We start from the raw sequence: 142,794 nt of genomic DNA on the forward strand, positions 1-142,794 counted from the left end.
CATAAAAGAAATGATGGTTATCAATAACGATTTATATAAAAATTCATATCAATTTTACAAACATCAAGTCAATTGCTACATTTGCTGATAGATATCCATTTAAAATAATCAAAAGATTGAAAATTTCACATGAATAAATAATGAAAAGAATCACAAACTTTAAAGACCTATATACTTACTCAAGAATCACCGTCGTCTACTATATGTGTTAGGGTTTTACCGGCTAGGAATAGGAGTAGATTGCAGTAGCTCCTTTAGTTGTCCGTCTGCGATTTTTCTGTAGTTGTTGAAATAAGAATGAAAAAATGGAGAACAGGCGAAGACAAATATTTTCTCAAAGGTGTAAAGGCGCGTCCGTCTGCGATTTTTCTGTAGTCGTTGAAATAAGAATGAAAAAATGGAGAATAGGCGAAGAAAAATATTTTCTCAAAGGCGTAAAGGCGCGTCCGTCTGTGATTTTTTTGTAGTCGTTGAAATAAGAATGAAAAAATGGAGAAAAGACGAAGACAAATATTTTTTTCAAAGGTGTAAAGGCGCGACGATAATCAAGAAAATGTTATTTAAAACAAATTTTGTACACCTATCTAATTATGTTTAATATTTAGGTAATCGAATTATATTTGTGGGTATGAAAAGTAATACTAAAATTTTCCCTCCCAAATTGTCCTCATGATGCGAAATTAGAGTAAAATTCATTTTTTGATTAATTTAGAGTAAAAATTAATTATTATACAATTGATAGTTATTTACTATATTCATTAGTATCTAATATATATATATATATATATATATATATATATATATATATATATATATATATATATATATTAGTATTTTCATACGTGCGTTGCACGGGATGAATTGTTATAATATTTTAAAAATATTTAGATCGATATATAATTGTATAAAATATAACATCGAATATTAAATAATATAATTGAAGAATTGAGTTGTACCGATTCTGTTTTCTGATGTTATCATTGCTTGAATTCGAGCAAATAATTGCCAATTAATAGCTAACGTGTAGATATACGCATTCAGTGCTGCAACTTTAGAGATTTTATATATCAGTGTTTATGATTTGTATTAATTGGGCTAATTAGCTCATTGTCTAGCAACTCAGTTATAGAAATTATTTATACGGAATATATATTTTTTTTATGTAGATATATAGCAATTTTGTCATCTTTGTATATAAAAAAAAAACATAATATCACTGTCTTGAATTACACATTATTGAAAATCTCTTTGTAGAGGACATTGGTAGTAGTAACAGAATTTTATCCATCCTCGTCTAGAGTTAAAACCATCAGGATGGGTGACTCGGTAAAAAAGCCACATGCAATTAACCATTTAACCGTGATTAAAGATTTTTTTTTTTTTTTCAGTAATAACTCAACGTGAGTTAGTGTTTGACCCTGACTTTTGTTGATAGTTATGGCATATGCGAGCATCAACGTGAATTGTTTTCGTTAGAACTTGAAGTGCAATCTCGTCTCAAAAGGGTGAAAGATATTTTAATTGAAGATTTACTTTTATTAATAGTACTAGTTTTTCTACGCGCTTTGCGCGAATAAGATGATGCCCAATACTTATTTTTTAAATAAGTATTTCAAAGTATATCAATGCAATATTATATAGAAGATGTTCATGTATAAGTAAATAAATGTTGAATTTGTTTATTTAAATCGGTAATTTTAAGTATATAAATGCAAGATAATACATGAGAGATTGATTATATATAATTGTCACCAAAATAAATGTTTGCAACTTTGTAATAACGTTAATCTAAGTATTAAGTCTAAAAGCGATAGTCTAACTAAATACTCTTTTTTTGTTTAAATTTCTAATTCTCTTTTGGGTAGCATTGTTATTGTTTTCATCTTCAATACATGTCCTTTTTTCTTTTATTGGTAGTGTGTCATGTGCAATTGGGTTATTGGTGGCATCATAGAGGAATTCATCATGCAATGAGATTATGGTGTATGAAGTTTTAGATTTGTCTTGTTGTGTATATGACTGAGATCTTAGTTGTGCTATGAACTTTTTATCTTACAAGCACATGTTGATATTTTATAGTGATAATTTTTCCCTACATGTTTCATGTGTTGTGAGACATCTAATTCTAAATTAATTAAATGCATATGTATTATTTTTTGTTGTAGCTACTAATTTATTTTTAAATTTAAGTAATGAGAGCAATAAAGTGGGCAAATTATGCTATGGAACCGTGTCCACATTGCAAGGTGGACATGGTTCTAAAACTGTTCATAATTATGAATATATAGTTCAAAAATTATGAACACATAGTTCTATAATTATGAACATAGAGTTGTGAACATATAGTTCTGTAATTATGAATATAGAGATTCAATAATTGTGAATATGAAGTTAAAAAATTATGAATATATACCTTTATAATTATGAACATATAATTCAGTAATTATGAACATAGAGTTCTGTAATTGTGAATATAGAGTTCAATAATTGTGAATATAAAGTTCAATAATTATGAATATGATGTTCAAAAATTATAAATATATAACTTTATAATTATAAACATATAATTCAGTAATTATGAACATAGAACCGTGTCCACATTGCAAGGAGGACACAGTGCTACAGCATAACGATTGAATAAAGTGGCGTACATACTTTTCATCAACAATAATGAAATCATTGATTTTTTTTTTTTTTTTATTTCCATTCGTTGTTGAGACAAATTGTTTTGGAAGTTTATCAATGACAATTGCTGTCAATAGATGATGATAATAAATAATATAATTCAAAATATAAGATTACAATAGATATTATTATTATAATAATGTAGTAAAAATTAACTTACAAATTTCTTTAGAAGTTTTCATGCATTGATAAAAGCATAATTGAAATATTAAGTTTTGTTCTCAATAATCAAAAGAAGATTAATTAAACGAAAAAAAAAAAAACTAAACTTAAATTTATTATTTTTTTAATGAAAAAAATCAAATGATTTTCAAAGTTCCTGATTTATAATCATTGAATGCTATGTATTTAGTCGGGCTAATTATTTGACCAAAATTTATGTTAAATTTTATATTATATTTTTAATACATTTTAACATATTCGTAATATATGTTTAACCATTATTATGCTAACTCTAATTGGAATAGGGTTCGAACTTAAGACCTTTCTTATAGAAATTAATAAGTAAGTTAAGAATAATAAATAGTTAACGGAATATTCCGTTAATAAAGTTTATACTAACGGAATTTAAGGTTATTTAAGGAAAGAAAATAATATAATAAAGGGTAAATAAGGAAAATCATTAAAAATACTAAAATCAAAATAATATGAACCATTCATTTTAAGAAACAATTAGTACCGACATTTTTTTTATTCCAGTTAAGGGCCTAACATTATTCGCTCTTATTAAAATTGTAGATAAATTATTATTTCCTTATAAAATTACATAGAATTTCAAATGAATTTTCCCATTTATTACACAGAATTTGTTTCTATTATTCTCACAACTATAATGGTTTAATTATTCTCAGAATTTGATAACCATTTTGACTTTAATCTGTGGTAACAATTCATTAGATATAGATATTAATTTGGGCAGGAATGTGAAAGAGGAGGATTTTACTTTTACTAATAGTATAAATTGGTGTTAATAATAATTAATAAATTATTTCTTTATAAAATTACGCATAATTTCAAACAAAATTTTTCATTTATTACGCAGAATTTGTCCATTATTTTCACAATGATAATAATTTAATTATTCTTAGAATTTGGTAACTATTTTTTATTTTTATGTACATATTGACTTTAATCTATGGTAACAAATCATTAGATATTAATTAGTTTTCATATAAAATTTTGTTACCAATTAAGCTTTATTAATTTTGTACTAATTAATTAATATTCATATTAATTTGGGCTAGAATGTTGTAAAGGACGATTTTACTTTTATTAATATTATAGATAGATTAATTTCATTTTCAAATCATTGGTTCACATATTTCAATTATTTATTTTTTACTTTAATTATTCTCATTGTAATCATAATTGATATTGCAATAATTGATTTATGATATTTAACAAATTGTATATTTTTTTAAATATAAAATTTTCTCATTTTAGGGGTTAAAATAATATTTTAAAATTATTATTATTTTTAATATATTTTCCAGCAACCCAAACACTCACTTAGTTTCGCATAAAAAAACTGATAAAGAAAAGTCATTTAACTAAAGAAATTAAAACTAATTAAACTAAATCTAATCATGCTATATTTATTTCTAACTGTATATTAATTTCATTTTGAAATCATTGGTTCACATATTTGAATTATTTTTTTTAATTATTCTCATTGTAAACATAAATGATATTACAACAATTAATTTATGATATTTATCAAATTTTATTTTTTTTTTAAATATAAAATTTTCTCATGTTTAGGGATTAACAAATATTTTAAAATTATTTTTTATTAGTAAATATTTTTATTTTTAAAATATTTTCTAGCAACCCAAACACTCCCTTAGTCTCTATAAAACACTGATAAAGAAAAATCATTTCATTAAGAAAATAAAAACTAATTAAAGTAAATCTAATCATGCTATATTTATTTCTAATTGTATATTAATTTCATTTTGAAATCATTAGTTCACTTATTTGAATTATTTATTTTTTCTTTAATTATTATAAACAGAAATTATGATATTTATCAAATTGTATTTTTTTAAAATATAAGATTTACACATGTTATGAGGGGTTAAAAAATATTTTAAATTTATTTTTTATTAGTATGTATTTTTATTTTAAATTATTTTCCAGCAATCCAAACACTCCCTTAGTCTACCATAAAAAAACTGATAAAGAAAATTCATTTCATTAAGAAAATAAAACTAATTAAAGTAAATCTAATCATGCTATATTTATTTGTAACTGTATATTAATTTCATTTTGAAATCATTGGTTCACATATTTAAATTATTTAAAAAATTCATATAATTAAGTTGATTTATTCCACCAAGACCATGTGGTCTAATGGTACCTGGGTTGGACTTTCATTTAGAAGATTGTGAGTTCGAGCCTTAATGGAGGTGTTATTGACTTTCTGATTACTACTACATTGTAATAGAGACAGTAGCATTAAAAAAAAAGTTGATTTATTCCAAATTGTATTTCATATATATTTTAATTCTAAAGATATGAATAATACTAACTAAGAGAATTGTACTTAGAGATCAATAAAAAAAAATGCAAATTCTAAATTTTGCATTAATAAACTTAAACTTTAATTGGACACATTTCCTTATATGAGTGTATAAGACATTGTATATACACATAATATTTATTAATATGTACATAAGAAAATTTAATTCTATAATATAATTTCATTAATTATAATTTATATTGATAGATATATTTATAATTAAAAATTATATTTAGAAATTTAAAAAATAACATTTAAATTTTGTATGATTATTATAGTGCATAAGTGTATGTATGTATATTTTTAAAAAATTATGAATATTCATGTTTTGTTAACTTTCTAATTTCATTTATTTAATTATATTTTATAGTATATTAATTATAATTTAATGAAATTGTCACAAATATTTTGAAATCTTATATTTCTCAATTTCATTAATTATATTAATTATAATTACCAAATATTGTGGAAATTACTATAATAATTTCATTAATTATATTAATTATAATATTTGTTCTCTTCCAATATATAAATACATTGCCATAAAATTACCATAATAATTACACAAAAGAAGGAAAGTAAAATTATGAGAATAATTACCTTTAATAAAAATTAGGAAATTACATTAAAAATTAATTATATATTAAGGTAAGTATAATTTATTTTGTACCAATAATATTATATATACATTAAGTATAAAAACTATATATGTATACAAATTACAATAATATATAATTACACCGAAAAAGGTGACAAGACATAATTATTAGACAATAATATTAATAATTAATTATTAAAGCAAGTATAATTAATTTTGTAGTAATAATATTATAAATTAACTGTATATATATATATATATATATATATATATATATATATATATATATATATATATATATATATACTTTTAATTCTATTTTGATAAGCATAGTCTGTGTATATATATTCATTATTAAAAAGGAGATATAATTTAAAAAGTAAATTATTAATTTGATTGCCTAATATAATTGTCATACTAATTGATTCCATGCTACTATGTATAATTCATATATTTGAAAACTTTTTAAAGCTAAATACCGATTAATTACCTTACTAATTAAGATAATTTTTAGTCAATCAATATTTAATAGTACTAAAAGTATTATTTTAAATTTTTATAAATAAGGTATAATATTATTAAACCAAAATAATTAAAAATAATGTGTACATATTACCAAAGATTTTATAATAGTAATTTTTATTGCCTAATAGAATTTGTCAATTATTAAACATTATTTATGGTAATTATTGTATGACATTTAATGCTAAAATTATTAGATAGAATTTTTATAATTAAGGTATATGATAACAGAAGTTATAACGGTAAGGGTATTTTTGTCCAAAATTTTTTTATAGTACAACTCTAAAAGCACAATGCACAAAATGGTTAGCACTAAAAACATGGACATAACTTTATTGCCTCTTATTAGTGTATACTAGTTTTTTTTACGCGCTTTGCGCGAATGAAATAGTGCCGAATGCGTATTTTTGAATAAGTATTTCAAAGTATATCAATGCAATATTATATCGAAGATATTCATGCATAGGTAAATAAATATTGAATTTATTTATTTAAATCGGTAATTTAAAGTATATAAATGCAAGACAATATATGAGAGATTGATTTTATTGTCACTAAAATAAATGTTTGCAACTTTGTAATAACACTAGTCTAAATACTTAGTCTAAAAATAATAGTCTAAATAAATACAAATTTTGGTTTAAATTTCTCTAATTTTTCTTAATTCTCTTTTGGGCTGGGTTGGGAAAAATCCCAACCCGTATGGAAAACGGGCCGTCCCGTCCCGCCCCGTATTCTTCCAGCCCGTGACGGGCCAGCCCATATGGGACGGGCTGGCCCGTATTGACAGCTCTATGGGTAGCATTGTCATTGTCTTCATCTTTTTTATTATTATTATTTTTTTATTGGTAGTGTGTCATGTGCAATTGGATTACTGGTGATATCATAGATGTATTCATCGTGCAATTAATGAGATTATGGTGTAGGAAGCTTTAGATTTGCCTTGTTGTGTATATGATGAGATCTTAGTTGTACTATTACCTCTTTATCTTACAAGCACCTATTGATTTGTGGTAGTGATAGTTTTCGCCCTACATGTTTCATGCGTTGTGAGATGTGTGTGTAGTAGGTTATCACGTGAAAGTATTGAACAAAATATTAATATTTATTATATTTGTATAAAATACTTGGTAAATAAATGTATAAAATATATTTTGTATTATAACTTTAATATTTAATTACAAGATAATGTAAAAATAAGACAATGTAGAATAAATTAATAAATTTGAAGGTAATGAATTTTGAATTCTAGAAAATAAAGATAATATAACTAATGAAATTATATCCCTTTTTAAATATTTTATAATGTATATAACCTATCTAATTATGTTTAATATTTAGGTAATCGAATTATATTTTCGGGTATATGAAAAGTAATACTAAATTTTTTCCTCCTAAATTTTCCTTATGATGCGAAATTCGAGTAAAATTAATTTTTTGATTAATTTAGAGTAAAAATTAATTATTATACAATTGATAGTTATTTACTATATTCATTAGTATCTACTATATATATATATACATACATACATACATATATATATATATATATATATATATATATATATATATATATATATATATATATATATATATATATATTTTTAAATATTTAGATCAATATATAATTGTATAAATTATAACATCGAATATTATATAATATAATTGAAGAATTGAGTTGTACCGATTCTGTTTTCTGATGTTATCATTGCTTGAATTCGAGCAAATAATTGTCAATTAATAGCTAACGTGTAGATATACGCATTCAGTGCTGCAACTTTAGAGATTTTATATATCTGTGTTTATGATTTGTATTAATTAGGCTAATTAGCTCGTTGTCTAGCAACTCAGTTATAGAAATTATTTATACGTAAGATATATTTTTTATGTAGATATATAGCAATTTTGTCATCTTTGTATAAAAAAAACATAATATCACTGTCTTGAATTACACATTATTGAAAATCTCTTTGTAGAGGACATTGGTAGTAGTAACAGAATTTTATCTATCCTCGTCTAGAGTTAAAACCATCAGGATGGGTGACTCGGTAAAAAAACCACATACAATTAACCATTTAACCGTGATTAAAGATTGCTTTTTTTTTTCTTTTTTTTTTTCTAGTAATAACTCAACGTGAGTTAGTGTTTGACCCTGACTTTTGTTGATAGTCATGGCATATGCGAGCATCAACGTGAATTGTTTTCGTTAGAACTTGAAGTGCAATCTCGTATCAAAATGGTGAAAGGCATTTTAATTGAAATATATATTTTAATTAGAATATGAATGGATAAAGCTTCAATAATATAACATCATATATCATTTAATATAATAATCTTAATTATAATAAAGCCATATGGTCTTGTGAAAATTAAATGTTGATATTAATGTTTAAATGTTGGTATTAACAACATTTAATTTTCACAAGATCATATGGTATATATATATATATATATATATATATATATATATATATATATATATATATATATATATATATATATATATATATATTAAAGCAAAACAATAGGAGCAAAAAAATCCTGCCCAAACCGAACGTCGACGTTTTGGACAAAGCCGCTAAATTTATTGTTTTTGCTTCGGAAAACCAAAGGTCTGCGCAGTATAATACCTAAAGTATATCGAAAACCTAATTTTTTCAAAATATCTACAACAGATCATTCTCCCATCCAATGGGATTAGAGAATGTATTTAAGGCAATCAGTTTTTCATATGGGACATTGAGCCCACGAACCCATACCTATTCTCTAGGCATTTATTGATGATGATGATGATCAATAACGAAAGGTCATCAGGCCTTATATATACAACACATATACAACTACTGAATACATTCGCAATCTCCCTCTACAACAGCCTCTCTATTCTTCTTCAATAACGAAAAATGTTTGTCCTTGCTAGCCAGATATCTTCGATGAATACCAGGCAGGCTCTTAGACTACGGGTGGTGCGAGCATATCAGATTCCTGAGGGAAGTGATCCATCGAAATTTAGATCAAAAGAGATTGTTTTTCATGATAAAGAGGTAAGTACTCTTTAAAAATAGATAGACAGTCGTTTTACTTATACAGTTCGTATTTTTTTCCGATATTCAAACAGAGATTATATATATTTTACAGTCCCTATTTTTGTTATTTACACATTCACATGGGTCCTTCTTGCTTGCTCATATACCCAAAGAGTACGTGGAAAAGTACCTTAGCAGTTTTGATGAAGGTTCAGTATATGCTATAAAAAATTTTTGTGTTATCACCAATTTTTACTCATACAAAACCAGCCCAGAGAAGTACATGATAAAATTTAACTATCAGACTATGGTTAAGGATTTAAGCATGTGAAATTTCCTATGAAAATGTATCGGCTGAAGACCTTTAGAGAGATCAAGTCTAATGAAGGCCTTGATGAGAAAATCTTATTTGGTAATCAGTGCTCTCATTCAATCTATGGTTTCTAATTATTTACTATTTTGTCTACTATTCTATATTCTAAAGCATTATTTTGTAGATGTTATTGGTCGAGTGATTGAAATACACTGCCCACAGGAGAAACTAATTAATGGCAAGAACTCCAGGCTGATTGACTTCACCATTGAAGATACTGAGTACTACTGAATTCCAGTACCTATGGTTTATTTTCTATTTTAGAGATTTCTGAGTTTCTAATATATTTTCTAAATATTTTTAGTGGAATACAACTAATGTGTACTTTGTGGGATGAACACGTAAGCAAGATTGAGGCATTCTACAATTCTACTACACAAGAGCCATTATTGGTGTTGATACAGTTTTGTAGGGCTAGGGTGTGTCTAAAAAGTAAGTAGATTAAATCCTATAACTGCTCCTAACTTATTCACCAATAAGCCTTTCTAATGTGTATTAGAACATTATTTCCTAAAGGTGGTGATGTCAAGATTTGTAGCTCCTATGATGTAACACAGCTGCTTTTCAACCAAGAATCTCCCCCATTTGAGGAGTTCATGAAAAGGTACTTGCATTCTTTTTTTTTTTTTTTTTTTTTTTTGCAGCTGCAATTTTACATTTAATATTAATTCTGATTTTATGTTATCATTTTACAGTATTAGCCAAGAACAGACTCCAATGCGCAGTATAATTTCCCAGTCAAGTTTTAAGGAATGTAGCTCCTATTCAGTTTCCCTATCTGCTGATATGGAAGTTCGTACTATCAATGACATCTACAGAGACAAGGAGGTAAGACTGTTTTAAGGGATGTAGCTCCTAAGACTGTTAAAACAACGAATGATTATATTAACCTAAACATTAGACCAAACAATTCGTATAATGTTTAGATTTTATAGATGGAATTTCCAATTAATAATATACCTCTGTGTCTTTACTTTGTTGCAATCCATGTCTTTACTTTGTTGCAATCCATGTTAGTACAGAGTTCTGGCATGTTTAACCTGCAATTAATGTAAAGCATGAGCTACATAAATAATATCACAAATCTGCAGCCCTCTATAATATACATTAGACCCAACACCTTTAAAATGTTTAGAGGTTATATATGGAATTCTGCCACTTAATAATATACCTCTATGTCTTTACTTTGTTGCAATCCATGTCTTTAATTTGTTGCAATCCATGTTAGTACAAACTTCTGGCAGGTTTAACCTGCAATTAATGTAAAGCATGAGCTACATAAATAAAGACACAACTCTGCACCCCTCTATAGTATAGAGTTAAAAATATACCTCTATGATATTACTTGATTGCAATCCATGCTTTCAGTTCTGCTCAAAGTTGCACAATAGATCCAATTTCTTTGTTGTTTAACCTGTATTAGCTAATAAGCATGAGATGGAGAAATAGTAACACAAATGTGGTGTCCTATATAACTTATTCATATTAATCAGTCCACCAGTGTGTACTTATCTCTTTCAGGTCTGGTGTTAATTGTTTTGGTAGCAAATACCACCTGTTAACCCACAAACCTGCACAATCAAACACATATTGATGGTTTAATTAATGTTAGATAAAAATTGATGGGAAGATTTGTACTAAATAATCACACATATACTGATTTCGGCTATGTTATAAACTCTGTTAACAGTCTAACATATTATGCAGTTTGGCGATTTTTGGGTGGCAGCAAGGATTGTATTCATTGATGATCCAGAGTGGTACTATGCTTCGTGTAGTACAAAGGGTTGCAACAAAAAACTGAAACTCAAAGGAAAGTGGCTATGGTGTAGTACATGTGACAGAAATTGGGGTGACGGGACACTCAGGTACAGAATTAAGGTTAGAGTTGTGGACTTGGATGGCAATACTCCTTTCCTTCTATGGGACAGGGAGTGCCTCGATCTACTTGGAATTAGCGCGGATGATCTGTAGGATACCCATACTAAGGTACAAAACTATATTTCAATCTTAGCTAGACTATTAACTTAGTAGTACCTGAACCAGATAAGTTGTGTTTTCAAATACTGTTTCACATATGGTATATAGGAAAATTAAAATCTATACTAACTTTTTATGTAGGGAAGGAAGGGTCTACCTAAGGAGCTCGAGACTCTAATTGGACTGAATCTCCTATTTCGAATTGCCGTTCGCAAAGAACAGTTCCAGAATTATCTCAATGCTTTCCCTGTTATGAGGATCATCACTGATGAAAAGATTGTAGAAAAGCATTGCCCAGAACTAATAGGAGTAAGGGATAGGGATCTCAGTTCAAAGTTGGAGTTGGAGCTTACAGATGAGGACCTATGGGATCTAGAGGTATACTTGGGGTTACCGAGTAACATGTTGTACCAATTAGTTTATAGTTTATTATTATTGGTGACTTAAACATTTTGAACTTCTGATTTTGTAGGAAGCAGACCAAGCAAATGAAGCTGAAAGTCCACTCCAAGTTGTTGCACAGAGACTCAATGCAGAGAATAGTGTTGAGAATGGAACAGTCAAGAGATCACTAATCGATGAATTTTCAAGCACACAAAGTTCAAAAAAAATCAAGAAATGTGTGGTCAAGATTGAGAAGGAAGCAGATGTGTAATGATTTAATGATTGACAATGTGCTCTATTGGACTCTTTTTTGTAACAATGGTTTTTATGTTGACATTTTGGTGACTCACTCAAACAGCTAGACTGAAACTTTCAATCATTTTGGATTATATTCGTAGATCATTGTTTTTTTATGAATTCTCAGAATTTGTTCCTAGGAGCTGTTATGGGTACTGGATTTGTTATATTCCTTTTGCAGATTTTTTTTTTCAGGGAGTGGGGCACAATGATGGAAAATGAATGCAGATGTATGGTAAAAGACGTCAAGAGATGGCTGACATGGCAGAAAAAAATGAAGAAGATGGCAGAGATATCACTAAAAATGGAAAGTGATGACACATAAATCACTTGAAGATACAGATAACATCTAGCAAACAGACCATCAAATTGTATTTGTAGCGAAATGTAATACAGGCAAATGACTACTTTTTAGATGCACAACATTATTGTAGATTAATGTAATGTCATTTTTAATGGTAAAATATTATTCTATATTTTCCAAGCTCCAGCTAATAATTCAAATCCTCCATTTTGTGCCATAATTAACAATTCCCTTACATTAAATACTAACATCAAATCAACTCATTGTCATCCAAACTTAACTCCACAAATAATGTAAACAGAATATCAAATTTTAATAGTGTATAGAAACCATCAAAAGTAATAGTGTACTCTAACTTGAAAATTTGAATGTAGTATTAAAACAGTACAGTTGCAACCCTTGTTGACTATGCAACACCCTTAGAAGTTTGATAAAGTAAAAGTAATTAAAATAGTTTTAAAACTAAGTGCTTAAACATATTTTGTTAATGAATATATAGATTTTATTCCAAGTAGGCATGATTATACCTGATTATGCACTTACCAGCCTCTGTCATCTTAAAGCTCACTTCAAAGTCCTTTTAAGTGAACTTCCAGGTCCTTTCTGCATGTCCTTTTAAGTGAACTGCCAGGTCCTTTTAACTGAACTTCCAGTTCCTTTATGCAACATTTGCTTTATAGCATCCTACCTGCAGTTTAACCAAAAAGTGATTGATTAAAAATATTAATGGCAGCCACATCGTAGTCAATTTCTAACACATGGATTAAGTTCACAAAGTTAATTGTGGACTCAGTGATGAATAGTGAATTACCCTTTGAATTCACCAACTTTGTGATTAGGAAGCCTCCTAATTTAATGTTAGTTGAGGACCGTAGGTGTAGCAGCTTACCTGCAGTGGCCAAATAGTGAATTAAAGAGATAACTCATTATATACACCATCTAATTTAGTAACAATGAAAGGGTATTATTGTTGTTAATCACATTATATTGAGCATTTCTAAGTCTATTAAAAATTATCTTTGAGCCGTGCTTAGTAACTGTTTGGCCAATAGTCTTGACAGCCTCTTTGTTATTAGGAAGACTACTCAAAGAATTATAGTTGAATACAGATTGTGTATATCAAAACTGCAATTGGAGAATTTCAATTCACTGAATTAAATCTTATAAACATCACCTAATGTACGAACACTGAAAGAATATTATACTCAACCTAAAGAACATTATATTAGAGGATTTGATAAATGTAAAACTTATCTTTTTCCCCAAGCGTAACAACCTCTTTAGTACAATTCCCATTATGTGCTAAAAACATATCACAGCATCTATTAAGTCTGTGCTCTATTCCACTCAGGGTCATCCAGTTAATAGTTGCTTTTGATGTGAAACCCAAAGCAACTTATTGGCATAAAAATTTAACTCCCTGACATTAGAGCACCCAACTGTTTGTTACCTGGAAACCAACATATATTAAACAACATATATAAAAATTTAACTCCCTGACATTAGAGATAATAAACATTATTAGAATCCAAACAAAGTTGTGAATTCCAGTTGGACAATGAAAAAACAAGTAGTCAGAATATCAATGAGCTAATATATTGATGGCACATTGCATTAAGTAGCTGATCAAAACCTTTTAGTATTCCAAAAGCAATTATAATTGCCATTTTCCAATGTTGTCTCCAAATATTAATTGACTACTTTAGACCTATATATTCAACAATTACATATTATTAACCTCTGTTGAGCACCACACCTACACAAATCCTATACTGGGCAATTCATCTCCCCTAGAGTACATGAGGAAACTTACATCTTCAACTACAATTGGTTCGAAGCGCAAGCATCCCATCAACAACCAAGGTAAATCTATTGACTTTTATCTTTATTCTACTATTCGGTCTTAGTTTATACAACTATTATATGATTTTTTAACTCTATTAAAAAGATTAAAAACGATCTCAACCAATATTAACGGATTGTATGTGTTATCGAAACACAAAATTAATCGCACAAAATAAAACTCATCAGATAGATTTCCAGGTTACCAAAATCGAGATGCATGTCTACCATATTAAGTTGAGATTTACAAATATAGTATATAAACGAGACTTAGATCTGAAAACTTAGAACAGTTAGGGTTAGAAATCAATACCGAATTTTTGTTGTGATTGTCCACATCGTGTGTTTGAACAGTCGCTTCTCCAAAATGGTTGACCTCCTGATAACATCGCACACATTTCTGTTCACCTGGGAGATCCCTAGCTACGCATGCACTCCGGCGAACATTAGGTTCACCGGATTCAACTCTATGCCACGATTGACACTAGGAAAACTCCGATTTACTGCTTTGACACTACTATAAACACTCAGAGTGGTAGTAGTTTTGAAAGCTTTGGGTGAGTGAATGCTTCACAGTACCATCCTCTTCATCGTTAATCCATAGCCAAGATATAGGAAATGACCGTCGAGAAACGATTAATACCTTAATCGAGTCTCACAATCGAACGCTAAACCCTTTATCATGTCCATTTTTAGTGAGAGAAACCACCGTCATTCACCGGCGACTTGGCTCACAATGGAGCCTTCTAGGAAATTAGTAAAGTGACTCCTTCTGCCTACATCACGGTGCGATTGCCAAAACAGTCTAATAATAATAATAATAATAATAATAATAATAATAATAATAATAATAATAATAATAATAATTATTATTATTATTATTATTATTATTATTATTATTATTATTATTATTATAAAATAGAGTTAAAACAGCCCAGAAATTGTTAACTTTCAAATATATTATTAATAATACTAGTATTTTCACCCGTGCGATGCACGGAATGGAATTGTTGTAATATATTAAGAATATTTAAATTGATATATAATTATTTAAGAGTTAATTTCACTAGAGGTCGTTTATCTTTCCTGACAATTCCAAATTTAATCCTAGACTATAGTTATTAATTATTACAATTTATTCTATGTTACAACTCTTACATTAATATTCTTACTATTATTATTAACACTTAATTACTTTTAGATATTATTATTACCACTTATATTATTATTATTATTATATTATTATTATTATTATTATTAGTTTCTTTTCAAGTACTGTTAGTATATAATGGTCGTGAGGCACAATAATAATATAATCATAATTAAATATTCTTGTATTGTATTCCGGAGTTAATGCCATTTTTGGTCCTAGACTTATTGAGGCATTGACACTTTTCATCCTCCATAATAAAAATTGCCACTTAGTAGACACTGTTATTGGTCGTTGGACAGTTTTGATCCTCCGTCAATGAAGCCGTTTGTTGACCGTGAATTAGAAGGGCTTTTCTGTCTTTTTATGTCTTATTCTTCTAATCTTGTTTAGACCAGCGCTGTTGTGACTCCTGTGAGGCGAGATGGCGAGACTTGGCGGCTAAGTAGTAACCGTCGGTAGTGAGTAGCAGCGAGGTTCTTCTCCGGTAAGTTGTGGGTACGGCGGCGAGCATACGAGGCAGTAACTCCTTCCGGCGACGGACCAGTAAGGCAGATCTGGCGGTGCAGCAACAGATTCGGCGAGGTTGGGGCCTTCACCGGTGGTTTTTGGTTCCGGCGAAGCAGAGAGGGCAGCAGGTCGGCGAACCCTCCTATGGTAAGTAGCAGTTGTAGTTGTAGATGGCGTGATGTAGAATTTGCACCTGTAAGTCCTCCCTTCCATATTGACCACAAATATCCTTCCCATCTCTCTCTCTCTCTCTCTCTCTCTCTGACCACAACTACTTGGTGCACAACCTCAAAAACTCTATTATTCTACCTGAAATTCATTGAAGTTTCAAGCTGAAAATGTGGAATCCGCCGCTCCCCAAAAATTGCATTGTCTGAGGTGTTGGAATGGTCGGTGTTGACTTCTTGGCTACTGTAGCTTCATTCCCCAACCCGGATGATAAAATTCGGAGCACCTGCTTTGAGGTTCAAGGAGGTGGTAACACTGGCAATGCTTTGATAAAACCCGGATGATAAAATTCGTCTTGGTCTTAATCCAAGGATCATATCTAAGGTTGCTAATGACTCGCATGGCGAAAGAATACTTGATGAGCTTGAAAGGGATGGTGTTGATACATCTTTTATGGTGGTGTCCAAAGGAGGAAACTCACCATTCACATATGTCATTGTTGACAACCAAAAAAAAAAAAAAAAAAACTCGCTGGTGAGCTGTCGTAGGCTCCCAAATTAAAACCTTACAAACGTAGTAGCGGGAGTAAGGATCGATCCCACGAGGAGTAACTAGTTTAACTTTTGTGCTCAAATTAAAGGTAGGGGGGGTTTGGAATATATCGAGAATAAATATTAAATAAAAGAGAAATTAAATAAACGAGAAATTTAATCGAACGAATAAACAGTGAAAATAATATATCGAAAACACTTATAATAAGAAACCTTGGTTAGTAAAGATCCACCACCGGAATTCAACACTGATCATTGATTAATAAAGTAATTAATATGCAATTGAATATTTGTCGTGAAATTATTTCATTTCTGTTTTCCCTTAGTTGTAGGTAAATAAAGCACAAGCGGTTTAATTACCCCTAACTACTAAATAACCTAAGACAAGCGCTATAGATTTAATTTAATAGCAGCAATAGGAACTAGGAAAACCGACAAACTAAATAACACAAGCACAAGCGGTTGCATTTAATTTAGGAAAATATTCTACCCGAGTCCAATTATCACTAAGCCGTCAATAATTAACCCAGTTGCTACTGAATATTAGAGTAATTTGTAGCACAACATTATCTAATATAGCAAATAATTATATCAAATAAATAACTAGTAGGCCTCCCTAGCAATTAAATGACACAATTACTTCAAATAACTTAGAAGAATATTTAATACTCAAATGCATAAAAATTATATAATAAAAATAAATAAATAACCTTACAGCGTTATGAACTCCGGGGCTTCAATTCACTAAACCAAACAAGAAATTAGCCGCGAATGGGCATTGATAACAACCTTAAAGAATATTCGAGAGGGGAAGAATGAACATTTTACAATAGAAAACTTCTACTATTTATAGTATTTTTAAAATAGGCTCAATGAACCTCAACCACCCAATTTCCCTAATTTTGAGCCTCATGGAGTTGTCTTCCGCAGATGGCGCTCTTGGTCGAAAGTTGCGCAATTGACGAAGCATTGCCCGTTCTGTACGTGAGAAAAGAGCATATCAAACAATGCTAATTTCCTTTTGCCTTTAGGATTAGCTAGCATACTAATATTTAATATATAATATATATATGTTTTATATGATAATGCGTACTGTAATATATATATACTAGCACGTATTATATATATTATTTATTATATATATTATATATTAAATATTATATTATATATATAATATAATATATATACTTACTAATATATATATATATATATATATATATATATATATATATATATATATATATATATATATATATATATATATATATATATAATTAGATAGTACGTAATATATATTCTATATATTATATATAAAAAGAATTAATTATTAGATAATATTAAATAACTAATGCAAAATTATTATAAAGATGTACCTAAAATACGAGTGTAAAATATGCCTATCAAATTCCCCCACACTAAAACATTTGCTTGTCCCCAAGCAAAAATATTATTTGCAAAGTAAATTGAAATAAGATTTCCAAAACTCATAACATATCATGAACAACAATTTGAAGCACCCTGCAATTAATAAGTTAGCATCCATGTCTGGAAATGGAGAGAACTAAATAAGTAAGCACTCACAGGAATATCACTCATCACTCAAGTGTTTGAAGGTATAAATTTCACTCAAGTTCATTCCTATAAAATTGCTCTACCATAGGCTTGCATATCTTCTCAATCACCACTACAAGAGTCATGCATGAAACAAATCATAAGGACTTTTCACAGGTTGTAATGGGGTTAGGGTTAAGGTAGGGAATATTTTAGGGAAGTAGCTTAAACAAAAGCTTCAAACTAGAGGAACAAATAAATACAAGTAATCCAACACCCTCAATTTCCAATCAAAAAACACATCCCATTGAGGTACAGAATGCTTCCTCAGTATTACCAGAATTTCCCCTTACTTCATTTATTTAGAAGTAACTTCAACTCAAAATCAATTGCTGATTCTTTTTCATTTTCTCATAAATTTTCAGCAATATTCTTCTTTTTCAAACGTATATTCTTCATTTTTCCATTTCATTTTTTTCAATTTTTCATGCTTTTTTTTTTTTTTTTTTTTTTTGAATCGTGAACTGCTTCCTCTTTTCTTTTTTTCATAGAAGACCAACGACATATTGGCAACGAAGATAGAACTCACCTCACTCTCAATCATATTAATAAGAGTAAGTGATCTCCCCCACACTTATCCTTCCCAACCTCACGTAGATTACAAAAATAATCCAAAATTTGCTCCACTAGTTATTCAGCTGGGTGAAGGCATTATTTTAGATATAAAAGACTTGTAATGTGGTTCAAAATAAAGAAAGGAATGGCCATAAAGCTCAAAGTGGTTAACAAAGGAATGATAAATCATAGGACAAACCGGTTATTTGGCTAGTGAGGCTCAAAATCAAATAATGGCCTTAATCACACTTGAATCATGCATGGTCTAATTAGCTTTAAAAGAGAATCAAGGCAAGTTCTAGAGAAACAAAATTATGGAAGAAAGCGCACAATAGAAAGAAAATAAGACCGAAGTGTCGGTCAATGGCTCAAAATACTCACAGGTTTATTGCTTACTTAATATAGCCACTACATATCAAACAAGAGATGTTAACAAACTAATCACAACTTGCCAAAATATTTATTCAATCATGTTATGCATTCCAAGAAAGAACGAATTTATTTTTTTCTTTCAAAATAATACTTATTTTGCATAAAATATTAGTAAAATATTTTTTGAAAATTATGAAATAAGAAAAAAAATAATAATAAAAATTTTTTTTTGACATAAGCAAACAAACAATAAAACTAAATTAAGTAAACAAATAATAAAACTAAATCTCCTCCCCCACACTTATTATCAACATTGTCCCCAATGTTGAATAAAAACATGCAGAAAAAGGGTTATTGAATGAGAATAGGGAATAAAATAAAATAAAATAAAAATGGAACAAACACACCTTAGGTTGCCTCCCAAGCAGCGCCTTTGTTTATCGTCGTTGGCTCGACTTATGATATTTCTTTAAATTTCCATCGTCTTTTTGAGTACCTTCGATGATTATGAGTATTCAAAGAAACAGCCCCTTCATGCAGATTAGGACTCAAAGATGATTTATTAATTGGTTCTTCTTAATTTTCAATAGAAGCAATTGCATTAATTTTAACAAGTTTCAAGGGATCAACAAAAATTGCAAAATTATCATCACTAGGAGATTTCATGGTATCAAAAATATTAAAGTTCACAAATTTACCATTAGACTCCATTGTAAGCATGCCACTATGAATATCAATTTTCATTTTTGCGGTTTTTAAAAATGGTCTTCCTAACAAAATATGAGAAATTTGATTATTATTTTCCATATCAAGGACATAAAAATCAGCAGGAAAAACCAAGTTATTAACTTTAACAAGCAAATCCTCAACCACACCCCTAGGATATGTAGTAGATCCATCAGCCAATTGAATTACTATACTAGATTTATTCAGGGGTCCAAGATTTAAAGAAGCATACACAGGGTATGGCATAACATTAATAGAAGCTCCTAAATCTAACATAGTATTTTCAAGTTTAACACCACTTATCATGCACGGAATAGTAAACATACCTGGATCTTTGCACTTTGCAGGAAGATTGCCTTGACTAGCCATAGAGACATTCTCGTGCACTTTCACTTCATCAATTCCTTTATTTTGTTTATTTTTCAATGTGCATACCTCTTTTAGAAAATTTGCATAGCGAGGTACCTTTTTCATAGAATCTAAAAATGGTTTATTAGCCTCACATTCACGAAATGTCTCATATAAATCATTATTTGAGTTTCCTCTTATTGGTTCCAAAAGAGCTTGAGGAAAAGGGGGTACTGGTTCATAATCAGAAAAAGAATAAAGGTTACCTTGGGACTTCTCTTTATTGGCAATGTTACCTGCACTTATTTCCTTGTCTAAATCAACATTCTTTTCCAGCGACATACTTCCCACAGTAATTGCACTTACATTCTCTTTAGGATTAACGATCGTTTGAGAGGGTAATTTGCCAGAGCTCTGTGCTTCCAACCGACTTACCGTAGTTGCTAGTTGGCCCACTTGCCTTTCTAAGTTTTGAATACTAACCTTTGTTTCTTGAATACTAGCTCTTGTCTCTTGTTGGAATAGTTGTGTTTCTCGTTGAAACTGCAAAGTGTTAGTAGCAAGAGTTTTAACAATATCTTCTAGATTCATACCTGAGCTAGAGCTTTGGGCTGGTTGTTGGCTGGAAGGAAATTGTTGTCTATACTGTTGAAAATTGGAACGATTCTGAACAAACTGGTTCCCTTGTGAGTTCCCATAGCTAAGGTTCGGGCGATCCCTCCATCCAGGATTATATGTATTGGAGAACGGATCATACTTACCTTGAGGTTGTCCAGGAAAACCTCCAGCCATGTTAACTTGTTCAATAGGTTCTTCTTGAAGAGTTGGGCAGGCATCAGTTTGGTGCCCAACTACCGAGCAAATTCCACATGCTTTTATAGTTTGCATATTGCCTACAGCTAATTGACGAACAAGAGTAGTTAAACCAGAAATTTGTTGCTCAAGAGCAGAAATATTTACCTCATTCACTTGCTTAGACGGTTGGACAAGTCTATTGCCAAATTGTTGAGAATTTGCAGCCATGTTTGCAATTAGAGTTCTCGCAGCGTCCGGTGTCTTGTCAACTAAAGCACCACCGCTTGCGGCATCAATCATGCTTCTATCCATAGGAAAAAGTCCTTCATAAAAATACTGAATGAGTAATTGATCACTAATTTGATGGTGTGGGCAGCTTGCACATAACTTCTTGAAACGCTCCCAATATTCATACAATGACTCTCCATTGATTTGCCGTATACCACATATTTCTTTTCTAATGTTGGCCGCCCTTGAAGCTGGGAAATATTTTTCAAGGAATGATGTCTTTAAGTTATTCCATGTGGTGATGCTCCCAGAAGGTAGATAGTATAGCCAATCCTTCGCTGAATCTTTCAACGAAAAGGGAAAGGCTCTCAACTTGATTTGTTCTTCAGTAACCCCTGTGGGTTTCATACTTGAACACACCACATGGAATTCCTTCAAGTGTTTGTGAGGGTCTTCACCTAAGTCCATGAAAAGAAGGCAAAAGATGAATTAATCCAGATTTTAATTCAAATTGGACATTAGCATCCAGAGCAGGGAAAGTGATGCATAATGGTTGTTGATCTAAATTTGGAGCTCCAAGCTCTTTTAAGGTCCGATTTTGAGCCATGGGTTCCTCTTCTAAATCAGAATTGGTAGAATCGGTAGAATCGGTAACCAGATCACTAAACTCCAATTTTCTCAAAGTTTGTTTCTTCCACCTGCGTATAGTTCTTTCAATTTCCGGATAGTATGGCAAGAGTTCTTGATTAGCAGATCGAGTTATAGGCATAAACAAAAAGAAAATATATTTTGATTTGCAATTATGTAAAAGTAATGAAAGAAAAGAAAATTATTATTTTTATTTTCGTTTGGGACAAATTGAAAAACAAATAAACAAATAACAAAATAAATAATTAAATAAATAAACAAACACAAAATAAGCTAGAAAATCTCCCCGGCAACGGCGCCAAAATTTGGTGAGCTGTCGTAGGCTCCCAAATTAAAACCTTACAAACGTAGTAGCGGGAGTAAGGATCGATCCCACGAGGAGTAACTAGTTTAACTTTTGTGCTCAAATTAAAGGTGGGGGGGGGGGGGGGTTTGGAATATATCGAGAATAAATATTAAATAAAAGAGAAATTAAATAAACGAGAAATTTAATCGAACGAATAAACAGTGAAAATAATATATCGAAAACACTTATAATAAGAAACCTTGGTTAGTAAAGATCCACCACCGGAATTCAACACTGATCATTGATTAATAAAGTAATTAATATGCAATTGAATATTTGTCGTGAATTTTTTTTTTTTTTTTTTTCAAAAACTGTAAAACTTTATTTCATCATCAAAAGAGGCACAAGGCCTTTACAAGATACGCCATAGGCCCGAAAGTGACCTATGGCTCACAAGGCATAAAGCCTAACAAAACTCAAGGACCAAAATGGTCTAAAAACATCACAAGGATCAAAGCCTCCCAACCATCAGGCCCATTCGGCCAAAAGAGCCCAAGCCTTTCTCCCATGGCCCCAAAAGAAAAGATCCAGCACAGCCTCCCAAAGACCCTCCCAAGACCACAGCCTTCGTAGACCAAGGGGTCCACCAAATATGGTGGACCCTTCCTTATTCCTCCCTTTTACAAACTGTTTCTGCTAGATCAAATTATTAAAATGGCATGAGCTATCACTTTCCATCATCAAGAACAAGCCAACACACCATACTGCTTTTCATTCTGCAGGTTCAAAATCATCATCATCTCTGCTTCATCTCTGCTTTTCAGCTTCTGCAACTCAACTATTGCTTCATGTGGTCTCATCTCTCATTGTGAGATCAACCACATGGCAGCTCTTCCCCTCCACATAAATGGCCTCAGAGAAATGCTGCAGACCTTGCTCAACACTAACAGATCACTCTCCTTCACATCTACTCCTGCAAACCTAACATCTTCTATCCAGCTTCTACATACATTTCCAAAATCTGCATTCAGATTCCAACCAACCTGCCATGGGAACATACTTCTGCATTCACATCTCCCCTTATGCATCATCTGTTTCTGCTCAGAATTCAGAATTCAAAAGAAGGACCTGCTTATTCCTTACATGGCACATCATTTCTCATTGTAAGATCAGTGCCATGACTGCCCCAAGACTCCACTTAAAAGGCTTGCCTCATGGCCCAAGGCCATATAATATCTCCCATACGGCCCCAACTGCTAGACTCATTTGCATATTCTGGCCCAACTCATTTTATTTCATACGGCAAACTGAAGCCCACCGAAAACCATGACCCCATGAGGCCCACCCAATTAGGTGGATCTCCCTTATTCCTTCATTTATTCTTTAAACCCAGTCCATTCGGCCCAATCCTTCACAACCCACTCAGCCCAAAGCCTTAATTTACCTAACTACTGTCCTCATCAGATCCCCCCTCACATTTTAGGAGCTCACCAAGGTAGATGAGCCCTCCTTATGCCTCCCTACACACTTCTGCTCACCTATGAGCTTTTGACAGCTCCTTTAGTTTGTCTAAGTATAATTCTTTTGTTTTTTCCACTATCTCTTCCTTCCTTCTTTCAAACTCTTGCATTCCAGTTCCTTTTTTAATTTTGACATGTGTGCAGCTATCCCCATCTTAGCCTCTTCCCATTCATTCTTCTTAACCACAAAGGATCTGTGGTTGTTATCCTGATTCTTAGATGACCCTGAACTTTCAAGTGATTGTGTTGGGCTTTCAGACTTATCAGGACCACTGACCTCCCTTCTCCCCTTCATTGGACTCCCCATTCCCTCAACCAAGTTTCTAAAATTTCCTTGAATGTTTCCCAATTTATCCAGAAAGACTTTATTGGCTTTTTGAACTAGATCATCCTCTCTTTCATGAAATCTCTCTTCTCCCAACTCTAATTGAACATGTTTAAAGAATTGTAGCACCTCTGACCTGGCTTCATCAATCACCTCTGCCTCCTCCTTATTCACCATCTCCTTTACCTTATCAATCCAGACCTCAAGCTCCATAAGAGATTCTGACTTCTCTTTTTCCAGGTTCTCTCCCCTTTTTTTATTCCCAGCCTTCCTGGCCATGCTTAGCTTCCTTTTTTCTCTTCTTATCTGATTTTTGGACAGCCCCTTGCCCTGCCCAGATGAGCTTCTATTGCTCTCAGCTTTCTCAGAAATCCCATCTTGATCATCCACCTCCATCCCTTGTTTCAGGCCAGAGTCCTTAGGATTCTGCATCTTCCCAGAAGTCCCATTTTGGTCATCAAACTCCACTAAATCAACCCATTTTGCATCTGAACAACCCTCCTTTACCACCTTATCAGCCACCTCTTCCATAATGTTCTCGGCAGCCTCCAAGATGGCCTCTTGTACTATGCGTTCTTGCTCACTCAGACTAAGCCCCAGCCCCTTAGAGGCATTTCTACAAACACCTGGAGTGCAATCATATTCTTTATGAGCTGCAACACATATGGGGTCCTGAGATGGATTCTCTCTCACATTTCGACAAACAGATTGAGGGCCATCTTTTCCCATTTTCATTATAGGCTCCTGAGCCTTATTCTTCTGCATATTCTGTCGAGCAGGTGGTGGTCTCTCACCCACAAACCTTCTGCATTGCTCAGCCTTATGGCCATATCTACCACAATCCCCACAATATGTTGGTATTCTCGCCGGAACGAGAATCTGCCAGAAACCTCTCACAGAGCCATCTATATCTCCGTATTCAATCCATATTTCCCCAGCTAATGGCCTTGTGACATCAATTTCCAGTCTGACCCTAGCTACACTTGGCCGGGACTTCCGACTTGTCGCCGTGTCTAGTTCAACTAGTCTCCCAATCGGCCGGCATATTCGTTCAAGCATATTGAAATTAAAAAGATGCAGAGGCAAATTCGGGAGTTCAAACCATACCAGGGAGAGAGGCGAATCGCAATTTGGTCTCCAGTCCGGCGTCCATCTCCCCAACCATAGCCGAGCTCCATCAATCATCATTTGGTTTCTCAACCAAGCTCTACGACGATCATTTTCCAGAGAGAATCGAAGGTGTATATGGCGTTTGTCCAGTGATCCGATCTGAACCTCACCTTCTATTCGGAGAGAAGTTCGGAGTTGCGATCGAATTTCTTGCAGCGGAGGCCTTTTCCCCACAAATTGACCTACTAGAGTGTGACACTCCTCCAATTCTGCCAAATTCCTCCATTCCAAAGCAGTTATCCGAGCAATCGGAGAAGAGGATTCCGGCTTTCTATGAATCGCCTCAGCTCCATCTCCATTTTGCGACGGGGGTGATGCACGCCCACTGTATATCTCCGGGAATAAATCCACAAGTGGATTCCAGTCTTCCTTCCTATGCTCAGATTGTCGCTCAGGCCGGAATCGCGATTGTCGTGAAATTATTTCATTTCTGTTTTCCCTTAGTTGTAGGTAAATAAAGCACAAGCGGTTTAATTACCCCTAACTACTAAATAACCTAAGACAAGCGCTATAGATTTAATTTAATAGCAGCAATAGGAACTAGGAAAATCGACAAACTAAATAACACAAGCACAAGCGGTTGCATTTAATTTAGGAAAATATTCTACCCGAGTCCAATTATCACTAAGCCGTCAATAATTAACCCAGTTGCTACTGAATATTAGAGTAATTTGTAGCACAACATTATCTAATATAGCAAATAATTATATCAAATAAATAACTAGTAGGCCTCCCTAGCAATTAAATGACACAATTACTTCAAATAACTTAGAAGAATATTTAATACTCAAATGCATAAAAATTATATAATAAAAATAAATAAATAACCTTACAGCGTTATGAACTCCGGGGCTTCAATTCACTAAACCAAACAAGAAATTAGCCGCGAATGGGCATTGATAACAACCTTAAAGAATATTCGAGAGGGGAAGAATGAACATTTTACAATAGGAAACTTCTACTATTTATAGTATTTTTAAAATAGGCTCAATGAACCTCAACCACCCAATTTCCCTAATTTTGAGCCTCATGGAGTTGTCTTCCGCAGATGGCGCTCTTGGTCGAAAGTTGCGCAATTGACGAAGCATTGCCCGTTCTGTACGTGAGAAAAGAGCATATCAAACAATGCTAATTTCCTTTTGCCTTTAGGATTAGCTAGCATACTAATATTTAATATATAATATATATATGTTTTATATGATAATGCGTACTGTAATATATATATACTAGCACGTATTATATATATTATTTATTATATATATTATATATTAAATATTATATTATATATATAATATAATATATATACTTACTAATATATATATATATATATATATATATATATATATATAATTATATAGTACGTAATATATATTCTATATATTATATATAAAAAGAATTAATTATTAGATAATATTAAATAACTAATGCAAAATTATTATAAAGATGTACCTAAAATACGAGTGTAAAATATGCCTATCACTCGCACGTGCATTTTCACTCCAGGATATCCACCCATGATATTTGAGGGTCTACATACCCAAATCAAAATTGTCTTCAGCGCTTGGAGTAAATATTGTCTACTTAGATGGAAGGCTGCATGGGACTGCTTTGATTGTAGTGCAGGAGGCAAAGAGTAGGGGCATACCTATTATAGTTGATGCAGAAAGGTTAAGGGAGGGGTTGGGTGATATTCCTGACTTTGCTAGTTATGTTGTATGCTCGACAAAATTTCCACAGGCATGGACTAACGCCCTTTCTATTCCAACTGCACTTGTTTCCATTATCTTGAGATTGATGTCAAATGTAAAATTCGTGATTGTTAGTTGGGTGAAGATGGTTTCTTAATGTTAGAAAGGACTGAAGCGGATAACCTCAGTTTGAAGAAATGGATGTAGCAGTGACCAATGGATGGAGAAATACTAGGATTAGAACATAAAAAGACAAAAAAAAACCCTTCTAATTCACGGTCAACAAACGACGTCATTGACGGAGGATCAAAACTGTCCAACGATCAATAACAGTGTCTACTAAGTGGCAATTTTTATTATGGAGGATGAAAAGTGTCAATGCCCCAATAAGTCTAGGACCAAAAATGGCATTAACTCTTGTATTTCGTGAGTCATAATAATAATAAAACAATAATTAAATATTGTTCAATTCTATATTTTTCTAGGATTTCTATTACCATCATTAATTATTTCCAAATTTACCATAATTAAATAATTTGACCAATTATAAAGAAAGATTATTAAATAATGCACGGTACAATTGTTTAATTAAAAATTTTAAAAATTCATTAATAAAACATAAGGTTCGCATAGTTTTTTCTTAGAAACTCTTTAATAAAGTATTTTTTTTAGAAATTGGTGGGCCAAACCGCCTACGGCAGTTTGCGGTTGATAGATCTCGAAAAAATACGCGATTTCAAAAAAACATTTGTCCAAAACGGACAATGAGTCAAAAGTTATGCCTTGCCGAACTTTTGACACTTTACAACTAAAAAAAAAAATTAAAAATTAAAGGCCGGTTCAGCCGGCGAGGCGGCCGCTGAGGAGGCCAATTCCGGCCTTCCTCGCCGCGGCCAGCGACACGATTTTTGCAACACTGATATATAAAATAGATATAGATTAGAATAGGAATAGTATTAAAATGGGAAAGTAGAAATCAATATATTTTAATAGGAAGAGAGATTTTTTAGGAATTGAGCGGAAAGTTAAAATTTAAGGATTTTGTTTTTATATATAGTATAGATTGTATTACAGCATTTTATAATATTAGAATAGAATTTTAACGCAGAATTATTGTACGAATGGGAAAGTATGTAGAAATCAATATATTTTAATAGGAAGAGAGATTTTTTAAGAATTGGGCGGGAAGTTAAAATTTAAGGATTTTGTTTTTATATATAGTATAGATTAATAATAATATTATTAACATTTTTATGTTTATTCTTCTTATAAGAAGTATTATAATTGTTTGAATAACATTAATCTTCATCATTAATATTCTTATACGAATTTGTTATTATTGCGATTTGTTAACATCAAATGTTTATAACATTACACGTTTATAATAATTATTATATTATATAATATTAAGATATATTATATTAATGTTTAGTATTATTGTGAAATAGTAAAGTATTAATATTAGTTTAATATTAATACTTTAATTATAATTAGGAATAGAATCATTCCGTATGTATCCAAAAAATTGAGGTACCAAACATATCATGTATGGTTATATCATTGTTTTTTTCCTTTACAGAGAATGAGAATCGTACTGTCATGGATGCATCGTACATGTCGTCCATTGAATGCAACAACAATACACACAATCGTACACCCCTACGTGCTGTTTTCCAAAGTTCGCTAAGTACGCCTTTAAGTATTGTGACAAATGGTAAGTGTGTTCTATATGATACTGAAATTATATAATTAATTGTTGCTAACCATATTTTGGTTATGAAATTCACAGCTTCGACCGCAATTCGTACGACAATTCGGAATTCGCCTTTGCAAGATTTGGGTAGCAGAATACCATTAAACAACATATCCAATAGTATGAACATAAACAATCATTTTTAACGTCTATAAATAATTTTAAAGATGTGATAATTAACATCCTAACAAGTTTTTTGTACGGCTCCTATATAATTAAAGAAAATATCGCTCGGGTTGACGGGGATCGTGAAAAAACACCTATTACGAAGCGCCACAATCATTCGATCGACTTAAATAGAACCCCAGATTCACAACTAGGTATCAAAATTTCCACTCCATCGATGTATTTATTCCTTATAGCAAACTACACATTCTAATTACGAATCCTGTAGCCATTTATAATTTTATATTGGTTAATAATAATCGTGGTTGTTGAAATGCACAGTATCTTCTCCGTTACGGATGACCATACATACTACACCAACGCAAGAATTGAGTAGCAGAATGCCATTTAGCAACATATCAAATGGTATGAACTTCAACAAATATATTGTAATAAGATTACTAATGAATTATATATATAGTCAAATTGAATAGTTATTATTCTAACGAATCTTATTAAAAAATATGTATTATTAAAGCAAATTGCGGTCAAGTCAATTTGATCCGCAGCAATCCACCTACAGCTGACCGTCCAAGTTTCTGCTTCGACTTAAATCTATTGCCAGAGTTGCAGATAGGTATAAACATATATTCAAGAAGATGTTATTAATTGTCACACATTTATAATTATTCATTTAATATATAACCAAATTAATTACAATTGGATATTGTTCTTTTAGGGATGGAAAGTAATTGTTGCATTACAAATGACAATAATATGCAAAGAGTCCTGGTAGAGCCGGAGAGTGAAACCATCCCGCAGTACCGCAATTTGTTACCAGACTTTCAGGAAGTTGTTGAACCGTTACATGACAATATGCCCTCAGTTAATGGTGAGTTCATATGAAATGTGGTAGGACAAAAACGTATTATATTTGGACTACAGTAAAATACATTATCATGCTAACTAATATATTTTTTTTTTTAGATTTTTATTTCGATCTTGGTGATCCAGAGTATCTTTGCGAGCATTGTAATTCAATTTTTTGGTACAATGAACAGTCAAGCAATTCAAAGTCATGTGAAAGTCCAAAATACTCTACGTGTTGTGTAAATGGTAAAATAAAGTTGCCATTTATGACAAAGCCTCCTCAAAAGTTGTATGAGCTATTCTTTACATCAAACGATAAAAACAAATGTTTTTTAAAGAATATAAGGTCATATAACAGCATGTTTTGCTTTACGTCGATGGGTGGAAAAATAGATAGAACTATTAACAACGGAACATCGCCGCCGATATTCCGTATCAATGGTCAAAATTTTCATCGGATTGGAAGCTTATTACCTTCACATGGCATTCAACCGAAATTTGCCCAATTATACATTCACGATACAGAGAATGAGATAGAAAATCGCTTAAATTCTTTGAGGTATACTCTTTTGTGTTACTGAAATATTTTTGGTATATCATGGGTTAATACAGAGTATCTTATATTATATATTCTTCCTTTTTTAGTGCCGAAAACAATGGTTCTGCGTTGCATAGTGAGGTAGTACATGACATTAAGCAAGTGCTAGATGAACACAATGTGTTGGTTAAGTCATTCCGAATGGCCAAGTCGTTTCTGGAGCCTAATCCTCAAAGTCAAATCAGAATGAGATTAATAGGAAAGAGGACTAAAGATGCCAGGACTTATGCGTTACCAACTACTTCCGAGGTTGCTGCACTCATTGTTGGAGATATAGACCCTTACATGGGTCAACGGGATATTGTTGTCGAGTGTAGGTCTAGAGCACTGAAACGAATAAATGAATTAAACCCGGCCTATTTACCATTGCAATACCCAATCTTATTTCCATACGGGGAGGATGGTTTTCGAGAAGATATACATTTTGCAACACTTGGTACAAAACAAGATTTTGCAAGAAAGAGTGTTTCACAAAGAGAGTACTTCGCGTTCCGTATCCACGAAAGATCAAATGAGATCTCAACAATAATGTATGCCAGAAGGTTATTCCAACAATTCTTGGTTGATGCGTATACTATGGTTGAATCTTCGAGGTTGCTCTATATTAGGTCAAATCAAAAAGCTCTGAGGTGTGAGGCGTACAAAGGTTTGTCTGATGCGTTGACCCGCGGTGAAGTTCAACCCAGCTCTCAAGGGAAAAGAATAATATTACCATCAAGTTTCATTAGAGGAGCAAGATACATGATACAGAACTATCAAGACGCCATGGCAATTTGCAGATTCATAGCTTATCCAAATCTGTTTATTACTTTTACATGTAATCCTAAATGGCCCGAGATACAACGATTCTTGGAGAAAAGAAACTTGAAAGCTGAAGATCGTCCCGACATTGTCTGCCGTGTTTTCAAACTGAAGCTAGACTGTTTAATTAAAGAAATAAAGAATGGAAAACTATTTGGTCGTGTAAAGGCAGGTGCGTACTGCATGAGCTTATAAGTGTCATTTTTTAGAATAATAATTATTATTATATGAAACTTCTATCTAACAATATGAATGCTTTTCTGACAGTAATATACACAATTGAATTTCAAAAATGTGGTCTTCCGCATGCACACATATTACTGTTCCTACAAGCGACCAACGACTTTGCCAACCCGGCTTTTATGGACACGATCATTTCAGCCGAGATTCCCGACAAGCGTTCAGACATTGAGTATTACAAAGCTGTCGAAGAATTCATGCTGCACGGCTCATGCGGTGCTGCAAGGACTAAATCCCCGTGCATGGCAAATGGCAAGTGTTCAAAGCATTTTCCAAAAAGATACATTGATGCATCACATTTTGGCCAAGATGGTTACCCGTTGTATTGAAGAAGGGATGATAAGAGGACAATAAAAAAGAATGGAATAGAGTTGGATAATAGATATGTTGTACCACATAATCAGTACTTTCTTTTGAAATACAAATCTCACATTAATGTAGAGTGGTGTAACCAATCTAGGTCAATCAAGTACCTCTTCAAGTACGTAAACAAGGGCAACGACCGTGTAACTGCTGAGTTTTATAAGACTTCGATGGATGAAGCGGGTAATGAGATTGTGGATGAGATAAACATGTACTATGATTGCAGATACGTATCTGCATGCGAAGCAGCCTGGAGATTGTTTAGTTTTGAAGTCCAGTATAGGACTCCCCCGGTTGAGCGATTAAGCTTCCACTTGCCGAATTGCCAATCAGTTGTTTTCCAAGACGATGATAGTATTGATAATGTACTCAATAGAGAAACCGTTGGTCAAAGTATGTTTAATGCATGGTTTTTAGCCAACCAGAATTTCAAAGAAGCGAGTTTGTTGACTTACATTGAAGAACTGAGTTACAATTCGGAACAATTGAAGACAGATTCTGAACTGATGTGTGCCAAACTAACAGAAGAACAGAGTCTCATTTTTGATACTGTTATGCAAGATATTGCAACCAATAAAGGTGGATTATTTTTTGTTTATGGATACGGTGGGATAGGAAAGACTTTTCTATGGAGAGCGTTATCCGCTGCAGTCCGGTGCAAAGGCCAGATCGTTTTAAATGTCGCATCAAGTAGCATAGCTTCTTTGTTGTTACCAGGTGGCCGAACAGCTCACTCGAGATTTGCAATACCTATTGCAATAAATGAGGACTCTACCTGTAACATTAAACAAGGTAGCGATTTGGCTGAATTGTTGATAAAAACGAGCTTGATAATTTGGGATGAAGCTCCCATGATGCACAAACATTGCTTTGAAGCGTTAGATCAAACCATGCGAGATTTGTTGCGTTTTGTTGACCCTAATAGTGAAATGAAGGCGTTTGGTGGTAAAACAGTTGTCCTGGGTGGAGATTTCCGCCAAATTCTTCCAGTAGTTCCAAAAGGTACACGTCAAGACATTGTTTCGTCCGCTATAAATTCATCATATTTATGGGATAGTTGCAAAGTTTTAAGATTGACTAAAAACCTAAGGCTAAGTTCGGTACACAACGGTGTGAACCAGCAGGCATTATAAGAGTTTGCTAACTGGATTGCCAATATCGGCGATGGAAAGCTTGGTGGGCGAAATGACGGATTCGCAGAGGTTCAAATACCTAATCACATGTTAGTATCATCCGGGGGGGGGGGGGGGGGGGGGGACGACATTAAAGCAATTGTGGAAAGTACATTTCCAATGTTTGCAGTTGGAAACGCTGACCCCGAGCATTTGATAGGTCGTGCTATACTTGCACCAACGCTGGACGTTGTCAACGCAGTTAATGAATATATGACTGAGTTGCATAATGCCGAAAGCAGGTCCTACTATAGTTCAGACGCAGTATGCAAAGCCGACGGTGATAATGGTATACTTGGAGATGTACACACCCCGGAATTTCTAAACAGCATTCGTGTGTCGGGTCTACCAAATCATACATTGAATTTGAAAATTCGCTCACCAGTAATGTTAATGAGAAATATTGACCATTCTCTTGGGTTGTGCAATGGAACTCGGTTGATAATCACAAAGTTAGCAGACCATGTTATTGAAGGCGAGCTTCTCACTGGTCCCAACAAAGGTACAAAAGTGTTAATTCCCCGAATGTCAATGTCACCCTCGGATCCAAGATTGCCGTTCAAGTTTCAACGAAGGCAATTCCCATTGATGCTTTCATATGCGATGACCATAAACAAAAGTCAAGGCCAAACGTTGACTCATGTAGGGTTAATACTAAAGAAACCGGTTTTTGTACACGATCAGTTGTACGTAGCTGCATCTCGGGTTAATAATCTAGACGGTCTGAAAATACTGATTGTAAAAGACTCAAGTTCAACTACTACATCAACCACTAATGTTGTATATCATGAAGTTTTCAATAATTTGTAATTTTGTAATGTATTGTTTTTATATTACCAACACCTTGCAACTATTAGTACACACAATTTTCATACATTTTGGCGCTGTATTCCCCAATATATCACACAAATCTTAACATAAAATACACACAACTAAAAATGTTTAAATAACATCCCGTGCATCGCACGGGTCAAATACTAGTATATATATATATATATATATATATATATATATATATATATATATATATATATATATATATATATATATATATATATATATATATATATATATAAAATAACAATAACACTAACACTAACACTAGTATTTATTATTATTATTATTATTATTATTATTATTATTATTCTTATTATTATTAGTGTTAGTGTTATTGTTATTTTATATATATATATATATATATATATATATATATATATATATATATATATATATATATATATATATATATATATATATATATATATATATATATATGAAAGTGAATATGAATTGCAACTATGTTGATATTAGGTTATGTATTTTTTAATAAATAAGATTATTAGAATGTTGTCCAATATTCATTCCGTGCATCGCACGGGTAGCATACTAGGGGTAGATGTAATTTTATAAATACAATATCATAATTATTTTGTCATATACTTAATAAAAATGTAATTTTAAACAATTAAATTGTGGTTCATGTTTTCTTCTTCTGTACTTCAAATACCATTATTAAAAACATTTTTTTTACCTATTCTAACATTACAAACAAATCTTTAATATTGAGTCCGTGCATCGCACGGGACAATACTAGTATAATATATATCATACCAATTGTATATATATGTTCGTATGAGACAACTCTTTTTTTTTTTTTTTTTTTTTTGGTAATTGATAAAAACCTTTAATATGTGACAAGTATGTCATATACTTATGTCACTTTAATTTTTATAATGTTACTCCCAATTTGTAATTCATTTTTTTTACTCCCTACTTAGACAACATCTGTTCAATCAATAAAATCATGAAACTGCCACATAGACTTAGCTAAGTGATTTATTAGTAGGCACTTGGCAGTATTTGGGAGAAGAAATCAATGTGTGGAGTTATCATTTACTAGATCAGATCACTTGTGTGTACCGACATTTGACCCTATCGGCTACTGAGTTACCATGTTTTACATCTCCCACATCTTTATATTCATTACTTATTTTAAAAATAATGAAACCACTTATATATTAATCAAATATAAAAATATTTATTTACATAGTAACCCATCAGTAAATACATAGGTCATCATCACATCAATATGATCAAAATACTAATGTATTTATTAAAAGACATTGCAGAAAATTCATATTTTTAGGGATAAAATATACACAACCTTATATACCTGATGTTTGTTCTTGATTAGTATCCCTAATGGGAGGATAATTACGGTTTGAATGATGTCTTGTAGACAACCTTATTAGTTGATAATCAGGGTCTTTAGTTCTGTCATCATCAGATGAGTCATTATTGGATGACACTCTACCACTTCCCCTTTGTTGCCTCCCTCTACTTGAATTCTCAGCCATCATATATTGCTTTCTATATCTGCTTCAAATCAATTAATAAACACAAAAAAAAATGGTAAAAATTCATTCACTAAATTATAAAAAGGGAGTAATTACAGTATTGCACTTTATATCACTGAGTTACAAGATAATTGAATTTAGTTCATATGTTATAGTATCACGATTTTTAGTTTCTTACTGAATTGTCAATAAAGTGACGTTTTCAGACCTTCTATATGTCAAAAATTTGCCATTATTATTCAAAACAAATAATATGATTTTACCATTTACTTCTCTTTTTTCATCAAACTGACACTCCAACTTTACCAATCACTTGCTAGATAGAGTTGCAAAAATAAATATTTTTGACAAATCCATTAACAAAAGGACCAAAAGCGCCACTTCATTATATTGACAAGTCAAGAATAGAATATAGTGATGCTCTTAAGAAGTACAACAAAAAGTTTTGACAATCCATTAAAATATTTATATATGTAGAGTGAAGTTGGAATAAATTACCAATTAAGTGTGCAGCTAATCCATTTAATTTGTAAACCATGCACAACAATTCGTTTACACCATTGTGAGTTTTGTGTAGAGAAATTTAAAAATGATGATTCACATATGTATAGATATCAATAATAATATATTCAAATCACAAAAGAAATGATGGTTATCAATAACGATTTATATAAAAATTCATATCAATTTTACAAACATCAAGTCAATTGCTACATTTCTTGATAGATATCCTTTTAAAATAATCAAAAGATTAAAAATTTCACATGAAAAAATAATGAAAAGAATCACAAACTTTAAAGACGTATATACTTACTCAAGAATCACCGTCGTCTACTATATGTGTTAGGGTTTTGCTGGCTAGGAATAGGAGTAGATTGCAGTAGCTCCTTTAGTTGTCCGTCTGCGATTTTTCTGTAGTTGTTGAAATATAAGAATGAAAAAATGGAGAACAGGCGAAAACAAATATTTTCTCAAAGGTGTAAAGGCTCGTCCGTCTGCGATTTTTCTGTAGTTGTTGAAATAAGAATTAATTATTATACAATTGATAGTTATTTACTATATTCATTAGTATCTAATATATATATATATATATATATATATATATATATATATATATATATATATATAATATATATATATATATATATATATATATATTTATTTATTTATTTATTTTTATTTATTTATTTTTTTATTTTTATATATATATACACACACACACACTAGTATTTTCTCACGTGCGTTGCACGGGATGAATTTGTTATAATATTTTAAAAATATTTAGATCGATATATAATTGTATAAATTATATACCAGTTATTAATCAAATACAAAATAATTATTAAAAATATTTATTTACATAGTAACCCATCAGTACATAGCTAGGCCATCAAAATGATCAAAATACTAATGTACTAAAAGACATTTCAGAAACTTCATATTTTTAGTGATAAAATGTACACAACCATAAATACCTGATGTTGTATGCTGTGCAGGTTCTTGATTAGTATCCCTAATGGGAGGAGGATTAAAGTTTGAATAATGTCTTCTAGACGACAACCTTATTAGTTGATAATCGGGGTCTTTAGTTCTGTCATCATTAGATGATGAGTCGTCGTTGGATGACACTCTACCACTTTCCCTTTGTTGCCTCCCTCTACTTGAATTCTCAGCCATCATATATTGCTTTCTATATCTGCTTCAAATCAATTAAACACCAAAAAAAAAAAAAGAAGGTAAAATTTCACTAAATTATAAAAAGGGAGTAATTGCACTTTATGTCCCTGAGTTAAAAGATAATCGTGAATTTAGTTCATATGTTATAGTATCACTAGTTTTAGTTCTTGTTGGATTGTCAATAAAGTGACATTTTCATACCTTCTATATATCAAAATAATTTTTTTTTTTTTTGACAAATCCATGCCATTAACAAAAGGAACTATTGTGAAGGGAAGAGAGAAGCGAGAAGAAGAAGATGAAACTGAAATATGAACTGTGTTTTATCTCGATATTTTGGCAGCCAGCTTTTGTACAGAGGAAAAATGGTTATAACAACCAAGGGAGAGGAAGTTACAAAAAAAGCCCTCTTTAGTTCTTGTTCTCTCCCTCTAATACCCCCCGTAAGCTGGGAAATGTAAGTCCAACATCCCCAGCTTAGCTACGAAAACATCAAATAGAGGAGCAGCCAAAGGTTTTGTGAATCCATCTGCAATCTGATTAAGAGAGGAGACAGACAATAATTTTATCAGACCTTGAGCCACCCTTTCCCTCACCACGTGGCAATCGATTTCGATGTGCTTCGTCCTCTCATGGAAGACAAAATTCTCAGAAATGGCAATGACGGATTTGTTATCACAAAAAACAAGTGCAGGACTGGCCAAGTTGACGTGCAGATCTTGGAGAAGAGAACTTAGCCATTGTAACTCACAGGCAGTGGTAGCCAGAGCTCTATATTCAGCCTCGGAAGAGGATATTGACACCATAGGTTGTTTCTTTGAGCTCCATGAAACCAGGGAGTTTCCAAGGAAAATGCAGAACCCGGTGACAGATTTGCGAGTCTCAAGGCATGAAGCCCAATCCGAGTCAGAGAAAGCCTTGAGGCTAGGAGCTGTTGCTGCTGGGTAGAATAACCCCTTTCCTGGAGATCCTTTTATATAACGAAGCACTCGATGAGCTGCAACCATGTGCATGTCTGTGGGGGTGCTAACAAATTGACTAAGATGATGGATGGCATATGTGATGTCTGGTCTAGTAGCCGTGAGGTATAAGAGTCTCCCTATCAACCTCCTATAACTTCCTGGATCCTCCAGAAGAGTTCCATCCTCGTGTGATAAAAGAGATCCCGGCACCATGGGAGTGCGTACCAGTTTGCATTCCAGAAAATAGTGTCACTTAGGATATCAATGGCATATTTACGTTGACATAAGTTCAAGCCATCACTGCTAAGTTGTGCTTCAATGCCAAGAAAGTAACTCAAGACCCCCAGGTCTTTAATCTTGAAGGCCATATGAAGCATATCTTTTATTTCTTGAATCAGAGACATGTTGCTACTTGCCACTAAGATATCGTCAACATAGACTAATAGCATAATGAGAGTGGTGTCATTACCTCTCGTAAACAGAGAAGGATCTGCATTGGATTGCCTAAAACCATCACTGAGAAGAGCAGCAGTCAATTTCGCATTCCATTGACGGCTTGCTTGCTTTAAGCCATAAAGGGATCTTGTTAATTTGCACACTTGGTTTGGTTTGTTTGTTTGAAACCCGGGAGGCAAAACTATATATACCTCTTCATTAAGATCACCATGGAGGAAAGCATTGTTTATGTCCATTTGGTGGATATGCCAGCCATTAGAGACAACCAAAGCTAGGAACATTCTGATGGTAGTTAGCCTGGCCACAGGAGAGAATGTCTCTACATAATCCACCCCGAGCTGTTGTGTATAACCCTTGGCCACTAATCTGGCTTTGTAACGCTCCACCGTTCCATCTGCTTTGAGTTTGACTTTGTAGATACATTTGCAACCTATAGGTGTTTTGCCTTTTGGGAGATCTGTAATCTACCAAGTATTATTCTCTTGAAGGGCTATAATTTCTGCTTGCATTGCATCTTTCCAGCAGTCTTGTTTAATTGCCTGGTTGTATGTTCGTGGTTTTGTTATTGAAGTAACAGCCATGGTGAGAGCTTTATGTGAGGGTGATAAATTTTCAAGAGAGACTACCTTGGATAAAGGATAAGGAGAAGATCCTTGACTTATGACCAATTCACAGTAGTAGTCATGCAGTTTGGTAGGCATGTGTCTATCTCTGTTGGATCGTCGAATGAGAATAGGAGTATCATGAGATGGCTGCTCAACATTATTTGGTTCTTCATTGAATACTCCTTCATGTGGTGGCTGTATTTCATCATGAGTGTCATCATCAGAAAAGAGTATATGAGGGCTAGCAGAACCTTCACTGTGAGCTACATCACTATGGTTACTTGCAGATTGCACATTCTGCTCAGCATCTTTGCATGGCATATCATCATAATCCAAATTCATTGAAATAGGAATGCATGGCAGTGGAGGATCAAACTGTGTGATGGATTCTGTAGCAAGCTCAGACATAGGGAACTGTTGCTCATAAAATACCACATCTCGAGAGATAAAAATTGATTTATCAAGCAAATCGTAGAGTATGTATCCTTTGATGTGTGCTGGTACACCTTTAAAGATACACTTCCGGCCTCTAGGTTCCATTTTGTTCCTTGAGTGAGGCAGTGTAGATGCATAACACAGACAACCAAACACCTTAACCATTGTTAGATCTGGTTCCTTTCCATGTAGTTTGCAATATGGACTGAATCCCTTAATAACTTGCGAGGGGAGCCGATTGATCAGGAACACCGCGTGCATGACACAATGGCCCCAGAACTCTAGGGGCAGCTTAGCTTGAAATCGAAGAGTCCTGGCTACATTAAGGATGTGTTGGTGCTTTCGCTCAACTACTGCGTTCTGTTGGGGGGTATTAACACACGATTTTTGATGGATGATGCCCTTTTCATCAAAGAAATCTCTCATATCAAACTCAGGCCCGTTATCACTCCGAATTACTTTGATTAAGGCTCCAAACTGTGTGAAAACGAAATTGTGAAACTTCTTTATCAACTCCCTCGTTTCTGATTTTCTTTTCATCAAATGCAATCAAGTTTATCTTAAGTGATCATCAACCAAGGTTAAGAAATATTGTTCTCCTTTCAAAGAAGAAATTGGGAAGGGCCCCCATATATCTGCATGCACTAAATCAAAGCAAGCAATAGAAGAAGAGACATGTACAGGGAATGGAGATCTCTTGTGTTTAGCTATGTGGCAAACATCACAAGCTTTATTTATAGCAGACAATTTTGGAACATCTTTGAGTAAATGCAACTTGTTCATAGGAAAATGTCCTAGACGTTGATGCCATGTCTCAATTTTATTACACTGCAAAACCACATTCTTGGGGTTAGTATTACTTTGCAGGGGTTGCTTCATCATCACATATAGCCCCTTTTCTTGTTTAGCCAAACCAACCGTCATCCCACAATGTTTCTGAATCATGCACTGCTCAGGAGAAAAGATCAAGTTATAATGTGTGTCTTGAAGTAACTTGCTTACTGAGACTAAATGGAAATGAAAATCTGGAATGTGCATAACATCCTTTAACCAGAGATTATTGCCTAGTCTGACATTCCCTCTAGTCTGACATTCCCTCTATGTTTGACAGGAATACGTCCTCCAGTGGGCAAACTGACCTCTTCTCCCTCAACAACATAATATTCATCAAAGGAATTAATAGAGCAAGCAATATGGTCCGTAGCACCGGAGTCCAATATCCAAGTAGAGCTGCATAATGAGAGAAAATTAATGTGAGAAATAAGAGACTTGCCTTCGTGGTTCTCACTGAATTTTGGAACCAAAGACACAGCTGCTGCAGAGTTGGGAGTGGAGGATTGTCCTATTTGGTTTTGGATGGCCATCATCAACTTCTGAAATTGATTAGTTGTGATTCCCAGGTCTGAAACATTTTGCATAACAGATGTTGCACCCTGTTGTTTAGCCTTAGATTTGTAGCCTGGCACCCATCCCGGGGGGTAGCCCTGCTTTTTATAACACTTGTCGATGGTATGCCCGGTCATACCGCAAAAAGTACATTTAGCTTTGCTGCTCCCATTGCCTGAGAACCTTTTGATGTTATAAGTGTTAATGGCTGCTACTAGATCATATGTGGGAGTTTGGAGATTCTAGACAGTATTAGCATGATTGATCTCCATAGTATTCATGCTTAAGTTGGCTGCACTAATCTGTCTCTCCAGCTTCTTGGCCATAACATAGATTTTATATACTTCTGGCAGGGGATCGAGCACTAGAACATTGACCTTTAGGCTTCCATATTCGTCGTTTAGGCCTTGTAAGAAACGGATAACCTGATTGACATCGCGTTCCTTTCTAATTTGATCGACGAGATCGCAGGTACATCGGGGATCACATTTGCAAATCGGTAGTGGTCTCATGGCGTTCATCTCCTCCCACACTGTCCTGCATTTCGTATAATACTCACTTACTGTCATGGAGTTTTGTTTCAAGCTATAGATCGCATTCTGGAGTGCGGAGATCCTCTGAGCATCGCACTGCGTGAACCTCCTCCGCAAATCATTACAGACTTCTCCTGCCTTCTCTAAGTGCATAACACTTTGTGCAATTGAAGGATGCATGGATTTGAAGATCCATGAGCAGACCATCAGGTTGCACCGTCTCCACACCGGATACTGATTGTGTTCCCTGTTTGGTGCTGAGATGCTGCCATCGATGATCCACCATTTGTTCTTCACTTCTAAAGCAATTCTCATCGATATGCACTAAGAGCTATAGTTTGAACTGCCTACAAGAAGAAGACTCACAAGGATTGTGTTTGGATTGTCGTTGGAGCTGAAGTGAAAAGGATTTTCCAGATCTTCCATCATCTGGTTTCGACGTGTTTGTGAGAGGAGGTTTCCCTGCGGAACCGCTGTTGGAGCTACGTGAGTCGAGGATTCGCCCACCGGAGATTCCGCCTCCCCTCCTTGACCGGCCTCGCCGGTGACAATGGCAGCGTAAGAGTTGTACCGTTGTTGCTTTGATACCATATTGTGAAGGGAAGATAGAAGCGGGAAGAAGAAGATGAAACTGAAATATGAACTGTGTATTATCTCAATAGGTTGGCAGCCAGCTTTTGTACAGAGGAAAAACGGTTATAACAACCAAGGGAGAGGAAGTTACAAAAAAGCCCTCTTTAGTTCTTGTTCTCTCCCTCTAATAGGAACAAAAGAGTCACTTCATTGACAAGCCAAGAATAGAAAGTAGTGATGCTCTTAACACAACAAAAAGTTTTGACAGATCCAATCCACTAAAATATTTAGATATCTAGAGTGAAGTTGGAATAGATTACCAAGTGTGCAGCTAAAGCATGCACAACAATTCGTTTACACCAATGTGAGTTTTGTACAGAGAAATTTAAAAATGATGATTCACATATCTGATATCAATAATATATTCAATTCACAAACGAAATGATGGTTATCAACAACGATTTATATAAAAATTCATATCAATTTTACAAACATCAAATCATTTGCTACTTTCCTGATATCCTTTTAAAATAATCAAAAGATTGAAAATTTCACATGAATAAATAATGAAAAGATTCAAAAACTCTGAAGACCTATATACTTACTCAAGAATCACAGTCGGCCTCTATTATATGTGTTAGGGTTTTTGCCGCCAGCCTAGGAATAGGAGTAGACTACAATAGCTTATTTAGTTGTCGACGATTTTTCTGTAGTTGTTGAAACAAGAATAAAAAAATGGTGAACAGACAAAATATGTTATATATATATATATATATATATATATATATATATATATATATATATATATATATATATATATATATATATATATATATATATATATATATATATATATATTTATTTATTTATTTATTTATTTATTTACCAAGTATTTTATACAAATATAATAAATATTAATATTTTGTTCAATACTTTCACATGATAACCTATGACACATCTCACAACAAATGAAACATGTAGGGAAAAACGACCACTACCAAATATCAATATGTGCTTGAAAGATAAAAAGTTCATATTTAATATCCCAGTCATATACACAACAAGGCAAATCTAAAGCTTCCTATACTATAATCTCATTACACTATATATCCCTCTATGCGGTACCACCAGTAACCTAATTGCACATGACACACTACCAATAAAAAAAATAAAAAAGATGACATGTACTGAAGATGAAGATAATGACAATGCTACCTAAAAGAGAATTAAGAATTGAAAAAATAGAAAAATTTAAACCAAAAGTAGTATTTAACTATTTATTTAGACTATCGCTTTTAAACTAAGTATTTAGACTATCGCTTTTAAACTAAGTATTTAGACTAACGTTATTACAAAGTTACAAACATTAATTTTAGTGACAATTATAATCAATCTCTCATATATTATCTTGCATTTATATACTTTATGATGAAGTGCATGATACAGTGTGAACCAATGCCAAGGGCATTCTTGTATTTCCCTTCTATTATAACTGCTTCTGTTATAACTGCTAGGTCTTCAATAGTCCTGAGCATATAAGCTTTGTCTCTTTCCTTTTTCTGCTGTAAGAATAATATGGTGATCAATGTCAGTTGCTATCCTCTTACTTCCCATCTTAGCTTTGACTAGAGTTTACAGAGTTTCAACTCTTCCAACATGGTATCAGAGCTGCTTCGCCACAGCTACGTCGCCGCCGTCATAGGGAACGCCGGAGCTCATGAAGGAGCCTCGACGGAAGCCGAGACAGTCTCTCCAATTAACCAGGGCGCTCAAAATCAGAATCTTAATGCAGTTCATCCAGCTAACAATTTTGATGATCCTTTCTATCTCCATGTTACGGAGAATCCGAATTTGGTGCTTGTTTTGCCTCTCCTCTCCGAAAAAAATTACGCCTCCTGGAGTAGATCCATGAAGATCGCCCTAGGAGTGAAAAAAAATTAGGTTTTATGAATAGAGCAATTGTTAATCCAGGTGTGAGAGATCCAAAGTACTCTGTCTGGAAAAGATGCAGCGACATAGTATGCTCATGGATCTTGAAATCTCTCAACTCAACGATAACAGAGAGTGTGCTGTATTTTGAGATAGCAGAGGACATCTGGAAGACTCTCCAAGCAAGATACTCGCAAGCTGATCCACATAAGATTGCAGAAGTCCAGAACGAAATCTACAAGAATAAGCAAGGTACTCTGGCAATCAATGAATACTTTACAAAATGTAATGCTCTGTGGGAACAGTTAAATGCGATGAGGCCAATACCAATATGTGAATGCACTCCTAGATGTTCTTGTAATTTGATGAATAAGATACAAAATGATAGGCATGATGATCAGATCATTAGGTTCTTGGAAGGCCTGAATGATGAATTTGAGACTATAAAGTCTGGAGTATTAGTCATGGATCCTATTCCAACACTGGAAAAGGTTCTAAATATGGCCTTGAAATTGGAAAGGAAGCTTAATGGTTCAGTTAGTCACAAGAATGAGATTCTGCAGTCCAATACCATCCAGGATAATTCCAGTCAGAACATAGATGATCAGAACTTTGTGGCAGCTTTAAACTCACACAACAAGAAGTTTAATGCTAATGGAGGAAAGAATGTACCGAAGTACACATACTGCAACATGCTTGGACACACAATAGAGAAATGTTATAAAAAGCATGGATATCCTCCTGGTTGGGTGGCTGGATACAAGTCCATAAATAAGCAAGGTCAAGACAATCAACAAGAAACAAGTGTGTCAGTGAACCAAGTTGGTGATATAGGGTTGTCTAATGATCAGTTCCAAAGGCTGATATCTCTATTACAGAATCAGAATCAAGGCAATCAAGCATCTACCAGTGCAGCTGACACAGTAAACAGACATGGTTTGAGACCAGAATTCATGAATGTGTCACAAGAAGCCAAAGAAGGCAGGTCTACCCTTAACCCCTCCATTAATTCCATCTTGAATTGTTCTGCTATGTGGATTTTAGACTCAGGGGCAACAGATCACATCACTTGCTCCCTAGAGTATTTTGAAAAATATTACAAAGCCTAAAACATATCTGTTAAGTTGCCAAATGGGGAAACAGTAAAAGCTACCCATATAAGAGAAATCAGACTCCATCCAAATCTACTGTTAGAGAATGTGTTATACATTCCCTCATTCACATTCAACATTGTATCCACCAGCAAGTTAACAAAGCAAGGCAGCTGTAAAATTGTTATGAGTGCTAAATTCTGTAATATTCAGGGTCCCTATGGGATAATGGATGGTTTTGCTGAAGAAAAAGGGGGGCTGTACCTGCTCAGAGACCCTCCCACAAGAAGGAAAACTCCCTATGATGAGAAAGCTCACTCTGATGAAAGGTCTAGTAGCCAATGTAACAGTGTTTCTTTACAATTGTGGCACAGTAGGTTAGGGCACTACCCCATAGATAAGATACACTGTCTGAATGGTATTAAGCCTAAGCCTACTCAGTTGAATAAAACTCATGATTTTGCTTGTGATATATGTCATTTTGCCAAGCATAAAAGGTCTTCCTTTCCTATCAGTGTGACTAAAGCTGAGAATTGTTTTGATTTAATTCATATGGATGTATGGGGACCACTTGCTACTGCCTCCCCACAAGGGGAACACTATTTTTTAACCATTGTTAATGACCATAGCCGGTTCACTTGGTTGCACCTAATGAAACACAAGTCTGAAGTCAAAACACTGTTTCAGAACTTCTATTACTATACTGAGGCTCAGTTTTCAGTAAAAATAAAAGTAATAAGAACGGACAATGGGAGTGAGTTCCTCATGAGCAACTTTTTAAATGAAAAGGGGATTGTACATCAAAAATCTTGTGTAGATACCCCTCAACAGAATGGTATTGCAGAGAGAAAACATCAACATGTATTGAATGTGGCTAGGGCACTAAGATTTCAGGCTAGTTTACCAATAGAGTTCTGAGGTCAGTGTGTTCTAGATGCATCATACCTTATCAATAGATTGCCCACCCCTACTAATAATGGAAGTTCTCCTTATGAGGTCCTGTTTGGAGAAATGGTGAACTATGATCAGTTAAGAACCTTTGGTTGTCTTTGTTTTGCTGCCACTGCCTCACAAGGAAGGAATAAGATGATGCCAAGGGCCAGGAAGTGTATATTCTTGGGGTTCCCTGCAAATGTAAAAGGATATATACTTTATGATATCACTGACAAACATACTTTTATTTCCAGGGATGTTCACTTTTATGAAGAGATTTATCCTTTCAATGAAGCTAATGCAGGAATCAGACCTGATTTTGTGCTACCCCAGAATGAAGTATTCAATCCTTCCTTACCTCTGATTCCTATTTCCATTGAAGAAGAGTTTGTGCCACCAGCAGTCACAGAAAGGGCTACTGCCAATGAGAATGATCAGACAATTCCTAATGCTACATCACCACATACATCAAATGATCAAACAACTATCAATGAGACTGATATGATCACTGGCAATAATGGTGAACCAGACATGGGAGAAATTCCACAAGAAGGAGATACTAGTTGTTTCCAACCTAGAAGATCTGAGAGAACCAGGCACATTCCCACCAGGTTACAGGACTACTACTGTCAGTTGATGATGAGAGGCAGTACAAATGGCAGAACTTCTCCACACTCACTAAACAAGGTCATCTCCTTGGAATCTCTTAGTCCCAGCCATAAGATGTATGCATCATCCATTTCATCTACATGTGAACCACAATCATATCATGAAGCAGTTCAACATGAATCATGAAGAAGGGCAATGCAGAGTGAGATAGAAGCTCTAGTTGCTAATAACACATGGACATTGATAGATTTACCTACAGGAAAATGTCCAGTTGGCTGTAAATGGGTATATAAGGTCAAACACAAAGCAGATGGTTCCATAGAAAGATACAAGGCAAGGCTGGTTGCAAAAGGGTATACTCAGCAACTAGGGGTTGACTATACTGAAACCTTCTCACCAGTTGCTAGAATGACAATAATTAGGACCTTTTTGGCTGTGGAAGTTGCAAAGGGATGGGATATTCAGCAGCTAGACATTAACAATGCCTTCTTACATGGAGATTTAGAAGAGGAAGTTTACATGGTCTTGCCTCCTGGTTTCCAAAGTGACAGTCCCAAACAAGTTTGCAGGTTATTAAGGTCCTTATATGGTCTAAAACAAGCCAGCATGCAGTGGAATGCCAAGCTCACAAAAGCCCTTAAAGCCACTGGTTTCCAGCAATCCACAGCAGATCCCTCATTATTCACCAAAACTTCAGAAAACTCTTTCACTGCCATGCTCATATATGTTGATGATATACTTGTAGTTGGAACAGATTCAGCACAAATCAGTGAACTCAAGTCATTCTTAGACAAATCATTCAAAATCAAGGACCTTGGCCACTTGAACTATTTCCTAGGTATTGAAGCATTCAGAATAGCTGATGGGATTAATATCTGTCAAAGAAAGTACACTATGGAGATACTGAAGGAGAATGGGTTCCTTGAAGCCAAACCTGCTAAACACCAGTTATTTCAGGTCAGAAGCTCAATAGCCTGGAAGGTACCCTCATTGATAATCCTGAAGTGTATAGGAAGATGATTGGCAAACTCCTGTACCTAACAAACACAAGGCCAGAGATCTCTCATGCTGTTCAACAATTGAGCCAATTTGTTGACAAGCCTACAAACATTCATCTCACAGCTGCACACAGGGTCCTTAGGTACCTCAAAGGATCTCCAGGAAAAGGTCTATTCTATCCCACAAACACTCAGATCAGATTACAAGGGTTCTCAGACTCTGACTGGGCAAATTGCACAGAAACAAGGAAATCTGTAACTAGTTACTGCATCTACTTTGGAGATGCTTTGATCTCATGGAGGACCAAGAAGCAACCCACAGTGTCAAGGTCCTCCTCTGAGGCAGAATACAGGGCCCTAGCCTCCACTGTTTGCGAAATTCAATGGTTGCACTACTTACTAACAGATCTGAATGTGATCTTTGATAGGCCAACAAGTCTATTCTGTGACAATCAATATGCAATTGCCATTGGAGAGAACCATTTCTTCCACGAGCGTACCAAACACATTGAGATAGATTGTCACGTTGTCAAGCAAGAGGTGCAGGAAGGGCTGATCAGACTGCTACCAATCCCTTCATCACAACAAATTGCAGATGGCTTCACAAAAGCTTTGCCAAAGCCAGCTTTTGACACTTTCCACTCTAAGCTGGGCGTTCAAGATGTTCATACTCCAGCTTAAGGGGGGGGGGGGGGGGTGATGAAGTGCATGATACAGTGTGAACCAATGCCAAGGGCATTCTTGTATTTTCCTTCTATTATAACCGCTTATGTTATAACTGCTAGGTCTTCAATAGTCCTGAGCATATAAGCTTTGTCTCTTTCCTTTTTCTGCAGTAAGAATAATATGGTGATCAATGTCAGTTGCTATCCTCTTACTTCCCATCTTGGCTTTGACTAGAGTTTACAGAGTTTCAACACTTCCAACACTTTAAATTACCGATTTAAATAAACAAATTCAACATTGATTTACCTATACATGAACATCTCCTTATGGTTCATGAACCAGAACCGAAGTTCTCTACGGGATTTCAACATGTAACATACTTGTTACATTTCGTTCCGGCCGTTAAGCCATTTTAGCATTTTCCAAATAATGCTACTTCACGCACTAGGCATCCATATTGAACCATTTCATACTTTTAACATTATTTCATCAAATAATTCGTATGTACTATGATTCAATAGCTCAATGAAACAATTCATTTTTTTATTCAAAAATAAAAAATGTATCACAAGGATACTACAACATTTATTTAACAAATAAATAAATATGAAAAATTACATTGGAAACCAATTTCCATTATTCCTATGTAGTAGTCCTTCGAACCCGTGTGCCTTGTTCCATTCTCAACCGTCCACTCCACAAAGGGTGGTCCATAGCGCACATCGGGGTACCTCGGTTGTGACCTCACTCATCCAACCATCCACATGTTTTAAACATAGCGAAGTTGTCCTCAACCTTTTCACCAGGATGACGGTTCGCTTCATAGAGGCGTTTCTCCTTCTTCTCGTAATCTTCTTGAAAGCTAAGCTTCCGCTTGCCTTTCCTTTGATTATCGTTGAAGACATTGGTCACACTACAATAGTCCTCCGACCATGTAGTCATTACACCATCATAGGATCCTTCTTGGCTTTTAGCCGATCCACTAGACAACACAATAGGTACCAATTGTGTGCATTAGCCATAGGTCTACCGGTTTATGATCCAACGTTCTCCGGAGCACCATCGTGTGTTTTTGCAACTCCCATGGAAATCTTATTTCCAACGTTGCCGCCGTCAACCGGCATCACGGAATGTGCAACATCGTTGCCGTTCCGACCATTTGAATGTGCACCTCCGGCAACATTCACGAATCCAATACTCTTGGAGTCCATCGACTTGTTCATTATCAAAATTATAAGGTTTTAAGATTGTTGGTGATAATGAACCAAAATCGATTTAATATCCCAAAAATAATATTTATATATACACACACAAGTATATAAAATATTATTGGATATTTATCCGAGATATATATATATATACACACAAATATATATAAAACGGACCCAAAGGTTATATATACATGTATATCTATGAAAAAGATATACCAATATATATCAACCAGAATTGGAGCTAATAATCCTCAGATTACAAGTCCAATCCAACGAATATATCAAAAGAGGCAGAACAGATTTTTGCTTAGATTATATATCAACCAAAAATGGAACATATAATCCTTAGATTATAATTCCAGTTTAACAAGAAAGAACGGATTTTTGCTTAGAGCATAATCCAAAACAAGAAAGAAGGAGAAGGAAGAAAGAATAGTACAAGTTAGGCAAAGTGTCTGTCTTTCCTTAAAACCTTATTTGCCACCTCCGAAAAGTGCTAGGAGCGTTGTGGCCTAGGTTTCCCAGGATAAAACGTACAACGGTTCGACGTTTGAGCACCCAAACGAGCGAACCCGGCGAACTAGAGCACGGGCAAAACACAGTAGCAAGAAAGGAGGAGGAGCAGAGTTTTTGAGAAGAAAAAGTGCTTATCTTTGTGTTGTGTACTCTCGTGTTCTTCCCTCTCTTGTTGCAAATCACTTGCTCCTACTACCCCTTCTTATATAGGAATTGGAGTACTAAATAGCATTTAGTAGGCATTAATTACACGTTGTGTAACATCTAAAACAACAACCCCATTAACAGAATTAAATTCAAAATTCAAAACTGGAGTTAACTTCAGCCTCATCAAGTTTCGGCCTCGCGCTGCTGCTCACGAGAGTACATCCCCGGCGCACACGAGCTCGGGCTTGAATCAAGCCTTTCTGATCTCGTTTCTAGCAAATCATCCAAATGTATGTGTTTCCTTGATCTCCAAATGTGAGAATTTATTTATAAATGCCCATTCCCATTACTCAAGTACATGCCATTTTCAGCGGCAATTACACAATTTATCAAAATCTGTAACGCTTTTGGCGAAAGAATGTTTTAGTGCATCTATGATAAACTTTATCCCAGTTTCTTTCTATTCTTCTGATGCAATCCGACGCCTGAGGGGGCCCCCAACAAGGTCTCTGAGAAGGAGAATGCGCAAAAGAGCTATGGCTGCTGCCAAACCTGTTCTTGATGAATCCCGTGTTCAAAGGGCATATCAAAGCTACAAGGTTATAATGGCAAAGCCAAATACAAGCAGGGACTCCATCGTTACCCTCTTCTTCTTGAATCGGTTGTAACCGTTTTTGCCGCCACCTTACATGTATATATACTCTCTGTTTCGCTTTCTTGTAAGATGAATAAACAGTTTTTCCTTTTCACATTCTGTTCAAACTGATTTCCCACCATCCTCAATCATGCTTTCCGTCATGGTATCAGAGCCGACGCGGTTCAGCTACCTCGCCGCAGTCATCGGCTCCGATGAATCAAATCAGGGAGTTCATCCGGCGCAGCAACCTCTGATTCAGGCGTCATCTCCCATCGATCAACGAAGAGTCCAGGCTTCGCAGAGAAGCAGTGGCGTTGATGACATTGAGAATCCCCTACACATCAACGTGAACGAGAATCCAAATGCGGTCCTGGTCAGTCCGCCGCTATCAGGTAGTGCAAACTACGCATCGTGGAGTATCTCGATGCAGGTTGCTCTGGAAGTTAAGAACAAATGGTGTGTAATTGATGGAAGCTTGCTGCCACCAGAAAGGACTCACACACAGTTCCCAGCTTGGAGAAGGTGTAATCTGATGGTTTGTTCATGGATTCTTAGATCCATTTTGCCATCAATTGCACAAAGCGTAATGCACATGGACAAGGCTGTGGACGTCTGGAATGATTTGAAGAGACGCTTCTCACAGCGTGATGCTCATAAAATTTCCTTTTTGCAGAACGACATCAACAATCTGAGACAGGGAGACATGAGTATCAATGACTACTACACAAGATCTCGAACTCTCTGGGAAGAGATGAACTCTCTCAGACCCCTACCTGTTTGCAAATGTCAACCACGTTGTTCATGTGGTCTCCTAGACCAGATCAGAATGGATCGAGAAATCGATCTGTTGATCCGATTCCTTCAAGGGTTAAATGAGGACTACAATCCTCTGAAATTTGGAATCCTTGTTCTCGACCCCCTTCCTGAGATGCACAAGGTGCTAGTGATGGCTGAGAAGCATGAAAGGCAACTGACAATAACTAATCTGAGCACTGGAAACCTGAGTCTCACTCATGCTAATGCAGTTCACTCATAACAAGCCAATGGGGAAGAGATAGTTGCTGCAATTAACTTTCCGAATGGGAAGAGAACGACACATTTTGGAGGGAATAACAAGAGCTCAGTCAAATGAATTTTTTGCGGAATGACAGGCCACACCATTGAGAAGTGCTACAAGAAACATGGCTACCCACCCGGTTGGGTGCCAGGTTTCAAGTCCAAAAATAAGCAGCAGATCACAGCAGCCAGTGCAAGTTCTGAGAATCAGTTTTCTCCTGAGCAACTTCAAAGCATTATGTCCATGATCCAAAGTCAAATGGGGCAGAATAGATCTTCCACCACGGCAACTGTGTCTCTTGTTCCCAACTTTAACCAAGAGAATTCGTCTAATGAAGGCAAGTACACTAGCCTTATGAATGTTAATTTTGTTTCCTTAACTGCTTCCACATGGATAATTGACTCGGGTGCGACCGATCATATAGTATGTTCCCTAGAGTTTTTTGACAAGTATCAAGTTGTGAAAGATGCTACTGTCAACCTGCCTAATGGAGATTATGCTACTGTTGAACACACTGGAAACATAAGGCTGAACAATGACATTTGGTTGAAAGATGCATTACACATACCATCCTTTCAATTCAACATTATTTCTGTCCATAAATTGTTGCAGAACCCCACTTACTCTTTGATATTTACCTATGGTCAGTGTCTTCTTCGGGAGGACCATGGGAGGACGATTGGCTTTGCTAAGGAAGACAAAGGACTCTATTTGCTGAATGATCCACCAAGAAGCAGTTTCAATACTAATGTTTGTAGTCATGTTAATGTGCAGTGTAATAATGCCAAATTGTGGCACCAACGATTGGGGCATTTTCCCACTAATGAGATGCAATTTCTTGATGATATTTCTGTTCCTAACACAAAGAACCTGATCTGCCATACTTGCCATTTAGCCAAGCATAAGAGGTCCGCATTTCCTCTAAGCAACAGTGTCTCAGTTTCATGCTTTGATTTGATCCATGTGGATATCTGGGGGCCTTTTCAAGTTCAATCTCTAGGAGGAGAAAGATATTTCCTAACGATCGTTAATGACCATTCAAGATACACATGGTTGCGGCTGATGAAATCCAAAGCAAAAACTCGAGAGCTAATCTGAAACTTTCATAAAATGATTCTCACTCAATTCGGAATAGCTATCAAAACTCTGCGAAGCGACAACGGCTCAGAGTTTAATATGGAAGAATTTTTTAATCAGAATGGGATGGTCCACCAACGATCATGCGTATCAACTCCACAGCAAAATGCGATTGTAGAACGAAAACATCAACACGTTCTGGCAGTTGCACGAGCTCTTCGATTCCAAGCTGGACTCCGCTTGCACTTCTGGGGTCATTGCGTGATCCACGCTGTGTATCTCATAAATAGACTGCCGTCTGCAATTCTGGAATGGAAAAGTCCTCATCACAAACTCCATGGAAAAAGTCCAGATCTTAAGGGCTTAAGAACTTTTGGATGCCTATGCTATGCTGCCACACTATCCTCCTCACGCCATAAAATGGCACCTCGAAGCAGAAGATGCGTTTTCATTGGGATCCCGGCTGGTGTAAAAGGCTACTTGCTATATGACCTCTCAGATCATGCAGTGTTCATATCCCGCGATGTGATTTTTTATGAAGACAGTTTCCCACTAGCTGATGCTGTAGAGTCTAGTCCCAATGAGATAACTCCTTGCCTGCCCAACCTTCCTACAATGTTGAATGAAGAGTTGAGGCCACAGGTCACTTGTGATGAACACACAGATCAGAGTGAAGAGTCATCGAATTTTGAAATCAGAATTGCAGATCAGAATGAAGGGTTGAATGAAGAATTAAGTCCTGCAGCTACCGACAGCAATAATACTAGTCCGGACTCCCCTAGAAGCATCACAAGAAATAACTCTAACCCCTCCAACACTTCTGGTACCATACAGAACTCTGGACCCCATGAACAACAACCTGTTATTCAGCTTCGCTGTTCCAGCAGGCAACATCAACCATCCAAGAGATTAGAAGGCTACTACTGTGACAGTATTTTCCAAAACAGAACCTCCCCCCATCTATTATCAAATGTCATGACCTATGACAATCTTGAAGGTCAACACAAAAGGCTCTCCATTGCCATTGCCACATCCACTGAGCCAAGAACATACAACCAAGCGATTAAACACAACAGTTGGAAACAGGCTATGAATACAGAAATTCTGGCTGTACAAGAAAACAACACCTGGGAATTAGTTGATCTACCACCAGGAAAAGTGCCCATTGGTTGCAAATGGGTTTATAAAGTGAAGCTTAAAGCGGATGGTACGGTGGAGAGACACAAAGCGAGGCTTGTTGCAAAAGGCTACACGCAACAACTCGGCATCGACTATCTTGAAACTTTTTCCCCGGTTGCTAGGCTAACTACTATTCATATGTTCATTAGTGTGGCAGTTTCCAAGTCCTGGCACATCCACCAAATGGACATCAATAACGCCTTCTTGCACGGGGATCTTAACGAGGAAGTATACATGGTGTTACCACCCGATTTTGAAAGTCATAAGCCGAACCAAGTTTGCAAGCTATTGAGGTCTCTATATGGCCTCAAACAAGCGAGCCGCCAATGGAACGCCAAGCTCAGTGCAGCTTTGCTCCAAGAAGGTTACAAACAATCTACTGCCGATCCATCCCTCTTCACTAAAGGTAGCAGTAGCGATTTCATAGCGTTGCTTGTTTACGTTGATGACATAATTGTGGCCAGTGCAAATATGGATCTTATCCAAGGTCTCAAGGGGTTTCTGCACTCAGCTTTTAAAATCAAAGATTTAGGACCTTTGAGTTATTTCTTGGGGATTGAAGTTCACAGAGAGAAGCATGGATTAAGCATTTGCCAATGCAAATACGCCCTAGAAATTCTAGAAGAGGCAGGATTTATTAACAGTAAACCTGCAGACACTCCTATGATTCAAGGTTTGAAATTGGTCCATGGTGAAGGTGCACCACTCCCAGATGCCAGCGTCTATAGGAGATTGGTAGGCAGATTGCTATATCTCACCGCCACTAGGCCTGACATTGCCTTTGCCATACAACAACTGAGCCAGTTCATGGATGTGCCTACAGAGACACACCTATCTGCTGCACACGGAGTTCTACGCTATATAAAAGGATCCCCTGGCCAAGGCTTGTATTACCCCACAGACTCGGAGCTGCATCTCAAAGCTTTCTCAGACTCCGATTGGGCCTCATGCATTGACACGCGCAAGTCAGTGACAGGATACTGCATCTTCCTTGGTTCCTCATTAGTGTCATGGCGCTCCAAGAAGCAAGCAACGGTCTCCAGGTCGAGTTCTGAAGCGGAGTATCGTGCTATGGTCGCAACCGTATGTGAAATCCAGTGGCTCACATACTTGCTTCATGATTTGAGAGTAACATCCATGAAACCGGCAACCATGTTCTGTGACAACAAATCCGCAATGGCAATAGCGGAGAATCACGTCTTCCACGAACGAACAAAACATATTGACATCGATTGTCATATTGTAAGAGAAAAATTCACCCAAGGCCTGATCAAGCTCATGTGAGTATCCTCAGAAAATCAGCTTGCCGATGGCTTTACAAAGCCACTTCCTGCTTCGTCCTTCCATCACTTCACATCAAAGCTGGGAACAAGGAATCAATATGCCCCAGCTTACGGGGGGTATCAAAGCTACAAGGTTATAATGGGCAAAGCCAAATACAAGCAGGGACTCCATCGTCACCCTCTTCTTCTTGAATCGGTTGTAACCGTTTTTGCCGCCACCTTACATGTATATATACTCTCTGTTTCGCTTTCTTGTAAGATGAATAAAGAGTTTTTCCCTTTCACATTCTGTTCAAACTGATTTCCCACCATCCTCAATCACGCTTTCCGTCAGGGCAATACTCAACTTCCACCTAGATTTACCCCTGAGGAGCTGTTGAATGTCATGAATGTAGAAAAAGATCCTTTGGTGTGTTTAGAATTGTTCAACTGGGCATCAACTCAACATAGGTTCAGGCATGATGCCTCAACGTTCCACATAACCATACAGAGGCTTGGTGCAGTGAAAATGTATCAGGAGATGGATGATGTTGTCAATCAAGTGCTTGCTGTTCCCTCTATTGGTTCCCAGTAGCAAATCTTACAACTCACTGGTGAACGCTTTAGCTTTGGGTGGAGAGGTAGAAAATGCAGTAAAATTATTGCGGGAGATGAATGACAATCAACGATCAGTTGACTTCATTACGTACAAGACAGTGGCTGATGAAATATGCCGGCAACAGAGTGTACATAATGCTATGAGTTTTTTGAAGGAGTTGCATGACAAGGATCTTATCGATGGCCATACTTATAAGAAGCTTTCATATGAACTTGAAGACAATTATCCCAATTCCCAAGACAAGCGTGGGCGTGGAAAATTGTTATAGGTATTGTACCCAAAGTGACTGTTAGTTTTCTTTAGCAGGAACGCCACTGGGTTGAAATACTTTATGACACAGTTGAGAAATTGTGAGTAAGATATAACATATATTGATGTATAACAGATAACTAATGATTTTGTTGATAATCCTCTGGTAGCGGTGGTAATGATTCCTTTCTTCATGAAATTCTGCCAACTAAGCCACTAGGTTCATCCGTAGACTCATTAGAAAATCACTTTACACATCTCAAATGGTGTTTGAACTGAAGATTGGATTTCATTAGGCTTGGTGGGTTGCGGTTCAAAGTGGTCCTGCAACTCGTAATGGGTGGAAAACAGGCTATCGTTTGCAATCTAATGATGGTGGCTTGGATTCATTGGCTAGCCTGGTATGTCTCTTCATTGCCTTTGTTGTGTTTGAGTTCTCATACCCGTTTAGATATGCATTTTATGGTGCGCTACTTATTAGTTAACTATTTTTTAAACTACTTAGTTGTATGTGATTTTTTGCTGTTGTGGTAGGACTATGACTATATATATGGTATCAGCAATTTCAAGAGTTCTGATATAGCTTTTATTCTATGCCTACCCATATTTATTATTCTTTAGATTATTTTAAATTACTCTTACTGAGGTGAAATACTTCATTAAGCTGTGTGGTGTTTGGATGTGATCTTGCAGGACACATTAAAATCTGACTTTTGATAGTGTGGTAAAAATTTTCTATCTTTTTTAGTACTATTCATTAATGTCATTTAAAATCTGAGTTTCATAGTATCAATTAGTAGTATTATGAGCCTTGTGTAACGGGTGTTAAATAATAGCACTTTCTATTATTTCTCTTACTTTATCCATAACTACAGACTGCCATATACTAGTATTTTTTATGCGCGATGCGCAAAAAATAGGTGCCCAATATTTATACATTATATTAAAATTTTAAATTTATTTAGATTTTAGATATTTAAATTATTCTAAATAATAATAATAATAATAATAATGTAAATCATTTTTATAAATTTGATATTTATATTTATGTAATAATTAAACATATAACTCAAATATTTAATGTGTATATATTATTATTAATGAAGAAGATAAGAAAATATATGGTGGATGCCTGTGTATGGTAACAATAATGGAAAAGATAACGGAAGTTATAACGGTAGGGGTATGTTTGTCCAAAATATTTTAATGTACAACCTTTATAGCATAATGTACAAAAAAACTTAACGGGAAAAACGGACATAAATCAGGGGTATAACTTTCATTCACATTTATTATGTTTTTAGATTAGATTTTTAGATATATATATATATATATATATATATATATATATATATATATATATATATATATATATATATATATGCTAAACACAATGTAGAAGACGACCCTTCACATTCCTACTTTACTATCCAATATATATATGCTAAACACAATGTAGAAGACGACCCTTCACATTCCTACTTTACTATCCATGACCCTTCACATCCCTTTGGCTTTTCATATGCCTTGGCCCTTCATATCCCTACTTTATTCACTTCTAACACTCCCCCTCAAGCAAGCTGGAGCATAGATATCAATCATGCCCAGCTTGTTACAAATATATCACATGAGTCATAGGACTTCACATCTTGAGTCATAACCTTCGAGATCAACACCCATGTCTCGAACCACTTGAACAATCTTCAAACCACGCTGTGCCAAATCAGTCCACAGTTCAACTTGTTGCACCAACAAAGCTTCCACGAAGCCAAAATCAGGCCAAACACCACAGCGCACTGCGCACCTGCCACTCACACCCCACACCGGTATCAACACTGCTTAACACCACAGTGCTCCTGCCTCTTGCACCACAAGCCATTATTAGCGCTGCCTAACACCAGTGTTTTTCTTGTTTTCCTGGTGCACACAAATTGGTTCATCTCGAACAAATTCTTCTTCAACCATCGGCCTTCCATAATTGCCGTGGCATATGCCAGGTCCGCACCCCTCCTGGCATTCGTGTTGCCCATCACTGCAGCACCCCGGACTGATTCACAATGAACAAGCTGGACTGACTCAAACTCATACCAAAATATGAGACTAATCCTATGACCCATAGCCCAAACAACATATAAACTAAATTTAATAAGGCCACAAATTATAAAAAAAACAATACAAAATAACATAAACCCTACTACCCAATTATTCTTTCTCCTCTTCTCCAAAAGCCAAACCACCGCCTCCTCCTTTGTATGCAGTGGTGGTAGTAGAAGCAGTAGCCTGCACAAGTAGCAGTTTTACAGCAGAAACAACAGCAACACAATTGTCACAGACTTGGAGAACACCAAAATCTCTCACTCTTCACCTAGGTCAACTCTCCTCTTCACGGCGAAACTCCCGGTGGAGTCGCCGTCTAAAAAGGTCGCCGGAAAAGGCCTCACGCGCCGGCGCGTGGTCACTGGAGCTCTGGTCAGCGGCGGCGCGTGGAGGCTACGTTGGTCGCTCCCCTTCCTCCGGCGGCGTCGCCTCCTTGCGCCGATAAATGCCCAATAGGCTCTGATACCATGTTAAATAATAACACTTTCTATTATTTCTCTTACTTTATCCTTAACTACACACACTTTCATATATATACATGCTAAACACAATGTAGAAGACCCTCCACATCCCTACTTTACAGGGACGTTATGCCATGGAACCGTGTTCACCATTCATGGTGAACACGGTTCCAACGGTGTTAGTACACCATTATCTTTTTTTTTTTTTTTTCTTAATTAATTGCGTGACTTTTCTTCTTTATTTTCACATTTTGTGGTTTCACTTTAATTTGAGGTGAACAAAGATTCCAGACATTCATAAATTATGAATTCATGCCTGCACATTCACTTTGGAACCATGCCTACACATTCCCATCCGAAATCACGGACATTCATAAATTATGAATCCATGCCTGCACATTCACTTTGGAACCATGCCTACACATTCACTTTGGAACCATGAGATTATGAGTTTTCTGTTATAAGATTATGAATTTTCTGTTATGAGATTATGAATTTTCAGTTATGAGATTATGAATTTTCTGTTATGAGATTATGAATTTTCTGTTATGAGATTATGAATTTTCATTACATTCATAATTTCGGACATTCATAAATTATGAATTCATGCCTGCACATTCACTTTGGAACCATGCCTACATATTCTCGTCCGAAATCACGGACATTCATAAATTATGAATCCATGCCTGCACATTCACTTTGGAACCATGCCTACACATTCACTTTGGAACCATGGGATTATGAATTTTCTGTTATAAGATTATGAATTTTCTGTTATGAGATTATGAATTTTCAGTTGGGAGATTATGAATTTTCTGTTATGCGATTATGAATTTTCTGTTATGATCATAACAGAAAATTCATAATTTGATCAAACGCGCGCCGTTAACTCCGCATCCGCGAATTTTTTTTTTTTTGCCTAAAAACGACGTCGTTTTGCCTTGTGTTCACCATTCTCGGTGAACACGATTCCATGACATAATTTGCGTACTTTACAATCCATGGCCCTTCATATCCCTTTGGCTTTTCATATGTCTTGGCCCTTTATATCCATACTTTATTCACTTCTAACAATGGGCCTAAAATCCGGCCCAGCGTCCGTGTGGCATCCCGGGTACGGATGGCAATGTTCCCCGTCCCCGTCAGGGATCCCCGTCCCCATAGGGGATGGGGACGGGGACGGGGAAAAATTTCGGGGATCGGGGACGGGGAATTTTTTAAATTCCCTGCTGGGGACGGGGACGGGGACGGGGATACCCCTCCCCGCCCCGCCCCGTCCCCGAAAAAAAAAAAAAAAAAAAAAAAAATATATATATATATATATATATATATATATATATATATATATATATTATGTATATTATATATTATATTAGGAATTAGATTATTGGTTATTTAGTTAATTAGTTTTATTAGATTTTAAAATTAAAATTTAAAACACACACAGTAAGTACTATTCAATTATTCAAACACTATAACACTATCACACTATGTATATATTGGATGAATTAAAATTTGGAATATATTGAATATTGATTACATTACATGCACTGTGAATATTGAATATTGAATGTGTATATATAGGATTAATTAGATTATTTGAATATATTGACTATGGATTTCAATTTTTTTTGTTTTTATTTTTTAAAAATTGTGTTTCACACATTGACTATGAGTTGACCGGGGATAGGGATTCTCTGTCCCCGCTAATTCCCCGCCGGGGATGGGGACGGGGTCGGGGTCGCGGGGATGGGGACGGGGAGTATACTCCCCGCCCCCGCCCCGCCCCGTTGCCATCTCTAATCCCGGGGCCCCTCTCACCTTGCGGACCAGCCTTACCCCTCATACATGCTAAAGTGGTTTCGCCCTGCCATGGGCTCATCAAGGAAACGACAATAGCTCCCGACCAGTTGTGCCCTTCAAATCACCTCGGTCCCCTTCATAGTCAAGTCCAAGACTAGCACAAGCTCCCCGAACTTAACCGGATCGGCATGTCTAACTCGGCAAGACCTTAGCATCTAAGGCAGAACAACCCTTGACGCTATTGTCGCCCCCTACCCATTTTATGGCAAGCTAGCCAATTGAGCCGTTCATTCATTGGGTCTAACACGGTCACGCAAACGGTGCGTGACACTCGGCTCAGATAGCTCTGCAAACAAACATTATTCACATGTGTGATACGTTAGGTAATGAACATATATACTTAAAAAGAAGATGAGCATTATAATGATAAACAATCATCACCCTTGTATTTTTCAGAAACATGATGTGCATTCATGTAGGGGCCGAGTATGCATGCTCGGTGACTTGAAGTTCATCATTCATGATATAACTAGCGAATATATGTATAATGTCTGAAACAATAAAATTTTATCTGTGTTTCAGTGGGAACTGATACAGTGTTCGCGTATTGTTCGGCATCACTGCTTTGGATGAATGGCAATAAATCCAGTAAAGTCGAGTCCAGAAAGATCTGATGGACCCTTTCTCTTTTCCTCTGCAACTTTGTTGGTTGTGTGGGAGCTTGGATTGTGTGGAGCTAAGTTGGTTGTGATAAATTACATATCTTGTTGAATGCTCTCCCATAAACTTTTTGGTGATCCATATCTACAAGTTGCCATGTTTCTATAGATGATGCTGAGAAACATTTTTCTTTTTTGGAAAATACTACATGCACTCCCTTTTCTTACTCCCAACTTGTACTTTCTTTCACAAATTCTTGATGTAGACACATTCTCTGGGACCCACATGATGAAAATATCCAATTTTTGCTTGCCATGTCATGAAATAAAAGTGAGGGAGTAAAATTTGGGAGTAATGTAGTAAAACTTTTTTTTATGCCTGAAGAGTGATAGAGGATACCAGTCGTTGGAACTGGCCATAATCCTGAGCACTTTTTACTAATATGCACTATGTGACGTTTAATTTTAAATTATTTACATTGTTGCTTATTATCACAATTGTAATAGTAATGGTGATATTCATTCATTGACTATTCGGTTGTGTTATATAATAGGTTTGATTGTGTTATATAATACACTGTATATGTGCCGTTTTGAAAATTGAGGGAAAATATAGGAGGATGTAAATCATACCTTTATTAAGAGCCCCCTCACTTTGAGAGGTTGCTCCCGTACTACTGTTGGTGAGACTCGATTCCTGGTTATTTTTTCCAAATTTCATCCCTATGACCACTGTTTATGTGGACAACTTTTTTTAGGCAAATTATGCTATGGACTCGTATCCACCATGTGCATGATTCATAATTTTTGTACTGTAGATTCATAATTTCTAAATTGTAGATTCATAAAATTTATAATGTAGATTCATAATTTCTATACTGCACATTCATAATTTCTGTACTGTAGATTCATAATTTCTTTAATGTAGATTTAAAAAGTATGAATGTACAGCGTGTCCACCATGCACATGGTGGACACGGGTCCCAGGCATAACGCTCCATTTTTTAAAATCATATTAACGTACTTAGCGGGCTGTAGCTATTGATGTATTCATCTGGTCAACCAATTGACTCTAATAATTCCACCCTCATGGTAATTCAAATCTAATTGAATACAATCATAATTCAAATAAAATTGAATACTGTTAAAAATAAATTAGACAGAGACTAGAGAGGGAAGACTCATCAATTTTCACCATTTACCATTACAACAATATATATCTCTATATACAATATAAAGGTAATAATGAATAATGAATACACATAAATGTGAATAACTGTTACAACGGTTACAATTGAATAATAATGTCCACCATGATGATTTGTTTATGACACTCCCCCTTGGACATTATTTGTCCACAATCTTGCTTCGATAAATACTTGCTAGGAAAACCCTGTGGGAAAAACCTAGACAAAAGAGTATATATGTATATATTCATGCCTCGTTAAAAACTTCACTAGGAAAACCACTTGGGAAAAACCTAGTTGAAGAAAAGAGTACATGATATATGTAAAAGCATATATTGTATTTGGTCGCCTCATTAAAAACCTTAACTTAAGAAAACCCTGTGGGAAAAACTTAGTTAAGGGAAAAAGAGTACAACCATAAGCCTTAAGGGCGCAAACTGCATAATCTTCAGGATTTTGGGGTTTGTCCATTTAAGCAATTATTTTGTAACTGATGCGTAGTATATTTGCAAACAAATAATTCTCGGAGTACGAGTTATCGATCCACAGGGAAGTGGTTGTATCAAGCACTAGTTACTAACTTATTCATTAGAGCTAATCCTAACAATTACTTAGATGATTGATTGGCATAAAATAAATAAAAATAAAACAGAGGTTCAGGATTTTGAAAACAATTAGAGAGAAGTTGAGATTCATGGGATTCAAGTATTTAATCACCTAGTGCCAATTATCGTTTGCAATATTTAGTTTGGAATTAAGATTTGTGTGGGAATGCAAAGTGGAATCGAATTACTCCCGTAATCTCTATTCCTAGTGAATTTCCACTCCCATGGCTTAAACACCCAATAAGATCAAAGATCAGCATTCAATTATTCCTAATTACTACCATCTCCCGATTGGCAACAATCTAGAATAAACTTCCCCTAATAAGTTCCCCTTTCCCAAGGACCAACCATTAGGTGCAATCGTGTGTGCCCTAATTTATGCCCCAACTCCCATTGGTGACACAAACATGGCTATGAAGCTAGTAACTATGGCCATTAATTACAAGCATCAAACAATATTATCACGATTGCAACACAAGTATTAAACCCAAATAATAATATATTAAAGAAACTGAGAGCTCAGGCACATATGTTCATAAACACTTTTACCCAAGAATCTCTAAAGAATTTAGCCAAGCATGACTAAATTATACATAGCAAATATAAATAAAGAATTACAAATTATCAAAAGAGTACAAGAATTAACCAGACGATTTTCCCAAATCTCCCTAGTCTTCTTCTTGCTTTCCAAGACAACTTGTGGCTCTTGATTTCTCTCCTTCTTGTCTCCAAGAATCTCTGAATTCTCCCGGTCTCGGTCTCTTCCCTCCGTTTAGGGTTGAGGAAGGAGGGATTTTATAGTGGGTACAAAGTTGAGATGAAATAGGAATCTTGTACCAAATTGGACTCAAATTCTAATTCCTATATTTAAATAAAGAAATTGTCGTCTTTAATGATATTTAGAATTTAGAAGATTCCTTGAATTGCTAACTTTTAATATGGAGATATGAGCCTTGAAGTCCGCGCAATTGATATTAGGAAAAGAAATCTCGCGCTTGTATTGATTTTGCCCAGCTGCGCCACTTTAGGCGTCTATTTTTATATCCGCGCCACTTTAGGCGTCTGTTTTTATCCCAGAAATAGACGCCTATTCTCTCGACGCGTCGAGAATTTTCTCCACGCGTCGAGACTTCCTGTGCGCAAATTAGTTAGCTACTGGAAAATTTCGACGCGTCGAGTCCACTGGGCCCCGAACTCGTCCAAAATTGCTCAAAACTCATCCTTGAACTTCCCTTGCTCATATCTTTGACCTAAAATGGTTCAAAAACACTAACAAACACCGTAAAACATTCAAAACAAGTGTGAACCATAATTAAATGATAATAGCAAGGAAAATATGTATTAAATAAGCAAAATTAAAGAACTTAAATACTGAGATGATTCAAAATAACTATAAAAACAAGCACAGATGAGATAACATCAGTAACTTTTCCCCATTTACATTCATATATCATACTCATGCCTCGTTAAAAACCACACTAGAAAACCCAATGAGAGAAAACTAGTGAGGAAAAGAGTACATGATATTTATGCATTTATGTGTTGCAAATAATGCGCAACTGTTAGTCTTTTATGACTTAATCTTCAGGATTTTACGTTCAATCTTCCGGATTGATTCAAGTAAATGTACTTCCCGTTGTGTTACAAATAGTGCGCAACTGTTAGTCTTTTATGACTTAATCTTCAGGATTTTACGTTCAATCTTCCGGATTGATTCGAGTAAATGTACTTCCCGTCTCCCCCTGAAGATAACAATCTTCAAGTTCTACATATATTTCAAAATTTGAAGGGATGGATTGGACAAATCTTTTGGATTGTCACTAGAGTAGTGTACAATAATCTTATGGCTCTTCTAGAGCTCATATAATATTCGTGCAACACAAGTGTTATTGTCCTCATTTTGAACATTTAGAGAAATTCATTGTATAACCAGTTTGGACTTGGCATTGCGGGGATCAAACAAAACAGCCAATACCCAAGTAGCCTATTAAAACCGTATCATGGTTTCTTACATAAATGTCATGTCTTTGTATCTCGAAGATACCGGAGGATATGTTAATCATTATTCAAGTACTTCATTTGTAGGGAGAGCACTAGATTTTGCTAGCAATTTCATCGTAAATATGTTGCGAGTATAGAACTTCTGGTTCTATAATGGTGCTCCAACGATAATGAAGTAAGGGACTTCGAGTCCAAAAAGGTTCCTTATCTGCTTCAAGAGATTATTAGGCAACCTTTAGTTTGATAAAAACATGACACTTATATGCATATAGACATGTGAAGAAGCATGTTTAGATGTAAGCTGACTGGTGTATATATAAAAAAAAATCTTCAAAGAAAAACTCGATCTTCAAGTCGAGATAATACTTATAGCTTTCACAAGCTTTTTATTTCAAAAAGTCTCAGTCTTTAAACATGAACTGACATTATCAAGCTCTTTATATATTTCATTGATGTTTACACCATCAATCTTGACTGAGATAATAAATAATAAATAAGTTCATTATCAACCCTTTATCGAGCACACAATGGTACATATTATTTCTTCAATGAGGATATTAACTCCATTCGCAACCCTTTAAAGAGTAAATAATGACACATAATAATACTTAAATAAATCCTCATTTCGAGAATTATGAATCCATCCAGGATTTCTCAAAATAAATTTAATTGCATATCTAAATTTGTTATTCTGCCAATTGTATTATGTAGCGGAACTTAATGCCATTTACCGTGGGAGAGTATATTTGATTAAAATCAATTAAGGGTCTCTGCGTGAACCCATAGGCTACAAACTCGCTTCATCACCTCATTATTCTTATTTCTCTTTCATACACACACCTATTTGTAACCTTCAGGGTTAACGCTCAAATGGTGTATTGTTATAAAGAGAATTTATTCATTTTAGCGAGTCGAGCTATGCCTTAATTGCTCCTTTATATATTAAATAGTCATGGCACTTCTGGTGCCTAACTCTGGATCCAGATTATCATATAACGAGCAATTTGTAATGGCAATTGTGTTGTCGACAACTATAACATTTTTTGTAAAACTCCCATATTTGTAAAAGTAATGGCAATTTCTAAAACAACCAGATTCTAAACATTTCCCAAAGATATTTTGATCTGGTCGTTCCGCATCCCTAGTATTACGTTTGTTTGGTGCACCCATAAGTCTTACCAGGGTTTTTCGTCATCTGGACGAATGTCTGCAGGACAATTATTCAAGCTATTTCAAGAGTGACAATATTTCTTTACTAGATCTAGTATTACGGTCCATATCTCTTTCACCGATAGATCTCCTACACTTCTAGTGTAGAGGAGTATCGATAGATATGTTTGGTCCAAGGATATAGGACCTAGTCACTTCTTTTATGATCATTATGATTAATAGATGTATTTGGCAGATTTTTTGCTAAAATCGCAAATAGATTATCTTTTGAACTTCCAGTTCAATTTAACTAGTACATGGATTTAAATAATGAAGATGTTTTTATTCTTATGAAATTTCTTGGCATTCCATTAAAAGCTACGGAGTAGCATATTATCTCCCCCTAATGCCGAGAAACAATCTTCATTAGGAATGCAGTCAACGTACCCAATTATATGCATTGATCCCCTATCATGGGCTTTCGATATTTAATCAATAGACGGAGGTTTCTTTGATAGCCCTTTTAGAGGTACGTTGTGGTGGTGATATAAAATAGACTGCGTAAATAAAATAACGCAGATAGGGAAATGTTACTTTTGAAACCACGTACTAGGTGAAAGAGGGGGTATAGCAATCCTTGATGGATTGATTTGTGATATGCATTGAGTTAGACTTGGGTAAAAAGAACTTGACTCATAGTAACGTCAAGCAATCCTTCGGGGATTGATGGGATAGGTTGACCATTTCTGGTCAAGAATTCATTGTCAAGATTCATCCTAAAAGAATGGGGATTGACTTAGAGAATTAAAATCCTTAATCTACCTTTTGGGCAAATAAATATACAAAACAATGAGGGCTATAAATTTAAATATCATATGCCCAAATCTCATGTCAAAGAGTTTCTATAGCAGAAACTAGCATTGTAAACAAGTCATAGCCTTTAACTATTATCACATGCAAGCTAATGTTTAGCAACGACAGGTGCAACCTAAGCATATTGAGAATTCATGCTATTGCCTCACTTATAAGTTGTGTGATGAATTTCAATAGCTATGGCCTATAGCAAATCATAAATTGCCAACAAGATAAATAACAAAATCTCTTATGTGAACATAATCAAGGGATTATATGCTAAATGTTGTCAATTAAAGAGAAGCACATGCAACATGTGATATAATTGTCCCTTATGTCTTGGACACCAAACTCTCAATTGAGTCATGCACATCCATTAAATAAAGAGTATCATGTTTGGTACACACAAGGCATGACATGACAAGAGATATTGTTTCTTAATTCATAAATTAGAAAAATGAGAGAAGTACCGTTCGCCGAAGAATAATGAGCACATGTTCGCTGCCGGGCCCATTCATTCCTATTTCGGGGATTCAAAAATAGCACTTTTCCAAGCAAGCTCTCATTTTATTTCATAGTTTCATATCAGCATGAAAACATCACAAAATAGCAAGATATACAAGCTGAAAACGGCAGAAAATTTTCAGAATTTTGACCTGGATTGCAGAATTTTCTGGGGGGAAACGGTAACACATTTTGACACAAACTTTGGCAGATATGTAGTTCAGTAAGTCTAGAACGTACATAAAAATTTTCATGTCAATCCATGGTGTGGAAGTATTTTTTCTGAAATTTTTCACAACATTGCTCCAGGCAGAAAAATAATTGGCAGCACACTGCCAAAACTTTACAAATTTTTCTGGAATAACAAAAGCATATTTTTAACAAAATATTTTTACCGACATCAAATATCACGAGTCTAGGTTCTCCAGAAAAAATTTCATGCCAAAAGGAGTTCAAGAAGTATTTTTCACGAATTTAATTTTCAAACTGCGCCGGTCAGAATTTTCAAGCAGTGATTACTGTGTAAAAGAAACACAATTTGTTTGCTTCAGGCAAACCAACATGATGTGAGTCAATTTTGCCTTTTAGAGAGTAGCATAGTATTAGAAATAGAAAATGCAAACTTCATTCATGAGCCATTAGGCACCTTAAAGATCAATCCCATTCAGGGTCTTTCAGACCTTATTAAAAAAATAGCCCAATGACCAAACACTTAGCATAATTTTGTCATGTACTACTACTGGAATACAATGTGACAATCATAACTGACGGGCAAGATAACGAGTGACAGATAAATTAGTGCTTTTGGTTTACCTTCTGGGCAAAACTATGTCTAAAAAAAAAAATTCAAGACATGACAAGAGATATTCTTATTAACCAAACTGCGGTCAGAATTTTCAGGCAGTGATTACTGTGAAAAAAAATATTCACAATTTGTTTTGCTTCAGGCAAACCAACATGATGCGAGTCAATTAAACTCAGATAATATATTTTCGCAAAAAAAAAAAAACTAAAAATACTTAGTATAATTTTTCTATGTACTATTACTGGAATACAATATGATCATCATAGATGACAATGAGACCGTATACATCAAATATCCTTCAGGAATTAACTTAGGGTCTATAGATCATTTTAGATCAAATATCTATAATCTTGGGCTTACAAGCCAAAGCTCAATTTCCCCCGCAGAAGTCCAACAAGGCCGGGGAGGTTGGCATCGTTACTCAAAATAGTGTAAACACACGTGCATACAAGACTAATCAATGGATTGTGACAACATCCTTCATATTCATATAAATGTATTCCAATCAGTTTGACACAGTGGTGACAAATAAATTCATAAATGCATATATACAACGCTATTGCCAAGTCATATGTTTAGGAAGTAGAGAATAGTGTGCCCACTTCAAGCATACATATAAACATAGCAGCAAGATATACATGATTTATGGATGAGTTGCACCTTTTGATACATATCTCAATATATTATCATAACCAACTACCATATTCACATGCCGTGGTGCAGCACATTCACTGCATTATGCTACACATAACTACATCAGTTTGGCAATTCTATACATTAACTGTCTACTTAGTATGTAAATGCATTTACTTAGGCATTAGGAGCAACAAATCTCTTTCAAAGTATTTTGAAAAAAAATGTCATTAAGAATTCACATCATATTTTGAACCACCAATTAAATAACATAATGTACAATAACTATATTATTTTAATTGTTCAAAATTATAACATTCGGTTGCACCATTCCCAAGCAACAAGCAGTATCAAGCATAGACAAAAAATTGCACCAGGAAACTATAACATTCAAATCATTAACGATATGCATAGATTCAATTATTCATCACTGGATCAGGACAATTATGGCTAGCATCAAGAGTTGGTGGAATTAAAGAGAAGGAACCTGGTTTGCAATTGCACCGTTATGTTGCCACAACACGCAACTGTCATGAAGTCTAAGCGACCGAAATTTTTCACGATCGGAGAACAGTGAATCTCGGCCCAGCCGTCCTCCCACACCGGTGGTGACAATTCCAAAAAAAAAACCGAGCAATGCGAATAAAATGGTCAGGAACAGACAACATAGCCTCCACATTCACCTCCGGCAGGAATTGAAAGCAAAGAGGAGACGAAGCCAACGCGGAGAAAATTGGCGTTCCTTTTTTTTTTTTTTTTTTTAAACACAAAAATACTTCGGCTATTTTTCCCGTCGCCAGCGGACGGAATTCCGGCGCTCAGGTTCGTCTCCGTCGCGCAAGCCTTCATCCGGGGTCTCAAGTCGATCGCCATCAGCAGGGAGATGATCGGCAGTCTTCTTGCGATTTGGCTAGGGCTTCGTCGATGATGGTTGTGGCGGCGATCCGGAAGTCTAATCATGGAACTGATGAAATGGTTGGGGTCTCCTGTCCCCTACGATCACTTGACGGTGGCCAGATTGAGGATCGACCGCCAGAAAATTTTCAAGATGGTGGTGCGCAGCCTGAGTTTTTTTTTTTTTTTTTTTTTTTTGGCGCACTGGATCTCGAACAGAACCTAGGCTCGATTTTGGGTCTACGGGATTTCATCCATTCTTCCGATTAGAAGGTTGCTTCAGTGGTAGTGCGTATGACTCCAGATCAGAAGGTTGCTTCGATGATTAGCGTCGCACAGGCACAAACACAGTCAAGAACCTATTACTTTGGTGACCTAACGGTGGAGGTGAAGGTGACAACAATGATCGACGTGGTGCTCTGCGTCTAACACTCCGGCTCACCAGAATCCTGTTGGTGCCAAAACATGGCAGATCCTATTCATCAGAACCTTCGTCTGCCTTCCGATGGTGATCGCTCAAACATGAGGATGATCGGACGACTCTCTGTCATCAATGGTTCATCAAGTACGTAGAGCAAAGGGCTGATAACGTGTTAAAAATAAATTAGACAGAGAATTAGACAGAGACTAGAGAGGGAAGACTGATCAATTTTCACCATTTACCATTACAACAATATATATCTCTATATACAATATAAAGGTAATAATGAATAATGAATACACATAAATGTGAATAACTGTTACAACGGTTACAATTGGATAATAATGTCCACCATGATGATTTGTTTATAACAAATACAATCAAGACCATAACATGTAAACATTTCCCTATCCTACGTACCTATTAATCTTTAAGCAACAACACATTTTCAAAGAATCTGCTATATAATCAAGCATTAATCATACACAATATAAAGCAAATCTTCTAACATAACTATCACAACCTAATGAGTTCAAGACACTTCTTGACTTTCAATGAAATCTGCTTCTTCTTCTTCATTATCAGACACTTCTTCTTCATCAATTGCTCCTTCAATTCATATTCAATTAATTAGCTAGGCATAATTTCAACTAAAATGTGGTGAAAGAATCCATACCCAATAGGCAATTAATTAGTTTAAATTTTATTATTTTCATTTAATGGAAGCCTAAATAATCAAAATACCTCTTGTTAATGTTTGGTCCATTTGTTGCAACGAAGGAGGATCTTTTGCATTCTAAAAGCGTCACGGAACATCAATGTGTTGTAGTTTATTAGCTGTTTCTTTGTTTCATCATCCAATACACCAAATCCATACTTTTTTTTCCAACTTTCTTTCTTTTCTGGTGTAGATAGGATGATTAGTTTTTCGATATTGAGGTAGCAAAGTTCCTGCATAATATATATATCACCGCTATGCATGTTATATATGTTGAGAAATCAAAATAATTTTATTATTTTAAAAAAAAAAGAAGAAAAGATTCATATAGAAAAATAAAGGTGTTAGCTTGGTCATATGGAAGCACGTGCAATATGCGTGTATGACGAATTACTTTAAGCGGGAAAGGAAATTAAAAGTAAATTACTTATAAAAATATAATTTTAAAAAGAAATTAACTTACATATTCAATAGCAATCATAAATTTTCTGCACATCTCTTTATGTCTATGAGTAAAATTGGCAGCAATGAAAGACATTTCATAAATCCTTTTGTCATGGATCCTACTATAAATTTAAACAACATTATATACTTAATAAGCTAAGGAGAGAAAAAAAGGGGAGGAAAGAAAGAAAAAATGAGAAAAAAATAAAATCTTTTAATTGTATTAACGCACTCAATGGGCATGTGTAGTGCACACGCCTATTGAACGTTGGGTGCATGCCACAAGCACTAGCACCTCTATCTTCTTCTTCTTCTTCTTCCTTTTTTTTTTTTTTTTTTTAATTAATTATAAATTTTTACGGGGTTCAAAAAAACAAAATTTCTACAGCAATTTGCTGTGATGGATTGGTATTACAATTAATTATATGGTAATTATTCATTATATTACTTGATATTTTATAGTAATTAATATATTAAATAATTTTCAATAGTATATATAATAATTAATTTTTACTCTAAATTAATCAAAAAATTAATTTTTACTCTAACTTTGCATCATGTGGCAAATTTAGGAGGAAAAAAAATAGGATTACTTTTAATACCCATAAATATAATTGGATTACCTAAATATTAAACCTAATTACTTGTATTCAAAAAAAAAAAAAAAAAGAAAACCTAATAACTTACGTGTAAAAAATTTGTTTTAAATAACATTTTCTTGATTAGCTTTACACCTTTGTTGTATTAAGATACAACTTTTGAGAAAACATTTGTCTTCATATGTTCTTCATTTGTACATTTTTGTTTCAATTACAGAAAAATCACAGACAATTATGGAAGCTACTAGAATGTATTACTATTCCTAGCTGACAGAAACCATACGAGTGGATTATAGAGTAGCTTCCTTAAAGCAACTACAATAGTTACATTATATTGTTCTGATTAGGTTTGTGTCCAACAAGGAGAGAGAAGTGGGAAAAAAAAAAAGAAAATGAAAAATATCACAGTCAAAATAAATTAAAATTTTATTAATTGTATTAACGCACTTAGCGGGCATGTGCATTGCACGTGCCCAACGGTAGCTACTGGTGTAATCATCTAGTCAATCATTTGACTCCAATTGGACCCTCATGGTAATTCAAATAAAATTAGAAACAATCAAAACCATAATATGTAAACATCTCCCTATCCTACTTACCTATAGTAGGAACAAGAATGTGTAGTGTGGCTCATATGTGCTCTACTCTTTTAGCAACAACACATTTTCAAAGAATATGCCATATAATCAAAGCATTAATCATACACAATATGAAGCAAATCTTCTAACATAACCTTGCGTGATCTCAACCTAATGAGTTCAAGACACTTCTTCTTGACTTTCAATGAAATCTTTTTCTTCTTTTTCTTCATTATCAAACACTTCTTCTTCAATTCATCAATTGCTCCAATCCTTCAATTCATATTCAATTAGCTAAGCATAATTTCAACTGAAGTGAAAGAATCCATAGCCAATAGGCAATTAGTTTAAATTTTATTATTTTCAATTTTTTTTTGAAAACCCAAAAATCCAAACTTCATATTAAAGCAAGATGGGGGAGAACCCTCCCAGTACATAGACTCAGACTGATCACTAACTGCCTTTGCCAAAGCATGGGCAACCGATTCACAAAACGACTAATATGATAAAACTCTAAAGAAACAAAAGAACTACGCAAAGAAAGACAAGAATGAATAACAGAGCGAACATAAGTTCTATCAATACGATCCCCTTTTAAAGCTAGCACGAACTAAATTAAGACAATCAGAAACCATCCGTATCACCTCCACACCTCAAGCTTTGATCCAGGAAAGTGCTTCCTTACTGTGCCAGAAGAGAATTATAAACACAGTCCAATAATGGTCCATTAGTTGCTGCCACAAACACCCCATGCCTGTCAAATAAACACGCCCCATACGCAGCCTTAGCCGCTGCAGCCGTGAAACCAGCATCAAAGCAGCAGTAGTAGCTTAATGTTTGGTCATTTGTTGCAAGGAAAGAGGATCTTTTGCAGTTTAACAGCGTCATGGAACATCAATACATTGTAGTTTATTAGATGTTTCTTTGTTTCATCATCTAATACACTAAATCCATATTTTTTCTTCCAACTTTCTGTCTTTTCTGGTGCAGATGGAATGATTAGTTTCTCTATATTGAGGTAGCAAAGTACCTGCAAAATAAGTATATTACCGTTAAGCATGTCATATATGTTGGGAAATCAAAATATTTTTTAAAAAAACATTCATATAGAAAAATAAAGGTGTTAGCTTGGTCATATGGGAGCACATGCAATATGCGTGTATGACAATTAATTTAAGCCAGAAAGGAAATTAAAAGTAAATTACTTATAAAAATATAATTTTAAAGATCAATTAAATAACTTACAGATTCAATAGCAATCATAAGTTTTCTACACATCCCTTTGCGTCTATGAGCAGAATGGGCAGTAATGAAAGGCATTTCTGCAATCCTTTTGTCATGAATCCTATAAATTAAAACAACATTATATACATAAATTAAAGCTTCAACATTTTAATTATTTGATATAACATAGCTTGAACCAAACACTTCTAAAAACTTGAAAGGGAGGAGGAATGAGATTCTCATTAATATGATAAGAATTTCGCATTGTGTAAAGAAACTCCGCATTCCCTTAAACCAAATAAGAGCATATATGTTCGAATGTTCACATTTCAGAGATTATATTATGTGATATACTATGAATCAAATTGACACATATAACAAATATATACCATATATGTTTGATGATTATTACCTTAGAGTTGCAACACAAACTATTTCCCCATTTGTTTCCAAGACAACGGTGTAGAAGCCTTTGAAATCAATTCTATTGAAATTTGAACTGCAAAAGTTTAAATGAAACAGATCAGAAGGTGTCTATCACTATATATAATGTCATAATTCAAAAATGAAATTTATTTTCTAACTTTAGATTCATGATGTTATAGAAATTTTTATAATGTCTAGCTAGTACATACCCACAGTTGTAAATGACATTTTTGATGACGTTAATTTTTGTGTAGCTATCAAAGACTTGTCCGAAGGAATCCTCCATTAATCTCCAGGCAACAGCGAGCTTGGAGTGACAAATTGTTCTTTCATAATCTTCATCTATGTACACTCCGTGCTGATGATCTAATTGACGGAGTAAAGTCCATGAATATCCTTCTTCCAATTCATTCTTTAATCCTACCAATGTTTTCTCCAGTTTCTCAGAAACCTTATTTGCAACAAAAACATAAAATATATCATTAAAATCTTAGTTTTAGACCACAAAACATTATTAGTAGTAGTTAGTCTCTTCATTACAACTTATTTGACCTTATGATACAATGCAAACATTTTAATTTGCCCACATCTCACAATACACTTATCTTTTTGTAGAATATATATATATATATATATATATATATATATATATATATATATATAGGAAAGCTCACCTCTATGCAATTCTGGTCACAGTAAAGATCATGAGAGAGCATGTTTAGATCAAGTTCTCTTTCTTCCAACCCTTGACAGCACTTCAAATGATCTGTTCAATAACAATGAAAATTTTGTTTAACTTATAATTTTGGTAATGAGAGTAAATCAAACATTGACTTAATTTAATTGCTTACATTTCCTGCCACATTGATGACATTTGTTCATCAAATCATCATCCATTTCTCCACAGAACTTGCAGATACAATATGGACAATACCATGAACCCTCTGGAACCTCCTGAAATTGGTGAACAAAAAAAGAGTTATTTGCTTGGTGTTTTATAGGATCAAACACTTATCACTACGCCAAAAGTTACTTAGTATATCACATATTCAAGAACTAGGGTGTTGGACTACCCTTTACCAGCCTCCGCCCAACAATTCTCCTAGCCACATGATGTTGGACTTGACCCTTTACCAACCTCCACCCAATAATTCCCTAGCTAGACATATGGCGCTGGATTTGGCGCTCTACCACCAGCCTTCGTCCAACAATATAATTTCCCTAGCCACATGGTGTTGGACTTGACCCTTTAACAACTTTTGTCCGACAATTCCCCTAGCTACATGGTGCTAGACTTAGCCCTTTACCAGTCTTCGTCGAACAAGTCCCCTAGCCACATGGTGTTAGACTTGGCCCTTTACCAGCGTTCGCCCAACAATTCCCCTAGCCACGTGGTGTTAGACTTGACCCTTTATCAATCTTAGTCCAACAATTCCCATAGCCACATATATAGTGTTGGACTTGAGTACTTGACCCTTTACTAGCCTCTGGCTTACAATTCCCCTAGTCACATGGCGCTGGACTTGGCTCTTTAATTACCCGCCTTTGTCCAACAATTTCTCTAATCACATGGTGTACTGTTGGACTTGACCATTTACTAACCCTAGACAATTTCCCTCAATACATGGTGCTTGACTTGGCCCTTTTTGGCTTCCGCCCAACACTTGAAAAAGAGATAATAAGAGTAGAAAGAAATAATATTTGTTTTGGATCTCTATCTATCTCACCGTAATATCCATGCAGGGCTGATGATAGGTTGAGCTACAGCCGTCGCAACAGAGGAGATCACCACCAATGGCGCAAACAATGCACCCAGCATCATGCCCATCCATAACTTCTCCGTTTTCTTCAACTGTTTTAGAGTCAATGAGCCATGAAAGGATGGTTGCAGGTTTCAACGATGACGATGGCCTGCTGATATTCCTCCTACAACGGACCCTTGAAGCTTCAGCTGTCGTTTCATCACAGTTTTCACTCGCGGAACGGTGGCGTTTGCGTCTCACGTTAGGAACTGGTGGCTCTGCAGAAGAAGGTGCAGTGGCAAATGAAATATATATTTTAATTAGAATATGAATGGATAAAGCTTCAATAATATAACATCATATATCATTTAATATAATAATATAATATATATCATACCAATTGTATATATATGTTCGTAAGAGACAACTCTTTTTTTTTTTTTTTTTTTGGTAATTAAAAAAAAAACCTTTAATATGAGACAAGTATGTCACATACTTATGTCACTTTAATTTTTATAATGTTACTCTCAATTTGAAATTCATTTTTTTTATTCCCTACATAGACAACATCTGTTCATTCAATAAATGATACTGTCGCACATACTTAGCTCAGTGATTTATTAGTAGGCACTAGACAGTATTTGAGAGAAGAAACCAATGTATGGGGTTATCACTTACTAGATCACTTGTGTGTACCGGCATTTGACCTTATGGGCTGCTGAGTTACCATGTTTTACATCTCCCCACATCTTTATATTCATTACTTGTTTTAAAAATAATGAAACCTCTTATATATTAATCAAATATAAAAATAATTATTTACATAGTAACCCATCAGTACATACATAGGTCATCATCACATCAATATGATCAAAATACTAATGTATTTATTAAAAGACATTCCAGAAAATTCATATTTTTAGTGATAAAATATACACAACCTCATATACCTGATGTTTGTTCTTGATTAGTGTCCCTAATGGGAGGAGGATTAAGGTTTGAATAATGTCTTCTAGACGACAACCTTATTAGTTGATAATCAGGGTCTTTAGTTCTGTCATCATCAGATGATGAGTCGTCATTGGATGACACTCTACCACTTCCCCTTTGTTGCCTCCCTCTACTTGAATTCTCAGCCATCATATATTGCTTTTCTATATCTGCTTGAAATCAATTAAACATAAAAAAAAATGGTAAAGATTCATTCACTAAATTATAAAAAAGAGTAATTGCACTTTATATCCCTGAGTTATAAGATAATTGAATTTGGTTCATATGTTATAGTATCACAACTTTTAGTTCTTGCTGGATTGTCAATAAAGTGACGTTTTCAGACATTCTATATGTCAAAAATTTGCCATTATTATTCAAAACAAATAATATGATTTTACCTTTTACTTCTCTTTTTTCATCAAACTGACACTCCAACTTTACCAATCACTTGCTAGATAGAGTTGCGAAAATGAATATTTTTGACAAATCCATTAACAAAAGGACCAAAAGCGCCACTTCATTATATTGACAAGCCAAGAATAGAAAGTAGTGATGCTCTTAAGATGTACAACAAAAAGTTTTGACAAATCCATTAAAATATTTATATATGTAGAGTGAAGTTGGAATAGATTATCAATTAAGTGTGCAGCTAATCCATTTAATTTGTAAACCATGTACCACAATTCGTTTACACCATTGTGAGTTTTGTGCAGAGAAATTTAAAAATGATGATTCACATATCCATAGATATCAATAATAATATATTCAAATCACAAAAGAAATGATGGTTATCAATAACGATTTATATAAAAATTCATATCAATTTTACAAACATCAAGTCAATTGCTACATTTCCTGATAGATATCCATTTAAAATAATCAAAAGATTCAAAATTTCACATGAATAAATAATGAAAAGAATGACAAACTTTAAAGACCTATATACTTACTCAAGAATCACCGTCGTCTACTATATGTGTTAGGGTTTTGCCGGCTAGGAATAGGAGTAGATTGCAGTAGCTCCTTTAGTTGTCCGTCTGCGATTTTTCTGTAGTTGTTGAAATAAGAATGAAAAAATGGAGAACAGGCGAAGACAAATATTTTCTGAAAGGTGTAAAGGCGCGTCCGTCTGTGATTTTTCTGTATTGAAATAAGAATGAAAAAATGGAGAACAGGCGAAGACTAATATTTTCTCAAAGGTGTAAAGGCGCGTCCGTCTGCGATTTTTCTGTAGTCGTTGAAATAAGAATGAAAAAATGGAGAAAAGACGAAGGCAAATATTTTTTCAAAGGTTTAAAGGCGCGACGATAATCAAGAAAATGTTATTTAAAACAAATTTTGTACACCTATCTAATTATGTTTAATATTTAGGTAATCGAATTATATTTGCGGGTTTGAAAAGTAATACTAAAATTTTCCCTCCTAAATTTTCCTCATGATGCGAAATTAGAGTAAAATTAATTTTTTGATTAATTTAGAGTAAAAATTAATTATTATACAATTGATAGTTATTTACTATATTCATTAGTATCTAATATATATATATATATATATATATATATATATATATATATATATATATATATATATATATATACTAGTATTTTTGCACGTGCCTTGCATGGGATGAATTTGTTATAATATTTTAAAAATATTTAGATCGATATATAATTGTATAAATTATAACATCGAATATTATATAATATAATTGAAGAATTGAGTTGTACCGATTGTGTTTTCTGATGTTATCATTGCTTGAATTCGAGCAAATAATTGTCAATTAATAGCTAACGTGTAGATATACGCATTCAGTAGTGCAACTTTAGAGATTTTATATATCAGTGTTTAGGATTTGTATTAATTGGGCTAATTAGCTCGTTATCTAGCAACTCAGTTATAGAAATTATTTATACGGAAGATATATTTTTTATGTAGATATATAGCAATTTTGTCATCTTAGTATAAAAAACAAACATAATATCACGGGCTTGAATTATACATTATTGAAAATCTCTTTGTAGAGGACATTGGTAGTAGTAACAGAATTTTATCCATCCTCGTCTAGAGTTAAAACCATCAGGATGGGTGACTCGGTAAAAAAACCAAATACAATTAACCATTTAACCGTGATTAAAGATTGGTTTTTTTTTTTTTTTTTTTTTCCAGTAATAACTCAACGTGAGTTAGTGTTTGACCCTGAATTTTGTTGATAGTCATGGCATATGCGAGCATCAACGTGAATTGTTTTCGTTAGAACTTGAAGTGCAATCTCGTATCAAAAAGGTGAAAGACATTTTAATTGAAGATTTACTTTTATTAATAGTATAAATTATTATTTCCTTATAAAATTACATAGAATTTCAAATGGATTTTCCCATTTATTACACAGAATTTGTTTCTGTTATTCTCACAATTATAATGGTTTAATTATTCTTAGAATTTGATAACCATTTTGACTTTAATCTGTGGTAACAATTCATTAGATATAGATATTAAATTGGGCAGGAATGTGGAGAGGGGGATTTTACTTTTATTAATAGTATAAATTGGTGTAAATAATAATTAATAAATAATTATTTCTTTATAAAATTACGTAGAATTTCAAACAAATTTTCTCATTTATTACGCAGAACTTGTGTCCATTATTTTCACAATTATAATAATTTAATTATTCTCAGAATTTGGTAACCATTTTTTATTTTTATGTACATATTGACTTTAATCTATGGTAACAATTCATTAGATATTAGTTAATTTTCATATAAAATTTTGTAACCAATTAAGCTTTATTAATTTTGTACTAATTAATTATTATTCATATTTATTTGGGCTAGAATGTTGTAAAGGAGGATTTTACTTTTATTAATATTATAGATAGATTAATTTCATTTTGAAATCATTGGTTCACATATTTCAATTATTTATTTTTTACTTTAATTATTCTTATTGTAATCATAATTGATATTGCAGTAATTAATTTATGATATTTATCAAATTGTATATTGTTTAAAATATAAAATTTTCTCATGTTTAGGGGTTAAAAAAATATTTTAAAATTATTTTTATTTTTAAAATATTTTCCAGCAACTCAAACACTCACTTAGTCTTGCATAAAAAACTGATAAAGAAAAGTCATTTAACTAAGGAAATTAAAACTAATTAAAATAAATCTAATCATGCTATATTTATTTGTAACTGTATATTAATTTCATTTTGAAATCATTCGTTCACATATTTGAATTATTTATTTATTTTAATTATTCTCATTGTAAACATAAATGATATTACAATAATTAATTTATGATATTTATCAAATTGTAATTTTTTTAAATATAGAATTTTCTCCTGTTTAGGGATTAAAAAATATTTTAAAATTATTTTTTATTAGTAAGTATTTTTATTTTTAAAATATTTTCTAGCAACCCAAACACTTCCTTAGTCTCTAATAAAACACTGATAAAGAAAAATCATTTCATTAAGAAAATAAAAACTAATTAAAGTAAATCTAAATATGCTATATTTATTTCTAATTGTATATTAATTTCATTTTGAAATTATTAGTTCACATATTTGAATTATTTGTTTTTTCTTTAATTATTATAAACAGAAATTATGATATTTATCAAATTGTATTTTTTTTTTAAAAAAAAATATAAGATTTACACATGTTATGAGGGGTTAAAAAATATTTTAAAATTATTTTTTATTAGTATGTATTTTTATTTTAAATTATTTTCCAGCAATCCAAACACTCTCTTAGTCTACCATAAAAAACTGATAAAGAAAATTCATTTCATTAAGGAAATAAAACTAATTAAAGTAAATGTAATCATGCTATATTTATTTGTAACTGTATATTAATTTCATTTTGAAATCATTGGTTCACATATTTAAATTATTTAAAAAATTCATATAATTAAGTTGATTTATTTCACCAAGACCATGTGGTCTAATGGTATCCGGGTTGGACTTTCATTTAGAAGATTGTGAATTCGAGCTTCAGTGGAGGTGTTATCGGCTTTCTGAATACTACATTGTAACATTCAAAAAAAAAGTTGATTTATTCCAAATTGTATTTCATATATATTTTAATTCTAAAGATATGAATATAATAACTAAGAGAATTGTACTTAGAAATCAATAAAAAAAATGTAAATTCTAAATTTTGCATTAATAAATTTAAACTCTAATTGAACGCATTTCCTTATATGAGTGTATAATACATTGTATATACACATAATATTTATTAATATGTATATAAGAAAATTCAATTCTATAATATAATTTCATTAATTATAATTTATATTGATAGATATATTTATAATTAAAAATTATATTTAGAAATTTAAAAAATAGCATTTAAATTTTGTATGATTATTATAGTGCATAAGTGTATGTATGTATATTTTTAAAAAATTATAAATATTCATGTTTTGTTAATTTTATAATTTCATTTATTTAATTATATTTTATAGTTTATTAATTATAATATAATGAAATTGTCACAAATATTTTGAAATCTTATATTTCTCAATTTCATTAATTATAGTAATTATAATTACTAAATATTGTGGCAATTACTATAATAATTTCATTAATTATATTGATTATAATATACCTTCCAATATTTAAATACATTACCATAAAATTACCATAATAATTACACAAAAGAAGGAAAGTAAAATTAGGAAATTATATTAAAAATTAATTATATATTAAGGCAAGTATAATTTATTTTGTACCAAAAATATTATACATTAAGTATAAAAACTATATATGTATACAAATTACCATAATATATAATTACACCGAAAAAGGTGATAATACATAATTATAAGACAATAATATTAATAATTAATTATTAAGGCAAGTGATGGGGTGAGGAACCCGGCCCAAGAAGATGGGCCCAAGAGAGGAGTCCAAGATAGGAGATGGGGGCCAATAGCGAAAGAAGCCCAGTGAAAGCTTGGGCCGAGTCCAGGAGTCGGCCCAGGCCCGAGCATAAGGAGAGACCCGGCCCTGGGCCGTTAGGGAGCATTCAAAGAACCTCATTTAAGAGGACCCGGCCCAGAAAGCCGTTGAAGGATGTCCAACGTAGCATTTAAGTCGGTCCAGGAGCCGTTGGGGTATTCAAAGCAGGCATCCCGTAAGACTCGACCAAGCAGGATGTTTAAAAGACCATAGAGCCGTTGGCCCACCCGGTAAACGGCGCCCAACGGCCTTATAATTGTAATTATCCTTGAAAGCAGCAATTAATGTCCTTCAATTCGGATGGAAGGGGGCCTACTATATAAAGGCCCCTCCACTCTTGTAAACGGGAGGCGGGTCCATGCCCAGTGAATAAGAAACAAACTCTCTAGCTATTATTTCGACTACTCTTCGATTGTTAAAAGCTTTGTGAAAGGTTAATCCACCAACCAAGGTTGTGTTGGACCTCCCTGGGCCCGAAAACCCAAAAACCAACACTGGCGCCGTCCGTGGGGATCGATACAAAGAGCTACGTGACTCTCTGAGTGGGGCGAGTCCCGAAGTCGACCGAAAAAGCGTCACAAGCATGTCAGAAGGACGAGACCAAGCGAATAACCGCGATAATGGAGTGGAAGCAGATCTGAGAGATCAGTTAAACCAATGAAACGCCCAAAGTCAGGAAAACGAGACGGCACCGGTAAACCGACAGCCACCCATGATACCCCTCACCCCGGAGCAACTCCACGCAATCGGGCGAGCCTTCGGTCTCTCGACCGATGCCTCGCCATCAGCAATCTTCCCAGAGGCCGGAAGACAGACGAGAGAACCGGCGGGCCGAGAGTCAGCCAGTACGATCGGTTCACTCCAGGCTGTGTCCAAACGCCGGACGACAATCTGCACGAGAACGACTAGGGGAGAGGGAGCCCAGCCGCGCACCAGCAGGCCCCTGAGATCAAGAAGCCGGTCGCGAAAGAACTCACACCAGGAGAACCAGGACTCGGGCACGGCGGACCGAGCGCCTCACGCGCAATGATGACTGACCAGCTGAATCGGAAGTCGGCGAGAGTACCGAATCCACAGGAAATCATACTCGCAATAGAGGCGATGTGGCCCAATTGGCCCGAGAGGTACGAGATCTGAAGGAACAAATGGGGGGAAGGACTAAATCCCCTGGGCAAACGTTGCTCACTGCTTTGCCATTCTCCTCCGAGATCATGTCTTATAAAGTGCCCGGCGACTTCAAATTCCCGGAACAAGCCACCTTTGACGGATCCGGAGACCCACGCGAGCATCTGCTCAGTTATCAGGCCAAGATGCAAGTCTTAGGAGTCCGAGACCCGGTAATGTGTCGCGCCTTCTTGCCCACGCTAAAAGGCTCGGCACAAAGATGGTTAGTGGCGCTGCCTCCGGGATCGATTCACAATTTCGAGGAGCTGGTCGATCGCTTCATGAGCCATTATGCGGCCAACATCAAACCACAGAAGGATTTGACTCATCTGGGAGACGTCCACCAAGAAGAAGGTGAGTCCTTGAAAACCTACTTGGTTCGATGGCAAAAGGAGATCCAGTATATCGAGGAGGTCGAAGACCAGACCGCACTCACTTTCTTCATCGAGTCCTTGCGATCCGGGCAGTTATACCAGGATCTGCGGGATAATCGCCCGGCCACCTACGCGGAAGCCATAGATATGGCTAATAAGAGGGCTAACACGGAGCAGACCATGAAGCATAAACGGCAGCGTGAGGTCGGAGGATCCGCCGGTGGAAAGAGGACCCGTGCGGAAACCAAGGAAAGACGCCCGGAAGGGGCTCGGCGACCCGAAGGTAGGCGTCCCTATGACAAGCCTATTGTCCATCCCTATAGGACGGTTCCTCAACACCCGGTACACGAGGTACAAGCGGTCGCTCCACCTCCGCCCCCACCGACTGACGATCGCGTTACTAACGAAGAGACAGGTAAGAACTCTAAGTACTGCCGCTATCACAAATCTTACACTCACAGCACGGAAGAGTGCTTTTACTTGAAAAAGATCATGGAAGGAATCATCCAACAAGGGACCCCGCCTCCTAATCAGTGGAGGCGGAGGTCGGCGGCACGGGAGGACAGTGACCCCGCAGTCGCCGCCGAGAGCAGTCGCGGCAAGCAGCTCGTGACCGAGGAAGATGAGGCCCAACACCAGAAAGGCCTGGCCTGGGCTCGACAGTTGTATGTTGGTACAGTATATGGGGGCGAAGAAGGTTCGAAGAAAGTGTGCCGGGAGCCTATCATGTTCACTGACAAAGACCTACCCACGGGGAAGACACCGCATCGAGATGCCCTGGTCATAGCGATGGACGTAAATGGGGTAGTCGTTCGATGAATCCTGGTCGACACCGGGAGCAGTGTCAACGTACTATACCTCGATACTTTCACAAAAATGGGATTAACCCGAGAACAGCTGAATCCAGTCAAGACACCACTCGCCGGTTTCACCGAAGACTCGGTGGAGGCAGAGGGATCCATTACCTTACCGCCTACCGGTGGAAGTCGGTAGCTATCCCGACGTACAGAAGCTCAACATGAAGTTCATCGTGGTGGACTTAGTCTGCTCATACAATGCTATACTCGGCCGAACAGGCCTGGAGGATCTAGGAGCACTGATCTCTATCGAGCACCTCTGCCTGAAATTCCGCACACTGAGCGAGATAGGCACGGTACGTTGCGACAGAAGAGTCGCCCGCGACTGCTATCTACAGGCCTGCAGGGGGATGGGCAAGCATAAAATGCAAGTCCACGAAATCATGGAAAATCCCCCAAAGAAAGCAATGATACCCCGCCCAGAGCCGACCCTGGACGGCCAGACAGGCGGGTCAGAATTGGGGCCGGTCTCCCTGAGGAGATACGAGAGGAAATTATCAAAGTACTCCGAGAGCACCGGCTAGTATTTGCCTGGGGGCCAGAGGATATGCCAGGCAACGACCGGTCCATCATCGCCCATCGACTCGCCATGGATCCAGACCATCGGTCGGTCGTACAGAAAAAGCAGTATCTCGCTAATGACCGAAGGGAATTCGTAAAGAAAGGGGTGAGCACGCTGCTAGCCGCGGGCCACATCCGAGAGGTTAAATACCCGGAGTGGTTGGCAAACGTAGTCCTCGTACCGAAACCCCCAGCCTGGCGGATGTGCGTGGATTATACTAATCTTATCAAAGCCTGCCCAAAGGATCCGTTCCCCTTGCCGCGGATCGATCAGCTGGTCGACGAGACCGCAGGGTCGGCTCTGCTGAGCTTCATGGACGCCTTCAGGGGGTATCATCAGATCTTCATGCACCCGGCCGACGAGGAGAAAACCGCGTTCTTAACACCGGACGGGGTATATTGTTACCGAGTTATGCCCTTCGGACTCAAGAATGCTGGGGCAACTTACACTCGGATGGTAGCCCGGCTATTCCACGACCTGCTGGGGAAGTCCATGGCGGCCTACGTAGACGACATGTTAGTCAAAAGCCGATAAGAGGTCAAGCACGCGGAAGATTTGGCCGACTACTTCCAAGTGATGCTAAGATATAATCTCCGACTAAACCCGAAGAAATGTGCCTTCGCGGTGCAAGGCGGGAAGTTCTTAGGATACATGGTGACAAAACGAGGCATCGAGCCCAACCCTGAGAAGGTTCAGGCCATCCTTGACATGCAGCCTCCCAGTACCGTCAAATATTTACAACGGTTAACTGGTCGATTGACTGCCCTCAGTCGCTTCTTGAGCAAGGCGGCAGACAAAACCATACCCTTCTTTGAGGCCATGAAGAAGAAGGAAGGCTTTGCATGGACGACCGAGTGCCAACAATCGTTCGAAGGAATACTAGATCACCTCGCCAAGATTTGCCAAAAGGAAGAATTAAGTCGTCCAAGTATAGAGGAGACGTCGTTGGAGGTCCAACAGGTAACTATCGAGGAATGGGATCAAGAGGAAAACCCCGAGATGTTTTGGATAGAAGACATCCGGCGATTTAAGGAAGCGGGCGAGTTGCCAGATGACCAAGGAGTCGCCGCAAGGATTCGACGAAAAGCCCCTTCATTCCAGATCATTGACGGGCAAATGTACAAGCGGTCATTCGGAGGCCCCCTCTTGAAGTACCTACTCAGGCCCGAAGCCGAGAGGATAATGGATGAAGCTTACCGAGGAATCTGCGCCGCCCACCAGGGAGCCCACACTCTCGCCCGGAAACTAGTCGTCCAGGGGTAGTACTGGCCGACCATGATGCGAGATTGCATTGAGTGGATAGCTAAGTGCGGCATTTGCCATGCCTTCGCCAGAAAGGATACTCGGCCGGCCACCTTCTACACGCCGGTCACCACAGCCATCCCTTTTGCTAAGTGGGGAATCGACTTGTTAGGACCGTTACCAGTCGCCCCGGGAAGCCTGAAATTCTGCGTCGTGGCCATCGATTACTTCACTAAATGGGTTGAGGCCGAGCCACTGGCCACCATCACCGAGTACCAGTGTCGACGCTTCCTGTGGAAAAAGGTGATTTGCCGTTTCGGCCTGCCCGAGCACGTAGTTAGCGATAACGGCCGACAGTTTGACTGTCAAGCCTTCGCTGACTTCTGTCACCGGCATAGTATACGACACACCAAGGTATCCGTCGCGTACCCCCAGGCCAACGGACAAGTCGAAAATGTAAATCGGACCATAGTGGACGGGATTCGGAAGAAGTTGGAAGACATCGGGGGAAATTGGGCGGATGAGCTCGACCGGGTCCTGTGGGCTTATCAAACTACGCAAAGACGGGCGACGGGAGAAAGCTCATTTTCCCTAGCATACGGCTTTGAAGCCAAGGTTCCGATAGAAGTCGTAGAACCCACCCACCGAGTCCGCAACTATTCTGATGAGGAAAATGAGGAGAGCCTTAAAATTGAGAAGAATTTCCTGGAGGAAAGAAGGGAGGCCGCGCACGCCCGGATGGTGGAATATCAGCAAGCCGTGAAGAGGTATCGTGATCGAAGGATTCGCCCACGAACCTTTCTGGTCGGCGATATCGTGTTACGGGACCGATAGGCGAGTCAGCCTACGGAAGGGGGTAAATTCGCGATCAAATGGGAAGGACCGTATCGCATTGCAGCCGTAGTCCAAGCCGGTACCTACAAACTGGAGACCCTAGAGGGAAAGCCCATGGACCGAATCTGGAATGTCATCCACTTGAAAAAGTTTTACCAATAAAAGGTTAGTCGTGTATGAGTATCTTAATTTCTAAACTTAAATAAAAGAGCACCAATTACCACCGATTACCGCCATCCACTCGGCGAGAAGAGATGGGAAACAAGGGCCCAGACCCTTAGTCGTTTCCGTGAAAAAGCCAAAAGGAGTCGCCTCGACTGAGAGACTCGGCGAGAAATTAAAGAAACAACGGGGCACTGACCCTAAACCGTTTCTAAGAAAAGAAAAAGCCTAAGGAGTCGCCTCGACTGAGGGACTCGGCGAGAAGAGATGGGAAACAAGGGCCCAGACCCTTAATCGTTTCCGTGAAAAAGCCAAAAGGAGTCGCCTCGACTGAGGGACTCGGCGAGAAATTAAAGAAACAATGGGGCACTGACCCTAAACCATTTCTAAGAAAAGAAAAAGCCTAAGGAGTCGCCTCGACTGAGGGACTCGGTGAGAAGAGATGGGAAACAAGGGCCTAGACCCTTAGTCGTTTCCGTGAAAAAGCCAAAAGGAGTCGCCTCGACTGAGGGACTCGACGAGGAATTAAAGAAACAACGGGGCACTGACCCTAAACCGTTTCTAAGAAAAGAAAAGGCCTAAGGAGTCGCCTCGACTGAGGGACTCGGCGAGAAGAGATGGGAAACAAGGGCCCAGACCCTTAGCCGTTTCCGTGAAAAAGCCAAAAGGAGTCGCCTCGACTGAGGGACTCGGTGAGAAGAGATGGGAAACAAGGGCTTAGACCCTTAGCCGTTTCCGTGAAAAAGCCAAAAGGAGTCGCTTCGACTGAGGGACTCGGCGAGAAATTAAAGAAACAACGGGGCACTGACCCTAAACCGTTTCTAATAAAAGAAAATGCCTAAGGAGTCGCCTCGACTAAGGGACTCGGCGAGAAGAGATGGGAAACAAGGGCCCAGACCCTTAGTCGTTTCCGTGAAAAAGCCAAAAGGAGTCGCCTCGACTGAGGGACTCGGCGAGAAATTAAAGAAACAACAGGGCACTGACCCTAAACCGTTTCTAAGAAAGGAAAGAGCCTAAGGAGTCGCCTCGACTAAGGGACTCGGCAGGAAACAAGGGCCTAGACCCTTAGTCGTTTCCGAGAAAAGAAAAGGAGTCGCCTCGACTGAGGGACTCGACAGGGTATTAAACCGTTTCCAAGCATCAAAAGAGTAGAAAAGTCACCTGGATCACAGGAATTCAACAAAATGGAAGAAGCCCAAGGCCTTAAGTTATTTTTTATGGATTAAGATCAAAAAGAGATAAAAGCAGTCGGAAGAAGCAGAAAAGGAATTTCATTAATGAAGGACCCAAGAGGGGGGCCGACCCTTACAAAAGAGGGCTACCAAAAGGAAAATCCTAAACTACTGGGGAGGGGGTGTCGACATCAACTTCCTCGACTCGAGCTTCAGCCGTTGGTCCAGCTGGAAGAGTAAGTGAGGGGTCTTCTGCCTGGGGAGGCGGCTCCGTAAGCTCAGAAGGTTCCGCCACAGGAGGAGCTGCCGGATCTGCAGTCGACGCGGGCTCATTAGTCGCCGGCAGGGGATCCAGTATTGGCTTAAGGCCCCAGCTCTCGGGGGTAAAGGCAGAGTCGCGGGCCAGCAGGGCGGCATGAATTTCCATTTGGGCCTCGCGAAAACCCAGACGATAGTCCCGCTCGCCCAAGTCCAGGAGATAATCATCTCCTTCCGGCGTCGCCAGCCACTCCTTGGTGATCTCCTTTTGTCGAGCCGCCACCGCTGCCTTCACATCCGCTTCGAAGGCCGCCAACTTCTTGTAATCCTCCACCGAAGTCGTGGCGATCGACGCGACCTTGTCCCGCTCCTCCTCCCACTGACGGGTAACCCTCAACAGCTCGGAGGTGTGCACCTCCACCGACTTGGCGTGCACAGCCTGCTCTTCCAGGCGAGCCTCCTCTGTTTGGCGCAGTCGGGTGGCAAGAGATTGCAGTCCAGCCTTGTACCCCCTCAGTCGCCTACTCATTTCCATCTGGAAGGTGAGGTTCTGCAAGAAAGAAGAAGTTAGACGAAGAAAAGAAAAACAAAAAGAAGAAACGAAGAGTCGGAACACTTACGCGATATGACTGGCGGAGCGAAGCTTCAAGGATGTATTCATCCTGCATCGAGCCGGTCATCTCCACGTCCTTAGGCAGAAGGACATGGTCGGCCCAAGTCCGGACAGAAGAACTGCCCTGCCAGATCTGGGCGTTCTCATCCAACTCGATACCTAACCGGATCCTCATCGGAGCCGGCGCATCCGACTGCTCTGCAGGCCGCTTAGAGCTCGGGCTCTCAGATGGGTGAGGAGGCGGCTGCCGGGAAGGCGAAGCGACCGGAGACGGCGTCAAGTCCACCACAGTTCGTGGTGGTGGTGGAGTCGACCTCGAGGTCGGAGAAGGAAGCGATGAAGAGGCGGCGGCGGCGCCCGAGGTGCGTTGAGATAACCGGCGCCTCATTTTTTCAGCACGGTAGGCCATTTCCGGAGTCGGAGCCTCGGCTTTGTCCGAGCTGGTAGAGTCGGAGTTGTAAGGACCTGCGAAAAGAAAAAAGAGACAATTGTTAGTAGTCGGATTGTACGGGGACGGAAAAGGAAAAAGTCAAGGGAGAACTACCTAGGGTGGCTGCACCGGCTGGCAGTAGGCCCCATTTCGCCATAGCTCGAACCCGAGACTAGTACTTAATGGAGTAAGGTCCCCAGCTCTTCAAGAACTCGCCACCCTGGACCGCGTCCTGGGTAAAGACAGCGCGTTGAGGGCAGGGCTTTAACAAAGTAGCCGGCCACAGAGTAGGAAAGGTGAAAGGAGTGGAGGCAGGACGAACAAAGAAGAAATAGGGCTTCTAGTCCTTAATGGAATCTGGAAGACCCTAAAAAAGTTGACGCACCGGGCGGGCGGCAACCTGGACAAAGCCCGGCGAGTGCGAACCGACTTTGTTCACGGTGAACAAATACCGGAAGAGGTCCAGATCCGGTTCGCAAAGCCACCAGTGGCATAGGTTGATAAAACAAGAGAGGAGACGATGGCAGTTGGGCACTAACTGACCCGGAACGAGGTTATAATGGCGGTAGAAAAGGGAGAGAAACGGACACGGAGGCACTCGGAAGCCAAAGGCGACCGAATGCAAGTGAATACCCACACAACCCTCCGGTGGGTCAAAAATGTGCCGGCCTTCCGGAGCGAAAACAAGGGCCGAAGGCCCTAGAAGGAAGCGGGCCATGTCTAGGTCCGCTGCAGAAATCTGCGACGGAAGCCCCGCCGGCCGGACGATGGGGTCAAACTTGCCTCGCGGCCTTCCGGCGCCATCAGGAAGAGCCGCCGCCATCGTGAGAGGGGCTAGGCTCAGAGGATTAGCCACCCTCGAAGAAGAGGGGGTCGGTTGAGAAGGAGACGCCAATGGGAAACCTGACGGAATCTCCATACGGTGAGGACAAGAAGAAGAAGAAGAAGACGAGGACGTCGACGCGGGGGTTCCTGCCGAGCGACGGGAAGAAGAAGAGTTATAGGAGGAAGACATTATACCAACCTGAGGATGCCAACGGAGAGAAAAAGACGGGAGAGTCTGAGAGCCTTGAGAATTTTTGAGAAGATTTGAAGAAAGTAAGAGGAAGAAGGAAGAAGAAGGGTATTTAAAGGGGGGAGAATCCCAAAGGGCGGCCACGTGTCACCCTCTCATTGGGGAAGAGAGGGGTGACAAGAGGTGAAGGGACGCCGCATTTAATGCATGGGAAACCGTGGTGACGGTTCAGTCCTAGGGCTAGCCTGCAAACAGCGCGTCTACCCTAGGCTAGAACCGGGTGGCAGTGACCCGGCCTGGTAACCGGGGGCCCATTGTAGGCTCTGGCCTCTGGGCCCACCGAATCTGGGTCAGAAGCTTCTAGAAGAATCCGGCAAAACCCGGCCCGTCAGTTGGCGTAACGTTTGTAAAAAGATCCAAGGCCAGGAGTCAGACAATTGGGTTTTGGCGATTCCTAAACGAGAACGACCCGGGTCGGGGAAAACCAGGAGTCGACTAACGAATTCGACTAACGAATATACAGAGATAAGGAAAAACATTACAAGCGGACAAAAGGACAAACAGTTTATTTGAAAAACAGCAAAGTCCTAAGACTCGGCCAAATACAAAGTACTAAGGAAAAGGAGGATCATGGCTTGGCTTCCTCCTCCTCTGACGGACGAGCAGGGGGAGGACCCTCCAAGAAGTGCTGAGGGCGGAAAGGTGGAGGACTCGGTTCAGGATCCAGCACCTCGTCCAGATACACGGCTGGCTTCCCATCATCGATCATCTGCAAAGGCCTCTCCAAGGCACTCGGAGACATGGCTACGCCAAAAAGAGGAGGAACCTCCCACACCTCCTCCTCCTCTGGGCCCGGGTCGTCCACCACCGATTCCACCTTGTCATCAGCCGGCTCCACGGGGACCAGATCCAGCATATCTGGGGACACCATGATGGAATCAGAACTCGAGTTGCCTACCAGATGTCCACCGTTGGCCAGCCTCTTCTGCCTTAGCTCTTCCAGGCGAGCATGCTCCTTGTTGCGAATGGAGAAGCGACGATCGCTGACTCTGTAGCTCTTGATCAAAGGTTTATAAACGGAAGTGGTATGGGTCACCAGCATAAGAGGCCTTTATATAGCCTCAGAAGGGCGAATACCTAGGCGAAAATCACGGAGCTGATAATAACTGCCGTAATCAGGCCAGATTAGACGGGAGGCAAGAATCTTTGTCAGGGGGTAGTTCCGTCAAATCCGCTCGAGAAGAGTGAGATTCGCACGTTGAACTGAAAAAGATAGATTCACCAAAGATACGGGGAATATTGCACGCATCAGACTGAAGAGGGCCTGACAACGTGGCCGACTCCCAAACCAGTCGGCCGGAAGAGTAGGATGGGTGCCAAAAAGAATTAAGAACAAAGCCCTCCAAGATAAGAGCGTAATTTTATTTATAAAAGAGGGGAAATACACAAAATAAGGAGCTTATTACATCACAAATAAATAAGAAATGCTCTTTTGTAGCCCCCCCCCCCCCCCCCCTCCCCGGAAATACGGAAACAAGTCTTGGCCGAGGCCGTCACTCGCTGGGAGAAGAAGAGTCGCTCCCAAAGAACATCTCCCCCGATGGTCTAGTGGGAGATGGACAGAAGGTATCTCAAAAGGTCAGCATGATTGGTGGCACCACCGGCTCCTCATCATCCGGGTACATTTCCAGATACCGAGCAAAATCGGCATCAGTCATCAGGTCCGTAGCCGGCCCATCTAGGTCATCAAGGGGAATGGAAAAGGTCATGCGAAAAGTCAACTGCTCTGGGACGGCCACCTCCACGAAGGACCCGTCCTGAGCAGTAACCCTGGCAGTAGCCGGGGGCGGCGGATTGATTGAAGTCGGAACATTCTCCGTACGAGTAGGGGTCGGTGGCTGTTGAACAGAGGAAGTAGCGCCCGTGGGAGACCTCTGAGAAACCGGTCGAGGAGCCTTCTTCTTGTTTTCCCTCTCGGGCCGGGTTCGCTTGGAAGGTAGAGAGCGTCGAGGCGATCCGAAGTCGATCCGCTTTCCCTTCAAAGGCGAGCGACCCATGGCTGATCAGGTGATGATAAGAGAACAAGAGGCTACACATAGGAGCCATCCGGAGCTAGGAGAATCCGAACGGCTCCGTTAAATCCGGGAAGATGGCGAAGGATCAGGGCGTTACCAGGTTCATTCAATACGGAGATTCGATGATTAAGAAGGCAATCGGTTACTACTTTCCCACACCCGGACTAGTGGACCGAGTATGGAAAAGTGAGGGACTAGTTGATGGGGTGAGGACCCCGGCCCAAGAAGATGGGCCCAAGAGAGGAGTCCAAGATAGGAGATGGGGGCCAATAGCGAAAGAAGCCCAGTGAAAGCTTGGGCAGAGTCCAGGAGTCGGCCCAGGCCCGAGCATAAGGAGAGACCCGGCCCCGGGCCGTTAGGGAGCATTCAAAGAACCTCATTTAAGAGGACCCGGCCCAGAAAGCCGTTAAAGGATGTCCAACGTAGCATTTAAGTCGGTCCAAGAGCCTTTGGGGTTTTCAAAGCAGGCATCCCGTAAGACTCGACCAAGCAGGCTGTTTAAAAGACCATAGAGCCGTTGGCCGACCCGGTAAACGGCGCCCAACGACCTTATAATTGTAATTAGCCTTGAAAGCAGCAGTTAATGTCCTTCAATTCGGATGGAAGGGGGCCTACTATATAAAGGCCCCTCCACTCTTGTAAACGGGGGGCGGGTCCAGGCCTAGTGAATAAGAAACACACTCTCTAGCTATTATTTCGACTACTCTTCCTTTGTTAAAAGCTTTGTGAAAGGTGAATCCACCAACCAAGGTTGTGTTGGACCTCCCTGGGCCCGAAAACCCAAAAACCAATAGCAAGTATAATTAATTTTGTAGTAATAATATTATACATTAAGTGTGTGTGTGTGTATATATATATATATATATATATATATGTATATATATATATATATATATATATATATATATATATATATATATATACACACACACACTTTTAATTCTATTTTGATAAGCATAGTCTGTGTATATATTTTAAGAAAATATTCATTATTAAAAAGGAGATATAATTTAAAAAGTAAATTATTAATTTGATTGCCTAATATAATTGTCCTACTAATTGATTCCATGCTACTATGTATAATTCATATATTTGAAAACTTTTTAAATCTAAATACCGATTAATTACCTTACTAATTAAGATAATTTTTAGTCAATCAATATTTAATAGTACTAAAAGTATTATTTTGAATTTTTATAAATAAGATATAATATTATTAAACCAAAATAATTAAAAATAATGTGTACATATTACCAAAGATTTTATAATAGTAATTTTTATTGCCTAATAGAATTTGTCAATTATTAAACATTATTTATTGTAATTATTGTATGACATTTAATGCTAAAATTATTAGGTAGAATTTTTATAATTAAGGTATATGATAACAGAAATTATAACGGTAAGGGTATTTTTGTTCAAAAAATTTCTATAGTGCAACTCTAAAAGCACAATGTACAAAATGGTTAGCACTAAAAACATGGACATAACTTTATTTGCTCTTATTAGTGTACTAGTTTTTTTTTTACGCGCTTTGCACGAATGAAATAGTGCCCTATGCGTATTTTTGAATAAGTATTTCAAAGTATATCAATGCAATATTATATCGGAGATATTCATGCATAAGTAAATAAATATTGAATTTATTTATTTAAATCGGTAATTTAAAGTATATAAATGCAAGACAATATATGAGAGATTGATTTTATTGTCACTAAAATAAATGTTTGCAACTTTGTAATAACGCTAGTCTAAATACTTAGTCTAAAAATGATAGTCTAAATAAATACTAATTTTGGTTTAAATTTCTCTAATTTTTTTAATTCTCTTTTGGGTAGCATTGTCATTGTCTTCATCTTCATCTTCAGTACATGTCATCTTTGTTTTTTTTTTAATTTTTTATTTTTATTGGTGGTGTGTCATGTGCAATTGGATTACTGGTGATAGCATAGATGTATTCATCGTGCAATTAATGAGATTATGATGTAAGAAGCTTTAGATTTGCCTTGTTGTGTATATGATGGGATCTTAGTTTTACTATTAACTCTTTATCTTACAAGCACCTATTGATTTGTGGTAGTGATAGTTTTCGCCCTACATGTTTCATGCGTTGTGAGATGTGTGTGTAGTAGGTTATCACGTGAAAGTATTGATCAAAATATTAATATTTAATATATTTGTATAAAATACTTGGTAAATAAATGTATATAACATATTTTGTATTATAACTTTAATATTTAATTACAAGATAATGTAAAAATAAGACAATGAACAATGTTGTGAAAATAATAAATTAATAAATTTGAAGGTAATGAATTTTGAATTGTAGAAAATAAAGATAATATAATTAATGAAATTATATCTCTTTTTAAATCTGTTATAATGTATATAACCTATCTAATTATGTTTAATATTTAGGTAATCGATCGAATTATATTTGCGGGTATATGAAAAGTAATACTAAATTTTTCCCTCCTAAATTTTCCTTATGATGCGAAATTAGAGTAAAATTAATTTTTTGATTAATTTAGAGTAAAAATTAATTATTATACAATTGATAGTTATTTACTATATTCATTAGTGTGTGTGTGTGTGTATATATATATATATATATATATATATATATATATATATATATATATATATATATATATATATATATATATATATATATATATATATACACACTAGTATTTTCGCACGTGCGTTGCACGGATGAATTTGTTATAATATTTTAAAAATATTTAGATCGATATATAATTGTATAAATTATAACATCGAATATTATATATATAATATAATTGAAGAATTGAGTTGTACCGATTTGTTTTATGATGTTATCATTGCTTGAATTCGAGCAAATAATTGTCAATTAATAGCTAAGGTGTAGATATACGCATTCAGTGCTGCAACTTTAGAGATGATTTGTATTAATTAGGCTAATTAGCTCGTTGTCTAGCAACTCAGTTATAGAAATTATTTATACGGAAGATATATTTTTTTATGTAGATATATAGCAATTTTGTCATCTTTGTATATAAAAAAAAACATAATATCACGGGCTTGAATTACACATTATTGAAAATCTCTTTGTAGAGGACATTGGTAGTAGTAACAGAATTTTATCCATCCTCGTCTAGGGTTAAAACCATCAGGATGAGTGACTCGGTAAAAAAGCCACATACAATTAACCATTTAACCGTGATTAAAGGTTGTTTTTTTTTTCTTTTTTTTTTTTCCAGTAATAACTCAACGTGAGTTAGTGTTTGACCCTGACTTTTTTGATAGTCATGGCATATGCGAGCATCAACGTGAATTGTTTTCGTTAGAACTGCAATCTCGTATCAAAAGGGTGAAAGTCATTTTAATTGAAATATATATTTTAATTAGAATATGAATTGATAAAGCTTCAATAATATAACATCATATATCATTTAATATAATAATATAATATATATCATACCAATTGTATATATATGTTCGTATGAGACAACTCTTCTTTTTTCTTTTTTTTTTTCTTTTGGTAATTAAAAAAAAACGTTCAATATGTGACAAGTATGTCATATACTTATGTCACTTTAATTTTTATAATGTTACTCTCAATTTGTAATTCATTTTTTTACTCCCTACTTTGACAACATCTGTTCAATTAATAAAATCATGAAATTGCCACATAGACTTAGCTAAATGATTTATTAGTAGGCACTAGGCAGTATTTGGGAGAAGATATCAATGTGTGGGGTTATCACTTACTAAATCAGATCACTTGTGTGTACCGGTATTTGACCCTATGGGCTGCTGAGTTATCATGCTTTACATCTCCCACATCTTTATATTCATTACTTATTTTAAAAATAATGAAACCACTTATATATTAATCAAATATAAAAATATTTATTTACATAGTAACTCATCAGTAAATACATAGGTCATCATTACATCAATATGATCAAAATACTAATGTATTTATTAAAAGACATTCCAGAAAATTCATATTTTTAGTGATAAAATATACACAACCTTATATACCTGATGTTTGTTCTTGATTAGTATCCCTAATGGGAGGAGGATTACGGTTTGAATGATGTCTTGTAGACAACCTTATTAGTTGATAATCAGGGTCTTTAGTTCTGTCATCTATCAGATGATGATGAGTCATTGGATGACACTCTACCACTTTCCCTTTGTTGCCTCCCTCTACTTGAATTCTCAGCCATCATATATTGCTTTCTATATCTGCTTCAAATCAATTAATATACACAAAAAAAAAATGGTGAAAATTCATTCGATCACTAAATTATAAAAAGGGAGTAATTGCACTTTATATCCCTGAGTTATAAGATAATTGAATTTAATTCATATGTTATAGTATCATGTCTTTTAGTTCTTGCTGAATTGTCAATAAAGTGACGTTTTCAGACCTTTTATATCAAAAATTTACTATTATTATTCAAAACAAATAATATGATTTTACCTTTTACTTCTCTTTTTTCATCAAACTGACACTCCAACTTTACCAATCACTTGCTAGATAGAGTTGCAAAAATAAATATTTTTGACAAATCCATTAACAAAAGGACCAAAAGCGCCACTTCATTATATTGACAAGCCAAGAATAGAAAGTAGTGATGCTCTTAAGAAGTACAAAAAAAAGTTTTGACAATGTAAACCATGTACCACAATTCGTTTACACCATTGTGAGTTTTGTGCAGAGAAATTTAAAAATGATGATTCACACATCTATAGATATCAATAATAATATATTCAAATAACCAAAGAAATGATGGTTATCAAATAACGATTTATATAAAAATTCATATCAATTTTACAAACATCAAGTCAATTGCTACATTTCCTGATAGATATCCTTTTAAAATAATCAAAAGATTAAAAATTTCACATGAATAAATAATGAAAAGAATCACAAACTTTAAAGACGTATATACTTACTCAAGAATCACCGTCGTCTACTATATGTGTTAGGGTTTTGCCGGCTAGGAATAGGAGTAGATTGCAGTAGCTCCTTTAGTTGTCCGTCTGCGATTTTTCTGTAGTTGTTGAAATAAGAATGAAAAAATGGAGAACAGGCGAAGACAAATATTTTCTCAAAGGTGTAAAGGCGCGTCCCTCTGCGATTTTTCTGTAGTTGTTGAAATATGAATTAATTATTATACAATTGATAATTATTTACTATATTCACTAGTATCTTATATATATATATATATATATATATATATATATATATATATATATATATATATATATATATATACACACACACACACACTAGTATTTTCGCACGTGCGTTGCACGGGATGAATTTGTTATAATATTTTAAAAATATTTAGATTGATATATAATTGTATAAATTATATACCAGTTATTAATCAAATACAAAATAATTATTAAAAATATTTATTTACATAGTAACCCATCAGTACATAGCTAGGTCATCAATATGATCAAAATACTAATGTATTAAAAGACATTTCAGAAACTTCATATTTTTTGTGATAAAATGTATATACCTGATGTTGTATGCTGTGCAGGTTCTTGATTAGTATCCCTAATGGGAGGAGGATTAAGGTTTGAATAATGTCTTCTAGACAACAACCTTATTAGTTGATAGTCGGGGTCTTTAGTTAATTAGTTCTGTCATCATCAGATGATGAGTCGTCGTTGGATGACACTCTACCAATTTCCCTTTGTTGCCTCCCTCTACTTGAATTCTCAGCCATCATATATTGCTTTCTATATCTGCTTCAAATCAATTAAACACCAAAAACAAAAGAAGGTAAAATTTCACTAAATTATAAAAAGTGAGTAATTGCACTTTATGTCCCTGAGTTAAAAGATAATCGTGAATTTAGTTCATATGTTATTGTATCAGAAGTTTTAGTTCTTGTTGGATTGTCAATAAAGTGACATTTTCAGACCTTCTATATATCAAAATAATTTTTTTTTGACAAATCCATGCCATAACAAAAGGAACAAAAGAGTCACTTCATTGACAAGCCAAGAATAGAAAGTAGTGATGCTCTTAACACAACAAAAAGTTTTGACAGATCCAATCCATTAAAATATTTAGATATCTAGAGTGAAGTTGGAATAGATTACCAAGTGTGCAGCTAAATCATGCACAACAATTCGTTTACACCAATGTGAGTTTTGTACAGAGAAATTTAAAAATGAGATTCACATATCTGATATCAATAATATATTCAACTCACAAACGAAATGATGGTTATCAACAACGATTTATATAAAAATTCATATCAATTTTACAAACACCAAGCCATTTGCTACTTTTCCTGATATCCTTTTAAAATAATCAAAAGATTGAAAATTTCACATGAATAAATAATGAAAAGATTCAAAAACTCTAAAGACCTATATACTTACTCAAGAATCACAATCGACCTCTATTAATATGTGTTAAGGTTTTTACCGCCAGCCTAGGAATAGGGGTAGACTGCAATAGCTTATTTAGCTGTCGATGATTTCTCTGTAGTTGTTGAAACAAGAATAAAAAAATGGTGAACAGACGAAGATAAATATTTTCACAAAGATGTAAAGGCGCGACGAGCCGACGATAATTAATAAAATGTTGTTTAAAACAAATTTGTACACCTATCTAATTAGGTTTAATCTTTAGGTAATCGAATTATATTTACGAGTATGAAAAATAATACTAATTTTTTTCGGCCTAAATTTTCTTCACGATGCGAAATTAGAGTAAAATTAATGTTTTGATTAATTTAGTGTCAAAATTAATTATTATACGATTGATAGTTATTTTCTATATTGACTAGTTATAATAAATAAATAAGAGTTAATATCAGTTGTGGTCCCTCAACTATTGTGATTTGCGCCAAGCACCTTGTGCTCAGATGACATGTAGTGACCTCTCTCATGTGGCAGGTCATGAGATCCAGTCCCAGTGGAGGCATTGTTGACTTTGTGTGTTTCATTAGGTTGAGAAAGTATGTTTGAACAGATATTACAATGTAATAGAGTCAGTAGCATTAAAAAAAATAAAACTATTGCGATTTTCTTAAAAAGGTCATTTGTTTAATTTGTTACTCGATTTAGTCCTCTAACTATTAAAAAGTTACCTTGTAAGTAGATCTGACAATTATGGACATGACACAAAAATAATTGGTTAGTGTTTAGCTTTAACGTGTCCCGTGTTGTTAATGAGTTGACCCGTTATGCTTCATGTCTTAACGGGTTAACCCGTTAAACCTATTAAGAAATCGTTTAACCCGTTTGATAATGTTAATACACGTGGACCTATACTTAAACCTATTGACCTAGCTCGAGGACCGATTGGGTACGATCGAGAGTCTCTGAGTAAGTCCTTTTTGTCTTCCCCAAAAGTCCCCTTTGTTACTGTAAATGAGGGTATTTACAGTGCTCCGGCGGAGAACACAACCCGTGCTACCGGCATGCCGACCATGTTGCATATATGTGTCGCTAGTTAGGAGCTGATCCCCTGGCAATACTTGCAGCTAACGCGTACGTGGTGTTCTGTAAGGCTTGTGCGCGTAGGTGACTAAGTAGAGGCGGTCGGAGGTGTCAGTCGGGAAGAACTTCGTGGAAGTAAAGTGGTCGAAAAGCGTTCAAATGAGGAAGGAAGTGGGGCGGGCGGTAACGGTTGGTAGTATATCCTATCAAGAGCCCCCCCAGCCTGGGTCGTTTCGAGGGATCGGAGGAAACGGCTTGGGCTGAGATTCAACACTGCGCCAGGGATAAAACGACTACTCTAAGGGCCAGCTGGTGCCATGTGGACACGTGTCGTGTTGGGAGAACCTCGAGATTCGAACCGCCCCTCTTGTCAAAACGATACACTTTCCCGCCAAAACTCCTCCTATAAATAAGACCCCCGCAGAGGCCATTTCTACGCTTTCATCGCGGTAGAAATAGATCGGACGTTCCCGAGCCAATTTCACTCTAGCCGCTCAACTGCATTTTGTTCTCATCCACGCTAAGCATAGCTGATCGGTAAGTTTATTCTTTAACGCTTCTATCTTGAAATTTTACTCGTACATTGCTTCCTTTACATCCCAGTCTCAACCTTACCCCGGGTTTACCGAAACCGAGCCCTACCTCTGAACCGTCCACCTACCCTTTATGAAGGAGGAATGTCGAGCTCGGACAGTCAAAACATTTCGGGAGCGGACTATGACGACGCGGTCGAGATTGAAACCGACGAAACGATGGTCGAGGAATCTTCTGAAGCTACCGTCGAGACCCGGCAACTGGTCGTGACATGCGATGAAGGGGAAGCATCCGAGCGCCATGAGACCTCCCTAGGCGATGACGAGCGTGAAACGTCCACCCGAACGCTTGGGATCGGATCTGACCCTCACTTGTCCCTTTGCTCGGTGGGAGCTTTAGCTGAACAAGCTACGGGGAATCCCTCGAGCGGTCCGGAGGAAGGCCCCAAGATGGTTTTCCTCAACAGCGAAACGGTCGACCGGCAGAAGTGTTTACTGACTACCAAGGAAGCGGCTGAAATAGCAGCCCTCCTGAATTGACGAGTGCCATTTGACACTTGGAGATCCCTTGAGGGCATTAAGGAACGCCACCAAGGCAAATGGTTCGGTACGCACTTTGATTCCTTAAAGGCCGCGATCACCTTTCCCTTTTCGCCCTTCCTGACCGCCTTCCTAGGCTACTACTGGGTTCTCCCGAGCCAGATTTGTCCGAACGCGCACCGCATCATTGCATGCTTCCCGCAGATTTTCGCTCGGCACAACGCTCCATCCACGCGCTAGCCACTTGAATAATTCAGGGGGCAAAAGTGCTATAAGTATATAACTCAGGAGGAAAAAGTGCTATTTTCCCTTCTTTTTTGTTTTTGGTTTTGTTTTTGAAATCATCTCTTAGTCCTTCAATTATTTCCAATTCATAAATTTAGTTAGTTTCTTTCAATTAAATTTTTAAAAGGATTTAATATCATACCATTTACACCAATTATAGCATATTTGGTTTATACAATAAATCTAATATTATACCATTTACACCAAAATGGTAGAAGGAGGATTTTACTTTTTTTTTGAAAAAACCAATGTGGTTGCATTTATATATGAATCGAAATAGAGTTAGGCGGGATCCCATCCCAGTACATAGGTATAGAATAATTAAAGGCATCTGATGCTAAGTCATGTGTCATAACATTCTGTGATCTAGGAATAAACATAACTGAAACGAAATTAAAAGTAGCTATAAGACGTCTGCACTCATCAAGGACATAGCCAAGATAAGATCGGGGTTGGATAGAAGACTCGAGATAGGTTCACAAAGTCTGGCAATCCGTGTAGATTTGAATCGATTGTTCACCACGTTGTTTGAGCCACGATATATAGATTACTGAAAAATCACAGACATCTAAGGAAACTATTGGAATCTATTCATATTCCTAGCCGATGAAAACCATACGAGTGGATTATAGAGTAGTTTCCTTAGAGCAACTACAATAGTTACATTGTTTTGATTAGGTTCTTGTCCAACTAGGAGAGAGAAGTGGAGGAAAAGGGAGGAAAAAGAAAACGAAAAACAACACATGCAAAATAAATTAAATTTTTTTTTAACTTAGCGGGCAGTGCATAGCACGCGCCCACCGGTAGCTACTGGTGTAATCATCTAGTCAACCAATTGACTCCAATTCCACCTTCATGGTAATTCAAATCAAATTGAATACAATTATAAATTCATAATTCAAATCAAATTGAACACAATCATGACCATAACTTGTAAACATCTACCTATCCTACGTACCTATTACTCTCATATATAGTAGGAACTAGAATGTGTAGTGTGGCGCACATGTTCTCTACTCTTTTAGCAACAACACATTTTCAAAGAATCTGTCATATAATCAAGCATTAATCATACACAATATGAAGAAAATCTTTTCTAACATAACATTGCATGATCACAACCTAATGAGTTCAAGACACTTCTTCTTTGACTTCAAATGAAATCTTCTTCTTCTTCTTCATCATCAATTGCTCCTTCAACTCATAATATTCAATTAATTAGCTAAGCATAATGTTATGATGGCAGATCAAGGATCAAGGAGTAATGACCATCAACTAATGGAAGATAGGCAAGATCAACAAGAAGATTACCAGCAAAATGAATCCAGCCGCGAGGAGAGAAGATTGCGACGCTCCATTCGCAACATAAGGAAAGCAGGGAACCAAGATTACCACTATTATTAGAGAATATTCTGCATATTATTTATTACCTTCTGCATATCTATTTACCATATCCTAAAGCTAAAATTATGGAATGAGCCGTTAGGCTAAATAGTATTTAAGGAACCTCTTGTATGGTTAATATCATCTCATAATAAAGAAGTTTTATTTTATTTTCATCTTGGAGTTTTGTCTGTGACTCGAATACAGATCCGGAGCTAGAAATCTGCTCGAAAGATTTCACTTGTTGCATGTTCTACATGTAACACATAATTTCAACTAAAATGTAGTGAAAGAATCCATAGCCAATAGGCAATTAGTTTAAATTTTATTATTTTCATTTAATGGAAACCTAAACATTAATCAAAATACCTAGCTCTTGTTAATGTTTGGTCCATTTGTTGCAAGGAAGGAGGATCTTTTGCAGCCTAATAGCGTCATGGAAAATCAATGTGTTGTAGTTTATTAGTTGTTTCTTTGTTTCATCATCCAATACAACAAATCCATACATTTTCTTCCAACTTTCTGTCTTTTCTGGTGCAGATGAGATGATTAGTTTCTCAATATTGAGATAGCAAAGTGCCTGCTGAATATATATATATCACCGTTATGCATGTTATATATGTTAATTGAGAAATCAAAATAATGTTTTTTTTTTTTTTAAAAATGAAAAGGTTCATATAGAGAAATAAAGGTGTTAGCTTGGTCGGGAGCACGTGCAATATGCGTTTATGATGACTTAATTTAAGCGAAAAAAGAAATTAAAAGTAAATTAGTTACAAAAATATAAGTTTAAAAAGAAATTAAATAACTTATGTTTAAATAACATTTTCTTGAGAAAACATTTGTCTTTATATGTTCTCCATTTGTTCATTTTTTTCTTCAATTACTGAAACATCACAGACAACTAATGAAGCTACTAAAATCTTTTCATATTCTTAGCCGACAAAAAACCATATACGAGTGGATTATAAAGTAGCTTTCTAAGATCAATTACAATAGTTACATTGTTTCAATTAGGTTTTTGTCCAACAAGGAGAGAGAAGTGGCCGGAAGAAAAGGGGGGAAAAAGAAAATGAAAAATAGCACAAGCAAAATAAATTAATTTTTTTTTAATTGTATTCACGCACATAGTGGGCGCGTGCAATGTAGCTACTGATGTAATCATCTGGTCAACCAATTGACTCCAATTTGACCGTCATGGTAATTCAAATCAAATTGAATACAATCATAATTAAAATAAAATTGAACACAATCAAGACCATAACATGTAAAGTGTAAACTTCTCCCTATCCTTAGGTACCTATTACTCTCATATATCATATATATGAACAAGAATATGTAGTGTGGCTCATATGTGCTCTACTCTTTTTGCAACAACACATTTCCAAAGAATCTGCCAATTCAAACAATCAAGCATTAATCATACACAATATGAAGCAAATCTTCTAACATAATATTGCATGATCACAAACTAATGAGTTCAAGACACTTCTTCTTCTTCTTCTTCTTTATTACCAGGCACTTCTTCTTCTTTATCAATTGCTCGGATCCTTCAATTCATATTTTATTAGCTAAGCATAATTTCAACTAATATGTAGTGAAAAAATCCATTGCCAATAGGCAATTAGTTTAAATTTTATTACTTTCATTTAATGGAAGCCTAAACACTCAAAATATATACCTCTTGTTAATGTTTGGTCCATTTGTTGCAAGGAAGGAGGATCTTTTTGCAGTCTAACAACGTCATGGAACATCAATATGTTGTAGTTTATTAGTTGTTTCTTTGTTTCGTCATCCAATACATCAAATTCATGCTTTTTCTTCCAACTTTCTTGTCTTTCTAGTGTTGATGGGATGAATAGTTTCTTAATATATATTCAGGTAGCAAAGCACCTGCATAATATATATATATATATATATATATATATATATATATATATATATATATATCACAGTTATGCTACAAAATAATTTATTTTAAAAAGAAAAGATTCGTATAGAGAAATAAAGGTGTTAGCTTATTAGTTATAAGAGAGTACGTGCAATATGCGTGTATGACAACTTAATTTAAGCGGGAAAGTAATTAAAAGTAAATTACTTATATAAAAATATAATTTTAAAAATAAATTAATTAAATAACTTAGATTCAATAACAACTATAAGCTTGCCACATATCCCTATACGTCTATGAGCAAAATGGGCAGCAATAAAAGACATTTCAACAATCATTATTTTGTCATGGATCCAATTATGGCGTGTTTGGTTTATATAATAATAACTCTAAAATGGAATAATATTGATTTTTAACAGGGAGAGAGGTGGAAAATGAAAAAATAATTACAAAAAAAAAAAAGAATCATGTAATCGTCTTAACACCACCCATCGGACACGTGTAGTGCACGCGCCGCTGGTCCGCGCAATGCACACTAGCACTCCTATCGTTTATTTATTTATTTTACGGGACCAACAAAAAATTAATTTTTTTTTTACAACAATTGTTGGATTGGTATTATAATTAATTATATGGTAATTATTCATTATAATAATTGATATTTTAGAATAATGAATATAGTAAATAATTATCAACTGTATAATAATTAAGTTTTACTCTAAATTAATCAAAATATTAATTTTTACTCTAACTTCGCTTCACGAGGCAAATTAAATTTAGGAGGAAAAATAATTAATATTACTTTTCTTACCCATAAATATAATTGGATTACGTAAACATTAAAACCTAGTTACATAGGTATATATACAAAATTTATTTTAAATAACATTTCCTTGATTATCTTACACCTTTGTTGTATTAAGATACAACTTTTGGGAAAACATTTGTCTTCATATGTTCTCCATTTTTTCATTTATGTTTCAATTACAAATTAAAAATAATCCTACCAGTGGATTATAGTAGTTTCCTTGGAGCAATTACAATCGTTTGTTTGGATTTGTTATGTTTTTTGTCTAATAAGAAAAGAGAAGGGGAAGACAAGGGAAACAAAAAAGGGGTAAAACAATAGGCAAAATTAAAAAAAAAATTCTTTTAAACATATTAACGCACTCAACGGGCTCGTAAAATGCCGGCGCCCACTGGGCGCTACTAATGTGCGTGATGCACATGCACCATCACCTCTTTTTTAATTTTTTATTTACCGAACCCACAAAAAAAACAATTTTTAGCAACACCAATTTTCTTCTCTCTTTTCATTTCTCTTCCCTCCACCTCACACAAATTACTAGATTGTTATTACAATTAATTATATGGTGCCACTTTCTTACGCAAATTATGCCGTGGAATCGTGTTCACCGAGAATGGTGAACACAAGTCAAAACGACATCGTTTTTAGGCAAAAAAAAAAAAAAATCGCGGATGTGGAGTTAACGGCGCGTTACTGATCAAATTATGAATTTTCTGTTATAAGATTATGAATTTTATGAAAATTCATAATCTCATAACAGAAAATTCATAATCGCATAACAGAAAATTCATAATCTCACAACTGAAAATTCATAATCTCATAAGAGAAAATTCATAATCTTATAACAGAAAATTCATAATCTCATGGTTCCAAAGTGAATGTGTAGGCATGGTTCCAAAGTGAATGTGCAGGCATGGATTCATAATTTATGAATGTCCGTGATTTCGGACGGGAATATGTAGGCATGGTTCCAAAGTGAATGTGCATGCATGAATTCATAATTTATGAATGTCCGAAACTCCGAAATTATGAATGTAATCAAAATTCATAATCTTATAACAGAAAATTCATAATCGCATAACAGAAAATTCATAATCTCATAACTGAAAATTCATAATCTCATAACAGAAAATTCTTAATCTCATAACAGAAAATTCATAATCTCATGGTTCCAAAGTGAATGTGTAGGCATGGTTCCAAAGTGAATGTGTAGGCAGTCACGTAATTAATTAAAAGAAAAAAAAAAAAAGAAGATAACGGTGCACTAACACCGTTGGAACCGTGTTCACCATGAATGGTGAACATGGTTCCATGGCATAACGTCTGACTTTCTTAACCCTTTAACGCCACTACAGCCGACCCACTTCACGGGCCATCATTTACGGCTAAGGTGGGGCCGGGGTTGCCCATCTCTCTCTTTGAGATGAAACAATGAAACATGCATGGAAGGGAAGGAATTGTGACGAGATGTGACACAATCATAACATTTAACATTTTAACATTACTAGGGTCTAGACGTGTACAAAAGAGGTAATAATTAAAAAAATTCTAAAACAAAGAAGCTCTCCCTGAGATCTAGGGTTTTCACGTTGGTTCTCCCTGCATTCTAGGGTTCCTGTGGTTTTCTTGCATACGAACGATCAGATCGATAACGTTAAGCGATGGATGTTCGAGAAATTATACCGTCAACAGAGGGTATTAGTCTGGACGATGAGGAAGAGGGCGTACGCTTCGAGGATGAGGTTTATGGTATCACTGCGCAGCCTCCGGTGCGTAGTACATGGACGTTGGTCAGACGATTTCTCACGGATCGGATCATGAAGGTTGAGATGATGAAGAGGGTGATGGCCTGGACTTGGCGACCACTCATGGGAATAGAGGTAACAGATGTACTCCCGAACTTATATCTCTTTATGTTTTTTAACAAGACAGACATGCGCCGGGTGTTGGAGGAGGGTCCCTGGGCGTTTGAGAACACGACGCTTCTTTGCCAGGTTTTGGATGACGGAGTGGATCCAACGCAAGTGGTGTTGAACACAGTAGACTTCTGCCTGCAGGTTTACGATATTCCATTGGGATACCGTACGGTGAAGGTACTTGAACGAATTGGGGATTTCGCGGGGGTGTTTCTGCGGTATGATGAACGTAACTTTGAGAGGCCGTGGACTTCATTTTACCGGGTACGTATAACGCATGATGTAACTGTTCCTTTGAAACGTCGTATGAAGATAATCATGTGGGATGGGACGTGGTCATGGATAAATTTCAAGTACGAGCGACTACATATGTTTTGCTTCTTTTGTGGCATAATGGGGCATACTGATAAATTTTGTTTAGCTGCTCGGCGTTCTTTGTTATCTCCGGATCAATACCTATTTGGTGCGGCAATGAGAGCAGGTGGGAATAGTCCAGCCAAATTGTTAGGGGACAAATAGTTCAAGATGGGACAAGAGAGGAGGAAGGAAATAGGGTTTGGTATGGGTGGCTACGGGCAGGCGGGTATGGTAGGAGAGAGGCCGGTTGTGGTTGGAATAAGGGGACGGGTGGCGGAAGTTGGTGTGGCGGGTGAGGGTGGTGGTGGACAGCCGGGACTAGTGAGGGAGAAGGAGGTAGTTGGGGAGGAAGAGGGAGTAAGGGTGGATCCAAAGAGACGAAGAACGGATGGTGGGGTTGGGAGTGGAGTGGAATTGGGTGTGGGTGTGGATTCGGATAGTACATATTCGGTGGGACCGGAAGATGGGGGTGGTAGGGCACGCTGGGCTGATGAGGGAGTGGTGATGAGGGAGGATATAGCAATGGCAGATGTCAAAAAAAACTTGAAGATGGCGGGTGCTGCGGTGCAGACCCGCCCGACCCAATGAGTACATTGAGCTGGAACTGTCGTGGCTTGGGTAATCCACGGACAGTTCGGGAAATTGAGGACGTAGTGTCCCGTAAGAAGCCCGATTTTGTATTTATGATGGAAACTAAGGTTAACCGAGATCATGCAGAACGACTTCGGGTTAAGCTTGGGTTTGAAGGCCTGTTTAATGTTGATAATTCTGGATTGAGTGGGGGGTTGCCATTGTTATGGAGGACGAATAATACAGCAAGATTAATTGGTTACTCTAATAATCACGTAAATATTGAAGTGAGTATGCCGGGTTTTGATAAATGGAGGATGACTGGTTTCTATGGTTTCCCGAAACGTCCACAGAGAAGGGAGTCATGGGACCTTATCCGTTCATTAGCAAGTAAGTCGGATCTGTCGTGGGTTATCATTGGAGATTTTAATGATCTCTTATTTTAGTATGAGAAACGAGGAGGAAATCCCCATCCAGACAGCTTGCTACGGGGTTTTGGAGAGACTATTGAGGAGTGTGGTTTGACACAGTTACCAATGTCTGGATATCGCTATACTTGGGAGAAAGGAAAAGGCACACCGAATTGGATAGAGGAACGTTTGGATAAGGTATTGGCTACTCAGACCTGGAGGGAGTTGGTGGCTGATGCGAGTGTCCAGAATATATTGACCCGGAAATCAGATCATTCTTTTCTTTTCCTTGGGATTCTCAATCTTCGGGAAAGGCGGAGTGGTCTGAGAAGGGGGTTTCGTTTTGAGATGGCATGGCTACATGATGAAGGATGTAGGGATGTGGTGGAGAAATCCTGGGGCGAAGGAAGAAGAGGGGGCTACAGGAGTGTGTCGCACTATGTGGAAATCGCTTAACACGCTGGGGTGGAGACCGATTCCATAAATTTGGTGAAAAGAATTGACCTTACGTAAGGAACAGATGCGCCTCAGGGGGTATACGGATCCGGTGTCTCTGGCCGAGTTTCGGAGATTAGATGAGTGCTTGACTCGTATTGAACTACAAGAGGATGCGTACTAGAGACAGATGGCCAAACAGCATTGGCTCAAGGATGCGGATGCAAACACCAGGTTTTACCACAGGTATGCTTCTCATCGAAAGAAAAAGAATGCTATTACTAAAGTTATGAATGATAATGGGGATTGGATTGAGGGGGATGCCATGAGACATGTTATCTTGAATTATTATCGTGGTATTTTTAGCTCGAGTTCTCTTACTGTTAATGATGATTTCTTTGAGAGTATACAACCACGGGTAACTGCTGCGCAGAATGAGGGGCTATTGCGCCCTTTTGAGGAGAGTGAGATTAAAGCGGCATTGTTTTCAATGTATCCTGATAAAGCACCAGGTCCGGATGGGATGAACCCCGGGTTTTATCAACATTTTTGGGATGTGGTGGGTTCTGATGTTTCTTCTTTTATTGTGAATTGCCTAAATAATTGCTCACTACCGAATAGATTGAATGAGACAAATATTATTTTGATCCCGAAGAAGAAAACCCCGGAAATGGTTTCTGATTATAGGCCAATTGCTCTGAGTAATGTCGTTTACAGAGTTATGGCGAAGGTTATTACAACTAGAATGAAACCACTGATGGAGAGTATTATATTTGAATCCTAGAGTGCGTTTATATCTGAAAGACTTATTACGGATAATATCTTGATAGCTGCGGAAGTTGGCCACTATTTAAACAGGAAGCAATGTGGACTAGCGGGCTGGGGGGCTTTGAAGCTGGATATGGCAAAGGCCTACGACCATATGGAATGGTCTTTTTTGCAAAGGATGTTAAGGGCTCTAGGATTTGATGACAGATGGGTGGAGTTGTTGATGATGTGTGTAACCACTGTGTCGTATAGTGTACTGGTAAATGGTTCAAGGAGTGATCAAATAACCCCGACTCGTGGTTTAAGACAAGGTGATCCTCTGTCACCTTATTTATTCATTATTTGTGCTGAAGGCCTTTCAATATTGTTACAACAGGCACAGGTGAAGGGGGAGATACATGGGTGTAGAGTTGCGAGAGGAGCCCCTCCATTACCCACTTGTTCTTTGCTGATGATAGTCTGCTCTTTTTCAAAGCAAATGTTCAGGAAGCGGGAGTGGTCAAACGTTGTTTGGCAGATTATGAAAAGATGTCTGGACAGGCGGTAAACTATCACAAGTCGAATATATGTTTTAGTAAGAATACACGAGATGAAATACGAGAGGAGATTGCCAGTATATTGGGAGTAGTGCAGGCTCAGAATTTTGGGAAGTATTTGGGGCTTCCATCATTTGTGGGCAGAAATAGAAGAGAGGCATTTTCTTATATTAAGGATAAGATAAGACAGAGGATTGGCTCGTGGAATAAGAAGCTTTTATCGCAGGCAGGAAAGGAAGTTCTATTGAAAAGTGTGGCTCAATCTATGCCTACCTTTTCAATGAGTGTGTTTCTACTGCCTATGAATCTGTGCACTGCCATTGAGAGAACCATGAATCGATACTGGTGGAGATCGAGGAATGACCAGGGTATTCATTGGAAAACATGGGATAAGCTGTGTATCCCGAAGAAATATGGAGGATTGGGTTTTAAGGAGTTGAGGGCCTTTATTCTTGCAATGCTGGGCAAGCAAGCATGGCGTTTTCTGACACAACCACAGCCATTGGTTTCAACAGTATATAAAGCCAGGTATTATCCTATTAACTCTTTCTATGATGCATGCTTGGGAAATAACCCAAGTTTTTGTTGGCGGAGTATTTTGGCGGCACAAGATTTGATTTGTGGGGGAGTTAGGTGCAGGATTGGGAATGGCGAATCAACTTTGATTTGGGACCACCCGTGGTTGCATGATGAGAATCAACCGAGAATTTTAACAGAAAGGCCACCCCAATTGGCACAAGCAAAAGTGGTGGGTCTGATGGATCAACAGACTAGAACTTGGGATCAGGATATTCTTACAGATATTTTCATACATGAGGATGTGGAGCGAATTCTAAAAATACCTGTGTCACCAGATTATGAAGATATGTGGTACTGGTATGGAGATCCAAATGGAGAATATTCTGTTAAGGATGGGTATAGAGCAGTGGTAGGTAACTTCACCCAGCCGGTAGGGACCTTTGATAAATGGAAAAAATTGTGGAAATTAAAAGTCCCCTCGAAGTGGAAAACATTTTTATGGAGAGCTCTAAATGATATTTTACCCACTACGGAGAACCTACTTATAAGGAGAGTTGATATTTATCCAACTTGTGCCATGTGTGGAATTGTGCATGAGAATCTTGTGCATTCTTTAATCACATGTGATTATACGGCAAACATTTGGGCACAATCCAACCTTCCAATCCCCAATAGTGCCACAAATATTTTCAGTGATTGGTTTAATGATTTGATGAATATTTTAGATGATGATGAGATTATTTATGCAGTGGCACTTTTATATTACATATGACGCGCAAGGAATGGAGCTGTATGGGAAGCAAATTTGCCCAGACCCCGGAAAGTAGTTGCAATGGCATCATCAGCCATGAGTGCTTGGAAGGTAGTACACCCCGGTCGTCTACATCCGCTGGCCAACTCCACGGCATCAATCACCAGTGTTGCGGCAGTGACAACCAACCGATCGAACTGCTACGGCAGTGAGCTCGCCGAGGGATGGTGCTGCTGCCGTGATGCCTACGCCACAGCCGACTACACCAAGTATGCTACACCATGCTATGCAAAACATGAGGGACCAATGCTACTTCGATGCGGCTTACGATCCACGAACGAACAAGGCAGCGGTGGGGGCTATTATCCTAGATTGGCAAGGAGGTTACGTTTCGGCTATGACTGCTCCTATGATAGACTGTTTTTCGCCCCTAATGGCGGAGGCTTTCGCATGCAAGGAAGTTTTTTCATGGTTAAGAAATCGAGAAATAAAGTCTATCGAGCTCTTCACGGGTTGTTTGGTGCTTCAACAATACCTATCATCTACGACACGCTCGTCACAGTCTTATTTGGGCTATGCCATTGATAGTTGCAGAACTAGTTTATCATCTTTTGATTACTGTTTGCTTCATTATGTTCCTAGACTAGAAAATTATTTAGCTCATACATTAGCATCTACTGCTTTTAATCAGTTGACTAGTATGTATTCGGACTCTGATCCGCCTGCCTCTATTTCTGCATATTTCGAATAAAAGCCGTACAGGCTCCTTTAAAAAAAAAATTAATTATATGGTAAATATTCATTATAATAATTGATATTTTATAATTATAAATATAGTAAATAATTATCAATCGTATAGTAATTAATTTTTACTCTAAATTAATCAAAAAATTTATTTTTACTCTAACTTCGCATCATGTGGCAAATTTAGGCCTAATTACATAGGTGTACAAATTTCTTTTTAAATAACATTTTCTTGATTACCTTTACACCATTTCTATATTAAGATACAACTCTTGAGAAAACATTTGTTTTCATATGTTTTCCAATTGTTTATTTTTGTTTCAATTACTAAAAAATCACAGACAACTAAGGAAGCTACTAGAATCTATTTATATTCCTAGCTGACAAAAACCATACGAGTGGATTATAAAGTAGCTTCTTTAGAGCAACTACAATAGTTACATTGTTTGGATTAGGTTTTTGTCCAACAAGAAGATAGAAATGGAGGAAAAAGGGGAGAAAAAAGAAAAAGAAAAATAGCACAAGCAAAATAAATTAATTTTTTTAATCTTACTAACGCACTTAGCGGGCACGTGCATTGCACGCGTCCACTGGTAGCTACTATTTTAATTACCTGGTGAACCAATTGACTCCAATTCCACCCTCAAGGTAATTAAAATAAAATTGAATACAATCATAATTCAAATAAAATTGAACATAATCAAGACCATAACATGTAAACATCTCACTATCTTACGTACTTATTACTCTCATATATATAGTAGGAACAAGAATGTGCAGTTTGGCTCATATGTGCTCTACTCTTTTAACAACAATACATCTTTAAAGAATCTACCATATAATCAAGCATTAATCATACACAATATGAACAAATTGTCAAACATAACATTGCATGATCACAACCTAATGAGTTCAAAACATTTCTTCTTCTTAAGCATAATTTCAACTTAAATGTAGTGAAAGAATCCATAGCCAATATGTAATTAGTTTAAATTTTATTATTTTCATTTAATGGAAGCCTAAATAGAACAATATAATTCATATTCAATTAATTAGCTAAGCATAATTATAATTTCAACTAAAATGTAGTGAAAGAATCCATAGCCAATAGCTAATTAGTTTAAATTTTATTATTTTCATTTAATGGAAGCCTAAATAGAACAATTCATATTCAATTAATTATCTAAGCATAATTTCAATTAAAATGTAGTGAAAGAATCCATAGCCAATAGGTAATAGTTTAAATTTTATTATTTTCATTTAATGGAAGCCTGGCCAATGTCTTATTCAGGAAAATCATGGAGTGATGACCGGTATAGCTAAAGAAGACAAAGGATTATACGTCCTGATGGAATCCCAAAGCTGCCGGATAAACAATTTGTCTCACAATGTACTGGAAGTGACCTTTGGCACCTTAGATTGGGCCACTTCCCAATAAAGAAGTTACATTTGTTCAAAAATATTGCTGTTGCAGTTAATAAGAATGTAGCATGTGATGTTTGTCACTTTGCCAAACACAAACGTTCTCATTTCCCATTAAGTACTACATCCTCAAAAGCTCACTTTGATCTTATACATATCGATATTTGGGGGTCATTCCCAATACTTTCTTTACAAAGAGAACGATACTTCCTAACAATAGTTGATGATTTTTCTAGATTTACATAGGTACATCTCATGCAGAATAAATCAGAGGCAAGACAGCTCATATGGAAGTTTCATGCCTTTTGTGACTACTCAGTTTGGGGTGTAGATCAAAGTAATCCGAAGCCATAATGGCAGTGAATTCAACATGATTGATTTCTTTTCAGAAAAAGGAATAGTTCATCAACGTTCTTGTGTGTATACCCCACAACAAAATGCCATTGTTGAGCGAAAACACCAACATGTTCTTAATGTTGCAAGATGTTTACGGTTTCAAGCTCACTTGCCATTGGAGTTCTGGGGTCATTGTGTCATGCACGTCACATTTATAATAAATAGGCTACCTTCACCTATTATTGAGGGACAAAGCCCTTACAAAAAGCTATACGGCAAGGAGCCTGACATCAGTAGTCTCAAAGTCTTCGGCTGTCTCTGTTATGCTGCTACATTACCTCACACAAGACACAAAATGGCTCTGAGAGGTAAAAAATGCATCTTCATTGGCATTCCTTCTAATATAAAAGGATATATTCTGTATGATATTGAAGAACAGGTCACCTTGGTGTCACGGGATGTGGTTTTTTATGATGATCAATTCCCATTGGATAAAGAGGAACACCCTATGAATACACAAGAGGTGTTACCAGAGCCATCTTTACCCATCATCCCTACTACTACATTAGCTGATTATGGGATCCACAAGTCACAAAAAGTACCCCAGCTCCATACTGATGAATTTCAGCCCAACAGTCTTTTTTCTGTTCATCCCATGCAGTTGACAAACTCTGACATCCAGTTGCCTAATGAGCCTCATGTTGATGTTCAAGAAGACAGCGGTGAACTCCAACCTAGTAATTTGCCTAGCAGTTTGCCTTTGGTTCAAGAAAACTCCAGGGAATTCTAGCCTAGTAATTTGCCTAGCAGTTTGCCTAGGCGATCTGAGAGAAACCGACGTACACCATGCTGGCTTGAAGACTGTTATTGTGATGCAATTGTGCAAAAGGGAGTCTCACCGCACACTCTATAAAAAGTAATATCATACAGCAGCCATACAGGTTCACACAAGGCCTTTCCCATGGCTGTCACCTCTGTTGATGAGCCACGATCATATAACCAAGCTATAAAATCCCTGCATCAAGTTAGTCCAAGAGCTGGAGAAGAGGACATCCAACTCGTGTTTCGAATCTAGCAGTTGCGGCCTTTGTCTGGAAGTGACAGATCAAGTTCAAATGGATGTCGAGTTCAAGTTGTGTAGTGTGAGTACCTTGTTTCTTTTGGTTGAAGAAGTCAGCGGAGATTAGTTTAAGATGAAACCCTGGTTCTTTGGTACCGAGTGTTCTAGCTTTAGAGCTCTCTTGGTGTTAGTTTTAGCTGTAGGTTGTGTCTTTACTCAGATGTCTAGATCTAGGAAGATAGGTGGTTAGTTTTAAGCAGAGAGTTAAGGTTAAGGTAGGGTTAGTTTCCCTTTCTGGTAAATCTTTTATCTATCACCTTACCTTTCTTTCTTGACTCACCTTTGTGAACCTTCAGCTTATTTCTAAGCTTTGCCACTCATTTTGTTAACCGACTATATTTGTGTTAAACTTAGTTGTGTCCAAGCCTATCAAACTTACCACCTTAATTTGAACCCTTGGTTCCTCTAACTTTGGTTAGTGGCGAACACCTTTATTGCTTAAAACCTCGTTGCAACTCATTTCTTAATCTTTGTTACCCGTTTCGTAAGCCGACCGTTTTGTCGTGTTAGCTCGTTTTTTCTCTCGTTTGTTTGTTTGCTGGCTAGTTGTTGTTGCTGGTTGGCTGTGTTTAGTTGCTTCTTCTTGCTTGTTAGTTTTTGTTGCCGTTGGCTTGCTGCTTTGTTGTTTGCCTTGTGTGATCGTCCTTGTTTGCTAGTTGTGTTGAGTAGTTAGCTTTGTGGGTTGTACTAGGAGCTAGTGGTTTAGAACCTTTTGTGTGGTTAGAAGGTTGATGGTTGTGTTTGGTTTAGTGTTCGTTATGCTCAAAGAACTCTATTGGTTATTTCTTTCAACCTTTCAATGCTATGACTTCTTGCTTGTTTTTGGTATCTTTTGGATCCTTTAAGTTTTGACCAAAAGGATATTCTTGACACTCTTGTCACATTGTTGTTCCATTTTATCGTTCTGTTTTAATTCGTCGTACCCAAGCTTCGGGGACGAAGCTTCTTTTAAGGGGGAGAGGATGTGACACCCCGTAAATCCAAATTCTATTTAGGGATTAATTAAGTAATTAATCCTAACCTAATTGGTGATTTATTCTTTAAAATCCTGAAAATTCAATAGTCAAGGACTAGTAATTGACTAGTCAATCTAAGTCAATGGGTTGTACCCTATGCTTCATGAATAGTTCCCTTGTCTCCTTACACTTTTCCATTTTAGTAAGGGTAAAGAAGACTTTTCACCTTATGTTTGTATCCCAAGCTAACCTAGAGTCATCTTTCATTCTTTCCCTAACACACTCAAACCAAAAGCTCCTCCTTCTCTCTAGAATTTATCTAGCTTCTTCTTCAAGCCAAGTTTGGGCATTCCAAGATCTTCCAAGTTTGTCTCCAAGATTCCACCTTTCTTACTCTTGAGCATATAGGAGGGTAAGATCTTTGGTCCTTTAGTGTTTTTGGTACCTTTTAAGGTGTCTTTTTCTAAAGATGAAATCTTTGTTGTCTTTTGGTGTGTTCTTGAAGTTGGTGTTGAAGGTGAGCCTTGTTAGAAGCCTGTAAAGGTGTAATAAGTGAAGGTTTAGGCTACAAGAGGTAACCCATGCTTTACAAAATCTATTTTCTTACCTATATGATGATTTCTTGGATTCTACTTGTGATTTTTGCTATGGAATGTGAGTGTTGATGCATTGTCTTGTGAAAATGCATATCAAGAGCTTGTTATTAGGGTTCTTGTATGCCATTGCTTGGCAATTCCTTTGATTCAAGTCATATTGTTGTATTTTGTGAGATTTTTAGGTGTTTTGGACTTGGTGTTGAAAATCCCCGAAGAGATTATTTTGGTACAGGACACGTACCCGCGGGCGGAACGGCAGGCAGTGGCATTCCCGCCGCCCCACTCGCGGGGTACAAGGCTGCTGGAACATGGTTCCCGCGGACGGAACCACGGGTGGGGGTCCACCTGTGGCCCCATCCGCGGGGTACAATGATGGTTTGTGTGGGGATTTGTTCCCCATGATTCTTTTGACTCGGTAATTGATGTTTTGACTTCCTGATGTTCTTTTGTTGAACTATTTGAGTGTCTTCTTGATGTTTCGTATGTCTAGAACTATGTGGTTGGATTCCATGTAGGTTTTGGCGTCTTGAATCATGCTAAGTGTTCAATCTTGTGATTCGTTGAACCATGATGAGTCTTGTGTGTTCTTCGGAACTATGTTTTGTTTACCCGTTTGATAAGCATGCTAGTTCGATGTTGAAATGCTAGCGTGTGTGGTTTGTTCTTTCCTATTGTGGATGATAACTTGTGTTGATCATCGATGTTGTCGGATTGTGATCCTTTTCTTGTTCAGTATGGTTTCATAAGGAAGGATTATTGAATTCGTGATGTGTGATGTCACGAAGGCATGTGTTGCCGATGTGTGTTTCTTTATTCTCTTTTGTTGAGCATGTCGGGTGGTATTCTACTGGGTGATGGTAGAATACACCTTGAGCCTTACTTGTGTTGTCGTTGTCACGTCTTGATGTGTTTCCCCTTATCCTTGTTGTGAGTGATATAGAGTCTTGCAGTTGACTTCTATCTTGGGTTTTTAACTGATATATACAGTATTCCGTTTCGAAAATGATTTTGTATAATACTATCTATGTATGATATTTAACGCGTATTGATGGGTTACTAGCATTATTCGCTGACCGGGTGTCGTCTCATTTCTTTATGTGCTTTTCAGGTCTTGAGTAGTCGGCGAGCGCGTTAGACATGGCTAGATTTGATTCCCTGGATAGTTTAGATTGTGTTTTGGGCCTGTGTGCCTCTTTTGTTGAATACACTAGATTTTTGTTGTTGGTTTTTGCCTATGCGTTCACATTGATGTGAACGTGGCATAACACTCCCTGTTTTCCGGCTTTATATATTAGATTTCCGCTGTGCTATGCTTTATGTTTTTGTGGTTAGTTATCTTGCATAATTAAGTTTAAAATGGCATGAAAATCGGGGGTGTTACAGGTGAGGGGAGCCATAGGGAGACTTCTCATGGGTGGGCGTGGCGCCCATGGCGGGGGTGCCCTATGTGCCGCCGCCACGTCTCCGGCGTCTGCCTTTCCCCTCCCCCCGTTAGGCTTTTCTACTGTGGGGTTCACCCTCTTCTTCCCTGGCCTAGCAGGTTCCTCGGCCGGTCGGGGCCTCTTGGAGGGAGCTTCTTCTTCGTACGCTTTCAATCGATTTGCTTCCTCAGCTTCGGCATACCTGTCGGCCTTCGCCATCAGCGCTGCGTAGGTATCTGGGGGTTTGCGTCGCAGGCTTTTGTATAGATCTCCTGCCCTTAGGGCGTCGACGAACATGAACACGCCCGATTTGTCGTCGATGTCTTCTACATTCGCTTCCTCCCCCCGCCAGCGGACCAGAAAGTCAGTTAAAGAATCTCCGACCCCCTGCTTCACCGTAGTGAGGTGAGTGAAATGCTTTCAAATCTTTCTCCCCCTCATAAATTGTGTAATGAACTTCACAGCCAGGTCATGGAAAGAGTCCACGGTCTCTCCTTTGAGGCTTGTGAACCAGCGTTGTGCCTGGTCGACAAGAGTGGAGAAGAAGGCTCTGCACATCATGGCCTCCGAAGATCCCATTAGCATCATGGTGGCCTGATAAGTCATTATGTGCTCTTGTGGGTCGCCCTGGCCGTCGAAACGTGTGATGCTGGGCGGCTTGAAGGTGGAGGGGATGGTCTCCCTCATGATTCTCCGAGTGAAGGGCGGGGTGACCTCAATCTATGGGACGGGTAGTCCGCCCCCTTCCTTCCACCTAAGAAACTCGGCTATCTTAGCCTCCACACCTTTCGCCCACCCCCCAGCTATAGGGCGGACCGGGTATCTGCCACCGGGGTCCGCCGTGACGGCCTGGTGGGCACTTTCTCCTTCTTACTCGTCCTCGCGGGCGTGCCTGTCTGCATCAACTACCTGGCCCCACTCCGGGCCTCGGTCTTGGGGTGCGATCCTCCTGTTGCCTACGCTGGCGTCGGCCACGGGTTTCTCGCGTCGCCCCGGGCCATGATGAGGGAAGCAGGCCTCGGGGGCCGAAGGCCCTACATTGTTGGCCTTGCGGCCAGCGCGAGCGGCCTTTTGCGTGGGCGGGGTCGAGTGGGCCCGCCGGACGCCAATAGGAACGCCTCGTCCTCCGTCGGGGGGCGGGATCCACTGTCCCGCGTCGGAAACTTGCGCCCTCAGGAACCGGCTTTGGGATCCCATGATCGTCTTTGGGAATTGGGCGTATAACACAGTATGACGAGGTAACGGGTTTGAGAACACGGCTCTTTGTCGCGGTCCACACAGATGGTGCCAATGATGGTTTTAATGAAATCGGGTCCATGATAAACCGAACAAGCAAATATGGATGATAGAGGTAACTATACTATGCTAAGAACACAAGGCCCAGATTCCCTCACCCACTATCAAGCCCAACAATGAGCCCAACTTGATGACGAGCGATTGACGCTATCCAAGATCGAGCTCGCAACCGCTTGCCTTTCGCTTGGTGATCCTTACCACCTCCTCTACTCCTCTCACCGTGTACCTTTGGATTACGACCCCCCCACCCCCCCGCCCTATTATACTGGACGAGGGACACTCCGGACCAACCATGTAGACGGCAACTGCGCCCCTCTCGCGCACATCCCGCGTCGCACGCGCACTCGTGTCCACGCAACCAACGCCTCCCCGACCCACGTTCACCTCACGAATGGCAGCCACCCTTCTGCACGCCCGTACGCACGAGCAGCCGCCACCTTCCGCGTGCCACGCACGCGAGCCACCGCCATCCTGCACGCATGCGAGCCACCGCCACCCTACATGTATGCGACCGTGTAGCACACGAACCGCCACCACCTTGCATGCATGCGACCACACGCGAGCCGCTGCCACCCTGCGTGCACCCCATAAGCTGTTGTCGCCCATGCCCATGGGCTCATTCACTAGTTCCTTCCTCTTGGGCCTGCACCCCTTATGCCCACGGACTTAGGCCTAGCTCATTATATTCCATCAATATATATATATATATATATATATATATATATGTTGGGAAATCAAAATAATTTTTTTTAAACAGAAAAATTCATATAGAGAAATAAAGGTATTAGCTTGATCATATGGGAGCGCGTGCAATATACGTGTATGACGACTTAATTTAAGCGTTAAAAGAAATTAAAAGTAAATTTCTTATAAAAATATAATTTAAAAAGAAATTTAGTAACTTAAAGATTCAATAGCTATCATAAGCTTTTACACATCCCATTACGTCTATGAGCAAAATGGGCAGCAATGAAAGGAATTTCAGCAATCCTTTTGTCACGGATCCTATAAATTAAAACAACATTATATACTTAATAAGCTAATGAGAGAAAAAAAAATGAAGAAAGAAAAAAAAAATGAGAAAATATAAAATCTTTTAATTGTATTAACGCATCAAGTGGGAATGTGTAGTGCATACGCCCACTAAGCGCGCGACACAAACTAGTACCTCTATCTTTTTTTTTTTTTTAATTATAAATTTTAATCAGAATACCTCTTGTTAAGGTTTGGTCCATTTGTTGTTTGGAATGAAAATTTTTTGCAGTCAAACAGCGTCATGGAACATCATTGTGTTGTAGTTTATTAGTTGTTTCTTTGTTTCATCATTCAATACACCAAATCCATACTTTTCTTTCAACATTTTGCGTCTTTTTTTTTTGTGCAAATGAGATGATTAGTTTCTCAATATTGAGGTAGCAATGTGCCTGCAGAATATATATATATCACCGTTATGCATGTCATATATGTTGGGAAATCAAAACAATGTTTTCCATTTTAAAAAGAAAAGATTCATATAGTGAAATAAAGATGTTAGCTTAGTCATATGGGAGCGCGTGCAATATGCGTGTATGACGACTTAATTTAAGCGAGAAAGGAAATTAAAAGTTTATTACATATAAAAATATAATTTTAAAAAGAAATTGAGTAACTTACATATTCAATAGCAATCATAAGCTTTATACACATTTCTTTACGTCTATGAGTAAAATGGGCAACAATGAAAGGCATTTCAGCAATCTTTTCGTCATCGATCCTATAAATTAAAACAACATTATATACTTAATAAGGTGAGAGAGAGAAAAAAAAGGGAAGAAAGAAATAAAAAATGGGAAAAAAAATAAAATCTTTTAATTGTATTAACACACCCAGTGGGTATGTGTAGTACATAGACCCACTGAGCACTGTTGGTGCGGGCGACGCGCACAAGCACCTCTATCTTTTTTTTTTTTTTTTTTTTTTTTTTTTTTATAATTTATAAATTTTAATCAAAATACCTGTTGTTAATGTTTGGTCGATTTGTTGTTTGGAAGGAGGATTTTTTGCCGTCTAACAGCGTCATGGAACATTAATTTATTGAATTTGTTGGGCGGTATATTTTTCTACAAACCCTAGAATTTGGGGACAGTGGCTATTGAATCAGACCGGCGGCCAAATCTGACAGCGGCGACATCTCTATCTCCTCTTCCGCCTTCATGTCTTGCATCACCATAACCTCGACCACCATCTTAAGGATGCTTTTGGGATGATGATCCATAAAATGTACACAACCATATATACCTATGTTGTATGCTGTGCAGGTTCTTGATTAGTATCCCAAATGGGAGGAGGATTAAGGTTTGAATAATGTCTTCTAGATGACAACCTTATTTGTTGATAATCAGGGTCTTTACTTCTGTCATCATCAGATGAGTCATTACTGGATGACACTCTGCCACTTCCCCTTTGTTGAATTGCCTCCCTCTACTTGAATTCTCAGCCATCATATATTGCTTTCTATATCTGCTTCAAATCAATTAAACAAAAAAAAAAATGTAAAATTCCACTAAATTATAAAAAGGGAGTAATTACACTTTATGTCCCTAAGTTAAAAGATAATTGTGAATTTAGTTCATATGTTATAGTATCACAAGTTTTAGTTCTTGTTGGATTGTCAATAAAGTGACATTTTCAGACCTTCTATATATCAAAATAATTTTTTTTTTTTGACAAATCCATGCCATTAACAAAAGGAACAAAAGCGTCACTTCATTGACAATCCAAGAACAAAAGATATTATTTATACGGAAGATATATTTTTATGTAGATATATAGCAATATAGCAATTTTGTCATCTTTGTATATATAAAAATTCATATCAATTTTAAAAACATCAAGTCATTTGCTACATTTCCTGATATATATCCTTTTAAAATAATCAAAAGATTGAAAATTTCACATGAATAAATAATGAAAAGATTCAAAAACTCTAAAGACCTATATACTTACTCAAGAATCACCGTCGACCTCTACTATATGTGTTAGGGTTTTTGCCGGCGGCTAGGAATAGGAGTAGACTGCAGTAGCTTATTTAGTTGTCGGCGATTTTTCTGTAGTCGTTGGAACAAGAATTAAAAAATAATGAACAGACGAAAACAAATATTTTCTCAAAGGTGTAAACGCACGACGAGCTGACGATAATTAATAAAAGGGAAAATTGCATCTTTAGTCCCTGAGTTATACTCAAGTGCCAACTCAGTCCCTGAGTTATGACCATATTCATTTTTAGTCCCTCAGTTATGAACAAAGTGGCGCATTTGGTCCCTGACCGTTAAAACTGACGGAAAAATTAAAAAAATATTTAAAATTTGAGGGGTAAAGTAGGAAATTTACATTTTATTCTTTCTTAGTCTCTTATTTCAAGATTGTTCAATTCTAAAAGCATTTCAATAACTTTAGTATGACTTGTTAGGAACCTGGCTCTCGTATAACAAATTTAAGATTTAGCACAAACAAATAAACACTTGATCATTGTCTTCATACGTGTGAAACACATTATCTTATCAATTTATAATTTTCTTTACTAAGCAACAAAGGTAATCAAACCAGAACTTTTGAGATACAAAATGATGTCAAATTTCTCATGTTGCTTTTATGATAAATTCAACAATGGAATAACTTGAGGGATTTTTAGTATGTAAGTTTTTTTAATATGCAATAGTTTAGTTAATAATCGTTTTTAGAAGTTACAAAACTTTTTATAATTTGCATAACTGAGTCATAGGTTCTTCATTCATTACTCTGATTTTTAAGAAGACAGAGAAGGTGATTGATATATATATATATATATATATATATATATATATATATATATATATATATATATATATATATATATATATATATATATATATATATATATGATATAATATAATTTTCATATATTGTCAGGATATACGATTCTTGATTAAGTTACTGTAGAGCTTACGAAAGAATTTAACATACTAAAAATTTCAAGTTACTCCTAGTAAATTTGTTATAAAAATAACCCGAAAATTTTGATATCTTCTTGTATTTCAAAAGTTATAGTTTGATTACCATTATGTTTAGTAAGGGAAATCAGAAACTTTTAGTATGGTATGTTTTACATGATTATAGTTACAAAAGTATTCTCTTGTTTGTACTGAGTCACATGTTCCTCATACGAGACTCAGGTTACTAACAAGTCATACGAAGATTATTGAATTATTTTTGGAATTGAAAAACCTTGAAATAGAATGCTAGGAAATTGAAAATAATATTGCAAAAGTGGTTTCAATATAAGAAAGTAAATAAAATGTGTATTTTATACTTTACCCCTAAAATTTTAAATATTTTTAAATTTTTCCACCAATTTGAATGGTCGGGGACCAAATACGCCACTTTGTTCATAACTGAGAGACTAAAAATGGACACGGTCATAACTCAGGGACTGAGTCGTCACTACCATTATAACTCAGGGACCAAACTCGCCATTTTCCCTTAATAAAATGTTATTTAAAACAAATTTTGTACACCTATCTAATTAGGTTTTGATCTTTAGGTAATCGAATTATATTTAGGAGTATGAAAAATAATACTAATTTTTTCCCGCCTAAATTTTCTACATGATGCGAAATTGGAGTAAAATTAATGTTTTGATTAATTTAGAGTCAAAATTAATTATTATACAATTGATAGTTATTTACTATATTGAGTATATATCTACTATACTAATAAGAGCCCAAGAGAGTTAGGCCTATAATGGGTAGAAAATGTGTCCGTCACAGATTTTAATCAAATGAATGGCTCAGATTAATCAAAAAATTGATCAGATTTAAATTTTACAATGAAATTTACTTAAATGCCCACACACCGTTACTTTATCCGTTAATAATTTCAGAGTCTCCGTTAGTTCACCGTCAGGTGTAGCCAAACCACGCCAGTCATCCTTCAGAAGGAATTTACCCGTCGAGATCCTCGCCAAACCTCGCCAATCATCCGAATTTAGTCGTCGAGTTTCGCGCCAAATTGCAAGGAAATCGCTTGTTTTTTACCCAGAGTCCTCCTTTTGTTCATCGTTTTCATCATTCGGAAGGAATTTAGTCTCCACAGATTTCGAGCACTCACCTGTGATGGAATCCGATTTTCCCCCATATTTACAATTAGCATTTTTGAATCTCCAGGCTTTGGTTAACTAAATTGCTTTATTTGGCCATGATTGTACTTGAAGTTTTCTAATCAGCAGCTAAAGTATATGAATTTAAGGTTTGTATCATGTAATGTTCTAATTTCTTTTGTAGTATCTATCAATGAAATAATAGACGCGAAAAAAAAAAAGAAGAGTAAATAAATAAATAAAGAGATCATATTCATCTGAAATTTTGTTTGTCTTTTTGCATCTAAATCAAAGATCACCTGAACTTTGGTATTGCTTTTCCTGAAATAGTAGGATGTTCAATCATTAACTGTAGAAATATGAAGCAAGTATGTCACTACTTTTGTTTATTGTGTAGGTCACTAAATTGTGTTTGCATTAGAGTATTGCATGATGTTATCAAAATGGTCTTTGCAAAATTGTAGTCAGAGTCATTTTCAAGACCAATTGGCATTTTTTATTTAATAGCTTTTCTTTTAGTATTAGATGTACACAATATTTTCACATGATCATGGTTATTAAAATTGTTCCTTTCTGTCAAATATTTGCAGAGATATTTATTGTGGAGGGGGATTCAGCTGGTGGAAGTGCTAAACAAGGCCGTGATCGGTGGTTTTAGGTGACAGTTCTATCTGTTTATCACCCAAGGATTGGTGCCCAAAGTGACAAATGTGGCTAGAATGGTTCTCATGTATTTTTTTTTCTTTTCAAAATATCCAAACTCCAGCAACTGGCATATCAACTCATTGCTTTGTGCTGGCCATTCTTCCTTTACGGGGTAAAATTTTCGCGCTGATAAACATATATTTGCGTTGGCTTCTGAATATTTTCGTTAGTTCCTCTTACTGCTGTGTTCCTTATGTTTTCTCTTGTTCAATTCTCTCTGATTTTGCTAAAGGTTTCGCCAAATCTTGCCAAATTGCAAGGATATTGCAGGTTCAAAATTTGTCGGGAACCTTGGAACCTTCGAGTTGGCGGTTCATGGGTGGCTAATGTTGGCAAATTGCAGGAGCTGCGACGTTCTAGACCTATAAGACCTCGCCCGACGGTATGATTCTTGGACATCTTTTTTTTTTTTTTTTTTCCTCAGCATTGATTGTTCTTTTTGCTTCTCAGTTTTACTTTCTTAGGTAATCAAATGGAGATCTGTCTTTTGTTACTTCTAGATAGTTCTCTTTTTACTAAGTAGAGACATACCCATGAAGGTCACCTGGTGATGAGTCCTAAGGAGCACTTTGCAGTTTGCATGTATTTCTTGAACATGAGCAATTTTCATTAAGGACTTCTTCCATTAGTGCATTTATCTGTTGAAAGCAAAGGCACAACTCTCAATCCATAGAACAAGCATGAACTGAAATTTACTTGAGAAGCATGAAATCAATAGTATGATACACATGATTGATTTATATTTTATACCTCCTCATTTGATAGTTGATAATCACGTAGAAAGCAAGACACTATCTCTTGCCTCTGAGTAGTAATTTCAAGTTCCTGTTTCAACCTCTCTGTAGTACTAATACTATCACCAGTGGTGGCATTGCAAGTGTTTAAAGCCAAAGCAATTCTACACCAACAAATATATAAAATAAATAAATAAATAAATAAGATGATACAATGTTGCAAAAAAATTATGAATGTTGCATCTCTGCCACCAAATAACAAAAACAAAGAAGAAGAAAAAAGACACTTTATGATCCTAACACTATGGAGCAGAAGCACATTTACAAGAACAATGTAAATGAAATTCATGAAACAAAATCAGCAGTCAACTATGCAAATGATTTATGAATTTACAAATAAATAGTTTTTGCTGACATTAGCTCCTGCTTAAATGTTTAGCTCCTTGATAGATTCCCATTTAATTGTCTTTGAGCTTTTTTTTTTTTGTTTTTTGTTTAGGAATATACATATTGTGTTCATCGTTAAGAATAAACATACATGAAAATAAAGAACCCTAAACACAATCAAAAAGTATGTTATACGATATACTAATCTAAAATACTATATAAACTAAACTGATAATATTTAATCTAACAATAAAACAATTTATATATGATAATCTGTCTCAAAAGACCTTTAGTTTTATCTTTAGATTATATTTTTTTATAAATGTCTATGTAGGGTGAAAGAACATCGTGACACACTTGACGCATTGAAAAGATGCCGAGACTACAACAATGTTGCAATCAAACTTGCAAATCTAAAAAAAAGAAGAAATTAAAAAATAGCGATCGTTCCACCATTCATTAATCCTGTAAGTAAAATACTTATTGAGCATTCTTTAAATATATTTAAACTAATATAAATTAACAATCACTTTCATTTTATAGAGTCAACCTGCTTAGATTAAGGGCAAAATCAGCATTAACCTTGACAACAACAACACTTGGTATATAGGATGTAGCCATTGTATAAAAAAGGTTTATGTACAAAGTAACCAACAATTTAACTGTATGCATTGTGGTGAAAAGAGAGTGGTGGGTACTCCAAGGTTAGTGTCAATTCTACAAACCAATTTAACAATACACACACACACACACACACACACACACACACACACAAGTTTAAGTACTACACTCATTCATACCAATCCCAAAAATATGAACTACAAAATGCACAGATGCAAAATGAATGTGAAAATTGTTGATGAAACTGGGCACATTGCGGCATTAGTATTCGGACTACCTACAGAGTTATTGTTGTTACATTCAAGTAAACAAGTTATGGAACTAAAACAAGAGGTACTGTTCATGAACCATCTATAAATATATTAATATTTTGTTTAATTCTGTCACATGAGAATATATGGCACAAATCTCACAACGAATGAAACATGTAGGGGAAAAAACTACCACTGTCAAATATCAACAAGCGCCTACAAGATCAAGAGTTAGTTGAGAATATATGGCACAAATCTCACAACGAATGAAACATGTAGGGGAAAAAACTACCACTGTCAAATATCAACAAGCGCCTACAAGATCAAGAGTTAGTTGTACAACTAAGATCCCAGGCATATACACAACAAGGCAGATCAACATCTTCCTACTATAATCTCATTGCATGATGCTGCCCTTTATGCTATAACAACTAACACAATTGAACATGACGCACTATCAATACAAAAGAAGAGGATATGTACTGAAGATGAAGAGAATGACAATGCTACCCTCAAGAGAATTAAGAAGGCTTAGAGAAATTTAAACCAAATGTAGTATTTATTTGCATTTTTATTTTTAGACTAGCATTATTTAGACTATTATTTTTAGACTAAGTATTTAGAAAATTACCATCAAGTATTTTAGTGACAATTATAATCAATAATGATTGCATTATCTTGCATTCATACACTTAAAATTATGTATTTAAATAAGAAAATTCAACATTCGATTATCTATGCATGAACAATTTCAATATAATCTTGCATTGATATACTTTAAAGTACTTATATAAAAAAAAACATTGGGCATTATCTCAATCGCGCAATGCGCGTGAAAAACTAGTATAATAAATAAGAGTTAATATCAGTTGTGGTCCTTCAACTATTGCGATTTGCGTCAAGCACTTTGTGCTCAGATGACATGTAGTGACCTCTCCCATGTGGGAGGTCATGAGATCGAGCCTCAGTCGAAGCGTTGTTGACTCTGTGTGCTTCATTAGGTTGAGAAAGTGTGTTTGAATAGATACTACAATGTAATAGAGTTAGTAGCATTGAAAAAAAAAATTATTGCGATTTGCTTAAAAAGGTCTTTTGTTTAATTTTTTACTCGATTTAGTCCCCTAACTATTAAAAAGTTACCCTGTAAGTAGATCTGACAATTATGGACACGACCCGTTAACACGACACGAAAATAATTGGTTAGTGTTTAGCTTTAACGTGTCCCGTGTTGTTAACGAGTTGAGCCGTTATGTTTCGTGTCTTAACGGGTCAACCCGTTAAACCTCTTAAGAACTCGTTTAACCAGTTAATATTATCATGTTAGCCGATTTACACGAACCCGTTTACACAAACATGTTTATAACCTGCTAAGAACCATTGTCATTTAGGTATAACCATTGTCAAGAATGAGATTACAAAAGATATCATGAAAATGACCCATGATGAATTTGCTACATTATAGGCCAAGATTTTAATGAATTTGCTACATTATAGGCCAAGATTTTACCTCAGTTATTGATGTTCAACAATTTGAAATTTGAATTTTTATTGTGTTCAATTTTATTCTAAAAACTAGTATGAACTTCTTTAATTATGATTTTTATACGTTATTTCATCATTTTATGAATGTTATAAATTGAATACTTTTTTTAGTTTTTTTGATGGATTTTGTAAATTGAATACTTTTTTTAGTTTGTTTGATGGATTGAATTGTAGTTTTTATTTCTTTATATATACTAGTATTTTCACCCGTGCGATGCGCGGAATGAATTTGTTGTAATATATTAAGAATATTCAGAGGTGGAGCCACCCCTTGGGATAGGGGGGTCTGGCCTCCTCTCCCCCCACCCCACCTCACCCCATCCCCCATTTTTAGTAAATATATAGGTATATATTATTATAATATAGATAATAAATTACACTTTTTTCCCCCTCCTAATTTTTTTTAAAAAAATCTATTATGTATATATTAAATGTACTCGAAAGTTACACTTTTTGTCCCTAAGTTATAGGATAAATGTAGAATTCGTCCATAATTGTTGGTCGTGTTCACTTTTCGTCCCTAAGCTATAATTGACGTTGCAAATTCCGTCCTTTTAATAACAAGTTGTAGTCACTCTTCCTTTCTAAGTTATACTTCGTTCCAGAGCCGTCCCTGGGCATGTTTGCCCAGGGAGCTTGCACAGGGCCCCAATTACAAAACATATATACATATACTATACAGCAGGCAGTGCTGCCTGCTGTATAGTATGTGTATATATATAATTTAATTTTTTTACAATTGGCACCCAAATTTGGGGGCACAATTGTAAAAAAAAAAATAAAAAAATAAAAAAATAAAAAAAACTTATATACATATATTATATATGAGTTATATATGTAAATTATTTTTTTTCAATTGGGAGCAAAATTGTAAAAAATAAAAAAATAAAAAAAAAAATAAAAAAAATAAAATTATATACTTATATACATGATTAAAAAAATCGCTAGGCACTCCTCGAGCATTCGGGTGGAGCCTAGCGCCTAGGGCTCCTCGATGTTCATGTATTTTTTATTTTATTTTATAAAAATTTGTTTAAATTTTTTAAAACTTTATAATTATAAACTATTTAATACTTTAATAGTTAATACTAAAATATTAAATGCTAACTTAAAAAAAATATAGAGTTTGAACAATTTAGGGTTATTTCGTTCATATATTGCTTTCTATATCTCTTCAAATCAATTAAAAAAAAAAACAAGAGGGTAAAATTTCACCAAACTATAAAAAGGGAGTAATTGCACTTTATGTCCCTGATTTAAAAGATAATCATGAATTTAGTTCATATGTTATAGTATGACAAGTTTTAGGGTTCTTGTTGGATTGTCAATAAAGTGATGACCTTCTATATATCAAAAATTTGCCATTATTATTCGAAACAAATAATATGATTGTTCCTTTTACTTATCTTTTTTCATCAAAGTCACACTCCAACTTTACCATTCACTTGCCAGAGTTGCAAAAATATTTTTTTTTTGCCAAACCTTAACAAAAGGAACAAAAGCGTCACTTCATTGACAAGCCAAGAATAGAAAGTAGTGATGCTCATAACACAACAAAAAGTTTTGACAGATCCAATCCATTAAAATATTTATATATCTAGAGTGAAGTTGGAAGAGATTACCAAGTGTGCAGCTAAACCATGCACAACAATTCGTTTACACCAATGTGAGTTTTGTGCAGAGAAATTTAAAAATGATAATTGACATATCTGATATCAATAATATATTCAAGGAAAAATTGTAAAAAATGTCCCTCTATAATATGTCAATTATCAATGTCACCCCTTAATTATGAGTGGTGTAAATGTTGCCCCTCAATTATCAAAATGGTGCACATATAGCCCCTCCCGTAACGGACCTGTGGTTCCCCACCGTTGTCCATCGCTGGTACTTCGAATCGAGGGAGGGAAAAAACAACTAAATTACATATTTACTCCAACTTAACAGTGTCGTACACTAACGGGGGAACCACATGTCCGTTATGGGAGAGGCTATATGTGCACCGTTTTGATAATTGAGGGGCAGCATTTACACCACTCATAATTCAAGGGTGACATTGATAATTGACATATTATAGAGGGGCATTTTTTACAATTTTCCCTATATTCAACTCAAAAACGAAATGATGGTTATCAATAACGATTTATATAAATATTCATATCAATTTTACAAACATCAAAGTCATTTGCAACTTTTCCTGATATCCTTTTAAAACAATCAAAAGATTGAAAATTTCACATGAATAAATAATGAAAAGATTCAAAAACTCTAAAGACCTATATACTTACTCAAGAATCACCGTCGACCTCTACTATATGTGTTAGGGTTTTTGCCGGCGGCTAGGAATAGGAGTAGACTGCAGTAGCGTATTTAGATGTCAGCGATTTTTCTATAGTCGTTGAAACGAGAATAAAAAAATAATGAACAAACGAAAACAAATTATTTCTCAAAGGTGTAAAGGCGCGACAAGCCGACGATAATTAATAAAATGTTATTTAAAACAAATTTTGTACAGCTATCTAATTAGGTTTAATCTTTAGGTAATCGAATTATATTTAGTCGTATGAAAAATAATAGTAATTTTTTCCCGCCGAAATTTTCTACATGATGCGAAATTGGAGTAAAATTAATGTTTTGATTAATTTAGAGTCAAAATTAATTATTATACGATTGATAGTTATTTCCTATATTGAGTAGTATAATAAATAAGAGTTAATATTAGTTGTGGTCACTCAACTATTGCGATTTGCGTCAAGCACTTTGTGCTCAGATGACATGTAATGACCTCTCCCATGTGGGAGGTCATTAGATCGAGCCTCAGTGGAGGCGTTGTTGACTCTGTGTGCTTCATTAGGTTGAGAAAGTGTGTTTGAATAGATACTACTATACAATGTAATTGAGTCAGTAGCATTAAAAAAAAAACTATTGCGATTTGCTTAAAAAGGTCATTTGTTTAATTTTTTTACTCGATTTAGTCCCCTAACTATTAAAAAGTTACCTTGTAAGTAGATCTGACAATTATGGACACGACACGAAAATAATAGGTTAGTTTTTAGCTTTAACGTGTCCCGTGTTGTTAACGAGTTGACCCGTTATGTTTCGTGTCTTAACGGGTCAACCCATTAAACCTATTAAGAACACATTTAACCTGTTAATATTATCATGTTACCACACAAACCCGTTTACACAAACATGTTTATAACTTGCTAAGAACCATTGTGATTTAGGTAAGAACCATTGTCATGGATGAGATTACAAAATATATAATGAAAATGATCCAGGATGATTTTGCTACATTATAGGCCAAGATTCTACATCAGTTATTGAAGTTCAACAATCTGAAATTTGAATTTTTATTGTGTTCAATTTTATTATAAAAACTAGTATGGACTTTTTTAATTATGCTTTTTTTTACGTTATTTCATCATTTTATGAATGTTATAAATTGAATACTCTTTTATTTCACGAAACTAACTCCTTTCGGGGTTATTACGCAGCGGATATGTAATACAAATTTTAGGTTACTTTGCACTGTTTGATCTTTTTAGGAAACTTTCGGTTAGAGTCGCGTGTTACGAAAGTAATGTGCTGAAATGTAAAGAGATAGAGACAAGAGATTTTTATAGTGGTTCGGCCAACTGTGCCTACTCCACTCTTCTTTCACAACTTATGAAAGGTTTGCACTATCACTCCTAGTACAAATTACACCAAGATAGCTTCCTTGATCACTAAGCCGGACAGCTACTTGAAGGTTTTTCAACTCCTCGAGTTTACTCCGCCTCTATCAACGTCTTCTTCAGAGTTGAGGGTTGGATGTGAATAATCTTCGAGTTTCTCCAAGAAGGTGAAGTCTTGACTGGCTGGTAACTTGATAAATAATCAGCGTGTACAAAGTTGCAAGACTTCTTCAAGGTTGTGTGAATGAAATCAGATATGCCTTCTACAAATATCACACCTTGAATCACTGGATTTCAAAAGCTTGAGAGAGCGATCTTGTATAAGTAGATTTTGAGAGAAAGTATTCAATTGTTCTAAAAACCAACAACTTCTATAATGAAGAAGATGGGTATTTATAGGTGAGAGTAAATCCATCCGTTGGAGGGAGATGGCATTTCAAACCTATGATCCAGTGGGTAAAGACCGGAGAGCCTTGTGCATTTATTGCTTCATTAAATGCAGTTGTACTACATAGTCGTTGGAGATAAGGACCTTTGCTTATTTTGTCTTCTAGCTCTGAAAAATAGTACTATGGAATTTATTGCATCTTGATAAATGTGCTCTCATTCTTAGGAAAGATTAATTCCAAGGATGATCTCCAGATGGGACAATTGACAACATTCTTCTTGAGCTGAGAGTAGATGAATTGTCTTGACAGGCACATCTTAAAGAAAATAGTCTCTAGACCAGGAGACTTCTTTCCCCTTCTACTTTCGATTGAGGGAGATCATTTATTCTTTCATGGTCAGCTTCATAATCTCTTCTTTCATTCTACAAAACCTAACTGAAGAGATCATAACTCGGTTTCGTGTGTTTGACTAACTTAACACGAATTACATGATGAGTTATGGTACCTTTCGTCTAGAACGAAGGTAAGAGAATAAAAGATAAAAAGTTAGGGGTCTACTTCTAGGTTACATTGGTATCATCACAATCCTAGTACATATGTTCCTAACAATTTCCCCCTTTTTGATGATGCCAAAACCTATACTCTTTTTATAAGGCCGATAAATATCCCATAAAGGATTTTTCATTCCAAAACAGCCATACAGAAGAGTTTACATGAGGTTTCTAATAAATGTAGGACAATACAAGTAATCGAAGCTGATAATTTAGATAAGGACACGATAGATTGAATCAAAAGTGACTTTTCTAAAGATCAGAAAAAAAAAACTTACAAAGTAATGTCATTGAAACTGTCGAAAAGAAACTTTTACATTTCTAAAAGTTTCGCCTTCTGTGACCGAGCTTCTTCTCTTTCTTTGTCATCTCTCTCTTTCTGTTTCTTGAGCATCCTTTTCATGTCGATGTCTCGGTTGATATGCTCTCTGTATTTTTGGATTGAGCTTTCTCTGACAATATCTTCATATTCTCCTTTGATGTTGCTGCTCACGTAATTGTTGTATGCTTCGAGGATGTTTTCTCCTTAAATTATGCCGAGATTCCACCATGTAATAAGTTCAAATGAGTGCATTCCTTTGGTGTAGCTCTTTCCAGATTCTTTGTGAATTTTGAAGGCAGCATTATATTTGACTCCAGGCTCAGCATTTTTCTTGACTTTCGTGACATCCCTTATCTCTTCTTTTATTCTTTCTCTTTCGGCCAGTTCCTTTTCTCTGGCAAGTCTCGCTTCTTCTTGCTTGTTCCAAAGTTCACGATTTGCTTTCTTGATCTCTTCATTTCTTTGAGTCTGATGAACTTGCCTAAAATAATTATCTCTCTTCTTCATCCACACAGGTATGTTGTACCTTTCAAATCGTTTTCCACTTCTTTCTTCATATGGTTGGTACGTGTGGAAATTTCCTACGGCATCCATGGTTACAGTATCCTTGCGCATCAGCCTTTGGCGAAGGTTCTTTTTCTCTCTGCTCCTTTTCCCTGAAAATGAAAACTCAGAGGTGGATCCGAAGGATTGACGAGGCTTGATGGAATGCTTTCTGGGTCTAGAAGAGTGTTGTTGTCGAGATCTAGATCCTGAAGGCGATGATCTCGTGTTTCTTCTTTCTTCGTGTCTTGGTGAGCTTCTTCTATCTTCATGTCTTGAAATGGTTTGTCCTTCATTGTTTCTTCTAGGGGGGATCTATTTTTGTCTTCGTCCTTGTCTTCATCCTTTCTGTTCTTTCCCCCCTTTTTGGCATCATCACACGGGGTGTCAGAAAATCTGGTCAGACTTTGAACTATAATAAGAACATCCTTAACGTACTCATGCATAGTGAGTTGATATTTAGCCATTTGAAACAAGCTGTCATGCCCGAGATCTATCTTTGTACAAGCAAGATCCACTCGTTCTTTGAGACCGAAGTGAGCAAGTTTAAGAGCATGTTGTTCCTTAGCAATTTTGTCAAGGATAGCTCGTTGTTGACTGAGTTCGTGTGCAAGCCTATCTTGATCGAGTATTCGGAATTGAGGCGCTGGGTTGTGGACAAGACATTGTTTGCATCATGCGGTCGACTTTAGCAGATATATCTGCAATGTTTCGGCTATCTTTTTCTCGGTGATGCAGATATTGCTTATGAATGAGTTCAGCATTGAAGACTGTATTCAGCATTTGGTGCATGATGTGCTCGGGACTAAGGTAGAACATGCCAGGCTCTTGGGCAGGCGCATGAGGTGATGCATCCCGATTTTCATCACGCGGTGATGCATCCATGTTGTCATCACGAGCTGTATCTGGGAGAGGAGGTAGCATGTCGAGAGGTAACTCACGAGTTGAGTCTTCCTTTGGTGGGGATGAACTAGGGCAAGTGATCGTTCAGGTAAATCTTCGGTGTTGCCTATGATGGGAGATTCACTATCATAGTCTGAATCGCCATCATCATTATCATCGTCATCTGAATCATCATCACCAAGATTATTGTTATCAGCTTTTCCTTCATCATCATCATCATCTCCATCATCGCCATGAGAGTCATCCTGCTCATCACCTGATTTCTCATCATCATCTTCATTCTCAGGATTTTCATCAGTACCTTTGTCTTCATCAACATTTTCATCCGAATCAGAGTTCGCTTCTCTGCTCTCGTTTTCGGAGGATCTTTCGTCTTCATGGTCAATCTCCTTTCCTTCGTCATTTTTAGTCCACTGACATTGCATGCTGGATCGTTCTGATGAGTTCATTCTAACTCTGTCTTGACTTTTAAGAGGAGGAGAGCATATCGAAATTCTTTCATTTCTTCCACGAAGACTGGATCCAATGGCGGCATGTTTAGCTCAAGGCAAATGGGCGCTTTTTCTTTCCCGAGAGTGCGATGGGTCACTTTGTAGGAGTACGCACGTTTGATTGTTTCAAGACGCAACACTTCATAAATGTCTTTGGTGCCGATCCACTCTAGAGCAAACTCTTCTTCATCCTTCATCTCTTCAAACGTTTCAAGAAAAGTTTGTAATGGAGAAGTTCGCCATTTCTGCCATTGCATGGCCCTATTGAAGTTGTTCTCAATAGATTCTCGAAGCAGTTGATCTTTTGATGGGGGAATTGGGACAGCTTCGGGTACAGATTCAATCGCTTGAGAGTTCTCGGGTATGACCGATTCTTGTAAGACTTCAGACTCGGGTAGAGCTTCTTTCGGATTGGATTCAATTGGAGGGGTCACTTCTCTCGTCTCAACTGGCTGACCAGGTTCTTGTGGGAGACTTAAGTGACTCGAAAGATGTGGTGCAATTTCATCCTCGTCTACCCTGACAGGTTCTTGTGTCAGAATGGGAGCCATCTGCTCTGTTCGGGTAGGTTCTTGTGGGAGGGTTGTTTCAACATTCGGTTCAGTGATCACTTCTCTCGTCTCTTCTGGCACGCCAGGTTCATGTGGGAGACTTAAGTGATCGTCCAGAGCTCGAGATCCTTGAGCATCCTTCTCCATCGCAGCAGGTTCTTGTGTCAAGCTCGTGTTGAGTTGCTCTGCCTGGATGGGTTCTTGTGGTAAGGAGGATTTCTTCAAACTTTTGGAGCTCTTTGAACGGTTCTTTCTCTTCTTGGAGATCTTTCTTTTCATTTCTTCCCCCTAAGAAGATGCAAGCTTCTTCTTCAGTTTAGATGGTAATATTGACTTCTTTTGTGATTGCTTCCTGTTTTGTGGGTGCAGAGACAGGTTGAATTGATGAGGGGGATTATATCTCAAGGATGGGTTGAGCTGTGTCAGTAACTTTCGGCAATACTTCGGGTTGAGCCGCAGATGATTCTGTTATTTCGAGTGCAGAAGAGCTTTTGTTCTTTCTTGATTTCTTGGCCTTGGGCACATCATCATCTGTTTCATTAGTTCGTTTGGACTTTCTCACCTTTTTCACTGAGTCCAACGGCAAGGCAAGCTCCAAGGCTTTTTGTTTGTCATATCCACTAGGCTTTGATTTCATGTGACATACTTTTCGCCCAGGTGAAACTCCTGCGCGTAGAGGAATCTTCTTTGTGGCGAGAAGATGACTGACTAGAAAACCGAAGCCTATCTTCTTGGTAATATCCCCCGGTGAAGTACGACCATGTGTGATGATGTAGCGAAGTTGGTTGAAGATAATTTTTGACTAATCAACTTTATATCCCCCGAGAAAGGCATGCAGCATCTTTAGTTTATCTTTCGTGACATCATCTGTTCCCGAGGTCTTGTGTTCCACTATCTTGTTGAAAATGTCTACTGTGAACTCGTAATCCATATGTAGCCATTTTTTCTTTAGAGGCCAGGTTATCTCGGCACTTGATGGTCCCTGCTTTTTCTTGATCATGTCATAGAAGGCATTTTGCTCGTAGTAGTAGCTAGAGAGATCAGGATGGTAGGTTTCGTCTCGGTCTGGAAAGGAAAAGGCTTTCTTCAAATCGTCGACGGTTAGGGCTACGGCGGTGCGATTTACCTCGGAGGTAATTTCCGATCCATCAGCAGAAACACTTGCGTTCAGGTAAAACTGAGCGATATCTACTGGAAACAAGTATGTATATAAATGAGTAACAAAAGCATACAAACCACTTTCCTTGAAAGGATTGATCACTTTTTCTCCAAAAGAGCGGTCAAGAACATATTCTAGAAACCCATGAACATCCCACATGCTGCCACCAATGATGAGTGGTACTCTGGATTCTATGAAGTTAATGTCGGATGTCGGGAAGCTTAGTACCACCACTGTAGAAGGCATTTCCTGTTCAGCATCGGAGGTTGGTCTCTTGGATGATTTTGCCATGACTTCAGAGATATGAATATGAGTGAACTGGGTTTCAAATCTTGGGAAGAAGGTTTCTGAGAGGCTTTGAAACTTGGAGAATTTCTGAGATATTTTCAAACTTGAATTGCTGAGGAAGTTTCAGAAAAGTGGGAGGGAAGATGATGATTTAGGTTTTATAGGAATGGATGTTACAAAAGGTTTCTAATGGGCCAAGAAAATTTAATAGTTGACCCGGCCCTTTTTCTTGAAGATGAATAGGTTTGTCTTCTCTTATTCGACCAATCAGGAAAACTGATACGGCGGGTATATCTAATAAGCCCAGTATTAGATCAATTTTGATCATTCCGCATTAAATAGGAGAGAGAAAGGTACTCGAGTACTAAAAACCTCCATTAAATGCACGTCGCATCAACTGACATAGGAGCATGGGTTAGTGGACCGAGATTTGTGCCCACACGATCACCATTATCAATTTGATCTAACGGTTAGGGTGAAATTCCTCAAACCCAAGTAACCGCCAAGACGCGTGATCTGATTTGAATTAAGATTATGACCAACTTGCTTAACTCTCGGGTGAGAAAAAGTTTTCAAGATGCCGAAATTTATAACTATAGATGCATTAAAAAACAAAGGGGCACACACGGAACAGAGAGATGAGTTATTACACAGATGAACATGGATGATAGATATTACATTCATCTCTCGGTTTACATGAGATAGAGATACTCCTTAAGTTCATTTCACTCTCTTTCTCAGCTGTTCCTCAAGCTCTTGCATTTCTTCTTCACCGAGGTCCTTCCACATCAGATAAGATGGATCAGTTTTGAAAGCACGCATCTTAGGAGATGATGGGCCGAGTGGAGGATGAACATTCTGGAGAAGAGTCGAAGGAAGCTTCTTAGAAACCGAATCATGCGAGCTTTCTCCACGCTCAGATGATAGGCTAAGAGATTTGAACATCTCTTGAACCTCTTTAAGATCCTTCTTCGGCAAGGAGACAGTAGAGGAAATCTTTTTCTTGCCTTTATCCATTGTTAAGAAGTGGTGTGATCATATCAATATAAAAAGCGTCCTTTTATAGCCAAGCATTCTTGTTCATACCGAGGTATACCATATATGCCATGTGTGAAAGACTAAACACAAAAAGATTTTGAGTTCCAACGTTTCGGAAGATTCCTGACGAAAGATGTGACAAGGCATTTTTGAAAGATAAAGTAAATCAAATAAAGATCTACTTCTCTTGAAGCTTATCATTTCGTGTTAACAAGAGGGCGAAACTAATAATGATTCGGTAGTTAGACGCAAAAGATGTTTATTCATTATAATTAGAGAGAAACATCATAAAAGAGTACATAGGAGATAACATCATTTCTTCTCCTTTCCTTTAGCATCACTTCTTCTCATTTCCCTTCACATCCTTGCTTTCCACTCCTCTCATTGACATCATTTTGCCTAACTCCTTGCGAAACCATTTTGTGGTTTTGACAGTCTTAGATCCAGAGGGAGTGGTTTTTGCCTTAGCCTTGCTACCAGAGTCAGATTCACTGGCATTTGTGCTCAAATACATGAGATAATCTTGGTCTGCAAGCGGATTTTTCCAATCTTCAGTAGTAGGAAAGTCTCGTCCTCCTTCAATGGGTGGTGGAGCTTCGTGAAGATCAGCAATGGGGTTCTCTTCATCCTTAGAGATGAGAGGTGCATCATTCTTTTCAGGTTGATCATCATCAGAGGACAGGTCAAGAGGAGCATTGTAACACCCCAAAATTTTTCAATTTTTAAGACTTATATAATAAAGATAGAATCTCATTAAATACCAAAACATAACATAAAAGAGTACGGGGTGCTATGCCACACCTGAGTTAGAGAATTCAGGTGCACAGGCTAACTAACTAATATCCTCAATAATGTAAATACATAAGCATGACACGCAAGCCGAAAGGGAAACTATCTACTCTACGCTCCAAGTCTCTAGCGCGCTCCAGTGTCTGTGCCTGAAAGCCAAATATATCTGTTCAGCGAGAGATGCTGGTAACCCACTCCAACGCGTTGAAATATAGTATAGATAGATATATATATATAGATATACAAAAATCATTTCGAAGCAGGACGATATATATACTTAAGAGACGCTAGTTTTAAAACCAGGAATAGACTCAGCAAATAGGGATAAGCACATCAGACAACAATAATAACATCATAAGGAATACGCATTTACGGTCACAAGCTACTTCTCAATTCCAATCCACATTATCATCTAATCATCATTCATATCACATAATCATCGATGGCACCACGGGACCAATCGCATGCCCCGAACATGAGGGTTAATGCTTATAGCATTAACACGGTCCCGCAGCACCCTACCTCAGTACCGCAGTACGAGGGGAGTTGATCGCAACCAACCCTTGGAGAACCGCTGACGAACTCAACGTCAGACCACGATCCGACACACCGCTGACGCGCCCAGTCGGAGGACCGCGATCCCCTTTACAAGGGGGGACTTACGACCCTACACACGTTGGTGCGCACAATCGGCGGGCCATAGCGGATCAAGCCCGACACACCGCTGAGCTAAACTCAGTCGGTGGGCAAAGATCCTCGGAGACTACGGTCCTACATACCGATGTCCCACCACTCGGTGGGTCGCAGCCAGTCGTAGCCCTACACACCGCCTGATTACTCAGGTCGGTGGACTACAACCTTCCTCGGCTTGTTGGCCCCATACCGCCTGGCGCATCCCGGTCGGTGGGTCATATCACCGAGGCCCATGTGGACCTTCAGTCCTATACATAATCTTTATATACCTGACCGGTCTCTACCAGTTCTCAACCCATTCAACTGCCCGTATAGTGGACCTCAGTCCTATATCATATCAATATCCCTGATCGATCTTAACCGGCCTGGTTAACAGTTGGGATGGTTCTCAGCCCATTCAACTGCCCGTATAGCCCAATTGGTCTTAACCAAGTTGGGGTCATGCATCACGTACCACACAATAGCACATAATAACACATAATTCACATAGGGAAGGGGGAGACATATAATTAAGCTTACATGTGATCATTCACACACTAAGAATAGTTCCTAAGGGCTCATATAACTTCCACCTAGGTCCACGGGTTACCAATTCAACTAGCATGCAATTCCTAAGACTTGTTTAACCTATGAATGGTACCCGAAATTCCAGACTAGACTCAGGCACGACAAACGGGGTCCGTTGGGACACCATGGGGGACGGGGAACATCAAATGGGGAAGCCGGGGACCCGGGGTGGGGTGTGGACCAGCGGGTAGCCGGTGGGTGGGGGTCACCCGCCGGCTGCCCGCCGGTGGGCGCTGTTCCGGGCAGCGGGTAGCCGGCGGGTAGCCGGCTGCCCGGTGGCTGCCCGCGGCCGGGCAGCGCCCTTTTGGGCAGCGGGTAGGTGGTGAGTTCCCCCACCCCTACCTACCCCCCACTGATTCTTTTCTCAAATATTCGTCCCGGGGACCTTTGTGGAACCCGAAACCATGCTTAGACACTTTTAAACGCAAATAACGACACCACGTAAGCAATTAATGGATCAAAAGCAAGAATCATGTAGGACTTATCCTATTATGACTTCTAAATGTAAACAACACCCGAACATGCGAATTCCCTCCCAAATACAAATCGAGAACATCACAATACAAATTCCCAATCCAACCTAGGGCTCTAATCCCACCCAAATCATCAAGAACATATTTAATCTTTAAAATCAAGAAAATATCAAGATTCGTCAAGAATCATCACATCATAATCAAGAACTTCTTCTCAACATTAAGATAATCAAGATTATCAAGAAAGCATATAAATCATCTTATCAATCATCAAGAACATAATATAATTATCATAGAAGAATTCAATCAAGACACAAGAATATAGAGGGAGGCCAAGGAAGGAGATTATAGAGAAGAAAATAGGTTTTGTTGAGACATGGGTTACCTCTTAGCCTTAATTAATTTCCTTGGCTATGAAGGGTCTTTCTTTAAGATTTCTCCTTTCTTGATTTCTCCTAAAGGAGTTCTTGGAACTTTCTTGTGTGGTGAGGGATTATTTGTGGTGTGAGTTCTAGGTGCCTTCTATGTCCTTATATATATATATATATTTAGGAGTCCTAATTAGGGTCTGAATGGCATGGGTTTACTAATTCTATTCCTTATAGGACTAAGGACTTGTTTTAGGGATAAGGGTCCATGGTCCATGGTGTACCATATTAATTAATTAAAGAGAATCCTAACCATAATCTGAATAGTAAAGGTATACTTTCTTTATTTCTAATAGGCTTATGACTCTAGTTTAGGCAAGGGTCCACGATCCGTGGTGGACCGCATTAATTAATTAAAGGGATTTCTAATCAAATTAAATCCTTTTTAATTATTATTAATGGAATTAATTAAATAATTAATTCGGGATTTAAAGGCCGTAACACGGGGTGTTACACTCCCCCCCCCCCCCCCTTACACGAAGCTTCATCCCCGAAGCTTAGAAATCATTTTGGGGTAAAGAGCCCGAATTAGTATAGTAGTTTATAAGGAAAGTATCATACGGGAAATATACACACATACATATGAATTTAGTGGGTTCAAACCTAACTATTGTGCTAGCAAAATGCACCAAATAACAAGATTATGAATATGCAGCACACAATATGTAAGTTTTACGGGTGACTAATACATAACATAGAAGTCTTTACACAAGGCATGTTCTTTATTTAATTATTTTATAATGATT

At 36.6% G+C, this 142,794-nt stretch overlaps 7 protein-coding genes and 1 long non-coding RNA gene across 8 annotated transcripts; all 8 read left to right on the plus strand.

Annotated features, from left to right (window-relative positions):
- The first annotated feature begins 9,229 nt into the window (after nt 1–9,229).
- LOC109147049 lies at nt 9,230–12,711 on the plus strand. Its single transcript, XM_019294686.1, has 10 exons — nt 9,230–9,370; nt 9,713–9,764; nt 9,850–9,946; nt 10,030–10,157; nt 10,242–10,329; nt 10,421–10,553; nt 11,433–11,606; nt 11,847–12,083; nt 12,178–12,356; nt 12,582–12,711. The coding sequence occupies exons 1-10, from the start codon at nt 9,230–9,232 to the stop codon at nt 12,709–12,711; spliced, it is 1,359 nt and encodes a 452-aa protein (XP_019150231.1).
- A 31,014-nt stretch (nt 12,712–43,725) lies between these two features.
- Nucleotides 43,726–46,007, plus strand: LOC109147051. Its single transcript, XM_019294687.1, has 3 exons — nt 43,726–43,969; nt 44,041–44,921; nt 45,303–46,007. Exons 1-3 carry the CDS (start codon nt 43,726–43,728, stop codon nt 46,005–46,007), a joined length of 1,830 nt encoding a protein of 609 aa, XP_019150232.1.
- A 1,640-nt stretch (nt 46,008–47,647) lies between these two features.
- Nucleotides 47,648–48,310, plus strand: LOC109147052 (uncharacterized mitochondrial protein AtMg00810-like). Its single transcript, XM_019294689.1, has one exon. The coding sequence runs from the start codon at nt 47,648–47,650 to the stop codon at nt 48,308–48,310; it is 663 nt and encodes a 220-aa protein (XP_019150234.1).
- A 7,657-nt stretch (nt 48,311–55,967) lies between these two features.
- LOC109147087 lies at nt 55,968–61,538 on the plus strand. Its single transcript, XR_002048549.1, has 3 exons — nt 55,968–56,268; nt 56,420–56,650; nt 61,193–61,538. It is a non-coding gene; the product is annotated as an uncharacterized LOC109147087 (long non-coding RNA).
- A 21,622-nt stretch (nt 61,539–83,160) lies between these two features.
- On the plus strand, nt 83,161–84,372 carry LOC109147053. The gene has a single exon (XM_019294690.1). The coding sequence runs from the start codon at nt 83,161–83,163 to the stop codon at nt 84,370–84,372; it is 1,212 nt and encodes a 403-aa protein (XP_019150235.1).
- Nucleotides 84,373–84,957: 585 nt separating this feature from the next.
- Nucleotides 84,958–85,506, plus strand: LOC109147054 (RNA-directed DNA polymerase homolog). Its single transcript, XM_019294691.1, has one exon. It carries the CDS (start codon nt 84,958–84,960, stop codon nt 85,504–85,506), a length of 549 nt encoding a protein of 182 aa, XP_019150236.1.
- Nucleotides 85,507–107,341: 21,835 nt separating this feature from the next.
- LOC109147055 lies at nt 107,342–108,115 on the plus strand. Its single transcript, XM_019294692.1, has one exon. It carries the CDS (start codon nt 107,342–107,344, stop codon nt 108,113–108,115), a length of 774 nt encoding a protein of 257 aa, XP_019150237.1.
- A 1,443-nt stretch (nt 108,116–109,558) lies between these two features.
- On the plus strand, nt 109,559–112,018 carry LOC109147056. Its single transcript, XM_019294693.1, has 6 exons — nt 109,559–110,098; nt 110,153–110,395; nt 110,513–110,518; nt 110,623–110,910; nt 110,998–111,600; nt 111,917–112,018. Exons 1-6 carry the CDS (start codon nt 109,559–109,561, stop codon nt 112,016–112,018), a joined length of 1,782 nt encoding a protein of 593 aa, XP_019150238.1.
- Nucleotides 112,019–142,794: the final 30,776 nt, after the last annotated feature.

The sequence above is a fragment of the Ipomoea nil genome, unplaced genomic scaffold (assembly GCF_001879475.1).
Source record: "Ipomoea nil cultivar Tokyo-kokei standard unplaced genomic scaffold, Asagao_1.1 scaffold1971, whole genome shotgun sequence".
Classification (NCBI taxonomy): Eukaryota; Viridiplantae; Streptophyta; class Magnoliopsida; order Solanales; family Convolvulaceae; genus Ipomoea; species Ipomoea nil.

Bases quoted from the DNA above. Each gene is read 5' to 3' on its own strand.
- LOC109147054 (XM_019294691.1), top strand. From the start codon at position 84,958: ATGCCAGGCAACGACCGGTCCATCATCGCCCATCGACTCGCCATGGAT.
- LOC109147051 (XM_019294687.1), top strand. From the start codon at position 43,726: ATGGTATCAGAGCTGCTTCGCCACAGCTACGTCGCCGCCGTCATAGGG. The intron at 43,970-44,040 runs GTAGATCCATGA...TTGTTAATCCAG, and splicing joins AAAAAATTACGCCTCCTGGA to GTGTGAGAGATCCAAAGTAC. The intron at 44,922-45,302 runs GTAAACAGACAT...TGTAATATTCAG, and splicing joins CTACCAGTGCAGCTGACACA to GGTCCCTATGGGATAATGGA.
- LOC109147056 (XM_019294693.1), top strand. From the start codon at position 109,559: ATGGCCAAACAGCATTGGCTCAAGGATGCGGATGCAAACACCAGGTTT. The intron at 110,099-110,152 runs GTTATTACAACT...TTTGAATCCTAG, and splicing joins TTTACAGAGTTATGGCGAAG to AGTGCGTTTATATCTGAAAG. The intron at 111,601-111,916 runs GTAGGTAACTTC...TGAATATTTTAG, and splicing joins AGGATGGGTATAGAGCAGTG to ATGATGATGAGATTATTTAT.
- LOC109147055 (XM_019294692.1), top strand. From the start codon at position 107,342: ATGGATGTTCGAGAAATTATACCGTCAACAGAGGGTATTAGTCTGGAC.
- LOC109147052 (XM_019294689.1), top strand. From the start codon at position 47,648: ATGATTGGCAAACTCCTGTACCTAACAAACACAAGGCCAGAGATCTCT.
- LOC109147053 (XM_019294690.1), top strand. From the start codon at position 83,161: ATGGGGGGAAGGACTAAATCCCCTGGGCAAACGTTGCTCACTGCTTTG.
- LOC109147049 (XM_019294686.1), top strand. From the start codon at position 9,230: ATGTTTGTCCTTGCTAGCCAGATATCTTCGATGAATACCAGGCAGGCT. The intron at 9,371-9,712 runs GTAAGTACTCTT...TATCGGCTGAAG, and splicing joins TTGTTTTTCATGATAAAGAG to ACCTTTAGAGAGATCAAGTC. The intron at 9,765-9,849 runs GTAATCAGTGCT...ATTATTTTGTAG, and splicing joins TGATGAGAAAATCTTATTTG to ATGTTATTGGTCGAGTGATT.